The 144,179-nt window shown below is 45.1% G+C and overlaps 1 protein-coding gene across 1 annotated transcript; it reads right to left on the bottom strand.

Moving 5' to 3' along the window:
- Positions 1-54,233: 54,233 nt before the first annotated feature.
- Positions 54,234-117,443, bottom strand: LOC120916543 (dual specificity protein phosphatase 8-like). Its single transcript, XM_040327579.1, has 7 exons — positions 117,423-117,443; positions 116,743-116,965; positions 101,840-101,969; positions 91,331-91,497; positions 85,082-85,241; positions 84,126-84,249; positions 54,234-56,100 (listed from the first exon to the last, which is right to left on the bottom strand). Exons 2-7 carry the CDS (start codon positions 116,953-116,955, stop codon positions 55,326-55,328), a joined length of 1,569 nt encoding a protein of 522 aa, XP_040183513.1. The 5' UTR covers positions 116,956-116,965; positions 117,423-117,443; the 3' UTR covers positions 54,234-55,325.
- Between the last annotated feature and the right edge of the window lie 26,736 nt (positions 117,444-144,179).

Below are 144,179 nucleotides of genomic sequence, written 5' to 3'. Positions count from 1 at the left end.
TTATCTGCCGGGGGGAGCCGGACTTCAACGCTGTCTTCTCTGTTCCCTCTTCTGCCGGGCTCCATCGCGGGGCCCGGTCTTCTCCGCCGTCTTCTCTGTTCTCTCTTCTACCGGGCTCCACCGCGGGGGCCGGGTCTTCTCCGCTGTCTTGTTCCATCTTCTCTTCTAGCAGAAGAGGGAACAGAGAAGACAGCCGTGAGTCTGGCTCCCCCCCGGCATAAAACGGCGGAGAAGTCCGGCTCCCCCCAACAGAAGGTGGTGGTGAAGTCCGGCTCCCCCGGCAGAAAACGGCGGTGAAGTCCGGGCCTACCCCCCCATGTAAAAGAGCTTAAAGGGGGAGGGAGCCCGGCAGAATGCGGCGGTGAATTCTGGCCCCCCCGGCAGAAGGTGGCGGTGAAGTCCGGGCCCACACCCCTTGTAAAAGAGCTTAAAGAAGAAAGGGTGGGGGCCAGCAGAAGACCCCCCAGCTGACTAATAAATTTATGTTATACAAACACATGTCACTACATTTCGCCACATCATCCCACATCCCCCCCAAATAAACTCACTCCCAAAAAGATTTTATTTACATTTCTAGATGCCGTGCGCCAGGTCCATAGTCCTCCTGGGCGCACTCATCATAGTAAATAAGGAATTGTGCTGCATTGCCAGCGCATTCCTTTAGTAAATGCCAAAACGGCCGTTGCTCCAGCCTTTGCTCCAGCCTTTGCTCCATGAATCATGGAGCAAAGGCATAGAAAATCAGCCCCATAGAGTTGCAGTCAAAATCGTGTCAACAACCTACATGTCTGTTTAGGGCAGTTGTCATCAAACGTTTATATAAGGGATTAACATGGTCCCTAATGCGCTTAAAAAAGGGCCGTTTCATTTTCCCGACATAAAAGCAGCCACATTGACAGCTTGCCAGATAACGGAAAATTGTTATTAATACCTACAGTAATTTTCCTTTCCTGGCCAGCCTCACGTCAGCACACCATGGGATTTAATTTAGCTAAACTAGGGTGGGATAATATATATAAGACTCGGACAACAACTGGAATTGCTGCTTTAGTGAATATTTTATTTTGCTTGAAAAGGTGCCGATACTGCTGGGAGTGTGGCCGGAAGATGGTGGAGTAGAGAGACACATGCTCAACAGCTCTGTCCCCCACCCGACTAAACAAGTGTGATGTGAAATCCAGCTATAGCGTAACTATAGCCTGCCCAGAGTTGCCTTACGGGGAGCCTTGGAATGAAGAAGAAGGCTGAGGTTAAACTACCTGGTGTGAGCTTGTCGAAAGCGCCGTCTCAGCCGTCCCAGCCGGAGATCCAGCGGTTCTTCCCTCTAACGCGGTCGGCTACTACCAGAAACCGCGAGACTGAATCACGTGATACGGTGACGGGCAGGAAGCCAGCAGTCCCCCCCGTCACTCCGGCTCTGCCAGCAATGTTGATCTCCGGAGGGGGAGGAGGAAAGAGCGAGGGAGAGAGGGAATGCCGCACACAGAGCCATGCTCAGGAGAACGGGAGTCGGAGATGAGCGCCCTGAAGGCTCTGTTGCAAGCCCTCCCCACATGGGCCAATATGGAGGCACTGGTAATGCGCCGGGAGGAATCCCATCGAAAAGACCCGGAGATCGTGCGGGAGGAGGTCCAGCAGCTGACAGATAAGTTGGAAAATTATGAGCTGTTACTGACTCAATTGGATGAACGTATAACTGGTATAGAACAGACATATTTGTTAAAGTCTTCCCGGGTTGACCCCGTACAGCTCAGGCTGGAGGAAATGGAGTAATAGGCGCAAGAACTTGAGGTTCAGGGGGGTCCCCGAAATGGTGGAGAGGGAGGCATTACAATCAACTATATCTGCAATATGCCATCAATTGGCTACCCCACCTCCCACCCAGGTCTTTGAATTTAAAAAGGCTACATAGATCATTGGGTCCCCGCTCAACAAATCTGAATAGACCTAGGCCTCGTACACACGACCAGATCTATCCGCTGGGATTGATCCGCGGATCAGTTCCAGCGGACAAATCCGGTCGTCTGTACGGCCTAGCGGATATTTATCCGCGGAGATTCGTCCGGCCGATCGATTTCAAGCGGATAGAAATTTCTTAGCATGCTAAGAAATCTATCCGCTTGAATCGTGTCCAGCGGATTGATCCGGTCGTCTGTACAGACTCACCGGATCAATCCGTCCGCTCCCCTCCCTCGCATGCGTCGTAATGATTCGACGCATGCGTAGAAGTACTTACCTTCCAGCGTCGCGCACGTCGCCGTGTCATCGTCGCGGCGACGGTGCGACACGTCACCGCGGATGTATTCCGCGCGGATTTTGATCCGATGGTGTGTACAAGACATCGGATCAAAATCCGGAGGAGGAATCTCCGCTGGAAACGGTCCGGCGGACCGTTTCCAGCGGAGATCCCCTTGTCTGTACGAGGCCCTAGAGATATAATCTGTTGTTTCCACCACTATACAAATAAAGAATTGATCAGTCGAGAGGCATGGGAGGCAGGAGAAATTGTGTTTGAAGGGTCTCGGATAAAGATCCTCCCAGACCTATCCCGGGCTTCTTTACAACGAAGAGCCATATTGTGCCCTTTACTGGACAAAATAAGGAGGAAGCTCGGAAATGTATTTTACAGCAACCTATGGACCTTCCTGACCTGTTTAAATTCCGAGGAATTTAACCATTTGAAGTCCCGGATTGGCTACAACATTTACCAGGGTCAAGAAGAGTAATGAACCAATAGGAACAAAAGAAAGAAGAGAAAATGATGTATAGAAGTATAGAAGAGAAGAGACAGGAGAGGGGGTGAACTGGGGAGAAAAGGGAGAACCTTGCGATATCAGGCCTGGATATGAACCGAGCAGTTCTGCTCTCAGTAGTATCAACTTGTGATTCGTCGCCACTCTTTCTGAGTGGGTGAAGTGCCCCCGGACAGACCCCTCTCACAAGCCTGGCAGCCGAGGTGTCACTTTGGATTTGCTGGGAGGAAGAGATCTCTCTCACAGACCTGGCTCTAGGGCCTCTGCCACAGGCCAATTACTTTAGAAGAGCTAGATGGATAAATGGAGCGAATCCTCCCAGTAGGTTTTAGCATAGATCACCAGACGACAGCAAAGCGTACCTGTCAACATTGCGGTCATCAGATCCCCGATTGGTTCGTTCAAGCCCTGTTGGACAACCTGCCTCCGGGTTCCCCTCAAGCCAACCCCCCAATCGAACGGCACCCAGCCTGGGATCCTTTCAATAGAACCGGGGACCCAGTAAGTCACTGGAGTCCCCTTTTACCTCCGTATGAGGTTTTGTGTAGCCTGCAATTCTGGCCAGGTGGGCTGCGCTGGCGGGGTCAATGGATGCGCGCACCCTGAAGGTGGATGCCGCACCTGGAACCGGGACCCAGCGAATCTTGCCTAGCACATGACACCTGTCACAGATATACCCTCCCCCAGCATGCCCCGCGAGGGAAAATCTCCTCTAATTGGCTGCTGGGGAAAGTTGCTCTGCCAGAACATCCTCTGGTGCCAACTGCTGGCCAGGGATGGTATTGCATCCCTGGAGCACAGACTGACCCAGTGGACGTTTCTGGAGTGACAGAAGTCCCAATTTAGCAAATTGTGAATGGGAGCAAAATAACTCTCCCATTCCACACTAACTTTAGCGTAGTGCCCATACTGAAAGTAAGGGGGCGCCACATGAGTAAGGGGTGAAAGGAGATACCTACCAAGTGGAGGGGGAGGGGGGGTTATATGGGGATGAGATGGAGGGGGAGGTGGAGTAGGGGTCCTTTTGAGACGGAGGGGGAGGGGGGAAAACCAGACACAGAAGGAAGTAAGGGTCAGCGTTGGTTTTCCCCCTGCTCACTCTTTCTTTTCCTTCTTTCTTTTTAAAAAGTATAAAGTAATTCGGACTGTGGTATATGTATGCAGAGTTCTTTTTTCTTGTTTTCTCTCCTTAGAATTATAAGATAAATTGTAAGATAAATATGGGATAAATTGTTATGCGGATAACGAGGATGCTGTTAAAGAAACAGAAAATAGAAGAAGAAAATGTGAAAATTCTGGAAAAGATTGGAAATGAGAAGAATATAGTCGGAGGGGAAGATGGAGTCTGAGAGGGAGCTACTTAGCCTATCTTAGTCACCCCCCCCCCATTAGGTGTACACCCATGGAGGTTACTGGAGAAGGGTCTAGTCAGGGGTGTCTTTTCCCTTTAGGGGCATAGAGGGGGGAGGGATTGATATAGGAGAGGGGGGAGGTATTTATAGGGTTTTTTTTTCTCGAGATGTAAGGACTAAAAGTAACTTCCCTGAATGCTAAAGGACTTAATGTTCCAGAAAAACATAGGATGATGCTGAACGACCTAAGGAGGTGGGGGACTGATGTGGCTTATGTACAGGAGACACAATTTAGGGCAGGGGAACTACCATTTCTCCAGAACAGATTTTTTCCATGTGTATACCATGTGATGAACCAGGAGGCAAAATTTAAAGGAGTATTAATTTTGATCTCCAACCGTGTGGCTTGGTCACTACTAGATAAACGCCTGGATCCTAATGGTAGGTCTCTTTTCCTGAAGGGCAGTATTGGAGGAGTTAAAGTGACCCTGGCCACGCTGTATGCACTGAATACTCACCAAGACGTATTTATTAAAAAAGTCCTCACAGAACTGGTCGATTTTACAGAGGGTAAACTGATTCTGGGGGGAGACTTTAATATTTCTCTGGACCCCAGAATAGACATGTCCTCAGGGACATCATCGACCCCAGGGAACATCTGAAAATGTATGTAATGGTCACCACCGTTTACGACCTTCCATCAACTACGACAGCTTATCTGACACACAGACAAACCAGCAGGCATCCCATTTCCCAGAATAACGAGACTTGCTCCGTGTTCTCTGGTTTCAAATGTAAGACGCTTTAATGGTACACTTAGCTTTCTTATATACAGTACAGCATGTTAAAGTTAATCACAGGAACAATGAACTCCACTCCCACACATCACATTATTTGAGCCAATTACTAATTGTAATAAAATGCATTATCCAGACAGCCTGACTCCGCATATAGCTTGACAAGTCGCATCTATTATCCATAGAATTCAAAGTGTTGGCATCACACAATTCGTTCCCCTCAATCCACATCTTACACAGACTTTGTCTCCGACAGACAGGTAGTCACGCCTGATCATCAATGGGCTTTAAACAGTGTTATCACACAATGGAAAGGTCTTAGGAGCAGACCTGAATTAACACCTCTACAGCCTTACACAATGGTTAATGGAATATCTTAGGAGTCTATTGACCTGGTTTGGGTCAACATTAACCAACAACTTGTAATATCTCAGATCCTGCAATATGAGCTATCAGTAATGTCCCCTATCCTGTAATTTAGGATATAATTTCTCAGTCACCCTATGGCCCTATCGGACATAAGGTGACCCTAGACATAAGACTCCTTGGTGACGCCGGTACAGGAGTACCCCTCATCCTTCCAAAGTCTCTGTCACGGATCATTCCGTTGCAATGTATATTGCGGAAATTGCATGAATTACAGTTAGTGGATGTTTGGAAGATTTTACATGCGGAGGAAAGGGATTACACTTTTTCTCCAACCCACATCAAATGTGCCTCGGCCCAGATAAATATCTTGGTCGCCACTTGCAGTAGTGGCAAACTCTTGGCTTGCCTATGCATGCTACCAATTCTGCTCTCTTGCGTTCTGGCAGCAGGACAAGTCCACTGCCTGTATTGAAGATCAGTCCCAGATATTCCATCTCCTGGGAGGGAATTAACTGGCTCTTCTGCCGGTTGATGATCCAGCCAAATTTTAAAAGGGTTTCTAGCACTACCTCGCGTTGAGACGCTAGCTCTCTGCTCACACGTGCTACTACTAGGATGTCATCTAAGTAGTGAAAGATTTTTATGCCCTTCAAGCGGATGACGGCGATGACAGCTAGCAAGACCTTGGAAAATACTCGAGGTGCTGTGCTGATCCCAAAAGGTAGACATCTGAACTGGAAGTGATCTTCCCCTTCCATGAATCTTAGGTATTTTTGGTGGTTCTCGCTGATTGGGACATGCAGATATGCATCTGCTAAATCGACTGATATCAGCCAGTCTCCTGGTTGCAAAACTGAGATGATTGTAAATATCGATTCCATCTTGAACGTCTTGGGAATTATGTAGCGATTTAGAACTCTTGGGTCCAGAACTGGTCTGAGATCCCCTGACGCTTTGGGAACCAAAAAGATTGGAGAGTATACCCCTTTTCCTTGTTGATTTAGGGGTACTGGCGAAATTGCATTCTTTTGCTGTAAGCCAGTTAAATATTCTTGTATCAGTTCCGTCATTTCTGATCTGTCGGCCATTCTGTGCAGACCACGGTATTGGGTGGTTTCTTCTGAAAGGATATTTTGTAACCGTATTTAACTGTCTTGTGGACCTATTGGTCTTTGACTACCTCCACCCACACCCTCCAAAAGGACGTTAACCTGAATTAGAGCAAACAATGGCAGGAAGGAACCTAGCAGGAGCTCCTTGGATACCGAAGATAGAAAGAGGGCTCTCAAAATGGATATCACCTTTAACTAACAATACATTAAGGATATGGGATAAAATAAATCAATCAGGAGATTATGCCCCTGGGATATCCCCCTCGGCTCCCCTGGAGGGATTCCTGTGGTTCCCCCCCCCAGGCGAGGAAATAGGATCAATGAAGGCCTGGGGGAGGGACGGGGACACCACATGCAGCAAATTTGCCCCAGGTGCAACCCTGACCGCCTTACCAGAATTGAGGCGGAGCCAGGGAACAGTCCCAATGGTGGAGTGGAGGTATCATCAATTAAGGTGCTTCTTTCAAAAGTGGAAAACCAGGATAAGACCTCTTAACTCGCTTACTATATTTGAAAATAGATGTGTAAAGATATTGAGGTCCAAACACTTACTGTCTCAAATGTATAGATTAATCCTAGGGACACGGATAAAAACAACACCTTACTATATTAGAGAGTGCATGGGAAGGAGAGCTAAACCACAGGTTTACCACACTACAAATTAAACAACGTATTGATTCCGCACACTATACATCGGTAAGCTCACAGATTCAAGAGATGACTTATGAATTTCTATCTAGGTGGTATAGAACCCCAGTAAGACTGGCACAGATGTATAGGCGTGCGGACAATGGGTGTTGGAGGGGATGTGGACAGGAGGGTACCCTACTCCACCTGTGGTGGTCATGCCCAAAGATCAGAGGATTTTGGCAAGAGATTGCCCCTTGGCATGGAAGGTTATCTCCCGAGGAAATAGAACTGACACCTTTAAACTTCCTATTCCACGGGTCAATGAGGTCCATGAGATCATATAAGGAGAGTATTACGCCCCATTTATTAAATGCGGCAAAATTATTAATACCTAGATTATGGAAACAGGATAAAAGGCCAACTATTCTTGAATGGAAGAGAAAAATGAATTTAATTATGGAGGCAGAGAGATGGATTTCTAGAGTTAAAGACAGAAAGGAAAAGTTTAGAGAAATATGGTCAGAATGGGAACAACGCTCGCTAGAGATTGAATAATTTAAGGAGCTGCAGGAAAACGCAAGTAGATAGCCTGTGGGGGGGGGGTGGAGAATAACTTTTTATTTTTATTTAGCTCTCAATATGAACTCTTGTGCGGCACTGCCCCCAACCCCCACATGTACAGGGTTAAGAGAGGAGGGGCACAGAGGGTTGGGATTTATCACATAATAATGTGTTTTTTTTTTTTTTCCCTTTCTGGGGTTTGTGTGTGTGGAATAGGGAAGGGAGGAAGGGTGGGATATAAAAAGGGGGGGGTAAGTTAATATTGGCCTTATGGCTTTTTAGAGGCCTCAGATTTCAAACACTTGGTAAAAGTGTTTTTAGGGGAAGGTGATGGGGCAATAAGGAATAATGAGTGATAAGTTATAGAGGGGTTAATGGCTTTTCTTTAACAAAGCCGGAACACACTACACTTATAGGCGGCCTTATATAGTGTAGGCCGTGTACTAAACCCCCTGAGCCACCCTGGCTTTGGCCAATTATGGTTCTTAGTTTTTTGCGCGCTGTGATTGGCCAAGCATGCAGGGTCATGGTGCATGCTTGACCAATCATCAGCGCGCAATGCCGCAGTGAATTATGGGCCGACGCGCGTCATTTGAATTTGGCGCGAACGACCCGTTTTGTTCGAAATTCGTCAAACGTACGAACAGACTATGTTCGAGTCGAACATACGTTTGAGTCGAACACAAAGCTCATCCGTAATGATCACCTTAGACACAAAGAAAATTAATGTTTCTCTATGCAAAATTGTCCAGCCGATCGCTTTGGTCTGTTCACAATGAAGCAACAACCTTATCTGGGGTGTGCCGCCATTGCCATTGCCAACACACTCAGAGGTGGTCGCTTCATTGTGATACGCAAGCCCCTTCACCACAACAAGGTAACGATCACGAAGGGGAATTGACACATGTATGTGCCTTTTTTGTTTGTTTTTGCAGCCACAGTGCAGCACCAGAGGCCAGAAAAATTAGGCATGTACACATGCCTGAAAAAGTAGGTATTGTTGCAGCTGCTGCTGTAGCAGCGGCCAGAAAAATGTATGTTTTCCAGGCAGAAAGTGCACTAAAACATTGCGGATTGAACCCTATTTGGTGGCGGATAAGTCATGCAAGTCATCCGGCATGCAGAGATAAAATACAGCAGCCTATGGACCATTTGTAGCCCAAGGAAGCTCATCTCATCAGGCCTTTAGTCAAATGTATCGTCCACTGTCAGTCCCTTCGGGATCCATGCCTCATTCATCTTAATAAAGGTGAGGCAATCTAGACTTTTTTGACCTAGATGACTTCTCTTCTCAGTGACAATACCTCCTACTGCACTGATGGTCCTTTCTGAAAGGACACTTGAAGCGGGGCAGGCCAGAAGTTCTATCGCAAACTGGGATAGCTCAGGCCACAGGTCAAGCCTGCACACCCAGTAGTTAAGGGGTTCATCGCTCCTCAGAGTGTCGATATCTGCAGTTAAGGCGAGGTAGTCTGCTACCTGTCGGTCGAGTCGTTCTCTGAGGGTGGACCCCGAAGGGCTGTGGTAATGCGTAGGACTGAAAAAGCTCTGCATGTCCTCCATCAACAACATGTCTGTAAAGCGTCCTGTCCTTGCCGACGTGGTCATGGTAGGAGGAAGATTACTTTCACCTCTTCCACTGTTAGATTCCCATTGTGCTGTGACATCACCCTTGTATGCTGTGTAAAGCATACTTTTCAATTTATTTTGGAACTGCTGCATCCTTTCCGACTTCCGGTAATTTGGTAACATTTAAGGCACTTTCTGCTTATACCGGGGGTCTAGTAGCGTGGCCACCCAGTACAGGTCGTTCTCCTTCAGCCTTTTTATACGAGGGTCCCTCAACAACAGGCATGACAGCATGAAAGACCCCATTTGCACAAGGTTGGATGCCGAGCTAATCATGTCCCGTTCCTCGTCCTCACTGATCTCACTGAAGGTCTGTTCTTCCTCCCAGCCACGTACAACACCACGGGTACCAGATAGGTGACAACGAGCACCCTGGGATGCCTGCTGTGGTTGGTCTTCCTCCTCCTCAAAGCCACATTCCTCTTCTGACTCCTCTTCCTCACACTCCTCTTCCAGCGTTTCTGCAGGTCCAGCAAGTGATGCTGATAAGGCTGTTTCTGGTGGTGATGGTGACCACAACTCTTCCTCTTCACGCTCATCTATGGCCTGATCCAGCACTCTTCGCAGGGCACGTTCCGGGAAAAAACAAATGGGATGATGTCGCTGATGCTGCCTTCAGTGCGACTGACTAGGTTTGTCAGCTCTTCAAAAGGACGCATGAGCCTACAGGCATTGCGCATGAGCATCCAGTGCAGTTGATATGGAGCAAGACGCAGCAGCAGAAGAGGACTCAGCCGAGGGGGTTATCAAAGAGGATGGAGTAGGAGGAGTAGAGGAGGTGGCAGCAGACCTGCCTGCAAGTTGTGGCGGTGTCACCAACTCCTCTGCAGAGCCACGCATTACATGCTTGGCAGCCTTCAGCAGGTTTACCCAATGCGCAGTGTAGGTGATATACCTGCCCTGACCGTGCTTTGCAGACCAGGTATCAATGGTCAGATGGACCCTTGCCCCAACACTGTGTGCCAGGGATGCCATGAGTTCCTTTTGCACAATAGAGTACAGGTTGGGGATTGCCTTTTGTGAAAATAAATTTTGGCCGGGTACCTTCCACTGCGGTGTCCCAATAGCTACAAATTTTTTTAAGGCCACAGACTCCACCAGCTTGTATGGTAAAAGCTGGCGGGCTAAGAGTTCCAACAAGCCAGCTGTCAGACGCCGGGCAAGGGGGTGACTCTGTGACATTGGCTTCTTATGCTCAAACATGTCCTTGACAGACACCTGACTGTGGGCAGATGAGCAGGAACTGCTCAAGCTGAGAGACGCAGTGGCGGATGGTTGAGAGGGGGCAAGGAGGACAACAGTGGTTGACGTGACTGAAGATGCTGCACCAGGAGGAAGATGGTGGCTTTGAGCTTGTGTGCTGCTTGTACTCGTCATCATGTGTTGATTCCATAGGTGTTTTTGATGTGCGATCATGTTCCTTCGCAAAGCAGTTGTACCTAGGTGGGTGTTGGATTTCCCACGACTCAGTTTCTTTTGGCACAGGTTGCAAATGGCATCACCGTTATCAGAGGCAGACACACAAAAAAAATGCCACACTGCTGAGCTTTGCAATGACGGCATTCTGGTGGTGGCAACAGCATGCGTTGATTGGCGTGCTGTCTGGCTGACCCCGGGTGCTGATACATGCTGTCTGACTGTGCCACTAGCTCCTTGCGACGACCTCCCCCTGCTTCCAACTCGTCTCCTCCTCCTCTCTGTCTCCCCATCTGAACTTTCCCCCTGTTCTTCTTCTCTTCGAGCGGGCACCCACGTGACATCCCTGGACACATCGCCATCATCAACCGCTTCACTTGTATATAACAACTCAGCAAAGGAAGCGGCAGCGGTCATCACACCATACGTCCATGTGTGTAATGCTGCCTGACTGAGTCATATCCCTTTTATCTACAACCTCTGGAAATAATGGTTGCGCATCACTCATTTCTTCCAACTCGTGTAAATAACTCCTCTGACAGATCAAGTGAAGCAGCTGTGATGCTATTGTTGGTGGTGGGGGCAGGCGGGCGAGTGGTAAATTGAGAGGTGCCGGAAGCTGAGTGGGAGGAGGATGGTGCATCAAGGTTTCGAGCGGAAGCTGTAGAAGATTGGGTGTCCTGTGTTAGCCAGTCAACTATGTCCTCAGAACTTTTCGAGTTCAGGGTACGTGGCCTCTGAACACTGGGCATTATTTTAGGGCCAAAGGGAATCACAGCACCACGACCACGATAGCCCCTGCGGGGTGGCCTGCCTCTGCCAGTCATTTTTTATTATTTGTTTAGTTGTACTATGCGTGCAAGCTACTGTGGCACCAGATATGAGTGGCACTGGCAGAAGTTGGCAGAGTAGACGCTGTAGGCCTGACACACGCCTGCAGACAACTAACTGCTATTCTATTGCAGTCAAAATTGATTTTTTTATTTTATTTAATCTACTATGCCACCAGATATGAATGGTGGCACTGGGCAAGTGGGCACAGTATACGCTATGAGCCTGACACACGCTGGCAGACAGGCAACTGACTACTATTTTATTGCAGTCAAATATTTTTTTTTTTTAAATGTTCTCTACTGTGCCACCAAAATAGATGAGTGGTGGGTGGCACTGGGCACAGTGTACGCTGTGCCCCTGACACACGCTGACAGCCAGGCAACTGACTACTATTCTATTGCAGTCAAATATATATATTTTTTATGTTATCTACTGTGCCACCAAGATAGAGGAGTGGTGGGTGGCACTGGGCACAGTGTACGCTGTGCCCCTGACACACGCTGACAGCCAGGCAACTGACTACTATTCTATTGCAGTCAAATATATATATTTTTTATGTTATCTACTGTGCCACCAAGATAGAGGAGTGGTGGGTGGCACAGGGCACAGTGTACGCTGTGCCCCTGACACACGCTGGCAGCCAGGCAAAGTGACTACTATTCTATTGCAGTCAAATATTTTTTTTTTAAATGTTATCTACTATGCCACCAAGATAGATGAGTGGTGGGTGGCACTGGGCACAGTGTACGCTGTGATCCTGACACACACACGCTGCCTAGCAGGCAACTGCAATTAGAAAAAAACGGACAACTTTCAACACTAATTTAAAAAAAGGAGAAATTATATGAGACCAGAATGTGAAAAAAACGTCTTACCAAACAAAAAAACATATACCGCGACAGCGCCCCAGAGAGTCAGCAAAACCATACTGACTCAGTCTGCTACTTGTAGCCCTCCACCTGGCCTGCGTGTGACGTCGGCCAGGTGCAGATGAGACACTACACCAAGTGAAAATACTTGTTAATCACTGCCTGTGGTATTAATATGTGAACACCAGCAATTGTATTCACGTAGCTTTAGGTGCACACTGTGCAGATGAGACACTACACCAAGTGAAAATACTTGCTGATCACTGTCTGTGGTATAAATATGTGAACACCAGCAATTGTATTCACGTAGCTTTAGGTGCACACTGTGCAGATGAGACACTACACCAAGTGAAAATACTTGCTGATCACTGTCTGTGGTATAAATATGTGAACACCAGCAATTGTATTCACGTAGCTTTAGGTGCACACTGTGCAGATGAGACACTACACCAAGTGAAAATACTTGCTGATCACTGTCTGTGGTATAAATATGCGAACACCAGCAATTGTATTCACGTAGCTTTAGGTGCACACTGTGCAGATAAGACACTACACCAAGTGAAAATACTTGCTGATCACTGTCTGTGGTATAAATATGCGAACACCAGCAATTGTATTCACGTAGCTTTAGGTGCACACTGTGCAGAGGACACAGTACACCAAGTGAAAATACTTGCTGATTACTGCCTGTGGTATTAATATGAGAACACCAGCAATTGTATTCACGTAGCTTTAGGTGCACACTGTGCAGAGGACACAGTATACCAGGTGAAAATATTTGCTGATCACTGCCTGTGGTATTAATATGAGAACATCAGCAATTGTATTCACGTAGCTTTAGGTGCACACTGTGCAGAGGACACCGTACACCAAGTGAAAATACTTGCTGATCACTGCCTGTGGTATTAATATGAGAACACCAGCAATTGTATTCACGTACTGTAGCTAAAGGACACAGTACACCAAGTGAAAATACTGCAGCTAGCACAATCACTTGGCCAAAGCCACCCTGGCTTTGGCCAATTATGGCTCTGTTTTTTTGCGCGCTGTGATTGGCCAAAGCATGCGGGTCATAGTGCATGCTTGGCCAATCATCAGTCAGCAATGCACTGCGATGCCGCAGTGAATTATGGACCGTGACGCGCCACTCTAATTTGGCGCGAACGGCTCATAACATTCGTAATTCGACAAACGGTCGAACATACGATGTTCGAGTCGAACATGAGTTTGACTCGAACACAAAGCTCATCCCTACTGGTGATCTATATAATACAAGGATATGCTTATTTTATGTGGTGTATTTATTCTTTCGGATTCTTATATGATGTTGTTATTTGGGTGTGACTTGAACACAAAGCTCATCCCTAGTGACTAGTAGCTGGGTTGCACCTCTCCCAATGAAGCCACAAAGACAACATTTGGATACAAAGGTGAAAGGAAAACTGTGCTGTCAATAATGAATGTAAGTAGCTGCCTGCACAACAGATATACTGTATATAAAAGTGGAAAAGGGAAAGTGCGGCACTCAAAATATTACTCTCGGTATGCTCAAAAGATATAAGTGTACATATAACCTCCGTGTTATACTTAATAAATTAATTAAATTGCACACATAATATGAAAACTATGCAAATAAAATAATCAAAGTGATAATATAACACAATCATTGACTGAACAAAATTGTCTTATTCAAAATTTAGACATGATCCAAAATAATATGTGTAGGTTGAAAATGCACCAAATAAATATAGTGAATAAATAACCAATATTATATATATAAATAAATAAATAAATATAATAAATACAAAGTGAAGCACCAAAGATAGAAATAGACCAAAAAAGTGCTAGTGAACAAATAAAATAGGGGTGTTGAATTTAATCATCGCATCGATGCATCAGGATTTGATCGTCCACGATGCGGCATCGATGCTGTAGCTTTAAGTAATCGATTATGGAGGATGACGTCATCCTAGCGCCGTGCCACCGCACCATAACTTGCCTTCGAGTGGAGCCGAAAGCAGCCGAAGTTTACATGCCGTTTTTCCCGCCTCTCGCTGACGTTATCCCCCTGTGTTGCGAGAAGAGGAGAGGAGCCCTTCTATCAATCCCCTTCCCTCTCCCCTCATCAGCCAATAGCAAGTGATCTCAGGCTGCGTAATGCGGAAGTGAGAAGCCCATGCTGTGTGCAGGTTGGCGGTAACATGGAGTGCTGTGGCCGGAGTTTGTGGTGGCTGGAGTTGTCCCTGCTGCTGATAAGAGTGGCGGCGGCCGCGGCTGGCTTATGGAGCACGGAGCTCCGAGGAGGAGAGTGGAGCCATCAGTGCATTTGGTCCCCGAATGGTTCAGGGCGGCCGCGGTGTATCCAGCCGGATTAGTGATGGAGGAGGATGAAGTGGAGAGCCAGAAGAAAGCCAGAACAGCGGTAGAGCCAGGTGAGGGGGCCGTGGGGAGGACACTGAGAGGACTGCCATGGTAAGGGAGGTGCCAGACTGCATACAAAATGTAGATAGGGCAATACAACCAAAAAAGGGGTGCAGTACTTTGCAGTGATACATGTACAAAAGAGTCTTATTAAGTAGTGAACAAATATAGTCCTGAAATATATTTATATATAAATCTGATCTGATTGAAAGAAATCTTCTGTGTATTTGAAGTAATTCCAGCGCTGAGTGTGCTCTGCTGTGTTCTAATCATTCCTGATTTCTGGTGAATGATTTGAACACAGCAGAGCACACTCAGCGCTGGAATTACTTTGAATACACAGAAGATTTCTTTCAATCAGATCAGATTTATATATAAATATATTTTTCGGGACTATATTTGTTCACTACTTAATAAGACTCTTTTGTACATTTATCACCGCAAAGCACTGCACACCTTTTTTTTGTTTTATGGTCTATTAAAAGTTGTATATTCACTATCACCTTGTGCTAGCTGCCAACTAATCATACAGTGCCCACTCTATTTTGTTTTTAATGCAGATATGACAGCATGTTCCCCAGCTAGCTAGCGCATAGCCCTCACCTCCATTCACAGGATCCACCCCATGCAACCCTAAACAATAATTCTATAATAACAAAATTATCTCTGGACCGACCCCTCCATCCTTCAGTTTCTATCACCCCCCCAAACTCTTCCATCGAATAATATTCCTGGACTCTTCCAGCCTTCCATTCCTATCCTCCGATTCTTCCATCCTTTTTTCCTTATTCATGGGTTCCTATTTCCCTATCCCCGGATTCTTCCTTTCTCTCTCTCCATGGATTTCACCATCTTTCAATTCTTATCCCTTGACCCCTCCATCCTTCAGTTCTATCCCTGGACTCTTGCATCCTTTAGTTCCCATCTCCAGACTACTCCATCCTTCCTTTCCTATTCATGGATTCCTTCTTCCCTATCTCCAGACTCCTCCATCTTTCTAATCGTGATGCATCGCGGAATCGAATCGCTGACATGATAATCGTAATCGAATCGTGAGGCTACCGAAGATGCGCACCCCTAAAATGAAATATAAAGTCCAAAATTGATCCACTGTGATAAAAGTGACTCTGTATATAGTTGTCTGTAGGCAATCCACCACCATGAAGATCAAAGGCTTACCAGATGAGATGGACCCAGCAGGGCATATGAGCTTGTTGGTGTAACACACCCAGGGAGAGGTACAGCAAGCACAGCTTCCAATGGGGCCAGGCAGTGAGACCAGGCGACGATATTCCACTATGTTGACATCAATGGGTATCCACCATAGGTTTAAGCAATGTTACTTCATACACAAATCCTCCCAGTGTAACATATGTTAAGGAGAGAAATTAGGCCACATAGTATAATTCCGTTTAAAAAGTGGTCATTTATTAAATAAAATATAAAATGGTCACTCACATTTGAGAAGACAAGTAAAAGCAAATAGGATCAAAATATCGCAGTGGCATTGTCAGGTCACCTGTAGCCAGGTGACAAATGCACCCCAATGGAGACAGGGGTGAACTGCAAGGTAGTGAACCCAATAGCAGACTGCTGTGGATGGACAGGAAACGTGAACCCAAGATTCCCCAGGGTGCGGAGTCTAAGGTCCAGCAGGTGTTCACCAGAGCCTCTAGTGGTGAGGATGGCCTTCGCAGCAACTGAACCCAGGTCGCGGCCCCTGGGGTCCCCCAGGTCACGCTCCGTAGGGAGAGAGGGAAAGCAGTCACTGAAGACACAAGGGATGGTGATGGGTAAGCCGAGGTCGGGGCAACAAGCATACAATGGTAACCAAGGGACAGGCCAAAAGGTCAGGGTCACAGGCAAAGAGCCAAATCAGTACACAGAAAGGTAAACGTAGCACACGGCAGACAGGAACAAGCTAATAAACAAAGTTGAACAGACCTGCAGTGCAACAGTTAATATAGACTTCCTGGGATGGCCTGGGGTGGGACCATACAGGAAGGGAGAGATGATAAAAAGGCAGCCAGAAGAGAGTCAGGCCTCTAATGAACACATGAGGAAAAGGTAAGCTGCCAGACAATATTGCATGTCCATGACAGTACCCTCCCTCTTACGAGGCCTCCCCCTTCCCCGCCTGGGTTTAGAGGGAAACTTCAGATGAACCCTTTTTAACAGACGAGGTGCAAAGACCTCAGATGCAGGGACCCAAGACCTCTCCTCAGGGCCATACCCTTTCCAATGAACATGGTACTGAAGAGCGCCTCTACAGAGTCGGGAATCCAGAACTTGACTGACCTTGTATTCCTGATTATCCTCAGAGACTGGCGCCATGGTAGGGAAAGGACGAGAGAACTTATTGAGGACTAAAGGCTTCAGAAGGGAAACATGGAAGGAGTTAGCGATTTTGAGGCTTTTGGGAATCTGAAGTTTGAAACAAACCGGATTCAGTTTAGAAGTTATAGTATATGGACCAATGAATCTTGGAGAAAACTTCTGAGAAGGAACTCGGAGCTTGATGTTCCTGGTGGAGAGCCAAACTTTGTCCCCTGGCTGAAGTGAAGGCGGTTAATTCTTTCAAAGCCTTTGAATTTGTCGACAGCTGCCTGGAGGGAATTATGAACGTCAGTCCAGATAGAATTGAAGGACTCCTGAGCTGAAGCCAAGGCTGGGATATCTGGAGAACAAGTCATGGGAAGCGGAAGTTGAGAATGTCTTCCATAAACTGAGAGAAAGAGAGAAAACTGGTATTTACATTATTGTTATGAGAAAATTCCGCCCACGGAAGTAGAGAGGACCAATCGTCATGATGAGCGGAGATTAAGGTACGAAATAAAACCTCTTACTCCTGATTAACCCTCTCCATCTGCCCATTGGATAGAGGATGGTAAGAAGAGGAAAAATCCAAGACAATAAAGAGGGATTTGCAAAAGGCTCTCCAGAAAGAAGACGTAAATTGATCACCCCTGTCGGAAACAATATTAGAAGGAACCCCCATGGAGGCGGAAAATTTCTCGAATAAAAATGGGAACCAAGGCAGGAGCACCAGGAAGGGGAGCAAGGAAGACCAGGAAGGGGAGCAAAATGAGCCATCTTGGAGAACCTATCGACTACCACCCATATGACCTTATTACCATCAGACATTGGGAGATTGGTGATAAAATCCATGGCAATATGAGCCCAGGATTTCATAGAAATGGGCAAGGGCATGAGGAGACCAGCAGGAGCTTGTGTGGAGGATTTAGACTGAGCACAGACATGAAAAGCCTTGACATAGTCTTTCACCTCCGAGCGGAGATTAGGCCACCAATAGTGACGACTGATGATTAAGAAGGACCAGAGGAATACTTCAGCACCAGAATCCTCCATTAGCACCCTTCTTGGTCAAAGCGATAATAGGCGCGGCAATGGAAGAGTAATTCCTTATGAACTGCCTATAATAATTTGTGAAGCTAAGAAAGCGCTGTGTGGCCTTGAGGCTAGCAGGAAGAGGTCAGTTGGTAATGGCTAAGACTTTCCCAGAATCCATACGAAGACCCAAGCTTGAGACAAAGCATCCTAGAAATAGGACCTCAGAACATTCAAAGGAACATTTCTCCAGCTTGGCATAGAGATTATTCTCTCTAAGGCACTGGAGTACAGTGCGGACATGGTTTCTGTGGACACGCAGATTTTCCGAAAAGATAATGTCATAGCCCAAAAGGCATGACCAGATATTCGTAATGGCCGTCTCGAGTGTTAAACCCAGTCTTCCATTCATCACCTTCTCGTATTCGAATGAGGTTGTACGCGCCTCTGAGATCCAACTTAGTGAAAATGGAGGCACCCTTTTAACCTATCGAATAGCTCAGATATTAAGGGTAAGGGATAATGATTTTTAATAGTAACAGCATTTAACCACTTCAGTACCGTGGGTGTTTTTCAGATTTGGTGTTTACAAGACTAAAACTGTTTTTTTGCTAGAAAATTACTTAAAACCCACAAACATTATATATTTATTTTTTTCTAATACCCTAGAGAATAAAATGGCGATCATTTCTATACTTTTTGTCACACCATATTTGCGCAGCGGTCCTACAAACGCACTTTTTTTGGAAAAAAATCACTTTTTTGAATTAAAAAATAAGATAGCAATAAATTTGGCCCAATTTTTTTATATATTGTGAAAGATAATGTTACGCCGAGTAAAAATATACCCAACATGTCACGCTTACAAATTGCGCCCCCTCGTGGCATGGCGTCAAACTTTTACCCTTAAAAATCTCAATAGGCGACGTTTAAAAAATTCTATAGGTTGCAGTTTTTGAGTTACAGAGGAGGTCTAGGGCTAGGGCTAACGATCGCGGCAATACCTCACTTGTGTGGTTTGAACACCGTTTTCATATGCAGGCGCTACTCACGTATGCGATCGCTTCTGCGCGCGAGCTCGTCGGGACGGGGCGCTTTAAAAAATGTTGTTTTCTTTATTTTTATTTATTTTATTATTTTTTACACTGGAAAAAAATAAAAATGGTCACTTTTATTCCTATTATAGAAAAAAGCATGACAGGTCCTCTTAAATATGAGATCTGGGGTCAAAAAGACCTCAGATCTCATATTTAGACTAAAATGACAAAAAAAAAAAATGTTTCTTTAAGACGCTGGGCGGGATTGATGTTTTGACGTCACTTCCGCCCCGCAGAGCTATGGGGATGGGTGGGGGCGATTTTCTCCTCACTCGCAACCCCACACAGCTACCGAATGGACCCGATCGCCTCCGCCGCTACCGACGGCTCCGGTAAGCGGCGGAGGGCCCGGGAGAACGACTGGAGGGGGGGCCCCTCTCCCGCCGCCGATAACGGCGATCTCGCGGCGAATCCGCCGCAGAGACCGCCGTTATCGTTAACAGAACCGCTCACACTAAAGATGGATACCTCGGTTGTGGCAGCAGCTGGCTTTTCAGTCAGCCATCAGTGTGGCTGTATATAGTCGTACAGCGGTTTGGAAGTGGTTAAGCCTCGATAATCAATGCAGGGTCCCAAGGTACCATCCTTCTTGGCAACAAAAAAGAACCCTACTCCTGCAGGCGATGAGGATTCCTGGATGAAACCTCTCTCAAGATTTTCTGCGACATACTCAGACATGGCCTGGGTCTCTGGGATGGACAAAGGGTAGGTACGACCTCTGGGCAGAGTTGCTCCAGGGACAAGGTCAATGGACCAGTCAAAAGACCTGTGGGGAGGAAGCAACTCAGCCGATTTCTTACAGAACACATCCCGGTAATCGCTGTATGCAGTGGGAAGATCAGAAGATACTGATGTGGTAGCAACCGGAAGTCTCTTCTTGGGGGTCACCTTGGAAAGACATGACGAGAAACATGAAGGACCCCAAGCCAGGATCTGCCCAGAGACCCACTCCACATGGGGAGAGTGGAGCTGTAGCCAAGGAAGGCCCAATACAATGGGCGTAGAGGCTTTGGGTAGGATGAGGAAGGATATCCACTCCTGGTGGAGAATCCCTACCGATATCCTAATAGGTGGTGTCTGGAAGCGAATAGGGCCCCCTGAAAGAACAGTGCCATCAATTGCCGAGACTACCAACGGCGTAGAGAGGGGTGAAAGGGTGAGCTTCATAGAAGAAGCAGTTCTCCAGTCCATAAAGTTGCCGGCAGCCCCGGAATCCAAATATGCAAGGGTCGATTGTAGGAATGAGCCGAACACCCCCGTGTTCGGTTCGCACCAGAACCTTCGAACAGACCTAACGTTCGCGCGAACGTATCGAACCCCATTGACGTCTATGGGACTTGAACGTTCGAATTCAAAAGTTCTCATTTTAAAGCCCAATATACAAGTTATTGTCGGAAAACGGGTTTGGGGACCCGGGTCTTTCCCCAGGGAACATGTATCAATGGTAAAACTTTTTTAAAACTGTCGTTTTTTCTGGAGCAGCGATTTTAATGATGCTTAATGTGAAAAAATAAAATAAAAATTCCATTAAATATTGTACCTGTTGGGTGTCTATAGTAGTGGTACGTGTTTAGAACTGTCCCTGCACAAAATAAGATTACTATAAGAAAAAAGTCATTTAAGACTGCTTGCGGCTTTAATCTAATGTTTGGTCCCTGCAATTTTGATGAAAATCACTGAGAAAAATAGCATGGGTTTCCCCGCCCCCCTCCCCCCAGGTCATTAAAAAGCCCCTTTGGCCCTATATACTTTGAACAGAAGTATACAGGCGGTGCAAACAAGACAGGGACTGTAGGTTTGTTCTTAAGTAGAATCTATTTGTAATTTTTAACTGGTACTTCTTTAAAGTGTAGCTTCAACCCTAAAATCTTTTATTAAGCTTTTCTGAAAACAGAGAAGGGTTATCACCCCTGTAACATTTGTTTTGCTGTCTGTGTGCATCTGTTCAGAAGATTGCACCTCACTTTCTGTCCCAATGACAAATGATTTTTTGATTTTTTTTTTTTTTTTTTTTTTTTTTGGTGAAACAAGGATTGTGATTAATCATCAGTGGACAGGAGACACCTCTTACAGAAGAGAATTTCCCTTCCTAGGGGTAGATTTCCTCTCACTTCCTGTTGTCTCCTTCTGTTTGCAAGTAGGAGTCGTTTGTAATTTGGATGTTTGAAAGTAGGGGCCTGCCGTATATACTCTGCAGAAATTTGGGACCTAGATGTTGGTGTTGCCACAACACTGTAAGCCCTCAGTTAGTCTTGGTGGGCGCTGGAATGCCCTGCTGTGAAATATTAGATCAAGAATTGTAATTACACGCCCCTGTTGAACAGGGGCAGAAAAATTGGGCCTTAGGCACTGGTGGCGGTGCAAAAAACACTGCAACCCCTCACAGATACTGTAATTGGAGCGCAGCAAAGCGCCTCATGCAAAGTATTGCATCAAAAATTGTTATTACACCCCCCTGTTAAACAGGGGCAGAAAAATTGTGCCTTGGGCACAAGACTGCAACCCCTCACAGATACTGTAATTGGAGCGCAACAAAGAGCCACATGCAAAGAATTGCATCCAAAATTGTTAATATACGCCCCTGTTGAACAGGGGCAGAAAAATTGGGCCTTAGGCACTGGTGGCGGTGCCCAGTACCAACAATGTTCTTACTAGCTGAAGCGGGGTCCTCCTGTCAGAATCTAATGACAGGCCTGGAACTTTACGCTTGTAAATATGTAAGATACCTTTAGAAAGCTATTCATTGTGGGACTTCAAGTAGCAGGAGATATGGACTCCATTGACTCTTAGGAGAAACAGACTACACTTCCCACAATGCCCTGTGTTATTGGAACATATGACACCTCCGCACAGATTTATGGGGGAGGTTATTTAAGGAAAGCGAGTGGCTGATCTCTCTCTCTCTTGGGATCTGCATCTTCTCCTGGGCAGAGCTGCTGAGGAGAACAGCCGTGCTGCTAGGCCAGAAGCCTGGTCCTAAATTCACAGAGAGACCAGCCATCCGGAAGGAAGCAAGACTCCAGCATCCAGCCCGTGTTCCCAGAGATTGGAGAGGCAACCCAGCTGACAACTGAAACAGTGGAGAACCCTCATCCAGGATATTTGTGCTGTGGAGCAGTGATTTATCAACACACCTTCTGAGAAGAACTCAGGCGGATCGGCCTGTCGGGTGAGAGAGCACATGCTCAGCTCCAAACTCTCCCTTTAGACAGTTAACCTAGTACCACCCCACAGGCCGGAGACACGCGTTGGGCCTCCAGCTGAAGTTTAGAGGCCCCTTTTTACTGTTCATAGTTATTATACTGAAGTTACTGACGCTGGCTTGCGATCAGCTCACCAACGTTGCTGCTCCAGGATACTTTGTTTAATCAATCTTCCCTTATTATTTACCACTTGTGGATTATAATTTTAATGTGCACCAACCGGCTGCAACGTGACTTTAGCTGTTTGCAGGACTGCCCACTAGAGGGCGCTCACGAGCATAGACTGCCTATCTTAAGTTTAAGTAATGGTACCATTCTTTAGTGTAGACCTGTTTTTTTTTCTTATTAATGTCACTTGCTGATTTCATATTGTGTTGTTAGAAACAGTTATTCATTTAATGATTTAAACTTATGCTTGTCTCTCTTTGAGTTCATATAAAGTAAACTCATTCTTTTTTATTTAAATATATTCACTGTGTGGAGTGTATTTTTCTTGTCTGGAAGGACCGTCCATAACAGCAGGTAATCCTATTGTCATACATCACTGCATATTGTGTGCCTGCCATTGTGACCCCAGCCCAGCAGAGGTCACAATATCTCACTCACCAGACTTCTGATGTGTCAAGGGAGGGTTCGAGTTAGTTAAATAGGGGTGAGCTAAGCCAAAAGAGAATAGATCCCAAATCAACCAGCGGGTAGCGCTACATAGCTATCAGCAAGATCATTGAGGAGGAAAAAGATATTCAGTCAGCAGCATAACAGGACAGTCACTCAGCATCAGCAGTCTCCAAGGGATCAGACATTTGCAAAAAATTATTCAGTTACATCAGCATCAGGTGCTTGGTAGCTGGTGTTGATCCAAGCACCTGATCGTTTTTGATCATTTTTATGAAGGTCAGTCGATCTACGGAGTCGGTGGAGAGGCGCACCCTGTGATCGGTCACAAAGCCTCCAGCAGCACTGAATGTGCGTTCTGAAAGAACGCTGGATGCAGGACAAGCCAGTAGCTCAATTGCATACTGTGCAAGCCCTGGCCAGTGATCCATCCTCAAGACCCAGTAATCCAGAGGATTTTTGGTGGGGAAGGTGTCCAAGTCTGATCTTGCCCCTAGGTACTCCTGCACCATGTAAACCAGACGCTGGCGATGGTTACTGGAATCGGTCATACCTTAGGGCTGCGTACTAAAAAATCGGTCAGACAGCCACCTTCTCCACCACTCCTTCTGTGACTCACCGAAGCCTCAGCAACACGTTGTCCAGGACCAGGATTTGGTAATCCCCCAGGTTCTGGGAACGCGTTGCACAGACCTTTCTCCAAGGCCTCCCGAAGATGTTTCATCTTCTGCTCCCTCTGCGACGGCAAGATAAGCTCCGCAACCTTACTCTTGTAACGTGGATCAAGGAGAGTTGCCTGCCAGTAATGATCCCTCTCCTTGATACCACAAATACGAGGATCCTTACGCAGGCTTTGCAGGATCAGGGAGGCTGCAGCGTAGGTTTGCTGAGGCATTTGGGGCACAGTCCTCTGGGTCACTGAGGACGACAGGATCCGCAGTCACATCATCCCAGCCACGTAAAAGTCCATGGGTTCCTTGGGACTGTAAATGATCCCTTGAAGACTGCTGCTGATGCTGAGTGATAGGCTCCACCTCCATGCTGATGATACAATCATCCTCGTCCTTGTCCTCTTCCTGTGTGCTAGGCGGGCAAGCAGGACCACTGTCTGGATAAAGGGGGCCTTGAGAGGTAAGGAAGTCCTCCTCTTCCTCCCTCTGTTCTGCCTCAAGGGCCCTGTCCATTATTTCACTTAGCGTGTGCTCCAACATGTGAATAAGAGGGACAGTCTCACTGATGCATGCACTGTCACTGCTCACCATCCTCGTGGCCTCCTCAAATGGTGACAGGACAGTGCATGCATCCCTGATCAAGGCCCACTGGCGTGGTGAAAAAAAACCAAGCTCCCCTGACCCAGTTCTGCTGCCGTATTGCCACAGGTACTCATTGATGGCCCTCTGCTGCGTGTGCAGCTGCTGCAGCAGGGCCAATGTAGAGTTCCATCTGGTGGGCATGTCACAGATTAGTCGGTTCTTGAGCAGGTTGTATTCCCTTTGGAGGTCTGTGAGCTGAGCAGTGGCATTATATGACCTCCGGAAATGCACACAGACTTTCCTGGCCTGCTTCAGGACATCCTGTAAGCCCGGGTACCTGCCCAAGAACCGCTGCACCACCAAATTGAGGACATGCGCAAAACAGGGCACATGGGTTAGTTTTCCCTGTCGCAGGGCAGAGAGGAGGTTGGTGCCATTTTCACTGACCACCATTCCAGGCTTCAGCTGGCGTGGCGTCAACCACCTATGAGCCTGCCCCTGCAGAGCTGAAAGAACCTCTTCCCCAGTGTGGCTCCTGTCTCCCAAGCACACCAGCTCTAGCACCACATGGCATCTCTTAGCCTGCATTCCTGCATAGCCCCTCATACGCCTACGGAGCACGGCTGGTTCTGAGGGAACATCACCACAGGAAGAGGCCACAGAGGAAGAAGAAGAGGAGGGGGTGGAGGAGAGAGATGTGTCACAACCAGTAGTAGTGTTTTGGAGGCGTGGTGGCGGAACAACCTCCAAAACTACTGTACCTTGCCCTGCGTCCTTCCCAGCTGCCAGCAGAGTCACCCAATGGGCTGTAAAAGACAGGTAACGTCCCTGTCCATGCCTGCTGGACCATGAGTCAGCGGTAAGATGCACCTTACCACTGACCGCCCTGTCCAGCGAGCCATGGACATTGCCTTCCACATGCCGGTAGAGAGCTGTAATCGCCTTCCGTGAGAAAAAGTGGCGTTTGGGTACTTGCCACTGAGGTACTGCACATTCCACAAACTCACGGAAGGGGGCAGAATCTACCAACTGAAAAGGTAGCAGTTGAAGTGCTAGCAATTTTGCTAAGCTAGCATTCAACCGCTGGGCATGTGGATGGCTGGGAGTGTACTTCTTTCGGCGCTGCAGCAGCTGGGGCAGGGAAATTTGTCTGGTACTATCAGTAGATTGCCCGTATGTACTACCACTACTAGGTTGTGACACACCTATTTCTACAACTTCAGTGCAGGCTTCAGAGAGGACTGGGGGTCTAGTGGGGTTGGAGGTCACAGAAGGGCAAGGGGAGGTCCGCTTTGGTCTTTGGTGTGGGTCTTTCTGGTATGCTTGCCAACGAGCTGCATGGCAGGTCGACATATGTCTGGACAAGCATGTGGTGCCCAAGCGGGTGATGTTTTGGCCACGCGAGATACGCTTGAGACATATGTTGCAAACAGCAAAGGTACGATCTGATGGACATGTTTCAAAAAAGGCCCACACCAAAGAACTTTTGCTGTACCGTTGAGACACAGCAGCGCCATGCACAAGCGAAGATGTGCCACGTAATGCAGTTGTTTTTTTTTAGATTATAATTCTTTTTTTATTTTAAAACAAATCAGTACAACATACATATATATATATATATATATATATATATATATATATATATATATATATATATATATATATATATATATATATATATATATATATAAAAAAATACATAACAGAACATTATTACGAAACAACAGTCACAGTCCATCTTATTATTATACATCCCCTTTAACCTTGTTGTCAAAATCAAACATATATCTCCTTCTTACGTATCTCTCCCCTTCCCAAACATCCCTGAGAGAGAAAGAAGAAGAAAGGGAGAAAAAAAAAAAGAAGAAAAAAAAACAACCCACCCTACTTCCCTCTCCTCCGACCCTTCTCCATATTTCTGTAGTTTCTCATTAAATCCTACATATACCCAATCCAAGTTCCCGGGCTCCTTCTATACCATTCAGCCTTATCCCCCTTAACCTTCCCCCCTGTGGTCCATATAGGACTTCCAGGGAGTCCAAGTTCTTAAATATTTTTCCCTTTTATATTGTGTTGTCAGGACTAACTCTTCTAATTTGCTTATTTCCCTAACTTTACATATCCACATCTCCGCTGTTGGTGGAACTGATGACTTCCACCTCTTCGTTATACAGGCCTTAGCGGCATCTAATAGATGGCATATAATCATTTCCCTATAGGCTTTTTCTGGTATTTGGTTTAAATGCAGAAGATAGAATTCCGGATCTTCCGGAATCTCATAATCTGAGCAAAACTGTAAAGCACTTTTAATCTCTGCCCAAAAACTCCTTGGCATTGGGCACTCCCAGAATATATGTAGCATTGTTCCTTTGCTTCTCTGGCACCTCCAGCATTTATCTGATACCTCTGCAAACATTTTGCTTAACTTTTCTGGTGTCCTATACCATCTTGTGAAGATCTTATAGTTTGTCTCTTGTATTCTCGCACATATTGATGTTTCGTGTGTTCGCCTGTATATGCATTGTCGCTGTTCCGAACTGAAGGACTTCTCCAATTCCCTTTCCCATTCCTGAACGCACCTCAGAGGGCAACCTCCTGATCGTACTAATAACTCATAGCTTATTGAAAGACTATGTAGTAATGTTCCTTGTTCGTTACATATTTTCTCGAATTTCATGAGTGGTCTTTCAAAGCTCTCTGGATTTGGCAAAGTGTTCAGGAAGTGAACTATCTGAAGTGCATTCCAGAATTTCAAACGGAATACATTTCCTATTTCCATCAGTTCCGCTATGGTTACCCATCTTCCCATGTGGATATACCTTGCTACTTGTATACACTCTCTTTTTCTCAACTGCCGGAATGCTCCGTCTTCGTATCCCGATGGGAAGAGGGGGTTACCTATCACTGGGTATAGTGGGGAGGTCCTGGGCTCGATGCCCATCATAGGTAGTGCTGCTGCACAGATCCTCACCGTGTTACCCACTATTGGATTTTTATTCATTTCTTTAGGGAGTGAGGCAAACCACCACGGTGCTCTTTCTAGAGGTGTTTTGAATTGCGCCTGTTCGATTTGTACCCATAGCTTTGTATCTGAATGCCTATTCCAGTCTATTAGCCTGTTCAGATGTGTTGCGTAATAATATTTCCTTATATCTGGGACTCCCAGTCCTCCCTGCTGCTTAGTGCTCATTAGTTGTTTCCTATGTATCCGGGGGTTCTTATGTGCCCATATGAACTTAAAGATCACTCTCTGACACTGTTTAAAATACTTTGATGGAATATGTATTGGTAATGTTTGTAATAAATACAAGATTTTCGGGAGTATGTTCATCTTAATAATATTGCAGCGTCCTAGCCAGCTATGAAAACCCTGGTTCCACTTATCCAATAAGATCTTTACTTTCTGTAAGAGGGGTGGGAAGTTCAGCTCAAAGATCTTCTCCACCTTCCCTGCTAATTGTATACCAAGGTATGTCAGAGCATTGTCAGTCCATTTAAACTTAAATTTTTGTTTTAGATAGTTTATCGCTATATGTGGGACGTTTACCCCCATCGCTTCCGATTTATTAAAATTGATACGTAGGTTCGATAAAGATCCGTATCTCTCAAATTCCTTCATTAATTCTGGAATTGTAATCAACGGGTTTGTAAGACTGAACAACATATCGTCTGCATAGGCGGTAATTTTACAGTGGTTCTTCCCTATTTGTATGCCTGAAATATTAGAATTTGCTCGTAGCGTACACAAAAAGGGCTCTAGTGACAGGGCAAATAGAAGTGGAGACAGAGGGCAGCCCTGTCTTGTCCCATTTGAGATTGTGAGGGGCTCGGACAGAATTCCATTGGCCCGTACCTGGGCTGTTAAGCCTGAATACATGGAGAATATCCACTGTATTATTTTGTTCCCAAAGCCGCCGTATTTTAGGACTGCCCTCATGTAACTCCACCTCACCCTGTCAAAGGCCTTCTCTGCGTCCGTATTGAGAAATACGCATTGCGTCTGTGTTGAGTTGGCTAACTGCACCAGGTTAATTGCCTTGATTGTGTTGTCTCGTGCTTCCCTGGTAGGGACAAATCCCACCTGGTCCAGGTTTATTAAGTCTGGGATATGTTGTTGTATCCTGTTTGCTAAGACCTTGGCAAAAATCTTCACGTCCGAGTTTAATAACGAAATTGGTCGGTAGCTTCCACAGAGGGCTGGGTCTTTCCCCTCTTTTGGTATCACCGAGATATATGCTAGCAGGGTATCTTTGGCTAAACTGGCCGATGTCCCTAAGGCATTAAATAGTTTAACCATATATCCTGATATCGAGGGAAACAAAATTTTATAATATTGACCTGTAAAACCATCGGGTCCCGGGGCTTTCCCCCTTTTCATTATGCTTACTGCTACTTTAATTTCCTCCTCGGTTATAACGTCATCTAATTTCTGTCTATCCTCTTCTGATAGTCTTGGTATTGCAGATTCTGTTAGATACAAATCAATTTGTTCTCTAGTCGGGGGCTTGCTCTGTATATTGTAAAGAGAGTTATAGTATTCCTGGAACTCCTTCGTTATATCATTTGGTTTTGTAACCCTGTGTTTCTTGGGTGAGTTAATATGTGGAATATAGTTACTCAGCTTCTGTTCTCTTAGTAGCCTCGCCAGTCTTTTCCCACACTTATTCCCTGACTCGTATTCAGCCTTTTTACATCTCTGCATTGCCGCTTTTACTTTATAGTACAGGAGATCTGTGATTTCAGTTGTTGTGCTGCCCTTAAGCTGACCTCTGGAGGGAATCCTGTCTCTTTGGAGATGTGCCTGTGCCTCGTCCTCCTCCTCCTCCTCCTCCTCCTCTTCCTCTTCCTCCTCCTCTCTCCTATGAGGCACCCAGGTAGAGTCAGTGACCTCATCATCCCCTCCCTCCTCATCATCACTGTCAAACCTGGCAGTATGCTCCAGCTGGGGGAACATCACTGCCAGATTGCTGTCCCTCTCGGCCACCCCCTCTCCCTGGGCTCACATCAATGCCTTCCTCCATCTGTGTTCCGTCATCAGAGCCTTCAAAACGCTGCGCATCTTCATGCAGAATGTACCCAACACTGTGTTGAAACAGTTCGGGGGACTCCTCAGGAGGACATGGTGGGACTAGGGAAGGATTGTGTGATGCCATTGTGCAGAGGGAAGAGGACGCCTTGGCAGCTGCTTTGCCAGACAAACTAAGATCAGTCTGTGTGAGAGAGGATGAGGACAGCTTGGTCATCCACTCCACTAATTTCTCTGCATGTTGAGGCTACACGGCCAGCTCCCGAAAAGAAGGACGAGCGGCCACGTGCTGAAGAGGATGCACCGCATCCACCACCAGCGTTACCTCTAGATGCAGAGCCTGCTTGCCCTCGTGACCCTCTGCCTCTCTTTGTTGTCCTTCCAGACATATTAATGCGTTTAGGTGATATTAAACAACACACGTGCAGTGACACCAACTGCGTTCAGGTGCTATGTAACAGCAAATTTGCAGTGACACCAACTGCGTTTAGGTGCTATTAAACAGCAAACGTGCAGTGACACCAACTGCGTTTAGGTGCTATTAAACAGCAAACGTGCAGTGACACCAACTGCGTTAGGTGCTATGTAACAGTAAATGTGCAGTGACACCAACTGCGTTCAGGTGCTATGTAACAGCAAACGTGCAGTGACACCAACTGCGTTCAGGTGTTATGTAACAGCTATGGTTGCTTTGTTCTCCTTTTTGTTATTTCCCTGTATTATGGTTTGTTTTTCACTTCTGAGCAGTAGTGTCGCGATAAGGTGGAGAGGCCCACAATACCCTCTGTGTGTTTGCTGTTTTCCCCTTCTTGGCCGATTCCACCCGATTTCCACATTATGTAACTACTGATATGTGACTGGACCAAATTGGCCCAATGTTTGTTATAACACTCTGTTACATGTTTTCTGTCTGTGTATTTTCTTTACTGGATGCTTATTGTTCATCCTCTTATTTTTTCAATAAAAGCCTTGGTTTAAAAAAAAATAATCTAAAAAACAAGGATTGGTATCGTCCAATATCACAATCTATTATTACTACATTTAATATGTAATATACCTCTTTGATTACAAAAGCCTTTCATAGGGGACTCATCAACAAAGACACTTGAAAATTGTTTGAACACTCAAGAACCTAAGATACCTACCATGTACGCTCTCCCAAAAGTACACAAGTCTATGACTAACCCTCCGGGTAGACCGATCGTATCCGGCTGTCAAAGTCTCAGGAACACCAGTGCTCTGGTGGACAAGTATCTCCACCCCCATGTGACATCCTTATCGTCCTATATTGAGAATACAATCAACCTACTACAGACCCCTAACACCTGGCTAGTCACCATCTACAATGCAACTCCCCATGACAGGGGAATTGAGGTTGTGGGTAACATTCTAATGGACAGGGGTAGTTCTGCACACCCCTAGAACATGTTCATCTTGGAACTTCTTCCGTTTATTTTGACACGTAACATCTTTATGTTCGGACTCTCCCACTACCTCCAGGTGCAGGGGGTTGTGATGGGGACTAAATGTGCCCCATCGTATGCCAACCTGTACCTGGGGGGGTGGGGTGGAAGAAAGAACTGTTTTCCAGAGATGACATATCGATGTACCTGTCCCATGTTCTATCTTGGTACAGGTACATCGACAATGTGCCATTATTATGGTCTGGCAGCAGGGCAGAACTGACTCAGTTCATGACTGTCCTGTCTGCTAATTCCTACAACCTCAAGTTCACCATGGAATGTAACCAGCAATGCATCAACTTTTTGGACTTAAAAATTTCTGTTGACAAAAAGGGTCTTTTATACTCATCTCTATATCGCAAGCCGTCTTCTGGTAATACCATCCTTCACGCATCTAGTGGTCACCCGTACTCTCTCATCAAAAGCATTCCCTATAGTCAATACGTAAGACTAAGGAGAAATTGCGCTCGCAATGAGGGCTACGAAGAAGTGGCAAAAAATGTGTACCTTCGTCTCAAAGAAAGAGCTGTAGTCACAAAATTTTAAAAGGGGGCCTATAACAGAGCCTCCACACAGGACCACAGGAAATTGGTCTTCTCCACAAAAATTAAGAGTACTCTACAACCCATTCGGGTCATTAGTAACACATTTGTGCTCAGTTATAGCAATTTTGTTTGTATTGGTTACGATAATGTTTTGTTATATTGACCGTGTCCTCCATTACCGTCCTTGTCTGTTAAGAATAACAAAGAGAATGTAAGGACGTTACTTCTCAAATAGACATTTTAGGGGGGATTGTGGTGGATTAGGGAAAAATTCCTATTTGATAAGTTGAGCTTATTCTTTTATTAGAACCATTAAATGTTTCTCGGTTTATATTTTCATATTTCTTTTTATATATGCATATGTATGTATGGGAATGAACAATACTGCTTATTTTCCTTGATAAGATTTATCAGATATTGTTTTAAAGTTTTATAAACCCAGCATTGAAAATATGAAGAAGCAGATATTACCTTGTAAAAGTTACCATTTGAAATGGAGTAACAAAAGGACATGTTATTAAGAACAGATGTAATCCTCCCCACTCTCCACTCTTCGCTCTCACTCCCAAACCACCCCTCCCTTCTAGATTCCTCAGTTGTGACAGGAAAAGCCTTCCCCCTCCCCCTTCTTTTCACTGATCTCCTGAAAGCTTGTGTGACGTTTGGAAGGAAATGTGCAGAGCTGAATGAACTTTTTTACACTGGATGATGTGGGCAGCATGCCCAAACATGGACTTCCATCTCCTTGCTCCTAGACAGTCCCTACCATTGTCTGAAATCAAGATGGCGCCTGGACCTTAGGAATGTCTGCCATGTGCTACACGCGTCACAAGGGGGTGGGTGAGGGGATGGGTAAGTGAGAGTAAAATGTATAATGTGAACCTATCAAATGTGCTTGTGTGCGTGATGTCATATTGTTTATAAAAGGACCAATAAATGGGTTTGGCCTTCCTGTTGTTGGGACCGAGCTAGAGGTGAGCATGTAAATCTTTCTTTGTCTGTAGATTGCATTTGTCTCACCCATAGTAATTTGAAATCAGCCGCAGAAATGGTTAGCCCTGAGATTGTCAGGAAATTAAGTAATGAGTCTCTTTTAGGCTACCCCCCCTTTCTTTTCCCTTGGGGCGGAAGGAGGGGTGGTGGGTTCAGGCTTGGGGAGATTCACCCTAGGTTCCCCTTACCTTTGCATGGCTGGAGCTGGTTTCTGCTGGAGCAGGCTCTCTTCCCTCCGCTTCCGACATTCTCTGTGTCACCAGGGTGCGTTGTGCTGTCTCTACAGCATGTGCAGCTCCTCCAGCCTCTGCCTGGCTCCATTTCATAGTACGCAGCCGGAACAGGAAGCCGTGACCCCGGAAGTGCATGCCCCCGTTGCCGGAATGACTTCACCCGCCCTCTGCAACGTGCGTTCCCGATACCCGGCGTGGCTGCGCCTTGGAATCCCCATCCCGTGCTGCCATACACATGCTGCGGTATGGGACGGCTGGCTTGCGCACCTCCTCTCACCGCACTCGGTGATGAAATGGAGCCCCCTCGACCTACACCTGTGCTCAGGGATGCGAGGGTGGCCAACGTCTGACAGGTTAGTAACCTGTTTGTCCCAGGACGCCTCTGCTCCCTTTCTGGACAGTCTTGCCTGAGCCTCCCTGGCTCTCCTGGCAGGTTCCTGCTGGTGTCTCCCCTCTGGAGGAAACACAAATAACTGAGGAGCCAGCAGGGAAGGAGGAAATTTATAGAAGGCTGGCGCGGTGTTTCCTACAGAGGGGAGGAGCCAAGGTCTCTCGTGGCTGTCCTGAAAGATGATTAGGGGAAACTATGTAAATTAAGGTAATCCAATGCCCCCCCACCAGAACTAGTGTGTGTCCCCCCCCCCGAAAATTTCTGGGCGGGTCATAAAAAAACAGGGTGTGGCCTTGACAGGAAGGGTTGGGTCATTTTTCTATTAGGAGGTGCAGAAGTTTAGTCAGGCCTAGGGCAGCACAAAACCTAAATATAATACTGCATATTAGTGCTTATTTAGACAGGATCCGATTTACAGCATGTTTTTAGATTGTGGGAGGAAACCCACGCAGGCACAGGGAGAACATGCAGGTGGTGTCACAGGTGGGATTCGAACCAGCGACCCTTGTTGCTGCTGGGTGAAAGTACTATCCACTACACCACTGTGCTGAACGAACATGATTGCGGCTGGAAGCATGAGATCAGTGTTTTTTTTCCGATCTCATGCTTTCCAGCCTGGAGGACAGATGTGGGGTCTTATTGACCCCGCCTCTCTCCATAAAGAGGACCGGTCACACACTATTCCTATTACAAGGGATGATTACGTTCCTGGTAATAGAAATAAAAGTAATAAAGAGCAGAACTAAAAAAAAATTATGTAAAAAAATAAAAAAATAAAATAAAACGCCCCTGTCTCTAGTAGCTCGCACTCAGAAGCGAACGTGCATGTAAGTCCCGCCCACATATGTAAACGCCGTTCAAACCACACATGTGAGGTATTGATGCGTGCATTAGAGCGAGAGCAATAATTCTAGCACTAGACATCCTCTGTAACTCTAAACTGGTAACCTGTAAAAAAAATTCAAGCGTCGCCTATGGAGATTTTTAAGTCCCGAAGTTTGGCACCATTCCATGAGTGTGTACAATATTAAAGCGGTATCTATTTACTTGGTGTAACATCGTCTTTCATATTATTCCTAAAAATTGGGCCAACTTTACTGTTTTGTTATTTTTTAATTCTTGAAACCATTGGACAGGTCAAATAAAATGTATTTCTGTTCAGCATACACACCCGTGTGGTTTGGCCAATTAATTTTCCACACGTAGGCCGCAATGGAGTCTGTCAGGAAAACTGAAAATTTATTATCAAATACTTACCGTAACTTTCCTTTCCTGATGGACTCCATGGGAGATGGAGTTCCCACCCTAAATGGTAATTTAAAAGGGAAAGTAAGTGTCCAAGAGTCGGCTAGTTACGGAACACAGTATTGAGAGGTGAGCTGACTTTTATGGGTAAGGGGTCCTATAGAATTGGAGAGGAGGCGGGGTTAAACCAAACGTAGGCTGCCATGGAGTCCACCAGGAAAGGAAAATTACGGTAAGTATTTGATAATAAATTTTCCATTATAATGTTTGGGGGTCCTGAGTAATTTTCCAGAAACGCAATATAATTTTTACATGATCCTTCAGAAGAAGTGCCAGAATAGGCGCGGTATGGAAGTGGTTAAAGTGAAACAATAAAAGTGAAATATTCCTTTAAATTTCATACCGGGGGGGGTATAGTATGCATGTGAAGTAGTGCATGTTTCCCATGCTTAGAACTGTCCCTGTACAAGATGTAATTTCTGAGGAAAAAATAAGTAATTTAAAAGTACTCCTGGCTATAAAGAATACAGAGAACAAACATTGCTCAAAAAAAATAAAAGGTCTGGTATATATATTAAGGGGAACCCCGCCGTCAAATGAAAAAAAATGATGTGGGGGTTCCCCCCAAATATCCATACCAGGCTCTTCAGGTCTGGTATGGATTTTAAGGGGAACTTCACCCCAAATTAAAAAAAAAATGGCGTGGATTTCCCCCAAAAATCCACACCAGATCCCCTTATCCGAGCATGCAACCTGGCCAGCCACAGGAAAAGAGAGGGGGACGAGAGAACGCCCACCCTCCTGAACTGTACCAGGCCACTTGCCCTCAACATGGAGGATTTTTTGGGGTCCCCCCAAAAGCACCTTGTCCCCATGTTGATGGGGACAAGGGCCTCATCCCCACAACCCTGGCCAGTGGTTGTGGGGGTCTGCGGGCGGGGGGCTTATTGGAATCTGGAAGACCCCTTTAACAAAGGGGACCCTCAGATCCCGCCCCCCCTGTGTGAAATGGTAATGGGGTACATTGTACCTCTACCATTTCACCAAAAAAATGTGTCAAAAGTAAAAAAACACAATAGCCGGTTTTTTATAATTCCTTTATTAATGTCTTCTTTCCGCGCTTCTTCTCCCATCTTCTCCGATGACCCCGCCCCCCTCTGACGCACATGTACTACACAGGGACTTCCCTATGGCTTTCCCCGTGGCATCAGTGGGGGGCGCAGTTACCGGATGATGCCGCGTCCTCAGTAATAAAAGAACTGTCAGAAGAACAGGAGCGTCACACAGCGGGAACTTCAATTGGAAGCGGGTCGTCCGGAGAACCAAGCGGGGAAGAAGAAGCCGGTGCAAGATGCGGACGAGAAGACCGAAGGAAGGAGCAGAGGAAGAAGATGATGACGGAAGAAACCGGAATGCACAAAAGAAGAAGATGTGGACGAGAAGATCCAAGAAAGAAGCAGAGGAAAAAGAAGATGAAGGAAGAAAGCCGAATGAATGAAGAAAAGAAGAAGATGGGAGAAGAAGAAGCGCGGAAAAAAGCCATTAATAAAGGAATTGTCAAAAACCGGCTATTGTGTTTTTTTTTTTTTACATTTTTGACACTTTTTTTGGGTGAAATGGTAGAGGTACAGTGTACATCATTACCATTTCACACAGGGGGGGGGGGCGGGATCTGGGGGTCCACTTTGTTAAAGGGGTCTTCCAGATTCCAATAAGCCCCCCGCCCGCAGACCCCCACAACCACCGGCCAGGGTTGTGGGGATGAGGCCCTTGTCCCCATCAACATGGGGACAAGGTGCTTTAGGGGGACCCCAAAGCATCCTCCCCATGTTGAGGGCATGTGGCCTGGTACGGTTAAGGAGGGGGGCGCTCTCTCATCCCCCCTCTTTTCTGCAGCCAGCCAGGTTGCGTGCTCGGATAAGGGGTCTGGTGTGGATATTTGGGGGGAACCCCACGTAATTTTTTTTATTTGACGGCGGGGTTCCCCTTAATATCCATACCAGACCTGAAGGGCCTGGTAATTGAATTTGGGGGGACCCCACGCTTTTTTTTTATGAATGAATTTTCTCTGAATTGCCAGGAGCCGTCAATTCATTATAGCCGCGAGTCATTTTTAAATTACATTTTCCACCAGAATGTCATTTTGTGCAGAGACAGTTCTAACCACGGGAAACACGCGCTAATTTACAGGCATATTATACACCCCCCTAGGTACGAAATTAAAAGGAATATTTCACTTTTATTGTTGCACTTTAAGCATTATTAAATTCACTGCTCCCGAAAAAACAGCCAATTTAAAAAAATAAATAAAAATACATTGATACATGTCCCCTGGGGCAGGACTCGGGTCCCCAAACACTTTTTAGGACAAAAACTAGCATATTAACCTTTAAAAATTAACACTTTTGATTTCTCCCATAGACTTCTAAAGGGAGTTTGGCGGCTTTACATATTTGTTGCATTGCGCCCTCTGCTGCGCCGGTTCATATGCCCAATTAATGCACCAATTAAACCATGAACCAGCGCAGCGCATTGTTTTTAGTAAATCAGCCCCACTGTGTATACCTAGCTCCTGTCATGACCTTGCAGTAATACTTTTATGACCTGTCTGTCTCTTACCTTGTCTGTGTATCAGCCTTAGGGCTTGCTCTCTCACACCTGCATGGTTAAGTAATCTTCCCTCAGTGTGGCTCCACCCTAGCCTCAACAGGAACCATTATTTAACACTGTGTTCTCCCAGCCTGCCTTGCCGTGCAATATTGTGTGTTTGGTTTCCTGTTTGCCATAGGCTCTACATTTGTCTCTGTTACCGATCTTGAAGTGTTCCCAACCATCCCCGCTTGCTTGTGACCCTGACCTTTGGCGCATTCTCGACTATCTGTCTGCCTGTGACCCTTGACCTTTGGCTTGTTCACTGTTTATCGTTGTCTGCTTGTCGCCCCGACCATTAGCTTATCCTACTATAGCCTACCGTGAGCGTGAGCTGAAAGACCCTGGGGGCCGCGACTAGAGATGGAATAGCGGTTCGCGGCGGTCCGCTATTTTACATTGAGAAGAACTTTGACCCATGACACATCCATCAGGTGGTACAGGACAGCCAATTGAGACATTTCAGCACATGGACATACCCCCTACCTTATATATAGACCTGATCTGGTGGCTATTTTACATTCTGCTGTTTGTCAGTGTAGGGAGAGGTTGCTGTGCTGTGTGGAGCAGGGACAGGCTGTAGTACTAGTGACACAAATCGTTAGCTAACAGGTCCACAAAAGTCCTTTTTAAGGACTGGTATAAGTGTACTATTGTTTGATGTGAAGTATATAGGGGTGTAATACACTTACAATATACTTTTTGTCAGTGTATGGAGAGGTTGCTGTGTGTGGAGCTGGGACTGACTGTAGTGACATAAATCGTTACCTAACAGGTCCACAAAAGTCCTTTCAAGGACTGGTATAGGTGTACTATTGTTTGGTGTGAAGTATATAGGGGTGTAATACACTTATAATATACTTTCTAATATAGAAAGCATATTATAGTGGATTTGTATTGTGCAGCATTGTGACTGGTGGTGTATTTGGGTACTGCAGAATTTTTGCCTCTTTCGCTGCGTTACCTCTGCTACACACAGTGACAAAATGTCCTGAAAAAAAAGTTTCATAACTGGTGCGATAAACCAGTGGCCCCCCAAAACGACAGATTGAAGTGGGGTGTTATATAAAAATATACTTTCATAATAGTGCATTTGGATACTGCAGAATTTGTGCCTCTTTCGCTGCGTTACCTCTGCTACACACATTGACAGCATTTCTTGAAAAAAAGTTTCATAACTGGTGCGATAAACCAGTGGCCCCCCAAAATGACACATTGAAGCGGGGTGTTGTATACCTTCTTCCACATATACTGCGCTTCTCTAGAGACTTTTGTCACAGGGTCATTTGAAAAAATGACAGGCAGAGGAAGAGGCAGGCCCTTCCGCAGGGGTAGGGCAGGAGCACCAGGCCAGAGCCAAAGTGGCACAATGTTAATTCAATTACGTCAAAGGACGCACCACCAACACCACCACCACATACCCTCCACTTGAGTCACAGGAATTATTTTCTGATCCATCAGAAGACATTTCCGATGTGCAGCCATTCTTGGCATTGGAAGAGGAGGTAGCAACAGCCGCAACTCAGCAGTCTCACAAAATCAGTCCCAGATCAGCCCAAGGAGGTTGGTGACTGCTGTTGCTGCCTACTCCGAGATCTCTATTGTTAGTGATGGGGAAGGGGACGTCGATGGTGACGTGTCTACAGACGTCACGTGGGTGCCTACAAGAGAGGAAGAGGAGGGGAGTTCAGAGGGAGAGATGGACCAGCAGATAGGGAGGAGAAGCAGGCCGAGCTTACATTGCACAGGAGGGACAAACCAGACTCCTAATGTATCAGGAGCGAGCCATCAACCATGTACAGTCACATCTGGCGCTCCCAGGACCCGGCCCATGGCTCCGCAGTGTGGGCTTTTTTTAACGTGTCTGCTGCAGACAATGGTGTTGCGATCTGCAGCCTTTGCAGTTAACGGATAACCCTCTTGCCTTTCAGCTTTGTGGTCACAGGCATATCAGTGACTAAAACCGCTCAATTTGACAGTTGGTAAATTGGTGTGCGACAATGGTGCCAATCTGCTGAGCGCACCGAAAGAGGGCAAAATTACACACGTGCCATGCATGGCACACATCCTGAACTTGGTCGTGCAGCGATTTGTTACCCAAATACCCTCCAGAACATCTTGCGGCAGGCCAGAAAAATCTCTGCCCATTTCAGAAGATCTTACACGGCCATGGCTCGCCTTGCTGACATTCAGCGGTGACACAACCTGCTCGTCAGACGTCTTATTTGTGACTGCCCGACGCGATGGAACTCAACCTTGTACATGCTTGATAGGCTGCTCCAGCAGAAACGTGCAGTTAACGAATACCTGTACGAACTCTGCTGCAGAACAGGTTCTGGGGAGCTTGGTTTTTTTTCTAGATATGTGCATTCCCGTTTGTACGAATGTTATTTTCGTACCCGCAGAATAATGTGTACATACGAAAAAATGTAAGCACCAAAATACGAAAACGACGGGATTACGAATGAGTCGCATAACGAACAACCGCAAATACGAACAAACGATCCGACGAAAATACGACAAAACGAAAACGGCAAAAGAACGAATATGACATCTATAACAAAAGACTTGCATTCTGTATTTTGTTTGAATCCTTGTTCTGTTCGTATTTTGATCTTCAGTCGTATGTTCATATGACATCTAACAAAAGATTTTCATTCTGTATTTTGTTTGAATCCTTTTTCTGTTTGTATGTTCATATGACATCTTATAACAAAAGATTTGTATTCTGTATTCTGAATTCCTTTTTTCTGTTCCTAATTTGGTTTCAAAATACAGAATGCAAATCTTTTGTTATAAGATGTCATTTTCGTTTTTTTGAATGGACAGTGAGTGTAGTTAGTGAAGCAGCTTCTCTTTTGTGCCGAGTACAGTAGTACAGTAAAGCCAAATAAACTTTTCTGTGGATTTTCGTCTGAAGGGAGAGATCAGTTGGCCAGACTTTTGAACCTGGAACCCAAAAATGGTTTTCTGATGGAGTTTAAAAACGAACGAACGTTCGATAAAACGATCGTTTTTATGTTTGTTGTTAAAAAAGTCTGACCAAGTGTATGGGGCTTAACAATAGTGAATATGGATGAGCCGCGTGTTGAAAGTGCCGCGAATCCCGCGATATATTTACGAAAGTACAAAATGACGAAAATTCACGAAAATTATTGTCTAACAAGTAACAAACATGAATTAAACAGAATAACGAACCATCCCGCGTGTACGAAAATAAAACGGTAACCAAAATACGAAACGATCGGAATACGAAAAAATCGCGTTGTACGAAAAACGAACGGGAACGAACAGGAAAACGGGCGTCTTACGAAAAACGAACTGGAACGAACCTACGGAACGGTACGAAACGGAACAAAAAAAAACGCTCATGCGCGACTCAGGCAGACTTCTGCGGCCATTTGATGAGATCACTAAACTGGTCAGTCGTAGTCCGCCATCAGTGACATCGTACCTTACGCCTTCTTTCTGGAGCGTGCATTGCGTTGTGTCATTGATCAAGCCGTCGAGGAGCAAGAGCAGGAAAATGAGGAAGTCGCAATGCTGGATGAATTCCCAGGGGGGGGCTACTCCACCTGAGACAAGTCAACAACAGGAGTCTGAAGAGGAGTCAGAGAAGGATGGTGACGGGGCGGATAAGGAGGAGCAAGAAGAGCATGCTTTAAACCTTTCTGGGATCCCTGGTGTTGTCCGTGGATGGGGGAGGAGAACGAGGACGACATTATCCTGGATGATAAGCAGGAGCCAGGCCATTACACCGCTTCCAGTTTAGTGCAAATGGGGGCCTTCATGCTCCAGTGTTTTAAGATTGACGCCCGTATAAAAAGCATAAAGGGCAAGGACCAGTACTGGGTAACAACATACTTAGACCCCCGGTACAAACAAAACATGGCGGAAAAGTTACCACCATCACAGAGGGCTATCAGAATGCAGCACTTCCAGGCCTTGCTTAGAGAAATGCTGCATTCTGCTTTTGCGTGCGCTGGCAGAGAAATTCCACTCACAGAGAAACAGTTGTGGGTACCAATCCAACAGCGTCTGCAAGAAGAGGGCGGTTTGAAGACTAATGTTGGTCACTAATGATATGAGATCATTCTTTCAGCCAACCCATCGACAGCTGTCCTCCGGATCCAGCATCAGGGAACGCCTAGACCGACAGGTGTCTGACTACATCGGGGTTAACGGCAGATGTGGATGCACTGAGAAGTGATGAGCCCCTGGACTACTGGGTGGGCAGGCTTGACCTCTGGCCAGAGCTTGCACAATTTGCAATGGAACTGTTGGCTTGCCCCTCATCCAGTGTCCTGTGCGAAAGGACATTCAGCGCAGCAGGGGGGGTCGCGACCGATAAGCGCACTCGCCTAGCTCACAACAGTGTTGACTACCTCACATTTTTAAAAATGAATGAGGCATGGATCTCGGAGGAATTTAACACATGTGACCAGTAGACCATGTTTGATTCAAATTTCTCATGACAGGCCACAAATATCCACGACCACCCATAACAATTCATGGTCCCTGTCCATGGTAAATACAGCGGCATAAAAGGCCTTTTATGTCCATTGAATGCCACATTTTTGGGGCCTGCACTTATTTATCCAGTGCATGCCTAATGTACCCGGGATTGCAGGAGCACGCACCCCCGGCCAGGAGGGCCACGAGGTGGTCGGACGACCGACCAAGGATCAACGACTCCGGTCCAATGGCTAATTTTTGGGGCCTGTAATGGGCGGCACTTACTTCTGTATCCGGTGAATGCCTAATGTACCACCAGCCACAGAATACAAAGTTGTTTTCTGTCAGGTGAACGCATGTGGGCTAATTTTTGGAGCCTGTAATTGGCGATACTTACTTTTGTATCCGGTGAATGCCTAATGTACCGCCAGCCACAGAATAAAAAGTTGTTTGCTGTCAGGTGAACGCCCGTCGGCTAATTTTTGGGGCTTGTAATGGCCGGCACTTACTTCTGTATCCAGTTTTTCGCTTAATACTTCTGGTAGGTCAGTGTCCATGTTGTGGGACTATTTGTGCACAGCTAGTAAGTATTTTGTGACTGCAAATCTGACCTGCAGGTTTTTAATGTTCGCCTGCCATTAAAGTCAATGGGGCCTGCCGCGAACTTGCGGTTCGCTAAATTTTGCGGTTAGCATTCGCGAACCATCCTGTCAGATGTTCGTCCGTTACTAGATTTGGGCACCACTCCTGAATCCGGGGACACTCAGGCTCCGGAGACAGTGTCCTCAATCTGGGGACTGTCCCAGAAAAACTGAGACATCTGGTCACCCTATCTTTACCACGTGATCAGCCGTGTCCAATCACGGCTGACAGGAGCAAGTAGAGGAGAACCGATCAACTGCTCTCCAGACAGGGGGGGTCTGTGCTGATTGTTTATTAGCGCAGCCCCCCCTTGGATTCCACCCAGGACCACTAGGATGGCCATCCACACTGGACCAGACCACCAGGGAAATGCAGATATGTGCCCAGGCAGCTACCAATCAGTGCCCACCCACTATGCCTACCACTGCCAGTGCCACCAGGGATACCCATTAGTGTCACATCAGTGCCACGTATCATTGCCTATCAGTGCGCAGTAGCGCCACCTATCAGTGCCACCCATAAGTACCTTTCAGTGCCCATCAGTACCCACCAGTGCCGCCTATCAGTGCCCATTATCAATGACCGTGAGTGCCTATCAGTGCCACCTCATCGGTGCCCATCGGTGAAGGAGAAAACATACTTATTTACAAAAATTTATAACAGAAACAAAAGGAAAAAAAAATGTTTCCACAATTTTGGTATTTTTTTATTTGTTTAGCAAAAAGTTTAAACGTAGAGGTGATCAAATACCACCCAAAGAAATCTCTATTTGTGGGAACAAAATGAAAAAAAAAAGTTGTTTGGGTACACTGTAGCATGACCACGCAATTGTCATTTAAACAGCAACAGCGTAGAAAGCTGGAAATTGGCTTGGGCAGGAAGGGGGGTAAGTGCCTGGTATTGAAGTGGTTAAAAAAAAATAGTAGGGCAGACACGGAACACATGCCACTACGCATATGCAATCCTGCCACCACCATCTTGGATTCTGGAATGGGAGTTGTTTATATCATTTGAAGTGCCTGTTTGTCATCTCTCCATTGTAAATGCATTTACCACATTAAATTGGTGTTTTAAATGGGATTACACTATGGAGAGCGTGTCTTTTTGTTTTTCATGATTTTGGGCCAGATTCACAAAGAGATACGACGGTGTATCTACAGATACACCATCGTATCTCTGACGTAAACTGGTCCTATCTATGCGCCTGATTCATAGAATCAGTTACGCATAGATAGGGCTAGATCCGACAGTGTTACAATGTGTTACACTGTCGGATCTTTTTTTCAATTTAAAAATGGCGCCGGGGGCGTTCCCGCTGATTTACGATAAATATGTAAATCAGCGAGATACGCAAATTCACGAACGTACGCGGACCCGTCGCAGTGTTCTTACGTCGTTTCCGTAGCGGTTTTCCGTCGTATACTTACCCCTTCTTTTATCAGGCGCAGCCAATGTTAAGTATAGCCGGCGTTCCCGCGTCGAATTTGAATTTTCCTACGTCGTTTGCGTACGCCGATTCACGAACACGCGCGTCGCAAGTCCCGCTCACGTCGCAACCACTGACGTCCTAGTGACGTCAGTGGGAGCAATGCACACCGGGAAATTCCCCGGACGGTGCCTGCGCATTTAAATCGGCGCGGGAACGCGCCTGATTTAAATAGTACACTCCCCTAGCCGCGGAATTTGAATTCCGCCGGGGGATTTAGGATCCGCCGTCGCAAGTTTGAAGGTAAGTTGTTTGTGAATTAGCCACTTGCCTCCTAAACTTGCGGGAGCGGATCTTAATTCACGTAGAACGAGCGGATCTATAGATCCGCTGCGCTACGTGAATCTGGCCCACTATGTCCAACTGAATATGTATTCACTGCAATCTATTACAACGCAGCAGTACCATTATTTGACATGTGGTTTTGCTGAATATCTTGGATTGATACACAAGTGCTGGTTGACCACTCCTAATTGAGTGTCATAATATTCTGGTAAGCCTCCTGTTGCACAAATAGATTTTGAGGAGAACCCTAATGCCAAAAAACAATACAGCACAGGGTCCCCTCAAAAATCCATACCAGACCCTTATCTGAGCATGCAACCAGGCACGTCAGGAAGGAGGGAGATGAGCAAGCTCCCCCCATACCAGGCCACACGCCCTTAACATGGTGGGTGGGTGCTTTTTTGACGGGGACGAGGGCCTCTTCTCAACAACCCTGGGTGTTGTTTTTGGGCGTCTGTGGGCAGGGGGCCCCCAGATCCCACCCCCTTATGTGAATGAGTATGGGGTGCATTGTACCCCTACCCTCTCACCCCCAAAAAATGCAGTGTAGTTTAAATAAAAACAAGAGATGGTTTTAACAAGTCCTTTATTAAAAATCTTCCTCCAGTCTTCTTTGCCTGATCTTCTCCGCCGCCGACCCAGTTCTCCTCCGACACGGTCTCCCACCATTGTGCCAGCTCCGCTCCCTGACGATTCTCATATAGCCATTGGAGGGGGGGGGGGGCCATCTGGTGACATTCCATTAGAAGATTTTTAATGACTTGTGAAACCCGTCTCTTGTTTCTATTTACACTACACTGCCTTTTTTGGAGGGAGAAAGGGTAGGGGTACATACTCATTCACATGGGGGGATTGGTATGGTCCCCCCACTTTTCTGACCTGCATGCTTGGATAGGGGTCCAATATGGATCTTGGGGGAGGGCGTAGGGGGTTCCTCTCAAAGTCCATACCATGCATTTTTTTTTCATTTTGGCGTGGTGTTCCCTTTCAAGATCCATACCAGACTCCAAGTGCCTGGTATGGATCTTGGGGGCGGGGGGCATGCATTTTTTTTTTGGCATGAGTTCCTCTTCAAGATCCTCAGAGCAGAAGTCACACCACAAGTCAGATCATAATAGTCTGACTTGGATGCGACTTCCATTCAAATCAATGGGCTGAAAGTTGGATCAGTTAAGATGGCTCTCATAGGGAACCATTGATTTTGACATGTCAAAAAAAGACAAAACACCAAATTGCGTTTAGCAGAGCCAGATGTTGCTACATCTGAAACACTGGTCTTCAGAATGCGCGGGCCCTGGGTTATTTTTGCAGCTCGAAAAAGCATATGCCACTTACAGCTCCTAAAAGCCTGTGTGTGCATGAGGCCATACGTTGCCCTTTATGACGTGGCACTGTGGGCACACGCACCCACCACAAGCTCCATGAGTGTAACAGCAGGTCCTATTTGCACCAGGAGTCTTACAGAGAACAGGGAAATGCCAATGTAAACAAGCATTTTCCCATTCTGCCTAGTGACAAGTTCACTGATCACCACTCCGTCTAATCGGAAGCGGTGATCGGTGTTTTGTCACACGTCTCCCATCCCCCCCTACGGTTAGAACACATCCTTAGGACACACTTAACCCCTTCACTGCCAGTGTCATTTATTTTTGCAATTTTATAAACTGCAGATCGCTCTTCCAAGGGCAAAATTTGTGTAAACAAGCTCAAAAGGTTTTACAGGGAGATGGGTGTAAGGGGGAAGATACTGGGCCAGCACAGATAGTCGAGATTAATATTAAAGAGATTCTGACTGATCCAACTGAGAATTGTAGATAAAGAAAAACCATGTGTTAAAATTAAATCTACAGTCACTTACTTTTCTTGTCCAAATACACGTTTTTATTAGTCATGTCTTCTTCCTGAAGAGACTGTAGGTCATGACACAGGAATCATTCACCCTCCCATTCCCAGGTGCACATTTTAAATTAAATGCAATCAATCAGTGATCACCCTTCAGAGTATTTTGGTCCACTCCCTCCTATGTACTTGTATAAAGATGGCCATACACTATGCAACCTGATTGTGTATATAGTAAAAAGAGTGATCCCTGATTGATTTAGTTTCATTTACGTGCACCTGGGAATGGGAGGGTGGATGATGCAGGGTGTGTACTAATGAGATCAGCTGGTCAACTCTTTCCTGTGTCATGACCTCAAGTCTGATCATGAAGAAGACATAACTAATGAAAATGTCTGGAAATGTAGATTTATGCCGCGTGCACACATCAGAAATCCCGACAACAAACGTTCGATGGAAAAAAGAAATGCTCCTGGACTGCCGCACTCAGACGATTTATTTGAAACAAAAGAGTCTGCACCTGTCAGTACTACAGGGCGGGAGCACAGCATAGGTCGCAGGGCTTGGAGCGGTACTCTTTTTCAACAAATGTTCGATGTGAGCTTTTTGTCAGAAATTCCGACCGTGTGTAGGCTCCATCGGACATTTGCTGTCGGAATTTCTGACAACAAAAGTTCTTGTCGGAAATTCCAATCGTCTGTATGCACAAAAATCCTACACATGCTCGGAATCATTGAACTTAATTTTTCTTGGCTTGTTGTAGTGTTGTACGTCACCACTAGGGTTGTTCGGATATCACTTTTTTAAGACCGAGTACAAGTACCGATACTTTTTTTTAAGTACTCGCCAATACCGATACTTTTTTTAATCTCATGTGACATGTTTTTTTTATCTTTAACAATTTGTTTTTAATTTTTTACAATTTTTTTTATTTATAATGCATTCTTTTTTTTAAGGGGGTGTCTGTTTTTTTCTTTAATTTTTTTTGTTTTCTACAATAATTTTTTTTATTCTTTTGTTTTTTTATTCGGTATCGGGACAACCCTAGTCACCACATTCTTGACGTTCGTCCGCTCCCCCCCCCCCCCCCCCATCTATATTGCCTGGAGCCAGCAAGACATTACAGCTGCGAGCAAGTTTAAATGAATTTTTTTCCCTTTAGAAATGTCATTATTGCTGCAGCATGCGTTCTATACATCGTACAGATGCGCTACTTAACAGGCAGACTAAGGGGTCATCTCCCAGGCACGATATTTAAAAGGAATTCAAATTTTTATTGTTTCACTTTAAGCATCATTAAAAACATCATGGCTTCTTTAAAAGCGATTGTTTTAAAAACGTTTTTGCTTTGATACATGTCTCCCTAGAGCAGGTCCCCATACACTTTTTATGGCAATTACTTGCATATAAGGCGCCTTTCACACGGGCGGCTGTTTTGCCGCAGATAAAAGCATGTTTATGTTTTGCTGGAATTCAAGACTCCAGGCACAGCGATTAGCACAGTGCTTTTAGCTGCGGTTGCGTTTAGCCGTGGCACGATATTGAACGGGGATCCGACTTGGATCCCTGCCAATACTAAGCACTGTGTTTGGTATGAATCTTGAGGGGGAACTCCACGCCGAATTTCAAATAAAAAACCGGCATGGGATCCCCCTACAAGAGCATACCAGGCCCTTGGGTCTGCTATGGATTTTAAGGAGACACCCCGTACGCCAAAAAAAATCCATACCAGACCCGTATCTGAGCAGCAGCCCGGCCGGTCAGGAAAGGGGTGGGGACGAGGCTCCCGGATTCTAATAAGCTCCCCTCCCGCAGACCCCGACAACCAACGGCCAGGGTTGTCAGAAAGAGGCCCTGTCCTCATCAACATGGGGACAGGTGCTTTGGGGTGGGGGGGCCACAGGGCACCCCCCTGCCCCAAAGCACCTACCCCCCCCATGTTGAGGGCATACGGCCTGGTACGGTTAAGGAGGGGGGCGCTCGCTCGTCCCCACCCCTTTCCTGACCAGCTGCTGCTCGGATACGGGTCTGGTATGGATTTTGGGGGGGAAACCCACGTCGAAGCGTACGGGGTGTCTCCTTAAAATCCATAGCAGACTCAAGGGCCTGGTATGCTCTTGTAGGGGGAACCCATGCCGGTTTTTTATTTGAAATTTGACGTGGAGTTCCCCCTCAAGATTCATACCAAACGCAGATGACAAAGTGCACTGCGGTTACCTGCGGTTATGTGCCGATAGCTGCGGGATTTCGCAGCTGGACGCATTGTGATCTATTTTTTCTATCCACACAAAACTGCGGAGAACAAAACCGCAGGTAACCGTAGTGTGTGAATGAAGTCATAGGAAAGCATTGTGTGCTTCTAGCTGCGGTAAAATCCGCAGCTAAAAGCACCATTCTATCCGTCCGTGTGAAAGAGGCCTAAGCCTTTAAAATGAGGACTTTTGAGTTTTCATGTTCCTGTCCCATAGAGTTTGCTTGTTCGCTAGAACTTTTTGCCTGTTCAAGAGGTTCTGATGCGAACTGTACCAGGGGGTGTTTGGCCCATTCGTAGTAAAAACAAACACATTCTCCCCTTAAATTCGACAATCCATCTTTTATTTTGTTAGTCTCTCAAGACTGTCAAGTAACACAAAAACTGTACATAATGACCCAAGACAGTGCAAAGGCCCCAGCGCAGTGTGCCTTGGTCTTCAATCTGCTTCTTCTTGTTGGCTGCACAGGGCTAAGCCAACAACAGCTGTTATCGGAATTCACCTTCTCTTGCCAAACAGCCTGCTGTTTATTAGCAGCACAGTAAACACACAAGGAAAAAAAACGATTCACGTCCTTATCAACCATAGAAGCACTAGGGAGCAATGCATTCAACTGCTAGAACATCATAGCATTTGTGTACCTGCACACAGGAATAAAATACAACAAATAAATATTCTCATGTATCAACAGAATAGGGTCAGACTGGCATTTTGAGTGTCAGTGTTTGTACCAATATTATAGCTGAATTCTTCTTTTAAATAGATTGAGAGAAGGGTTGCTAAATGAGACCCCTGCTGGGCCTATGGAGTACCATTTGGCTACTCTGCCTAAAACTGAATGACCCATCATAGCAGATAAACTGCTTTAACAAGTTGTATATAGTGCTTTGTGCACCAAGGACTGTAGCTCTCTAGCCAAAATGTCAAAGCTACTCTTGTGAAATAAATGCACTTTGATTAAACCACATTTCCACTGAATTACAAATTCTTTGGCTATTGCTTTAAAAAAAGATGGTTAGTCTAAAGCACAAACCCATTCTTCGACTAAAAAAAATAATAAAAAATAAATGAAAAATAAAATGTTGAAAAAATACTGCATCCAGTCTTCAAAATAATGTATTTGATTACCATATGACCAAATCTAGATGAACATCTTGGCAAATGTTTTTTTTTTTTTGGAAGTCCTTTGACAGCTGTATGTCCTTCCTGCAGTTCGATATATCCACCAGGGAAAATCTTGTCTGCACAATATGGTTTTTATTATGAGCACAATCACTGTAAAGGGCTATGCAGTTGGTAGGAACCAAATGCATTCCTAAACCACCAGGTTTATCCTCATACACTAGCCTCTCAACCAGGGTTCTGTGGGACCCTTGAGTTCCTCCAGAGGTTGTTAGGGGTTCCATTATCAATGAGTAATGTCAGCCTCTCAGAAAAGTAACCACTGATGCAAGTGATCGTTTTAGTCATCTGTAAAAGGGATTTTTCCTACTGACTGAAAGGTAAAAATGGCCCTCTTCCCACTGACCATTTATGGCAATTTATCAGTAATTATCAGGAGGGATTCCCTGAGACCAAAATATATGTCAAGGGTTCTTCAGTGTTAAAAAGATTCAGAGATTCAGAAAGGATGAGCTGCACTATAAAAGTTATAAGGAAAATCAGGAGACATTTAGGATCAAATGGGTATTAGTAATCCCCTTTCTCACTGTTGGCTTCTAAAAATGCTACAGTGGCTATGCATCAACAGTTATCATGGGCCCATCCTCAAAACAGGATCCCCCATCTTAGCTATTTGGTCACCATGCCATCTTTTGTAGAACAGTAGTAGTAGTTCTGTCCATCCAGGGTTAATATATGAAGAAGAGTCAAACGCAAAAAGGGGTCTTTGGTAGTTCAATTGGCAGATGAGCCCAATGTGGTTGTTCAAAGGATAAGCACGGGTCATCTAGTATTAGCCGATAGTGAGCTACACGTGGGAAACAATTATTGGCCACTCAGTGGAATGTAGAGTTTGTGGCAGCAATGTCATCTAGGTGGATCATGTAGGCTGATGTAGTACTAAACACATAGATGACATACAGTATATGAGTGTGCTGTGCTGGAGACATTTCATACTGGAGACTTCCATTTATTTTTAAATACCTTTTGTATCTATATGTAATCCCTTTCTTTAATTTTGATTCTTGGTCTCCTGCCCCACAGGTGTACTCTATCTCTGGGATTTCAAGATCCAACTGTGTGGGAGGTGTCTACACACCAATTCCAAAAAATTATATTGGTGGATGTTTTTTTTCAATTCTCCTCTTAAAACACAGGCTTGGATTTTGTTAATTTTGCTATGACTAAGCAGCCAACAATGTGAAACGTGTTAGCCACTTCCTGTTTTTTCCACATATGATTTTAACTGTATTGCCTTGGACCTTACAGGGAGTGCAGAATTATTAGGAAAATTTGTATTTTGACCACATCATCCTCTTTATGCATGTTATCTTACTCCAAGCTGTATAGGCTCGAAAGCCTACTACCAATTAAGCATATTAGGTGATGTGCATCTCTGTAATGAGGTGTGTGGTCTAATGACATCAACACCCTATATCAGGTGTGCATAATTATTGGGCAACTTCCTTTCCTTTGGCAAAATGGGTCAAAAGAAGGACTTGACAGGCTCAGAAAAGTCAAAAATAGTGAGATATCTTGCAGAGGGATGCAGCACTCTTAAAATTGCAAAGCTTCTGAAGCGTGATCATCGAACAATCAAGCGTATCATTCAAAATAGTCAACAGGGTCGCAAGAAGCGTGTGGAAAAACCAAGGCGCAAAATAACTGCCCATGAACTGAGAAAAGTCAAGCGTGCAGCTGCCAAGATGCCACTTGCCACCAGTTTGGCCATATTTCAGAGCTGCAACATCACTGGAGTGCCCAAAAGCACAAGGTGTGCAATACTCAGAGACATGGCCAAGGTAAGAAAGGCTGAAAGACGACCACCACTGAACAAGACACACAAGCTGAAACGTCAAGACTGGAAATATCTCAAGACTGATTTTTCTAAGGTTTTATGGACTGATGAAATGAGAGTGAGTCTTGATGGGCCCCGTGGCTGGATTGGTAAAGGGCAGAGAGCTCCAGTCCCACTCAGACGCCAGCAAGGTGGAGGTGGAGTACTGGTTTGGGCTGGTATCATCAAAGATGAGCTTGTGGGGCCTTTTCGGGTTGAGGATGGAGTCAAGCTCAACTCCCAGTCCTACTGCCAGTTTCTGGAAGACACCTTCTTCAAGCAGTGGTACAGGAAGAAGTCTGCATCCTTCAAGAAAAACATGATTTTCATGCAGGACAATGCTCCATCACACGCGTCCAAGTACTCCACAGCGTGGCTGGCAAGAAAGGGTATAAAATAAGAAAATCTAATGGCATGGCCTCCTTGTTCACCTGATCTGAACCCCATTGAGTACCTGTGGTCCATCAAATGTGAGATTTACAAGGAGGGAAAACAGTACACCTCTCTGAACAGTGTCTGGGAGGCTGTGGTTGCTGCTGCACGCAATGTTGATGGTGAACAGATCAAAACACTGACAGAATCCATGGATGGCAGGCTTTTGAGTGTCCTTCCAAAGAAAGGTGGCTATATTGGTCACTGATTTGTTTTTGTTTTGTTTTTGAATGTCAGAAATGTATATTTGTGAATGTTGAGATGTTATATTGGTTTCACTGGTAAAAATAAATAATTGAAATGGGTATATATTTGTTTTTTGTTAAGTTGCCTAATAATTATGCACAGTAATAGTCACTTGCACACACAGATATCCCCCTAAAATTGCTAAAACTAAAAACAAACTAAAAACTACTTCCAAAAATATTCAGCTTTGATATTAAATGAGTTTTTTGGGTTCATTGAGAACATGGTTGTTCAATAATAAAATGAATCCTCAAAAATACAACTTGCCTAATAATTCTGCACTCCCTGTATTTTATTTCTACAATAAAGATGCCTTTGAATGTTGTGCGTCAGCAAATTTAGGTCTAGTTACACCAGAAGATGATTATGAAACCTGACTGCTAAGGGAACCCTTTGATCCACAGCCTTCTGCTTTCAAATATGAGACCTGATTAGATACTATGGGCTACAGCTTAATTTTTGCTCCAATTTTTATAAAATGGTTCACCTTTCTGCCCTATATGTACAAAGTCCTAAAAAGGAAAGGAGTGAAATGTTTTAAAAAAAAAAAAAAAAAATATTGTGTTTGTGTTCATTATACTTCAGATGATACTTTAATGCAATCCAAATTGATAAAGTATTAATGTCAGTAGGAGTTTGTAATTTTCTAATTTATGGAAAGAACATTTCCCAGCAGCACCTTTTCTAACCGTAACAGCATATCTGAAATACCGAAAAATGTCTTTACCCAGATGAATATAGGGGATGATTAAATACAAAAGGAATATTGTCCTGAAGTCTACCTCCCTGCCAGTCTGCCCACTGCTGCTCTCATGGATGTTGTGACAGACTCACCCGGTACATTCCCGGACCCTCGTATAAAATCATCCTATGTCCACTCGGGGCATAGGATGACTGAGAAATGATATCTTGGACTACCTGAGATGGGATTATTATGCAATTATTATCCACAATAAATTCCAGGATATCTGTAAAGAACTATTTACTGTTTGTTGATTCTGAACTCAACAGGTTAATTGTAAGAGTGACTCATTCATACTGTTGGGACACATACTGTTAGATGCGAATGTCCTCACCTCCAGCCATCTGTCTGTTCTGTGCCAATTGACCCTGCCAATGTGTGAAGATGTCCTGTGTTTACACTTATGATAATGTGTATTGTATAGCAGGTGAGCGAGGAGACTGGACGTCTACTCTGAAAGGTCATATCTATGAGTCGCCTAGTCTAGGTAAATGATTAGTTAATTAGCTCATGTTAATTTATGTTCTGGTTACCTCCTCTTTAAACTGTATATAAGGTTGTATTCTTGGTTCTATTAAACACTCCATGATTAGCAGACAAACAAGTCTCGTCTCGTTGTGTGCTTGAGAGCAGCTGGAATATCTGATATCTATTTTCAGACTGATAGGAAGCGGTATATGACGGAAGCACTCAAGCCGAGTGTGGGACGTTCTGTTACAGATGTCATTGCATACATCACAGCCATAATTTGGAGTTGGAGAAGAGGACTGGAGTATCAGCTGCAGCAAGATCGTAAGGCAAGTTTTCTTCTCATCCCTCAGTAAAACAAGTGTTATCTTCATCAGCTGGGGAGGAAAGATCCATTTATGTTTGGAGTATCCATTGAACTTTTTTTTCCTCCTAGTTTTTTTTGCCTAAGTTTGTATGAATTACTATATCATAGGGAAAATTAAATTGTAGAGAAAAATATTACATGCAGGTATCTTTACCATTTATAGGAATTAAGCATTTCAAGATAATTAGGTCTCAAGTATTAAAACTAATCCAAGGGACAGCAAGTAAGATGATTGTCCTTGTCAACCATTCATACCCTAGCTTTCACTTTTGTAGTGGTTGCTGTAAAAAGCTATTTGGCTGCTTTAGACAGCTGTAGTATTTAAATGTTCTCACTCTAACTGGTGGCCATGGATGCAGTTAAAAATCAAGAGATCCATTGATTCTACATAATCATCTTTTGATCCTGCTCACAACGCCAACAATGATTGCTTTGCCCATGGATACTTTCTATTAATTCCTATGTACTGACAGATGATTAATGGTATGTTTTTCCATACTTGATTTTGGTTTAAAATTATTTACTACGTACAGTCCCACATTAACCTTTTTAAATATCTTATTCAAACTAACGAGATTTCTAATACATTGTACATTATGTGCCAAACATGGCTGTTCTCAGAGCTAGCCTTTCCATAGGCACGGTTGGTCTGACTCTAGGCAGAGAGGGGAGTCTATGGTGTTCTTTATAGGAAATCAATCCTACATGATGCCTTTATCTGTTCATCACACAGTGCAGTAAATAAATTAAGTGTTGTCAGGCAGAAGGAAGGTACATTTTGTGGCTGAAAAAAACGTTTAAATATTGTAGAAGCAATAAGAGAGTCATAGCAAAGATCAATATAAGACAGGAGTATGGAGAAGGATTGTCCTACATAGACCCCATGCAAGAGACACTCAGTCTAGAACCAGCACAATATCTTTTAAATAAATAGCTATATCTGAATATAGCTGCTTTTTTTTTTTTTTTTTTTTTTTTTTTTTTTTTTTAAAAAGGTTTTAGAAAAATGAAATCAACATGCATCAAAAAGCAAAAAGTCAGGTTAAATTTGTTTTGAATTCACACATTGCATCTTCTTGCCTTGTCTTCATATATTAACTTTATCTGGTCACAAAACCGTTGGTACAGGTATTTATGCAAATCTGTCAACCATGCACAGAACAGACTGACATTTTGTGGTCTGTGGAAATGCTTAAATTCACTGGGAACTAGTCATATCTCTTCAGTCAAGTAAGTTTAATATTGGTCAAGCAGAGCAAAATGCCTCAAGTTCTTTGCAAATTAACAGGCCGAATACCAGTTCACAAAATGGCTGCTTCTGACAAGTTCCACCTCAAGTAGCGAGTTAGTGTGGCTCCAATGATTATTAACTTGAGCAATAATAAAAAATGGCAACACATATATAAATAATGAAATTAAACAAATAAAGTATGCTCTTACCACCTGCTGGTAAAAAAAGGACAAAATATGTCCTTGGGTCCTGAGAGGTGGGGGACATTCTGTAGCTGTATGCAGGACAGCACACCCCAAGCATGCTAGGGGATCATTAAATAAATTTCACAGCAATAAACTGAGGTAAAAGGGCAGCAACGTATTGTCACAGACACTGTTTGGCTTTTAGGGCTTACATTCAAGTAGGACCTAGGGGAATTAAATATATATGTATATATGTTGCAATACTAACTTAATACTTTTCTACATTAAGAATGAAATTCAATGGACCAGTCTGATATATTTCAATAATTTTGACATGTGGACCAAGCTGGATTAAAAAGAGTCCATAGCTGTAGAAAGGTCAGAACACACCAGGTTATTGCCCAAACAAAAAAGATGAAACAAGATAAAGCATTTGTCACCCTTTTTGTTTGGTATAGAGAAAAAATACTAAAAAACTGTATTCACAGTTTTTTCTTTCAGCTTTAAGAAGGCTATACAGCAGCAGCGATTCTACCCCTTCAGGTCAGTTTAGATAATTGCACACAAAAGCATTTAGCCAAAGCCTTCATAAGTCTTAGGCTAAAAAAAAAAAAAAGAAGAGGAATAAATAGGGCCAGATCTCCAGTTTTGGCAATGCCAAAGTCCCATTTGTTGCCCCCCCCCCCCAATTTTTTTTTTGTTTTGCTCATTCAATATGAAGAAACATTTGAAAATACATAAAATTTCTCAACAAGCTTTTCAGTTCTGTCATGGGTCTTGAACATGCGGTAAAGAAAGAATCTGGGCAAAAAATAAAATAAAAACCAGCAAGACCTACAATGTTCTGTTCATTTGTTAGATCCCAAAAGTATTTTTTGAAAGCTGGGAGTTCCTCACAGAGGAACTGGAGAGATTGTCCTTACTTGTGAGCCAACTTCCAAAGTCTTCTCCTTAAAGAATGTTTGGCTTTTACAGCTGGGAATATTGAGAGTAAATGGACGAGAAGGTCCTTCATCAAGGCTTTTTGTGTTTGCTCTCCTCTTTTTCAAGTTTTCTGGAACCTCCCCTTGTTCACAGTCCCCCCTTGGTCTTATTTTGTGACCTAGCATTTGGTTTTCTTGTGCTTCTTCTTCAGAATAGAAGTAAAGGAAATTAAGTCCAAAACCAAGGAAACGATCCCACAGTCCCACTGGTTTAGAGGAGGTAGGTTTTGTGGGGACAAGCTGTGACCTGGAAGGCTTATACAAATCTTTGTTTGCCTCTGTCGATAAGGAAGTATATACAGATTTAATGTCCAGGGAGAAAGAACGCTTTAAGCTACTGATTTCATGTCGCTGGTATGAGGAGATCCCCATGGATGTAAACCTGCCAGTCAAAGTGGATTCAGACTCCTCTTTTGCCAAGTTATCGTCCAGTTTAGTAGCATCTATGGCCACCTCTATTTCCTGTGACTTCGAGGTGACATGATAATTTTGGCAACTCTGCTCCTTGTTTGTTGGCTTACCATTAGAAGGCTGAACACTGCATGCTCTATCTGTGGGGCTTTCCAACCGAACTGGACTAGGAAGGTGCGATTGCTGTGAGTTTGCAGGACTCATCTCATATTCAAGAAGTTGTCCCAAAAAATTAAAATTTGGAGAAATAGTGGGCCTTTTTTCTTTAACAAACCTGTTGAGACAAAAAGTGAGTACCTGTAGTTAAAATAACATTTTTGTATGCAATTGTTCAATTTTAGGAGAGGGGTGGACTTTCAGGAAAAACTCAATACGCCTATCCCTTCCATGCTGCAGCATCGGTGTGATGCTTCAGCTGTCCCCCTGATGGTTTTAAGCCCAAGAACTAGAAAATTTATAGGAGAGAAAAGCCCCTGGGATGGTACGGATTGTAATAATGGGATGGAATTGTCAAAAAATATATATAAAAATAGAAACGTTTATTTAGTATAAATCATGATAATCACAATATACAAAAAAATTTGAAAAAATTAATTTAAAACAAAAGAATTGTCATACAAAGTGAATTCACCAATATATAGAAATCCACACCCGAATGCTGACAAATAAATCAAAAACAAACAAGGGTGGATAAAATCCGACATGTTTCGGAGGCAGACGGTTAGGTTAATTCATAAACCATATGCAAATTCCTTCTTCAGGGATTCTTAACATTGGTGTAAAAAATAATATTTATTTTTTCCTAGTAAGGAGAAAAGAAAAACATAATATAAATATGGTTTGTAGCATTGTTAATTTCTTAGATTGCTTCTAGAGCTTTTTGTTTTGCATATCATTTACAGACATTGGGCTAGATTCAGGTAGCCCTGCGTAATGTTGTGCGGGCGTAACGTATCTCCGATACGTTACGCCGCCGTAAATTAGGGCGCAAGTTCCGTATTCAGAAAGAACTTGCGCCCTAAGTTACGGCGGCGTAACGTATGTGCTCCAGCGTAAGCCAGACTAATTCAAATTTGGATGATGTGGGCGTGTTTTATTCAAATTTAGTGTGACCCCACGTATTTGATGTTTTTTACGAATGGCGCATGCGCTGTTCGTAAAAGAATCCCAGTGCGCATGCTGGAAATTCCGCCGCAAATCGTCAATGCTTTAGACGTGAACGTAACTTACGTACAGCCCTATTCGCGAACGATTTACGCAAACGACGTAAAAATTTCTAAATTCGACGCGGGAACGACGTCCATACTTAACATTGCGTACGCCTCATATAGCAAGGAGCAACCTTACGCCGAAAAAGCCTAATGTAAACGACGTAAAATATAGCGCCGGGCGTACGTACGTGAATCGGCGTATCTACCTATTTAGCATATTCCTCGCGTAAATCGATGGAAGCGGCACCTAGCGGCCAGCGTAAATATGCAGCCCAAGATACGACGGTGTAAGACACTTACGCCAGTCGGATCTTAGGGAAATCAATGCGTAACTTATTCTATGAATCAGGCGCATAGATACAATACCGCAACTTGGAGATACGCCGTCGTATCTCCTACCTGAATCCGGCCCACTATGTCCAACATCAAATACAGTCTATTTGGCAAATTTTTTTTATATATATATATATATATATATATATTATATATATATATATATATATACACACACACACACACACACAACACACAGGTGGTTCTAAAAAAATTTGCATATTGTGATAAAGTTCATTATTTTCTGTAATGTACTGATAAACATTAGACTTTCATATATTTTAGATTCATTACACACAACTGAAGTAGTTCAAGCCTTTTTATTGTTTTAATATTGATGATTTTGGCATAAAGCTCATGAAAACCCAAAATTCCTATCTCAAAAAATTTGCATATTTCATCTGACTAATAAAAGAAAAGTGTTTTTAATAAAAAAAAAGTCAACCTTCAAATAATTATGTTTAGTTATGCACTCAATACTTGGTCGGGAATCCTTTTGCAGAAATGACTGCTTCAATGCGGCGTGGCATGGAGGCAATCAGCCTGTGGCACTGCTGAGGTGTTATGGAGGCCCAGGATGCTTCGGTAGCGGCCTTAAGCTCATCCAGAGTGTTGGGTCTTGCGTCTCTCAACTTTCTCTTCCCAATATCCCACAGATTCTCTATGGGGTTCAGGTCAGGAGAGTTGGCAGGCCAATTGAGCACAGTAATACCATGGTCAGTAAACCATTTACCAGTGGTTTTGGCACAGTGAGCTGGTGCCAGGTCGTGCTGAAAAATGAAATCTTCATCTCCATAAAGCTTTTCAGCAGATGGAAGCATGAAGTGCTCCAAAATCTCCTGATAGCTAGCTGCATTCACCCTGCCCTTGATAAAACACAGTGGACCAACACCAGCAGCCAGGCCCGGATTGGCCATAGGGCAAACCGGGCAAATGCCCGGTCGGCCGCGGCCGCTAGGGCCACCAGGCCGCAAGTCCTCGCAGGGCCCAAGAGAGCTGGGCTGCGCTTTAAGCCCGCGCCACTCAGCTCTCCTCTCCGCGGCCGCCCGGCTGTCAGCTACACTCAGCCATCGGCCCCGGGAGGACGGAACAAAAGAGGGAAGAGCTAGATGACACCTACGATACGGCCGCCCGTATTGGTCAGCCGTCGGTGCCGGGGGCGTGACTAAGAATGGGGAGGAGCTAGAGCTGCTGTGTCCTGCCGAGAAAGGTCCCACGATGCCCGCCTTGTACTGCACACACAGGATGACAGAAACCGTGAGTACAGCCCCCCTCCTGTTACCTGGATAAAAGGAGCAGTGGGGGCTGCTGCATATAGAACAATCTTCCTCCTGCAGGTCTCGGAAAGGTCCCCCCTGTGCTGTCCACACCCCCCCTGTGCTGTCCACACCCCCCCCCTGTGCTGTCCACACCCCCCCCCTGTGCTGTCCACACCCCCCCCCTGTGCTGTTTACATCCCCCCCCTGTGCTGTCCACATTCCCCCCCTGTGCTGTCCACATTCCCCCCACCCCTGCGCTGTCCACATTCCCCCCACCCCTGCGCTGTCCACATTCCCCCCACCCCTGCGCTGTCCACATTCCCCCCACCCCTGCGCTGTCCACATTCCCCCTACCTCTGCGCTGTCCACATTCCCCCCACCCCTGCGCTGTCCACATTCCCCCCACCTCTGTGCTGTCCACATTCCCCCCCCTGTGCTGTCCACATTCCCCCCCCCCCTGTGCTGTCCACATTCCCCCCCCTGTGCTCTCCACATCCCCCCTGTGCTCTCCACATCCCCCCTGTGCTCTCCACATCCCCCCTGTGCTCTCCACATCCCCCCCCCTGTGCTCTCCACATCCCCCCCTGTGCTCTCCACATCCCCCCCTGTGCTCTCCACATCCCCCCCCTGTGCTCTCCACACTCCACATCCCCCTGTGCTCTCCACACTCCACATCCCCCTGTGCTCTCCACACTCCACATCCCCCTGTGCTCTCCACACTCCACATCCCCCCCCCTGTGCTCTCCACACTCCACATCCCCCCCTGTGCTCTCCACACTCCACATCCCCCCCCTGTGCTCTCCACATCCCCCCCCTGTGCTCTCCACATCCCCCCCCTGTGCGCTCCACATCCTCCCATGCTCTCCACATCCCCCCCCTGTGCTCTCCACATCCCCCCCCCTGTGCTCTACACATCCCCCCTGTGCTCTCCACACTCCACACCCCCCTTGTGCTGTCCACACTCCACACCCCCCTTGTGCTCTCCACTCTCCACATCCCCCTTGTGCTCTCCACTCTCCACATCCCTTTTGTGCTCTCCACTCTTCACATCCCCCCCCCCCCGTGCTCTTCACATCACCCCCTGTGCTTTCCTCATCCCCCCCATGCTCTCCACGCCCCCCCCCATGCTCTGCCCACCCCCTGTGATCTCCACACACACCCCTCCCCGTGCACTCCGCCACCTCCCTGTGCTCTCCACCTCCCCCATGCTCTCCGCTGCCCCCCTGTGCTCTCCTCTTCCTCCCTGTGTTCTCTGCCTCACTTGTGCTCTCACCCCAACCCATGTTCTCAAGGTTATTCCCTGTGCTCTCCACCCCCCTATGCTCTTTCCTGGTCCCCCCTTGCCTAACCACACACCTCTTCTGGGATTCCGTCAGGGTGGAGAGTGGGGAAAGGGCCGGTTAACATGTCACGGGCTGCTCAATCCAAAATGCCCGGGCCTATTTTTTATCCCAGTCCGGGCCTGCCAGCAGCTGACATGGCACCCCAGACCATCACTGACTGTGGGTACTTGACACTGGACTTCAGGCATTTCCCTTTCCCCAGTCTTCCTCCAGACTCTGGCACATTGATTACCGAATGACATGCAAAATTAGCTTTCATCCGAAAAAAGTACTTTGGACCACTGAGCAACAGTCCAGTGTTGCTTCTCTGTAGCCCAGGTCAGGCGCTTCTGCCGCTGTTTCTGGTTCAAAAGTGGCTTGACCTGGGGAATGCGGCACCTGTAGCCCATTTCCTGCACACGCCTGTACACGGTGGCTCTGGATGTTTCTACTCCAGACTCAGTCCACTGCTTCCGCAGGTCCCCCAAGGTCTGGAATCGGTCCTTCTCCACAATCTTCCTCAGGGTCCGGTCACCTCTTCTCGTTGTGCAGCGTTTTCTGCCACACTTTTTCCTTCCCACAGACTTCCCACTGAGGTGCCTTGATACAGCACTCTGGGAACAGCCTATTCGTTCAGAAATTTCTTTCTGTGTCTTACCCTCTTGCTTGAGGGTGTCAATGATGGCCTTCTGGACAGCAGTCAGGTCGGCAGTCTTACCCATGATTGCGGTTTGGAGTAATGAACCAGGCTGGGAGTTTTTAAAAGCCTCAGGAATCTTTTGCAGGTGTTTAGAGTTAATTAGTTGATTCAGATGATTAGGTTAAGAGCTCATTTAGAGAACCTTTTCATGATATGCTAATTTTTTGAGATGGGGAATTTTGGGTTTTCATGAGCTTTATGCCAAAATCATCATTAAAACAATAAAAAGGCTTCAGTTGTGTGTAATGAATCTAAAATATATGAAAGTCTAATGTTTATCAGTACATTACAGAAAATAATGAACTTTATCACAATATGCTAATTTTTTGAGAACCACCTGTATGTATGTATGTATGTGTGTATATATATATATATATATATATATATATATATATATATATATATATATAATCACACACACACACACACACACACACACACACACACACACACACACACACACACACACACACACACACACACACATATATATATATATATATATATATATATATATATACATAGTACTTGCATCATATGATGATATTTACACATATGGATGAACTGGGCATGTCTGGTTGGATGAATCTCTGGGGAGGCCCAGCCCAAGTATGATACGTGTAGCCATAAATGATGTAAAAATAAATAAAAAGTATGTATACAGGGTCTTGCCCTTTAAAAAGGCCGAAGTAGTGTCATTGTTCCATTAAGGTTTGGAATATTGGACAAAAAAAAGGGGTCAGAAATAAGATCAGCAGAGAGATGGAACCATGCAGTGTGTCAAATCTCACGAGGATAGATGCAGGCAGAGTGCGATGAAATCTATTAAAATAAATTATAATGTATGTATGGTATAGAGAAAAAAAGAGGAAAAAAAAAATGTGAGTACATACCGACCAGCCAAGCAGAGCTTGGTGTGCTAGTGTAAAGCTTAAAGCGGGGGTTCACCCAATTTTTTTTTTTTAACATTACATTCAGGCTGTTTTTTTTTAAATCCTTGCCGTACATACCGTTTTATCTACATTTTCACCGCGGCTTCCGGGTATGTAATCTGCGGGACAGGGTGTTCCTAATTGATTAACATGCTTCTGACCGGCGCATACAGCGCGTTACGAGTTGCTGAAAGAAGCCGAACGTCGGTGCGCAGGCGCTGTATAGAGCCGACTCGCAGTCCGGCTTCTTTCGGCAACTCGTGACGCGCTGTATGCAGCAGATTCTCATACCTTAGTTTGTGGATTATAACAAGATGCATGGATCCTGGCTGTGCAGCAGTAAGTAAATGACACAGCCAGGTTTAAATAGGCTGACAAGCATCAGCTGTTCTATCAGACTGGCCCATATTTGGTGCCAGGTGAGAGGCAAAGACAAAATTGCAGGTATATGCAAGGGGCCAATGAACTAGGTCCCCCCAGCATTAACTGCGCATCAGGTGTGCACATTGCGATCTATGCCCGCGCAATCCCCCAATCCTCGCGGCATCCGGCGCTACCGCGTCAAGACGCAAAAGCCTCACACGTCGACGTGCCTGCCAGCACATATAGCCGGCGTAAATATCTGGACTGTTGGAAATCGCCAGAGCGCATGAGTACAGGAAAAGTTACATCCCAGGCAGCGTAACCGCCCGAAAACACTCAAAAACAAATGCTGACCCCTGAATGACAAAAAGGCAGACAGAGGCTCCTACGTGCTGGGGAGACTCGACACCAGACGGTCCAAAACCTACTGATCAGACAATTTGAAAAAAAAATATAGTTAAAAAATTATTAAAGGGTGGAGTCTACTAACCAGAGAATTCATCCATTACAAAAATGATATGCCATACAGCTTTACAGAGTTATAAGTATCTACAAAGAAAAATGTCACATCAGTCAGAAAATAATAGTAGAGAAAAACACATATGAGCAAGCATAAATATAAGCATATTACACGCTAGCAGAATATGCAAAAGAGAGTACAATGGACAGTAGAAACCATTTGGCTCAGTGTACACTAATAGTACCATAGATGTATACATTTGATGTTGGAAGATCAAAAAAAGAGGAGTAAATGTCAGACAATGTACACATCTGCGAGGAAAGAAAGAGAAAAAAAAAAAAAAAACCTGCCCAGCGTGCCCATGCGAAAGGACGGCCCCATCAAGGGCTCTTGAGAAAAGCACTGAGGTAGGATGCTGTAAAATTCTCTGGAAAAAGCCGACCACTCACCAGGCACAATCTGCCTGCCATAGAGAAGCACACAGGCCTGGTGACGCCACTAATTCTAAAATTGGTATGCAATAACAACCAATTAAGGTTTTATTTATCAACTGTATTGACATGTTAGTGAGAGGGGGTGGATTGAACCAAGGAAGTCAAAGTATAAGACCCCTTTCGCACTGGGGCAGGAAATACGGTGGCAGTGAAAAAAACAAAAACACAACAAAACATGGCCTAAAAATAGAAATGTATCCTGGGATTATGTGTTTTAATTAAGAGTTCTTTGTCAAAGGAAGCAATTGCAACTGCACAACAGAAGGTAAATTACCCCTGTTGTCTGACAGTTCGCATAGTGTCTTGGAAATTTTTTTTTTCCATTGGGTAGAAAAAATCTCATTGTCAGTATTCATATATTGACAGTAAGTGCATGATCCACAAGGGAAAGTGCCTAAATCTTTACAGGGATCTCCTCTACCGGAGCCTTGAAATTCACTCTGAACGAGTAAGTCTCCTATAGAAGTGGCTCTTTATAGTAGGTCTAGAAGGCACAAGAGGTCCAACTACAGGGTCAGAGGCAGTGGCGTCTCCAGCTTTCATATTTATTGGGGGGCACATGGGGGGACAGGGACAAAAGTAGGGGGTGGCCAACTATAAAATGCAATTTTTTATATATATATATATCTATATCTATATATCTATCTATCTATCTATCTATCTCCTGGGGCCCTTTACTATGATCCCACAACGGGCCCTTTCACATGTTCTGCAGTGAGCTCCCTTCCTACTATACTGGGGCCTCCCAGGGTGGCAGAAAACAAGAGATATAGGTCACCAGCACACCAAGAAAATATAAGGGTTCAAAGCAGTGGGAGAACTCTCAGGGTTGCAAAGGTTGTCTTGCCACCGAGCACCTGGTGTTCTGCCACTGTGGGGTTCCCCAGCTGTCTCCTTGGCAGCAGCGGCAGTCTATTAGGACCTAGTCCTGGTGACATTATGGGTGCATGCAGGAGAAGGCTGGCACTATTGGTTATAGAGAGCCGAGCTCCCAGCTGGTCACCTAGCAGCAGTAATGCTGTATAACCTTCTCTGTTGACACGCTGATCGGGATGTGATCCAGGTAATGCTCCCAGTCAGATCTAATCAACACAGTATTTATTAGCATCAGGAGTACAACCATATTATATATATATAATCAAACGTATGTTCCGCAGCCATGTGGGCTCTATGCCTGTAAAGTGTGGGCTTTGATCAATAAAATCTGATATTTAACACTAGGATTTGACTGGGAGCATCTACTGGATTGCATCCCGATCAGCATGTCAGAGAAGGCTCTACTGCTGCTAAGCAGCGTGCAGGGAGCTCAACTGTCTACAACCAATAGAGATAGGCTTGGGTGTGTTTGAAATCCCACATGCCCAATCCCGCCAGGAAGTCGACACTCCACAGTGCTAATCACAGCCAATGAGACAGTCCTGATCTGTGCAGCTGTGGACCAGGAAATGTCTCACTGCCTGTGATTAGCGCTGTGCAGTGTGGGCTTCCTGGCAGGCTCTGGCATGTGGAATTTTGAACATGCCCAGCCCATCTCTAACAACAAATTGTGCTGGCCCTCCTGTACATCAGCCCCAAAAACGTATGGCATAAAGTAACCAGCTCTGGGTTCCAATGTGCTGCCGCCGCTGCCGAGGAGACAGAGACCAGCGCTGTGAATAGCCGGGACAGGACAGCAACTCTGGTTATTCCAGCACTGGTCAACACTGGGAGGATTCCCCCATCCACCTATAAGGTGTAGATGGGGGAATTTGGTCATTTTTTTTTTTTCATTCAACCCAATACAGTAGTTGAATGAAAAAAAGCGATCAATGTATTGGCTGCCTAAGAGCTAAGACCAGCCATAGACAGTTTAAATCTCAGCTAGTTCAACAGGAACTGGCTGAGATTTGAACCATTAATGAGCAGATTCTCTTATGATTATCACTAGTGGTTGCTGTATAGCCACTAGTGATAATCACCGTTTGTCGGGAGAATACAATTGCTGGGCAGGAGGGATATTCCCCTGTCAGCACTGTCTGTGTTGATGGGGGAATCATGCAAGTTTCTTTCCTGCAATCTGTGGATGTAGGAAAGAAAAATGCACTGTATATTACCTGCCTAACTGAAAGTGAAAGTAAAATTGTTAATGTCTTGAAAGAACAGATGGGGGAGAGATGGGATGGAGATAATGCAGTTCAGTGATTACAGTGTACTGCAGTCTGCAGTGCACACACTTACCCATGGTCCAGGCTAGAATCACAGGCATCATTCACACACGGCCATGAATGCTGCAGATTTTCATATTTCCCGTCCACACATCCCCTCTCTTCAGATACAGCACACCGGGATAGTGTGGGCGGGACTGAAAGGAGGAGGAGCTGTATTCATCCCTGCTCGTATGTGAGGAGAGTGAGGGGGGAGGTGGCTGGACTCGCTGGGCTGTAAAAGAGGGTCATAGACTGAAACTCGGCTCAGCTTGCAGTCACCACTCTCGGAATTTACGGGCTGGTTCTCCTGTCCTAAGGACGGGAGAAATCAGTCTGTTTTTTCAGTAACTGAGATGAAGGCTTGGGCCCCCCCTCCCCCACAGTGCTCATGGAGTCCTTTCTGCAACTTGCGCTTCTCCGTGCCAATGAGGATGCAGGGGAAAGAGCAGATTGGGCGGCTGTGGTTGTGTGAGCGCTCGCATTATGCAGTGTCAGCGAGCAGAGGGAGGGGGGGGGAATGCCCCGCAGAGCTGACTGGGGACGCTTTCCCTCTCAGGAGAGACTGTTACTCCAGCGGCGGCCCGAGCAAAATGCAAAAAAAATAATATTTTTTTTAGGGGGGGCACATGGTGGGGCACAGCATAATGTTGGGGGGGGTCAGTAGATGCCAATACTTCTGATAGATTTGTGTCATTTGGGCATGGTCATCAGTATATGTTTTTCCAAGGTTTTAGCTTGTTTAGGTGCCAACAAATCGTGCCTTTTCGTTCGTTAGGGTACGATTAAATGCTTTATTCAGACATTTATGACTGTATCCTCCAAGTCGTCTTCTGAGGTTATTGGCTTCTCGTTTATAATCTGATGGATCAGAACAGTTACGTTTGATCCTCAGATACTGTCGGTATGGAATAGATTCTACTAAGGGTCTAGGGTGAAAACTTGAAGAATGTAGAATAGTATTCCCTGCTGTAGGTTTACGGAACAGTTTGCAAGACAGCATATTGTTGGGGTCCTTGAAAATTTCCACATCCAAAAATGTGATTTTGCTTTTGTCAGATACCATGGTGAATTTTAAGTTAAATGTATTGACATTCAAGGCCAAAAGACATTCATCTAGTCGTTGTTGTCCATTCCACACGACGAGTATGTCATCTATGTACCTGTGCCACATAACTATGTGGCACAGGTACATAGAGAGACCCTCATCCAAAAAAATGGCCCGTTCCCATTCCCCCGGTACAGATTGCACCTGGAGGAATGCTCCACCATCAAAAGTAAAGACATGGGGCCAAATCATCAAAGATCCTGCCCAACTTATCTTTTCCCATTTAAGTTACACTGCCTTAAAATTTCTACCTAAGTGCCCGATCCACAAAGCACTTACCTAGAAATTTTCGGCCGTGTAACTTAAATGTCTCCGGCGCAAGGCGGTCCTCTTCTGCAGGGGGCGATGACAATTTAAATGAGGCGCGCTCCCGCGCCGGCCGTACTGCGCATGCTCGTGACGTCATTTTCCCGACGGGCAGCGCGCAAAATTACGTTATGCCGGGCTTTGTGGATTGCGACGGGACAATAAAGTTGCGTCGGGTAAAAAAAAAAAAAAAAAGTTACGCGCCGAAAAAAAAATTCAAAATTTAAAAAAAATAACGGTGATCGAAAAAAAGGTCTGTTTTTACAAGGTGTAACTAGTTTACACTTTGTAAAAGCATCCCTAATTTTACGTATGCAAACGTAAACTTACGCAGAAAAAACAAAGCTGAAAAGCTTTGTGGATCTCCGTAAGTCCTCATTTGCATACGCAAAGCGGCATTTCAACGCAAAATGCCCCCATCGGCGGATGCGGTACTGCATCCTAAGATCTGACAGTGCAAGTGTCTTACAGATGTCAGATCTTCTGCCTATCTTTGGAAAACTGCTTCTGAGGATCAGTTCCAAAGATAGGCACAGGGATACGCAGGCTAAACAGCAGTTCCGCCTGCGTATCCCTTTTGAGGATTTGGCCCATTGTGTCCAAGTATAAAGTTTTTTTTCCAAGACACTATGCGAACTGCCAGACAACAGGGGTAATTTACCTTCTGTTGTGCAGTTGCAATTGCTTTTATGTAGGCAAAACTATCCAAAAACTCTGGCAACGATTGTATCGTCACCTAAAAGCCATGAGAGATAAGGATCCCGATTCGCCTCTCTGGGCAGACATACCCTTCAAACTCACGCTGGCATATGCCCTAAAATCAAGGTACTAGTTTTGGACCGGGTGCACCGCAGCTCTCAGGGAGGGGATTTCGACAAGATTCTCCTGCAGCGAGAGCTGAGGTGGATCTCGGACCTCAATGCTATCATGCCACCAGGCCTCAACCAAGCTTTGAATTTTAAACCTTTCCTACCGGGTTTTTTCTCCAGAGTCTTTGACAAAGAACTCTTAAATTAAAACACAAAATCCCAGGATACATTTCTATTTTTAGGCCATGTTTTGTTGTTTCTTTTTTCATTGCCACCGTATTTCCCGCCCCAGTGCGAAAGGGGTCTTATACTTTGACTTCCTTGGTTCACTCCACCCCCTCTCACTAACATGTCAATACAGTTGATAAACAAAACCTTAATAGGTTTTTATTGCATACCTATTTTAGAATTAGTGGTGTCACCAGGCCTCTGTGCTTCTCTTGAATGTGAAGGGAGCTGCTTTAAGCTCCCTGAGCACATGGGGATGTTGCAGAGGGAAAGATTATGTCTCCCTCTTCCCCCACACCTGGGGTTAATAGGTAATTTAGCCTTGGTGGGCGGGGAGGGTGGCCCCTCCCCTGCACACCTGAAAAGGTAAAATCCCAGGTGGATTAGCCAGGGCCCAATGGATAGTTAGGAGCGGGTCACATGTCCCAGGGGAACCTTCTGGAAGGGTAGAAGGTTATTTAAGCCAGGGCAACAGGCTGCAGCAGCCAGAACGCAAGGTGATCCCTACCTGTGAACTTGTTCCTGTGTTGTTGCCATGAAGAGCCTGGTCCGCCCTATCCTGGAGAGAGCTGGGGCCGAGGATGGCGAGGCGTGGATGCAGCAGTGCCTCTCTTTATCCCCAGGTACAGAGCGACGTTATCTGCTGGGATCCTTCTCAGCTGAGCAGTCCGGGTCAGCTGCTGCTGCCTCTTCCCCTGAGGCCATCGCAGCGTCCCCCCTGGCATCACCTCAGCACACTCCCTCCTCCCCATTCATCTCTCCCTGCCTATTGGAGCCTTTGTCGGCGTCTGCATGGTCGTTGGACCAGGGAACTGCCACTCCAGCGGTGGTCGTTCCTATTGGCGGCAGGGAGGAGGAGGCAGACTTTACCATCCCAGCTCTGCTTGATGTTCCGGAGCCTTTTCCGACCAAACGCAGGAGGTTGAATCGTCTCTCCCCTGCGCCCACAGGCAGCCTGCCACTGTCGGGAAGGGGGGCACAGAAGGCTGGGAGGAGCGGAGGACAGAGCGGAGGACAGCGCGCGGGACGCGGCAGGGGGTCGGGTGCTCCCCCTAGAGGACAGCCTGCACCATCTTTTTCTTTTCTCCCACAGGTTCCAGGGCAGGTGTCGCAAGCAGGAGGTAGCAGCACAGAGGACCCCGGGCTGCCGGCCGGTCCCGGCAGCAGCGCCACCAGGCCGCAAAGTACAGCTGGAGCTAGGGGAGGCGGCCAGGGTGCTTACACCCAGTCATCCCTTCAGGCACAGCAGATACCTGTGGTGTGTTGCCAGACGACTTCACCAGGTCCAGGTAACGAGAATTTGACTCAATTACATTTATTAACCTCATTAACTGCTTCTTTGTCCTCCCTGATTGCCGGTATGTCGCCTAATCTGTCTACAGCTAGTCAGAATGTACCTTGCTCTGTAGCTTCAGTATGGGCTAGCTCCGAGGAGGTACGGGGGGACAAGGAATGAGGGGTAATTTAGCCCCCTCTGGTGTGTTACCAAAGGTGACTGTAAATAGTGTTGAAATTCCTAATAATGTTTATTGCAAAATATTTTTTATTATTCAAATATTTCAATATTATTTCAGTAATTTATTGTTTATTGATACACTGTTCCTCACATTCTCTCGGTTGAGGAAATCACCCTTATGGTTTGGCTGCTGTAGCCCATCCGATAGGTACACTTTTTGGGTGTTTTTGCTGCTGTAGCCCATCTGATTACTACACAGCTCACTGAGTGTTGGCTCCTTAGCCATTCACTTATTTTTTATTGTGTTTTTTCACATATACTGTAGCGCTGATCACTTTTTAATCATAATCCTAATAATGTGCCAGAAACCTGCGCCAGGGAAGCGCTGCCATGCACGCTCTCCCCTTTAGGCTACCATTTGACAGCAGCTATAAATGAAAAAATTGTCAGAGGTGAGTCCGTGGACTTACTGTCACTCTAACCTTCTGCGAAGGAGTCTTTGTCTAAAGATAAAAAGGATGAGAGAGGTGATGAGGATAGGCGCAGGCCGGTGTCCAGAAGCTTCAAGAATTGGTTACAGGCATTTTTGATATACTCTAGTATTATATGTGAGAAATGTCCTGAGAAAAGTGTGGGCCTCCTGCAGCATGTGGACATCGTGCTGGAAGCATACAAGAATTTGGGGGGGGGGGGGTTGCATGGTTTGTATACGACAAATCGTTTCGTCAGAAGTTAGCAGTGCACCCCAATTTGGAGTGGGGATCAAAAGATATCGGGCTATGGCTCAATCTTTTTCTAATCCTTTCCAAAAAGCACTATCCCTGGTGAGCCTGGAAAGAATGCGGCCGTGGCTGCAAATTTACACAGACAGGCAGATGGCCCAGCTGCTATTTGAAGGGTTTAGGGACGGTTTTGTTCTTCCTCCCTTTGACGGTCAAGGTTGTGACATAGGTAGAAATTTAAAGTCAGCCTTAGACTTACCTGAGGTGGCTAGGGAAAAAAAAGAAATTTAAGGAACTGCAGGAAGGTAGGATTGCTGGCCCTTTTTCTTACCCTCCTTTTGAGAATTTCAGAGTATCCCCTCTGGGGATCGTTCCTAAAAAAGAACAAGGATCGTACCGGATGATACATCACTTGTCGTCGCCAAAAGAGGATTCTCTGAATGATCAAATCAGTGAGGAAATGTCGTCGGTGAAGTATTCAACTTTTGACAACGCATTGGTTAAAATTCGTTTGCTAGGTCAAGGAGCATTTCTTGCCAAGACCGACATTCAGTCAGCCTTTGTTACCTATTAACCCTTTGTCTTTCAGTTCCTTAGGTTTTGTTTTTGATGACTGTTTTTTCTTTGATTGGTGCCTTCCAATGGGCTGCTCACTCTCCTGCAGGTATTTTGAATCATTCGCTACCTTTCTGGAATGGGTGGTGCAGAGGCACTCTGGTTCATCTTTTTTGTTACACTATCTGGATGACTTCCTTTTCTTGGGGGTCTCGTCGGCTGATTGCTCAAACGTGTTGTATTCTTTTTTAAAAATTTGCGAGTCATTTAACATCCCTTTGGCTCATGACAAAACGATATACCTGACAACACGGTTGGTTTTTCTAGGCATTACCATTGACACAGCAGCAATGGTGTTTGAGCTTCCAGCCGAGAAGGTCTCCCAATTGAGGGAACATCTGTGCATCATAATAAGGAAAAAGAAGGTCATATTAAAAGAAATCCAAAAATGACTCGGTCTTTTGGCCTTTGCGGCCAGAATTCTGCCTGTGGGGCGGATATTTTCTAGACGCCTTTATCTGGCTATTTCGGGTTTCAAGTCCCCCTCCTCCCATATCAGAATCTCGGTTGAGATTCGGGAGGATCTGCTGGTCTGGTCACAATTTTTGGTTAATTTCAATGGCAGAGCAATTTTTCAGTCAGAGTTTGTAACAGACGAAGATTTTTGTTTATACACAGACGCAGCTGGTGCGCTTCGCTATGGCATCCTTGCTGGAGGAGAAAAGGCTATCTCAAGAACATAGTAATCTTAGAACTGTTTCCCATTCTGGTCGCATTAGAGATTTGGGGTAAGTACTTTGTAAATAGAAGATTACTTTTCAGCACCGACAATAAAGGGGTGTTTTTTGCTATAAATTGTTTATCATCCAAATCTCCTCCTGTCATCTCGCTGATTAGGTACCTGGTTTTCAAATGTCTGAGTCTAAATGTTTGGGTAAAGGCTCGTTATTTGCCTGGGAAACAGAATGTCATTGCGGACTCTCTCTCGCGTTTACAGATGAGGAGGTTCAAGTTGCTTTTCCCAGCTGCGGACGAGGAGGGGTTCCAGTGCCCGGCCCATTTATGGGAACTGATCTAGATCTGGTTCGTTCAAATATTATGAAGTCTGTCGCCCCCGCTACCCTGGCAGCGTACTCATCGGCCTGGCGGATGTGGCTGGCTCACATATCTTCTATGGGTGAGGATGAGTTGGCATTTTCCGAAGGTTTGGTTTTGTCTTTTTTAAACAAATTACTGGCCAGCTCTGTATCCTGGTCTCGGGTGAATAAAACTTTAGCGGGGGTTTGTTTTTTTGGAAAACTGAACAACCACCCCCCATGCTCCTCTTTCTTTTCAGTAAAGCAGGCCCTGAAAGGCTACAGAAAAGGCGCAGGCAGCAAGGACAGCAGAACTGCGATAACCCCGGCTATCCTCGCAAAATTATGCTCGGCAACAGAATTAGTTTGTTTTTCGCGTTATGAGGCGATCCTTTTCCGGGCGTTTTTTCGTTAATGTTTTTCGGTGCGTTTAGGTTATCTGAGATCGTGTCTCCCAATAAGAAGGCCGAGTCCAATATGCACATGTCTCATGTTTTTCTTGAAAGTTCTCGTCTTACAATTTTTGTCCCCAGATCAAAAACAGACCAGTTCGGGAAGGGAGCGTGGATGAAACTACAGGCTTTCCCGTGCTCCCCCATTTGCCTGGTCAAGCTAGTAGGTCAGTTCCTGCAGGTAAGGGGTTCAAAAGGGGGGTCGTTCTTTATACACAACAACGGCCTTCCTTTGACCAGTTACCAATTCAATTCGGTTTTTCACAAGTGTTTAATTGTACTGGATATGGAGAGGTTGCCCCTCTCCTCGCACTCATTTCGTATTGGTGCGGCGACAGAGGCAGCTAGGTTGGGTCTTGACGTGGTTAACATCAAACGGATAGGTAGATGGCAATCTGACGCTTATAAATTGTACATTCATCCTCATTGTTGTGTTTAATTTTCAGGTCAGGCCCTATCAGTATGGATAGTAGGGCACTCCTTCGTATTCTGGGCCGAAAGGAGAGCTCTGCGAAGAGTGTATTCCGAGAGTTTGAATCTCGACCCCAAGTTGGTGAACATTATCTGGCATGGTAGGAGGGGTATGGTATGGGCAAACCTGTTCGAAGAGTTGGGTTTACTGTTCCAGTCCATGCCTATCCCAGATGTTTTAATCATCCACCTCGGTGGGAACGATATAGGGCGTAGTAAGTCCCTGGATTTGTTGTTCCAGATTAAGGATGATCTGGGCCAGTTAGGTCAGTCCTTCCCTGAGTTATGTTTGTTTTTTTCTGAAATAGTTCCGAGACTGGTATGGTCGAGGACTCCGTTTGAGAGGGTCAGGAAAAGGTTGAACAGGGCAATAGCAAAGTTCATGCCCACTATTGTGGGTTTGTCCTTTAAGCACGTAGATCTAGAAGGGGGAATTGCGGGACTTTTTAGATCGGATGGGGTTCATCTTTCTGAAATTGGGCTCAACATTTTCAACAATAACCTTCAGAATATGGTGGAGTTGGCCGCGAGGCGGGGTGGTTGGGCCGGTCTTGTTTAGGAGGCCAGATTGAAAACAATCCCGGCTAGTGGGGTTAGTTGATAATAAAGTGGATCCAACCTGAGTCGTAGTGACTGGGTTGATGAATGGTGGTGGTTAAGTAAATAAGTGATGTGTTATATGGTGTATATATTGAGATGGTTAATTGTTCAATAAATATGGTCAATTTAAACAAATAATACCAGTAATAAAGGCCTGCGGCCAAGTTTACTCCACCTCCTGCCTCTGAAGTCGTTATTTCAGGTAAAACATTCTGCATACAGTCCCAATGCAATGCAGGCAGATTGTGCCTGGTGAGTGGTCGGCTTTTTCCAGAGAATATTACAGCATCCTACCTCGGTGCTTTTCTCAACAGCCCTTGTTGGGGCCGTCCTTTCGCATGGTCACGCTGGGCAGGTTTTTTTTTTCCTTGCAGATGTGTACATTGTCTGACATTTACTCCTCTTTTTTGATCTTCCAACATCAAATGTATACATCTATGGTACTATTAGTGTACACTGAGCCAAATGGTTTCTACTGTCCATTGTACTAACGTATACTGTCTTTTGCATATTCTACTAGTGCATGGATCCTCAAACTACGGCCCTCCAGCTGTTGCAGAACTACAAATCCCATGAGGCATTGCAAAACTGACATTTACAGACATGACTAGGCATGATGGGAATTGTAGTTACTGAACACCTGGAGGGCCGTAGTTTGAAGATCCCTGTACTAGTGTGTAATATGCTTATATTTATGCTTGCTCATATGTGTTTTTCTCTATTATTATTTTCTGACTGATGTGACATTTTTCTTTGTAGATACTTATAAAACTCTGTAAAGCTGTATGGCATGTCATTTTTGTAATGCATGAATTCTCTGATTTGTAGACTCCACCCTTTAATAATTTTTTAACTATATTGTTTATTATTTATTTATTTATTCAAATTGTCGGATTAGTAGGTTTTGGACCGTCTGGTGTCAAGTCTCCCCAGCACGTAGGAGCCTCTGTCTGCCTTTTTGTCATTCAGGGGCCAGCACTCGTTTGAGTGTTTTCGGGCGGTTACGCTGCCTGGGAGGTAACTTCTCCTGTACGCATGCGCTCTGATGATTTCCAACAGTTCAGATATGTGCTGGCGGTCACGTCGACGTGTGATGCGATAGCGCCGGACGCCACAAGGATTGAGGGATTGCGTGGGCATAGATCGCAATGTGCACACCTGATGCGCAGTTAATGCTGGGGGGACCTAGTTCATTGGCCCCTTGCATATATCTGCAATTTTGTCTTTGCCTTTCACCTGGCACCAAACTTGGGCCAGTCTGATAGGCTGACAAGCATCAGCTGTTCTATTTAAACCTGGCTGTGTCATTGACTTACTGCTGCACAGCCAGGATCCATGCATCTTGTTATAATCCACAAACTAAGGAGCGCACCGTTTTCGTGTCCGCTCCGTGTGTGTCCGGCGGCTCAGCGGGGATCATCCGTAATCCCTGCTGCGCTGTCGGCGGATAGGGCGGTCCCCGCACACAGTGCAGAGACCGCCCTGTCTCTCCTCCGCTCTCCCCTATGGGGAATCGGATGAAGACGGACCGTCTGTCCGTCTTCATCCGATCCGTTCCGCCGGACGGAAGAAAAATAGGGTTTTCTTCCGTCCGAAAACGGATCCTGACGGACGCGGATGCTCTATCCGCTAACGGACACAATCCCATAGGGAACCATTACAAGTCCGTAAACGGACTTGCACACTAGCGGACCGTTCGTCCGTTTATTACAAGAGGCCTAAGGTATGAGAATCTGCTGTTTTGTTAAGCTTTACACTAGCACACCAAGCTCTGCTTGGCTGGTCGGTATGTACTCACATCTGCAAGTCCTTTGGTTGTGCTGATGGCATTTTTACTCCCCCCCCTTCTCTATACCATATATACTTATACATAATAATTTATTTTAATAGATTTCATTGCCCTCTGCCTGCATCTATCCTCGTGACATTTGACACACTGCATGGTTCCATCTCTCTGCTGATCTTATTTCTGACCCCTTTTTTTGTCCAATATTCCAAACCTTAATGGAACAATGACACTACTTCCACCTTTTTAAAGGGCAAGACCCTGTATACATACTTTTTATTATTTATTTTTCATCATTTATGGCTACACGCATCATACTTGGGCTGGGCCTCCCCAGAGATTCATCCAACCAGACATGCCCAGTTCATCCATATGTGTAAATATCATAACATGAGATAGAGATTATATATATATATATATATATATATATACATATATACATACACACACATACATACACACACACACATACACACACACACACACACACACACACACACACACACTTTTTTTTTTCGTTAACAAATAGACTGTATTTGATGTTGGACATAATGTCTAAATGATATGCAAAACATAAAGCTCTAACAGCAATCTAAGAAATTAACAATGCTACAAACCATTTTTATATTATGTTTTTCTTTTCTCCTTACTAGGAAAAAATAAATATTATTGTTTACACCAATGTTAAGAATCCCTAAAGAAGGAATTTGCATATGGTTTATGAATTAACCTAACCGTCTGCCTCCGAAACATGTTGGGTTTTATCCACCCTTGTTTGTTTTGATTTATTTGTCAGCATTCGGGTGTGGATTTCTATATATTGGTGAATTCACTTTGTATGACAATTCTTTTGTTTTAAATGAATTTTTTCAAATTTTTTGTATATTGTGATCATTATGATTTATACTAAATAAACTTTTCCATTTTTATATATATTTTTTGACAATTCCATCCCATTATTACAATCCGTACCATCCCAGGGGCCTTTCTCTCCTATTAATTTCCAAATTTTGCCGGGATGTATTTGTGATTCCTTGGAATTGCATAACAACTGATTTAGCTTTATTCTTTTTTCTTTAACCCCCTCCATACAGGGCATTTTCACCCCCTTCCTGCCCAGACCAATTTCTAGTTTTCAGTGCTGTTGCACTTTGAATGACAATTGCGTGATCATGCAACACTGTACCCAAACTAAATCTTTATGTTTTCCTCCCACAAATAGAGCTTTCGTTTGGTGGTATTTAATCATCTCTGCGGTTTTTATTTTTTACGCTATAAACAAAAGAAGAGCGACAATTGAAAAAAGAAAAACACAATGGGCCAGATCCTCAAAAGAGATACGGCGGCGTAACTGCTGTTACGCCGTCGTATCCCTGGTCCTAACTATGGAACTGATCCACAGACTCAGTTTCCCATAGTTAGGACGAAGATCCGACATGTGTAATTGAATTACACTGTCGGATCTTAAGGATGCAATTCTAGGCCGGCCGCTAGGTGGCGAGGCCATTGAGGCCGGCGTAGAATATGCAAATGACCAGTTACGGCGATCCACGAACGCTCCGACGGGCCCGACGCTCTAAATCTACGTCGTTTACGTCGAGTTCCGCCGCGTAAAACTAGGGCTAAGCCCTAGTTGTCCTAAGCCATGTTAAGTATGGCCGTCGTTCCCGCGTCGAATTTTAAATTCTACGTCGTTTGCGTAAGACGTCCGTGAATGGCGCTGGACGCCATTTACGTTAACGTCTAAGCAAATGACGTCGGAGCGACGTCAGTTAGCGCAATGCACGTCGGGTAATTTACCCGACGGAGCATGCGCAGTACGTCCGGCTCGGGAGCGCGCCTAATTTAAATGGGACTCGCCCATTTGAATAGGAACGCCTTGCGCCGGACGGATTTAAGTTACAGCGCCGCAAAATTCCAGGTAAGTGCTTTGTGGATCGGCACCTAACTTGGGAATTTTGCGGCGGAGTAACTTAAATCAGAAAAGTTACGTTGCGCCAAGGCTTTGTGGATAACCCCCATGATGTTTTACTTTATTTAATAAATATCACAATTTTTTTTTCCTCAGTTTAGGCCGATACGTATTCTTCTACATATTTTTGGTAAAAAAAAAAAAAAAAAAAAATCGCAATAATCGTATATATTGATTGGTTTGCGCAAAAGTTATAGCGTCTACAAAATAGGTGATAGATTTATGGAATTTTTATTAATTTTTTTAATAGTATTGGCGGCGATTTGCGTTTTTTTTTTTTACTGTGACCATGACATTGCGGCGAACACATCAGACACTTTTGACACGTTTTTGGGACCATTCACATTTATACAGCGATTAATGCTATAAATATGCATTGATTACTGTGTAAATGGGATCCTTTTAGAGCAGGGGTGTCAAACTGGCGGCCCTCCAGCTGTTACGAAACTACAAGTCCCATCATACCTCTGTGGGAGTCATGCTTGTAAGGCCTCATGTACACTGCTGTTGATAAATTTAGGAGCGGTTGGGCATTTTTTCAGCAGCTCCTGGACTCTCCTCTGTTATCTTATCTGTCCATGTACACAGAGTAGTTTATAGTAGTTGAGAGGCAGTTGAGTTTAGTGGCACTTTTTCGAAAAAAAAGAAGTGTGTTCAGGATGGAAGTTTATTGGCATTAGAAACAGCAAATACTTGTAACAGGGTGCAAACACATCTAAAACACGGTAAGATTCATTCATGCCTTAGAGCAATGCATGTTTTAGCAAGTTACTGCAACGTATGCCACAGTACAGTGTGCTGCAGCATCATTTATTTTGTATTTTGCACTGTAATGCCACGTACACATGGTTGAAATTTCCAACAATTGTTCGATGCAAGCTTGTTGTCGGAAATTCAGACCGTGTGTATGCTCCATCGGACATTTGCTGTCAGAATTTCCAACAACAAATGTTTGAGAGCTGGTTCTCAAATTCCGATCGTGTGTACACAATTCGACGCACAAAATTCCACACATGCTCGGAATCAAGCAGAAGAGCCGCACTGGCTATTGAACTTTATTGTTCTCGGCTCGTCGTGCGTCACCGCGTTCTTGACATTTGCAATTTCCGACATTTTTGTGACCATGTGTATGCAAGATAAGTTTAAGCCAATATCCGTCGAAAAAAAAAAAATACACGGTGTTGTCGGAATGTGCGATCGTCCGTATGCGGCATTACAGTGGCTACCCAAACTACTACAGCGCACCACAATGCACATGATATGTGTTATAATTTTCTGCCTTAACACAAACACACTACAACATCCAGGAGAAATGTGAATGGTCATTCAGTTACTAAATTATATGTGCAAGAACTGCATAATGCTCCATTGGGAAAGTCATGTCATCTCCACTATGGTCATTTGACAACTTTCTAAAAACTCCAATGATTTAAGGTCACTAAAGTTTTACATTAAATCAAATTACGCATGTTAAAAAGAATGAAAAACTTGCATCCCTCAAAATTTCTGCAATGGGGGAGTGGCCTGACGAGGCATGTGAGCAGACGTGCTGCACGGAGCTCCCGCCGTTGATCCTGGATTCGATCCTTCCCTCGCTGCAAAAAAACGCCCGAAATTGCTGCAAACAGGTGCGGACTGTACCCGAGGTGCTTCAGGACACGGGGGTTACAATAATTCCGGCATGATGACCCGCGGAGACACCGCGGTCTCGGCCTCCCAGGACTCACAAGATGGCGCCTGGATGCTCCAGCCTCTGAGAACACCACGAGGCCAGGACAAGAAATCGGAGCAGCCCCCTGCTCCGATTTCTTGTCCACCAAACCCCCTAAAGCTAAAGAACAGGCCAGGGACATGCTTTACTACACTCAAAAGCTTGCAGGCCCTAGTGACCCCACACAGGCTGGGAACCAGCAGCGCTCTGCATTAGTGGAGCTGCCTGAGACTGACACTGCAGGGGGGATGGATGACTGTGAGCCGGTGGAGTCAGTCCCGGATCCCATGCTAGCTCTGCAAGGGACACAGGCAGAAGATAGCCCCCAGCCTACCCTAAGTGAAATACTGTATGCAGTCCACAAGTGTACTGCTTCTGTGAATGCTTTGAAAGACCATTTTGGGGGACTGGAAGAAAAAGGTGTCTCTCCTCCGCCAAGATATACAAAAGATCAGGGAGCGAACCACGGCTGTGGAGGGGAGAGTGAGTGATATGGAAGATCAGCTGCCCCATATTACTAGGGATGCCCGAAGTGCGGCCCAGCAAGCCCGGCAGGCCTATGATAAGACTGACGAAATTGAGAATCGCCTCAGACGCAATAATGTCCGCATTGTAGGACTCCCGGAGAAAATTGAGGGCAGAGACCCTACATCATATGTCGAGAATTGGCTGCAGGAGGTGTTCGGTAAAGACGCATTCTCCCCCCTATATGCTATTGAAAGGGCTCATAGGGTGCCCCCACGCCCTCTGCCCCCTGGGAACCCACCGAGAGCAATGCTGGCGAGACTCCTGAACTACAGAGACCGTGAGGTGGTGCTATGACTGGCGAGAGAAAAAGGCAAGGTGTTACACAATGGCACAAGAATCTCCTTTTATCCAGACTTCTCGGCAGAAGTACAGTGCCGACGATCGAGATTTGCTGAGGTCAAGAAACGGCTGCAGAAGCTCCAGCTCCCGTACGCCATGTTGTTTCCTGCTAAGCTCCGCGTAACGGCAAGGGATCAGAACCACTTCTTTGAATCCGCTCAAGATGCTGCCGGATGGCTGGATCACAACGAACAGGATCTTCGCAGAAGAGGCCATGACGGGGGAGATGGTTGATACTGCTTGTGATGTCCGCACCAGGCTTGGAGGGCATAAGCCTCCACACTGAAGTGTTCATTTGGCCAGTTGAGGGCCTGTTCCAGTTTCCTACTCAAGGCGAGTGAAATTCCTAATGCAAGTGTTTGCCCCTTGTTTTTTGATGGAAAACTTTTTTGTTTCCTCCTTTCCCCTCCCTATTTTTTGCTTTTTTTTGTGCGATTTTTGCAAGCCCATGGGAAAGGGTGGGAGGCAAAGCAGCACGCTGTTTGTATGGGGCCAGGAGTATGGGATGGCCTGGTTCCAGTGTCAGCGCCCTGTTGGCGCAGATGGGGTTTACCTACGCACCCATCTAGGTTCTAATGTGTGCCCCCGTAGGGTCTCTTTGAGGTGGTGTGCCTACCTGTTTTTTGGCTCACCTGTTGCTACTGTTTTTTTTTCTTTACCTTTAACTTTTCTCCACTGCACAAGTGCTGCTCTTGGTACTGAAATGCATGCCCGGATACGCCTGAGGACTGTCCTGCTCTGCCCACAAATTGATCAACATCCACTCTTGGGACTGGCCCCTGGACATGTGAGTTTCCCATTCCCCTCCAATCCACTGATTAATTTTATGCAATGTCTGATACACCAATAGTGACATGGAATGTTCGGGGGGTAAATGATCCGTTGAAAAGGACTATGATAACTGCTTGTTTAAAGAAGTTCCACCCGGCCATCATAGGCCTGCAGGAAACTCACCTGCAGAAAGACAGTGGGATTTTTGCAATATGCCTGGGTGGGAAAAGCGTACCACTCCACTTACTCTGCGTTTTCACGTGGAGTGAGTGTATTGATACACAAGGCCTTGGCCTATCAGGAGTTAGACTCCCTAATTGATGTGTCGGGTAGATTTGTGTTCCTCTACTGTAAGCTGTATACGATGACACTTATATTGGCTTTTGTATATATCCCCCCCCCCCGTTTTCCCGGGAGGTATTGCAGGTGCTGCTGTCCTATCTGGCCAACAAGCCAGACATTCCAGTATTGATAATGGGTGATTTTAACTGCTACCTAGATCCCAAGCTTGATAGACATCCCCCGGTGTCTCCCCCCGGGGGGGCCGGGGCACAGCCCTCAGCAGGCCATTGTGTGAGGTGGGGGTGGACCGACATTTGGCGGATCCGCAATCCCCGCTGCAGACAATTCTCCTGCTTCTCCAAGACCCATGGGTCTTTGTCCCGAATCGACCTATGTGTGGGCACCCCGAATTTGGTGGGCAATGTAACAGGGGTGGAGTATTATCCTCGGGGGGTATCAGACCACTCCCCGTTAGCGCTTTGGTTGGTCACGCAGCCCCCCAGCTCCCTTCCTAGAGCTCCATGGAAGCTAAATGCCTTCTGGCTTAAACTGTTTACCTCACCGGACAGGGTCATCTCCCAGATACAGGAATTCTTTAGATCGCATGCTGACAGTAGTGATAGCCTTCTGACTTGGGAGGCCTTTAAAGCGTTTACTAGGGGGGTGTTCATCCGCGAGGTACAAATTGTTAAACATAACTCTTCAGCCCTGCAGAAACAAGTGGGAGACCAGGTGAAAAAACTAGAACTGGCTTATGTGACTGATCCGTCTGATTCGGCACGGGAGGCGTGGATGTCGGCCCAGGATTCCCTGGACCGTCTGAGATCCTCCACTGCGGAACGTAAAAGGTTCTTTACTAAACTAGCATTCTTTGAGGAGGGGGAGAAAACGGGTCGCTTGCTTGCTAGAATTGCACACTCTCAGCAGCAGTCGCCGGCTATTGGTGCTATTCGCGCAGCCGGCGGCAGGTTGGTCAATTCCCCTGATGGTATTATATCTGAGCTGGCCACTTTTTATGAGGGCCTATATGGGTCGAGGGAAGATTATATGGATGACGAGTTAGCCACATACATGTCCCATATTGATTTGCCGTTATTGTCTGCAGGGGCTCGTAAGCTTTTGGATGCACCCATTACTCTGGAAGAACTTCAGGCTGCGGCATGTTCTTTTCCTACATGTAAGGCCCCGGGAGAGGATGGGTTACCCATGGAAGTGTTCACCCAGTATGGGGAGCTGCTACTCCCTGAGCTATTGAAGACTTTGAATGCTTCACTGGAGAGGGGGGTGCTCCCTGACTCTATGAACAAGGCCAATGTGATCTTACTGTTGAAGCCAGGGAAGGATCCGGTTGACCCGGGCTCTTATAGGCCAATCTCGTTGCTTCAGAGCGACGTAAAGATCCTAGCTAAGGTTTTGGCAAGGCGGGTTAATGGGATAGTGTCCACGATTGTCCACCAGGATCAGGCTGGCTTCATGCCACAAAAGTCCACAGCAACTAATCTACGTAGGTTATACCTAAACATGCAAGTGCAGGCGGAAAACGGGGGGCGGAGGGCCCTGCTGTCGTTGGACGCCAATAAGGCGTTTGACAGCGTCAGCTGGAGGTACCTGTGGGCAGCGTTGAGAAAGTTCGGCTTTGGTGACCGCTTTGTGGCGTGGACCAGGTTACTGTATGCATCCCCGCAGGTGTCCATAAGGATGGCGAATAAGATGTCGCCGGCGTTTGCTTTGGGCAGGGGGACTAGGCAGGGATGTCCCCTGTCCCCCCTGCTCTTTGCGATCACTATAGAGCCTCTGGGGGCCCTGATACGGTCGAGTGACCGTGTCGAGGGCTTCAGGTATGGTGACCTCCATGAGAAGATAATGCTCTACGCAGACGACATGCTGCTTTTCTTGGGGGACCCCACCCTGTCTTTGCCGGGGGTCATGGCTGTCATTCAGAGGTTTGGCCACTTTTCAGGTCTTACTGTCAATTGGTCCAAATCTGCCCTGATGATGCTGGATGAGGACGGGGAGGTGTCCCTCCCTGCCACATGCCCCGTTCCCGTGGTGGATAGTTTCAGATACTTAGGGGTGCAAATTTCGCCCAAACTGTCAGAATATTGTCAGCTAAACATATAGCCATTGTTGTCCAGATTTCGTGATAAAATTAACACATGGAACAATCTTAAGATGTCCCTGGCAGGCAAAGCAAACTTAATAAAAATGATCTTAATGCCCCAAATGTTGTATTTCCTACATAACTCCCCAGTGGTCATCCACCTGAAGATCTTTAGAGTGGTGAACACCCTTTTCAGGAAATTACTATGGAATGGGAGGGCCCCCAGGATTAGGCTGGAGCAGCTCCAGCGAGCGAAGGATGATGGAGGGTTGGCGGTCCCCAACCCATGGGTATACTACATGGCTGCACAGCTACAGCATTTGGTGGGCTCCATGGCTAGGGACCCTGTGGGATCGGCAGCACGACTGATGCTATTTGCATCTGGAGCCAAAACCATTCCCCTGGGCCTGGAGGCGCAAATGTTCCTTAAATCTAACAAGCTAAACCCGACTTTGACACTGTCTCAAAAGGTTTGGAACAAGGGCAGGCAGCTCCAGGGGGTGAGGGGGTTCACTGAATACAGCCCTATATGGAATAACTCTTCATACACTGAACTAGCTAAATTGCAGCGGGAACCTCGATGGAAGGCATACAGGATAACAATGTTGTCTCAGATATTTCATAATGGCAGGCTACTGACGTTCAATCAGCTGCAGGCTCGATTCGATCTTCCGGCGTCCATGTGGCTCTCATACCTTCAGCTTAGACATGCGGTAGCAGCACAGGGGAATGCTGTGGAGTGGACATTGTCACCCGCTCCGGTATTTCACTTGCTGAGTACAACCTCTGAGACCAAAGGAATTATTTCTCAGTGCTTTCAGATGCTACTGTCCAGACACCTGGACGCGTACCCGTGCGGGGCCCTGTCTGCCTGGCAGAGGGATCTCGGCCAGGTTACGGGTGACCTGTGGGAGGAAGCTCTTCAGTCCCTGACTACATGCTCACTAAACGTCGCACAAAAGGTTTCACAGCTCTACATATTGCTGAGGGTCCATTATACACCGGTGAGGTTGCACAGGATGGGTAGGCGGGCGGACCCGTTGTGCTGCAGATGTCAGCAGCACGAGGGGGACCTGATACATCTCCTGTGGCGATGTCCAAAACTACACAGATACTGGGGTGAGGTGGTGGAGACAATTAACTCGGCTTTCCAGACGAAGGTCCCGGTCGATCCTGTTTGCTGCCTGCTGGGGGTGCTGGAGGATGCAGTCCCCGAGGAGGCGACCAGGGTGGCTGTCTCTAGGACATTATTCCAGGCTAGAAAATTGATACTAATAGGGTGGAAGTCTGTCTCCCCACCGACCCATTCCTCCTGGATTTCCCATGTGGGAAAGGCATTAGTAATGGAGAAATACATCTACCAACATAGGGGGTGTCCTGGCAGATTCGAGAGGATATGGGGGATGTGGCTGGATACGCCGGGTCTGAGCCCTGCGGAGCTAGTCATGACCAGACTTCTGAGGTGCCTATAGACATTTACATATGTGGGATTGCTGAGGCCTGTCGACTGTATTACTGATGTTGGGAGGGAGGGCATGTACAGTGGATAATGGGGGGAGAACTGGTGCCGATGGGTGAAGTGAGGGACATGCCTATGTGTACTTCTTATGTATGTTATATCTTTCAGGCCTTACCATGTGTATGTGCAGTGGAGAGATGTATTATTTGTGTAAACTTGTGAATGTTTCAATAAACACCTTTCGGATTTAAAAAAAAAAAAAATCTGCAATAAAGATGGTGAGTGCATATGGTGCATTGTTGCTCCTTACCTGTAGGCATCATCAAGTGAAAGCCCCATTGACCTCATGATATATGCAATTGCTACTGCTGCAGAGCGTGAGATACCAGCAAGGCAATGGACTAATACTCTGCCATTAACCAGCTCCACTTTTCCTGTAAACAAAAACACAAAGATCTAGTAAGGCACAGTGCAGCGCAGCAATGAAAAGTATTGAGAAAACAAACAAATAGTAGCAGCAAAAAGGGAAAGAAAAAAGAAAGAATGGGGTGAGAAGCCCAAAAACTTTCCCTGGGGCCACGGTACAGTATTCTACTGAAAAGGAAGAATTAAAGATTTGTACATTTTAAATTTGTACATGTGTCTAGAAAACTTGGCAGGGACGACTAGGCATTTAGCTGAAGGTTATGTCAAGGAATCTCTCCCAACGTGAGGGAAATCTTAGAGACAATTGTCACCTAGACAAAGTGTCTCTATTGAAAATTTTATGTAATGGAAACAGACCAGGGGCGGGGACTGACAACTCATGGGGCCCCCGGGCAATAGAAGATTATGGGGCCCCTGGGCTTACATATGGCCACCACGCCAGGAGGCAGTGCAGAGGCGGGGAAGCTAAAATCTCAGGATTTTCACATCAAAAGTATGTCGGTTTCGGACATATCAGGGACAGATCTAAAAAAAAAAAAAACATAGATTTTTACATACTGTCCCTGGTTTTACTGAGCCTGGCAACCATGATGTGGCCCCCTAGTGGCATGGGGCCCTCGGGCAGTGCCCGAGTGACTCAATGGTCAGTCTGTCCCTGAAACAGACAGCAATCCCCCTCAAAAAAAGAAAAAGAAAAAAGGATTGATAGGAGGTACCAATCCCTCACCACTATCAAAAACTAAAATTAAAGGTTCAGGCTATAGATGTGCTTTAAAGCAGGACATGATAGTAATAATAAATCATATTACTATACTACTACAAATAAGAATAATAATGTACCTATGAACTCAAAAGCTGCACTCAGCCAGGGCAGGATCTTCTCACAGTAACTGTCATTGATGGGGATTCGAAGAAAGTTGTTATCGGAGATGAAGACTGGCTTTGGACAGCTGTAGCTGACATTCAGAACATGAGTGATACCATTCTGATTTATCACCTCCTATAAAAACATTGTATAATTATATAAGTAGCTAAATAACTTAAACATATTAGCATGTTCTTAAAATAATGCTTTATTTGTGCACAAATGCTTAATACCATGACATCTCAAAATGAGTTAAGTTTTGTGAAAGTAGTGTTCTTGGATAGAGAGTCAACAGTAAACTTAAATCTGATTGTTGATATTAGTTACAGCCATATACATATCACTACTGTAACATTAGAACGGTCATCAAGAAGTTTGTTTCTCAAAGCCTAAACCACCATCAGCTGGTTGATTCAAGAAAAAGTCAAATATGCTAACCCTATAAAATCAACTGAATAGCATCAAAATATTCATACCCCTTGAAAGTTTCCACATTTTGTCATGCAACAACCAAAAACGTAATTGTATTTTATGTGATAGACCATCACAAAGTGGCGCATAATTGAAGTAGAATGAAAATGATACATGGTTTAAATTTTCTTTTTACAAATCAAGATCTTAACCACTTCCAAACCGCTGTACGTCTTTATACGGCCTAACTTTAAAGATGGATATCTCGGTAACGGCAGCAGCTGCTGCCACAACCAAGGTATCCATCTTTAGTGTCAGCGGTTCTGTTAACGATAACGGCGGTCTATCCCCCCCTCCCCCCTCCTGCCGCTCTCCCGCACCCTCCGCGAATTACCAGAGCCGTCGGTAGCGGCGGAGGAGATCGGGTGCATTCGGCTGCTGACTGGGGACGAGACTGAAGGAAAAATCTCCTTCGCCCGTCCCCATAGCTCTGCTGGGCGGAAGTGACGTCAAAACGTCAGTCCCGCCCAGCCTCTTAACCTCTTCCCCCACCGCGCCATAGACAAAAGACGTCTACAGCGCGGTGGAGTTATTCTGGGAGGATGTCCCTGGGACGTCCTCCCAGAATCCTTCACTCGCGCGCTCCCGGAATCATCTGTGAGCGCCGGGTCTAGAAGACCCGGCGCATCACAGATCGCGGTAAATCGCCGCTGATAGCGGCGGTTTACCACGTGATCGCTCCGTCAAATGACGGAGCGATCACTTGTAAACAAACCGGCGTCATGTCATGACGCCGGTTCCTCCCTCTCCTCTCTGTACCGATCGGTACAGTGTGAGAGGGGGAGAGCGGAGGCAGCAGCAGCTGCTGTGGCTGGATCTGTGACAAATGCAGTCACAGATCCAGCCATCCTTCCCTGCGCAATACTCTGCAATAAAATCCATACTCTGCAATACCCCCATACCCCCCATACTCTGCAATAACCCCCCCATAGGCTGCAATAACCCCCCCATACGCTGCAATAACCCCCCCCCCCCATATGCTGCAATAACCCTAATACCCGCTAATATGACAGAAACAAGATTTTTATTTTATTTTTTACAGAATTGTCAGTGTTTTTTCTTTTTTAGCGCAAAAAATAAAAAACATAGAGGCGATCAAATACCACCAAAAGAAAGCTCTATTTGTGGGGAAAAAAAGGACAAAAATTTCAGATGGGCACAATGTTCTATGACTTAGTAATTGTCATTCAAATTGTGAGAGCAACGAAAGCTGAAAATTGGTCTGGTTAGGAAGGGGGTTTAAGTGCCCAGTGGTCAAGCGGTTAAAGAAACTTTTTTTTTTTGTCATTTGAAAAAATGACAGTGTCAATTTTATTTTTTGCATTTTAGTCTAAATATGAGATCTGAGGTCTTTTTGACCCCAGATCTCATATTTAAGAGGACCTGCCATGCTTTTTTCTATTACAAGGGATGTTTACATTCCTTGTAATAGGAATAAAAGTGATAATTTTTTTTCCAGTGTAAAAAATAATAAAATAAAAATAAATAAGAAAAAAAAAAAATTTTTAAAGCGCCCCGTCCCGACGAGCTTGTGCGCAGAAGCAAAAACATACGTGAGTAGCGCCCGCATATGAAAACGGTGTTCAAACGACACAAGTGAGGTATCGCCGCGATCGGTAGAGCGAGAGCAATAATTCTAGCCCTAGACCTCCTCTGTAACTCAAAAAATGCAACCTATAGAATTTTTTAAACGTCGCCTATCGAGATTTTTAAGGGTAAAAGTTTGACGCCATGCCACGAGCGGGCGCAATTTGTAAGCGTGACATGTTGGGTACCATTTTACTCGGCGTAACATTATCTTTCACAATATATAAAAAAATTGGGCCAAATTTATTGCTGTCTTATTTAATTCAAAAAAGTGATTTTTTCTCAAAAAAAGTGCGCTTGTAGGACCGCTGCGCAAATATGGTGTGACAAAAAGTATTGCAATGATCGCCATTTTATTCTCTAGGGTATTAGAAAAAAAAATATATAATGTTTGTGGGTTTTAAGTAATTTTCTAGCAAAAAAAACTGTTTTAGTCTTGTAAACACCAAATCTGAAAAACACCCAAAGTAGAGAAGTGGTTAAAAGTGTGGCGTGCATTTGTTTTCAGCCCCCTTTACCCACAACTAAAATCTAGTTTAGCCAATTGCCTTCAGAAGTCACCCAATTAGTAAATAGAGTCCACCTGTGTCTAATTTAATCTCAGTATAAATACAGCTGTTCTGTGAAGCCCTCTGAGATTTGTTAGTTAGAGGAACTTGGTGAACAAACAGCATCATGAAGGCCAAAGAACACACAAGACAGGTCAGGGATAAAGTTGTGGATAGGTTTAAAGCAGCGCTGCTCCAATAAACAATAATAAAGTGCCTACATGAATACAATCAATATAGTATTAATAAACACAGTATAAGCTGCTTAGTAAAGTTATAGTACAAAACAAAGTGCAATCATATATTGTCCATCCATATAACCATATGGTGTATTGAACGTGTGCGACTAATACAGTTGGTGTAGATATTGGTGACGCTCCCCGCCAACAATAATCTTTAAATACGCCTTGTATTAGGGTTGGACTATTGCCTTCCACCAATGGCTAGGACCGTTCTATTTTCACCCATATATAGAATATATCTTTCTTCCACCGATATATTAAAGGCGTTTGGTATATCCAGATGTAAGTATCACCTTCCAAACTTTCCTGGTGATCAGATATTCATATAGGACACATGGCAATAAAGAGAAAGGCTATATAGTGTAATACTGCTAAAATTTATAAAAGCCAAAATCATTTCTTTGACATCAACTTTAAAATCGTGCATTAAAAAAAAAAAAAAAAAACGCAGCCTTGTCATGCAAACCACCATTACTTGTCTCCTCCACTTGATGCGTTTCGCCCCTCCCGCTGGGCATCTTCAGAAGACGCCCAGTGGGAGGGGGCGAAACATGTCAGGTGTGTAAGTGCAATGATTTTGGCTTTTATAAATAAATTTTGTTCCGAGTCTGCAAAAGACTTGACTGGGGCAGAGGTTCACCTAGAGTGACCCTAAACATACAGTCAGAGCTACAAAGGAATGGTTTAGATCAAACCATATTCACATGTTAGAATGGCCCAGTCAAAGTTCTGACCTAAATCTAATTGATAATCTGTGACAAGACCTGAAAATTACTGTTCACGGACACTCTCCATCCGATCTGACAGAACTTGAGCCATTGTGCACAGAAGAATGGGCAAAAATTTCACTCTAGATGTGCTAAGCTGGTAGAGACATATCCAAAAAGACTTGCAGCTGTAATTGCAGCAAAAGGTGGTTCTAAAAAAAGTATTCAGTATAAAAAGAAAAAAAAATCCATCTATCATTTTCCTTCCACTTCACAATTATGTGCCACTTTGTTTTGGTCTAGCACAGGGGTAGGCAACTCCAGCTGTTTTGAAACTACAAATACTATCATGCCTATAGTAGTCATACCTGTGATGGTCAGGGTCTTGTAGTTTCACCACAGCTGGAGGTCTGAGGTTACCTACCTCTGATCTAGCACATAAAAGCCCAATGAAATACATTTACTTTTTGATTGTAACATGACAAAATGTGGAAAATTTCAAGGGGTGAGAATACTTTTTCAAGACAGTATAACAGTATAACGGCTTCTGCGTCATAAAATTTAATGTAAGGCAAAGGGTCAAAGTTATGTTCAACACATTACATATCATAGCTTGATCAATGAGGCTCAGACAGCACACTTCTGGAGTGTATGGACAATCAGTGGTTGTCAGAATATCCACACGTCTAATTAGAATTTTCCATCCTCTGACTTCAAATGTTGGGTGAAAGGGCCACCTACAAAGCAAATTATGTCCGGTTCAAAACTTGGAAGGCCCTGCTTCTGTCGGTTGCCGGGAGGGTGAATCTTATCAAGATGATACTCATGCCGCAACTATTATACTTTCTCCGCAACACCCCTATGGTCATCCCCTTGAAAGTTTTTCATACAGTGAACAGTATTTTTCGTGGTCTCATCTGGAAGGATAAGAATCCTAGGATTAAGTTGGAACACCTGCAGAGACCTAAAGATAGCGGGGGATTGGCGTTGCCAAACCCCTGGCTATACTACTTGGCGGCTCAGATGCAGCAGCTGGTTGGCATGTTTCGGCCGACGGTGCGGTCCTCGGCTCAGAAGCTTATGGAGCACACCGTGGGCGGAGGTCCGATCCCTGAGGCGTTGGAGGCGCAGGCATTTGCTAGACTGCACAAGAAGCACCCCACATTTAGTCTAATTCAGAAGATATGGAATAAGGTTAAATATGTCCAAAACGCGGAGGGTTACACGAAGTACAGTCCTATATGGCAAAATGACACGTACACTGAATTGGCTAAACTGCAGTCCGGTGCCAGGTGGAAACATTATGGGATTACACACCTTACCCACATATTCCGTAACGGGGTACTTCGCACGTTTCCGGAATTGCAGGAGGCGTTTGGCCTGCCACAGTCCATGCACTTCTCATACATACAGTTGAGACACGCAGTGGCGGCACAGGGTCGCTCCTCTGAGTGGTGCCTGTCGCCGACCCCTGCTTTTGACCTTCTGGGGGATGCTGGGACGTCTAAGGGCTTTATCTCCCAATGCTATGCCATCCTGTTACAGTATGTGATGAAGCAGCATCCCCTGAAGATACGGGAAAGGTGGGAAGCAGATGCAGGGGATTTGGACGGTGAACAATGGGAGGAAATTTTTCAGGCAGTAGGCAAGTGCTCACTGAATGTCTCACAGAGGCTCACGCAGCTGTACATTTTGTTACGAACCTATTATACCCCTCACAGGCTCCATAGAATGAATCCACAGCTCGACCCTACCTGCACCAGGTGCAAGAGAGACCATGGAGATCTGATACATATGCTGTGGAGATGCCCAAAGCTCCACACGTATTGGGCGGGAGTCGTGAGTACCATCAATTCAGCATTTGGAGTGTCTCTTCCGCAGGACCCGAGGGCTTGTCTCTTGGGGGCTCTGGAGGAGTACGAATGGGAGGAGGCGGACAGGGAGGCGGTGCAAAGGGTCTTGTTCCAAGCTAGGAAGCTTATTATGGTTCACTGGAGGGCCGAGGCTCCTCCGACTCTGGCTGAATGGATCAATAACATTGGGATAGTGCTGAGGATGGAGAAGGTGATATATCAACACAGGGGTAATGCCCAAAAATTTGAGAAGTTATGGGCAAAGTGGCTGGATGTGCCGGGTCTGGCCCCTGTGGACCTGGTGATGGACAGGCTTCTGGGCATCAATATTGGGTGAGGTGGGCACTGAGCTAATTGTCGGGAGGGAAATGTTTGACTTGCTGGGGGGGGGGGGGGGGTTACCTCCTGTACATAGATGTATTGTGAGTAGTGGTTATCTCATTGCAGCTCTTTATCTTTCCCCGCAATGTCAAGGGGACCTTGTATACCTTGTACCTCTGTAAACTAAATAAAATTTTGTTGGATTAAAAAAAAATTATGTCCGGTTCATCAGGAATGCTGGGCACACATGTTCTGGCACATGAAAATTCTGTGCCATTTGCTGACTTTTTAACTTTGCACTTTTGCCTTTTAAGAGCCCTGAATGTCTCAAAAAGTGTCCAAAAAGAAAGGGTCTGTTATTTCTGGCAACCAACCAGATTCCAGCTATCCTTTTTAAACTTGTACATTCATGCCGATTTCAGAAAGGTTAAAAAACATGTACATCAGAGAAAGCTTCCCGTAACATGATCTGTGTATTATGTTTATTGTTCATACCTGATCCATGACATCATTTTGGGAACCAAGGTAAAGGTGTGGCAGGATACGGGTAACAGACACTGTTGAGGTGGAGAGGCAGGGCTGCGATATGCTGGTGTGCACAATGTTAGAGGTTCGCCCTTCACACAAATTCGGGAACTGTGAGGCGAAATTTGAAAATCCCCCTGTGGAACAAAGCAGAGGTGTATGTTACAAAAAAAAAAAAAAAAAATTACAAAATTCATGCATACAATACAACAGGGGTCCATTTCCTAAAGCCTCTTTTGGAAAGAGCCGTCTTAAAAACAGTGGGCTGTGTTAATAGCAACTGCACAATCTCTCCTCCATGTTTACAGTGCTAGAAACCAATTTGTTTCCATAGGTATTAAGCTTGTAATATATGTGGGTGTTAGTAGATTATTGCCAATGTGTATATGAACTGCTCTGCCATTGCAAATAAGTGAAGTGAAAAGGAATGCTTTGCAGTATTTGTAATTTTTACAACTTCCCATTTTAAAATATATATTCTTCTAGATTCTTATGTAAGAATCTAAAAGAATATTCATTTTAAAATGGGAAGTTGCAAAAATACCTTTTACCTTTTTTATAGACCAATTGATGTCAATTGGTCTATAAAAAATGTAATTTTGAAACATTACACAGTTTGGTTCAAGTGGGGTCGAGGAATATGCATATGCCATTTAAAACAAGGGTGACTGCAATAAAAATACATAGTTTGCTTGGGACAAGATTACTTTGGAGTGAGAAATTTTTAGATTTTCAATGACATTTAAAGCCTACAGCCAATTCCCAATTTATGATGCAAATTTCAGCTAAGCTGCTGGACTGCTTAGAGAAAATGCAAGAGATAGAGGAAAAATTACTTTGGTGCCCCTCTGCTACCCATAGTGACCACTCCATGACCTTGCTGATGGCCATGCACTGTGTTTACAGAAATTATATATGTATCTTCTTTGTGCATTAAACTGCACATTTAAATGAATGGGTTGCTGTAACAGGATGACCCGTGACACCCAGAGACTTTTGAGGGATGGGGGATACTCCTGTGCCAGCGGCCCTAAGAACTCTTGGGTCCAAGTTCACCCTGTGCCCCTTTTGGGCATAGGGTGGCTAATCATAATTCATGTATTACATGAGATGGGACATTAATAATAGTTCATATTGCAGGATCTTGAGAGATTGCAAGTTGTTGGTTAATTGTGACCCAACCAGTCAATAGTGACTCATCTCTCTGTGAAGACTGTTAACATGTTAAATAAGGCTGGCTCTTGAAAGGCCTTTAATTGTGTGATAACACTGTCTAAAGCCTATTGATGCTCAGAGGTGTGAATAGGTGTCAAGCTGTATGCGGAGACGGAACGTCTGCCTAGGGAACTCAGTGTGTGATGGTGTTTTGTTTGTTATGCTGTTATAATGAAGGAATATTTAGTAATTAGCCTTGGTGTGTGATTAGGGGGGTGGAGATCTCATTGTCCCTTTGAATACTGTCACATGATTGTAACTGCATAAAAAGCTGAGAAGAAACCATTAAAGTATTATTACATTTGAAACCAGAAGCACAGAGTTGTATGTCTCGTGTCTGGGGGGGAATTCTTATGGGTCGTGTTCGTTTGCCTGATTGTGGAGTGTCGATAAGCTGTCTTGGATGGGATGGAAGGTCGTAAACGGTGGTGACCGTTACAGTTGCCATAACCTAATGCATGTTAATAGGTGGTATAATGTGCCAACGCACTGCAATTGTGTGCATGGGCCCCGATCTGATAAAATAAAACAAGCATACCAAATTGTCACTATGGGCCATTTTAGTTTCTCTAGTTCTTAAAAACATGCCCCCTCTGTGTGTGTTGTTCCATAGCAAATTAAACAGATTAATTTCAAAGGAACCTTTTTTTTAGAACAGAAAATACTATTACCAAAGTGGAATAAATTGTTTTTCCTTATCAAATTGCAAAGAAAAAAAGCAAATCCACTTTCACATAATCAGACATTTCAAACTGAGAAAGGCTACCTGCAAAGCATCTCATTTGTTTTAGTTAAAGGGAAGTCTGATACAAGATGTAAAATGGTATCACCTATAACACTTAGATTTCTGTACATGCTAAACAATTTAGTCCACTTTTATTTTACCATGTCATTCAAGACTGGTAGTGTCTGGTAACAAACTGGCTTCAGCGACCCTGAAAAAAAAGTCTTAAGCTCATACACAGGTGATGATTTTATTATTATTAGAGATGATTCATGCTGAAAGTACATCCCATTACCTCCTCAACACTATTCCTAGTCAGCAGCCTTTGGTTTTTCTCTAGGGTAATGAAATAAGCCACAGACACTGGATCAGGCATCATACATTGAAATCCAGTAACCGCATAGTTGCTGAGCCTTTTATAACATGATATAACTCAGAAATAGATTAGTCAGTCGACCAATTTTAAATTCGATAAGAGACCATTTTCTTAATGTAACTTAGGTCATTCTACTTATGGTATTACCACCATTCAAAAAATAAAAAAATTGATTGTAGTGTATAACTTATTCAATTCCCCCAGTGCTGTAATTGAAATGGTACATTCATGATCATATAAAGGCAATATCAAAATGCAGTTATAAAAAGGTTTCTGAAATTTATTAGACAGCAACATGAAAATTATAGATTTTGCTTTCGGTCATGCAATCACACTTGATATATTAGAAAAAAAAAAAAAAAGGTTGGGGGTTTCAAAACTTATTTTTAATTGTAAGCTCTGTAAAATGCATTTTTTTGTGAATTCAGATAGGCTACACTTTTAGCTTTTGTTCAGCACCTAAGTTATTATTCAGTAACCGGAGAAACTTAATATGGTTTAGCCATTTGTGTGTATACCGATGGGTAGCATTATCCACTAGAATCTTTTTTTTGTTTACAAAAGCTTTATTTGGAAGATAATGACATGACAGAGTAATTTCGCTTACAGTATAAAAATGTAAAAGTTGAAAGACGTAATACCTAATATCAGGATCTTACAGTAATAATAGGACATTCCTGAGGCCAATAATATTACATAGGATGGGGGATAATTCAATGTGTACTTCAAACATGGGTAGTCAGCGTTATGGACAGGTGGACATTATTTCAAGGTAGCAACCAATAATTCCATTTATCATTGTATATTTGCATACTGTCCGAGAGAGTGTGAAAGATCCTCTCGGATAGATTGAGCATATCCATTCTGGACAAGACCTGCGGCCATGGTAGGTTATTTGATTTCCAATTGCAAGCAATCATCCACTGGGTTGAACCGATAAGAGAATGGAGCAATCTATTACATGGTATGGGGATATTATGAGCATCAGCAAACAGTAAGCAAGTCAAGGGTGAGAGAATGATTTTGCAACCCGAAGAGGCCTCCAGCCTGTTTACAGCTGCCCGCCATATGGGTTCCAGAAGGTCACAGCTCCAGAAAATGTGGATATAGGAGCCCTCAACAGGGCAGCCCCTGAAGCACAATGGTGAGGAGGAGGGATAAAAAGTGTGGATTTTTGTAGGCGTCAAATACCATCTGGTAAAGAGCTTCAGCGGGGTTTCTCTGAAGTTAGTGGCCAGATTGCTTTTACGTAGATTGTCAATCATTTTATGCCATTTTTCTATGGGTAGAGTGCAGTCTAGATCTCTTTCCCAGCTAAGCATGGGGGCGGTTTTATCAGGCTGATGAAGATTGTTTAGGAATTTGTATATACGAGAGATCAGGCCTCGATCTCTGGGTGAAGTAAGGCAAATGTCCTCAAAGATGGTACGGGGGGATGTAACAGAGGGAATAGTGTTTAGCATAGAAATTTTTGATTAGATTGTAGTTAGATATCTCAGTACTGGGAAGATTAAATCTTGATTGTAATGAGGGAAAAGAGGAGAATCTTTTATCCAAGAGTATGGAGTTAAGATCTGTCAGATTTCTGTGTGTCCATTCATGGAACCCCGAGCCGTCAGGATATGCAGGTGGGAATCTATGGTCCCCTATATACGAAGACAGAGGGGGGATCAATGAAGAGAGGTTGAGAGGTTCTTTAATCCTATTCCACAACTGCAAAGAGTGGGCAACAATTACATTCTTCTTTGAGGCGTTGAAATATTTTCTGGAGTTGGACCATAATAAACTTTTTAAAGAAGGGGATAGGGCTGAAGATTCGAATCTCAGCCATGGGATGGATCTATCTGGGGAATGCCATTGAGCTATTTGTGTGAGTCTAGCTGATAAAAAATACCAGAGGTGTGGGAGGCCCAGGCCACCATTGATTTGTGCTTCGTGCATAAGATTGTAACTACTTCTTGGTTTTTTATTCATCCAGATTAATTTATTTAGTTCTCTCTGTAAAGCAACTATGCGGGTTTTCGGTACGTTAATGGGGAGAGCTCTGAAGTAAAAAAGGAGTTTTGGTAAAATTGTCATCTTGACAGCACAAATCCTCCCCAGAAAAGAGATGTGGAAGGAGGACCAGTTTTTAAGCAGTGTTTTTATATGGGAGAAGAGGGGGAGGTAGTTTGCGTTATATAATAATTTGTAGGAGGGGGTAACATTGACACCCAAATATTTGAGCGAAGTGGAAGACCATGTAAAATTATTTTTTTTTTGTAGAAAGGATAGAGTGTCTGGGGGGTAATTGATTGGTAAGGCTGAGCACTTCTTAATGTTGATAGACAAACCTGAGAGTTTGTGGAAGGAATCTAATTCCGACAGAAGGTTGGGTAGTGATATCAAGGGATCTGTTATGAAGAGCAGTGCATCGTCAGCATATAAATTTATTTTAAATTGATCGGGGTCCTTTCGATATCCTTTAATTAAATCGTTTTGTCTAATTGCTTGGGCAAGAGGTTCAATTGCTAGGGCGAATAAAAGTGGGGAGAGGGGACACCCCTGTCTAGTGCCTCTGCTAAGGGGGAAAAAGTCTGAGTTGTGTCCTGGAATTCTAATTCTAGTCTGAGGGGCATGATATAAGGCATTAAATCCGTGAATGAATTTATCAGAAATCCCAAATTTGGGAAGGAGAAGATTTAAATAAGACCAACTGACACTATCAAAGGCCTTATGTATATCTAGGCTCAACCGGGAGAGAGAAGAGGTTAGCATCTTGTATTATGTTAGTTGCAAGCCTTATGTTGTCCGTTAATTGTCTGCTTGGTATGAAACCAGATTGGTCAGCTTTGATGAGGGAGGTGATGACCGAGGCTAATCTATTGGCTAGAAGTTTTCCGAATAGTTTGAGGTCATTATTCAGAACGGATATAGGACGGAAATTTTGTGGTAAGGTATGGTCCTTTTGGGGCTTGGGGATTAGTGATAGATTGGCTAATAGCATTTCATCTGGGAATTGTCCTCCCGTCAGAACATGATTAAACAGTCTAGTAAGGTTTGGGACAAGGAGGGTGGCAAATTTTTTATAATAATATGTGGTTGAGAAACCATCGGGGCCTGGCGCAGTTGAAGTTTTTAGAGATTTTATGAGATCTATAAGTTCTAGGTCAGAGCATGGTTCATTTAAGATAGCCATTTGTTCTACTGTGAGGGTAGGGAGATGGATTTTTTCTAGCCATTTCAGTGAATCAGGGGAGGGGTATGATTGAGGGCCAGATAGGAGGTCTTTGTAGAAGGATGTGAAGATTTTCATAACTTCCTGGGGATGAGAAACTAGATGGCCATTTGAGTTTCTTAATTTATAAAGATGAGGGGGTTTAGATTCTGAATTCAGCTTTCTGGCGAACATTGTGGAGGCTGAGTTTCCGTGTAGCAAAAATTTGGATTTAGAAAATCTCATTGATTTTTCTGTGTCCTCTGACAACAATGTGTCTAGGGCTAGACGTTTTGTTTGAATTAGGTTGGTTAGCTCTGGGGTAGAGGAATGACTGAGTTTGTTATAGAGGTCGTGGAGTTCTTTAGTGAGACATTTGATGTCCGCCAATTTGGCCTTTTTCTTAGCCGCAGCGTTGCCAATAAAATGACCTCTCAAGACAGCCTTATGTGCGGCCCAAATAACCGCGGGGGGTGAGTCCTCTGGCTTATTGTCTGTAAAGTACTCCTCTGTGTGTGTAGATTTTTTGAAAATGTGGGTTGGTCTGATGGAGAATAAATGATTCATTGCTAACTGAATATAGTTGGAGGAAGACCTATATGAGTTGTTTCGAAGACCACCATGTTGTGGTCCGACCATGGGCAAGGATGTATAGTGGCAGAGGGGGAGTTAGCCAGCAAGATGGGAGTACAAAATATGTAGTCCAGCCTTGCATAACAGTCATGTGGGTGGGAATAATGAGTATATTCCTTGATGCCGGTGTTGTGAGCTCTCCATGCATCTATTAATTGAAATTTACTAAGTGAGCGATTGATGGATTTGGTGAAGGCTTTGGAGGAGGGAACAACTCTACTTCTGTCTAATGCCGGATGGGCAGCAAGATTGAAATCGCCACCGATAATCATATGTGGGGAGATGTATTGGTCAAGGACATCAAAAAATTTGTTAAAGAATAATGCTTGTGAGTCATTGGGGGCATATACTGAGGCTATTGTGAGAGAGCGTCTGTTCATGTTACCCTTTAAAATAATAAAGCGGCTGTCCGCATCTTTGTAGACATTGGAAATTTCTAGTACAATTGTATTCCGAACCATGATGGCAACCCCTCTGGACTTATTGGCAAAGGTGGTATAGTGAACCTGGTTAAAGGATCTATCAAAGTATTTGGGATGGTTGGTGGAAGAGAAGTGCGTCTCTTGCAATAAGATGATGTCTGCACCTAATCTTTTATAATGTTTGAAGGCTTTTTTGCGTTTATTTGCGGAGTTGAATCCCTGCACATTGTGTGAAAAGATTTTAAGTCCCATTATGATGTATAGTCGAGTAGCCGTGAGAGGTGGGTAAGGTGAGAAGTAGGTTGCCTGGTGGGGTCAGTGAGTATTTAGATTTTGTTATTAAAATGTGTGGACTGCAAGCCTCGTCTGCGGAGGGGGGAAGGGGATTCGTATTCGGTGGTCTACAGTGTGGAATAAGGAATTTCACTTTGCAAGCATGTAAACATGTCATATCTGTCAACAACAAACCAAACATATTCGATATAATGAGTCTTCCATTATGAATAAAAAAAATATCAACAAAAAACTGAAAAAGAAAAAGGGGACTGTGGGGAAAAAAGGCCCCACAGCCATAGAAGTTGAACATGAGGACAATACTGTCCTAACTCTACCAGTGGGGATCCCTGCTGCATCTCCAAATCAGGATGAGAGGGAGCACTCAAGGGTAGAAGTGGGGCAAACCAGCGCCAGCACGTGCTCTAGGCTATATAACAAAATTAACTAAAGAAATTTTTAAGTGCATGGTGATACAGTTGCGCCATATAAACTATGAAATATTTGGGTGGTCTAGTATATATGCATGGATTTATAACTGGGAACATCTATGTTCCAACCTGGAAAAAAGGAAACAGAATTACCGTTAGGGGGGGGGGGGGGGGGGGGGAGACTATCCTTTTTAGTTCTGATACATTATAAACAAACCAGGATATTAAGGGGTGAGTCAACCTAATAAATGTTCAGTATCAAAAAGCTCACGTTGCAGTCCAAGAGGCGATCACCGTAGAGCGGAGTACCCCAACAGGATTGGAAATACCTATAAAAGAAAATAGGGGAGGGGGGAGGGGGGAGATAAAAAAAAAAAAAGAGTCATAGTCCCCAATAAGGAGGGTGGCAGTGGAGAAAAACAATAATAAAAAAAAAGGTAATTCTATTTTGAAGATCTGCTTCAAGATTTCTTATTTGATCATGTAGAGGTCTCCAAGCATTGATGAATCATCCCAGAGGGGGGATTCCGGCCACAGGATGTATTGGGTCGAAGAGCCGATTCCATCCGTCATGGTTTCTTTGTGAACGCCTGGATGAGGGAGTGTACCATCCGGAGGAGGATCTTGGTGTGGGAGGGAATCGTCTGGGTGGAGAATGTTCCAGTAGACCGAGTTTAGCTAGAAGCTCTTTACCTTCAATGACGTTGTAAACCACATGCGTGTTACCGTTGTGTAAAATGGAGAGCTTAAATGGAAAACCCCATCGATATTTTATTCTAGCAGCCTGTAGTACGCTAGTGACCTCCTTCATTCTACGCCTTCTGTCCAGTGTAGCAGGGGAAATATCAGGGTATATTTGTAATCCAACTCCATCAAGATCTATGTTATGTGCGTTTCTGGAGGCTCTCATTATTTGTTCTTTGACAATAAAGTCTCTCATGCACATAACATCACGCGGAGGTTTGTCTGGGGCAGGTTTAGGCCTCAGGGCTCTATGGAGCCTGTCGCATGTAAAGGCAGACAGAGGTTTGTCAGGAACTAGGTTGTGGAACAACGTAGTAATGGCTTGCTTAATATCTGTGATGGATTCTGGTATGCCACGCACCCTGACATTATTTCTCCTGTTTCTGTTGTCCAAATCCTCTATGTGGGCTTGCATAAAGGAAAAACTGTCAGCTAGATTTTCATAATCTTTTCTGAGATCCTTATGAGCCAGGGATAACTCTTCATGCTTAGTTTCTAGCACATCTGTGCGGCCTCCTATACTGGCAATCTCTTGTGAGAGTACACTTGTGGATCTATGAAGCTCTGACTCCAGCTTGCCCACCAGCTTTTCATAGATAGCAGCCAAGCTGGCATCTAAATCTGATTTAGTGAGATGAGGTGAGTACTCACTGTTGCCTGGAAGCAGAGCTGCAGGCTGCTTGGAGCCGCCGAAGGCCGCGTGTACGTTGGCGCCATCTTGAGACATCTTCTTCTTGGGGCTTATGGAGCGCTCCAGGCCCAGGAGGTAATTCGTGAGCGAGTTGGTGGAGCGGCCGTTTCGCCCTTTTTTTTGGCTGGCATGCACCGGGGTGTTCCGCGGGGGTGCTGGAACTATTTTTGGGTGCTTGTTCTGATCGGATGGCCCCGGGATTCTAGCCTAGAAGAGCCGGTCTGACGGAGCTCAGCTCAGCCGCGTCCTGCTTGCATCGCGCCGCGCATGCGCCCCCAACCACTAGAATTTTATTGCTTCTGTATATTTTTGTTGTTGACTTTGCATTCTCTTTGTTGTACAATGTGTAATTCCACAAAAAATAGAAAATGACCACCCTTCTTGCAGCTGTAGGAACTGGGAAAGGCTGAGAACATCAGTGCAGAGATCTCACCAACAGTGTCAGATCTCAAGAGCTGGTGGCTCACTGAACCCATCTATATACACAAACATGTCAAAGTGAATGACACTCTAAAGTGCTTTGCCCATACTAAGCAAAAATAACAGATTTGGTGACTATGAGACACCATAGCAGTGGCGTCACTAGGGTTGGCAGTGTCACCCCCCCATTCTGCCCAGCGCCCTGCAGGCAGCACATGGTCATGGGGTGCACCCCCAAACGGCCCCTGTAAATCGGTGTATAGGGTGGTATAGGGCAGGCTAGGGTGGTATAGGGGCAGGTCAAGACTGTGCTGTGATACTGTGCTGTGCAGTAACCTACAGAATCAACCTGGCTGCCGAGTCCTCGCATTTATCTCCTTCAGCTGCAGGATCAGCCATAGTGAAGGAGTCTGTGGTAGGAGGCAGCCACACCCCCAGCCTCTGGACTGATATTGGCGATCCCAGTGGGGCTGAGTGACAGCCTAACCTGACGGGGGAGTGTCATAGGCAGCCTCGCTCTCCCGAACGGCTTGCAAAATAATTATATAATACAGTGTGTATCGGCAGGCGGCGGCCCCAGTGTCACCCGGTGCGGCCCGCACCCCCATAATGCCTCTGCACCATAGGAAGACTGTGTGCGCCGTCTGTGCTCCACTGTCAGATCACTGATAATGTCCTATGTTTACACACTCTCCCACTGCCTCAATGTTACAAAACTCTGGTCTGGTGGTGTTAACACCACAGTAGTGCAGACTTAAAGGGGTTGTAAAGACAAAAATATTTTCCTCTTAAATTAAAGTCTGACAGTAGCTGATAAAGTAAAAAATAATGTTTTGCATTATAACTAGTTTGATACCTGTTGAAATCGAGATGTTTTATTCATCTCCAGCACTCCTGAATCATTATTCTCACTGACTTCCTGGTTTGCGGTGCACATTCATTCTTGTTACATCACGGCCTAATGGGAACTACAGTTCCCATTAGGCTTCGCCTCCATGCCTGTGAGGGATAAGAGAGCATCTTCACGCAGGGCTGTAGTCATAGGGAGGGGGTGAGCACATTCTGCTTTCCACCATGCAAAACGGCTCAGATGCTGGTGGAAAGCAAGAAGGAGAGACAGGAAATGGCATTTTCAAACCTGGATTACTGTATTTTTGAGCTCAAAAGGAAAAACCCAGTAAGTGATATTTAAATGCTCTAGCTTACAGCAATCGATTGATCTAATAAAAAACAAACCTTTAGTGTTCCTTTAAGAGCTTTGGAAGCAGATCAGACAGATACCTAAATAAAGCCTGCAAATGTTGCCTATTATGCACTCTCACAAAAAAAAGTGACTTCTTCAGGAACTGCTTACCTTCTAGAAGAGAAACCGAGCTGTATTTTTTCTCCAGTTTCCCTACAACCAATGAGACAAAATGGCCAGCAGATAGCTCTTGACTGCCTTGATCATATACCACAACTTGCTTCTCAAAAGAAGGGTCAATCTGTTTAGATGAACCAAAAAGAAAGTTGAAATAAAAAAATATGCAGACAATGGGGTGGATTTACTAAAACAAGAGAGTGAAAAATCAGGTGCAGTTGTGCATGGTAACCAATCAGCTTCTAACTTCAGCTTTTTTAGTTAAGCTTTGACAAATAAAACATGGAAGCTTATTGGTTTCTATGCAGAGCTGCATCATATTTTGATCTCTCCAGTTTTAGTAATTCAACCCCACTGTAACAAAACAAGTGCTATAAAATAGCTGACAGAACATAAAGCCACATATGCATACACTGTTCACCAGGATATTATCTTTATTTACTTTAGAGTCAATACATTTATTTGGGTTGGATTTGCCCTCCTATATCGAATATTGTATGTAAACTTTGTAGAGTCCTCCTGACTCTACAAAGTTTGCATACAATATTCGATACAGGATCTATAGAAGGTTTATAGAAGCGTCCTGTCATCAACTCACTTCAGGTCGGTTTAACCCAATGAAAATGTATTGTTGCATTTAAAAACATAACAAAAATTAAAAAGTGGGAATTAAAAAATCTAAGATCATGAAATAATCCTTTGAGCTGATTACTTTTACAAATTTGTACAAACATACTTTAATTTACTGGGACTTTGCTTTCAGCTCTCCAGCAAACATCAGGGCAAACAAATAGGTAGGCTTTAATCCCCCCACCCCTAAATAAAACTAGCCGCGATTCCTCCACTGTGCTTAACAGCATGTATGGAGGAATCCGCCCTGCCAGCACCCAAGGCTGCTTGAATACCTCAAGAGTGACTGTAAATGATGCAGTCACTGTTCAACTGACAATTTTAGACCCAGCTTCTTCTATTTTATAAATCAAGTTTTGTACAGCCGGATGGTGCCGACAGGGCCACCCAAAACCTACACTTTGGCAGATTCAGAATGTATTTGGCTGGAATTTGAGTATGGCCTTGCTTTGCTCCCCTGGCCCGTGCTGCACTCTCTAGCACCAGGAGCCAGGGCTGGACTGGGACAAAAATTTGGCCCTGGACTTCATCCAGACTGGCCCACTTTGACAGGTCTCTCCCATGGCGGCCGGACAACTCCCGCACCCCCCTGGCCACCCAAGCCCCCTCTCCCCCTTCACTAGCCACTAGTCATTCTACTTTAATAGAGTAGAACGGCTGGTACTGGTACTCTTATAGGCAGTATCAGTGGGGAAGCTAGACATTATTTCACCCGGGGCAAAGAATCAGTTCGGTGCCCCCCCCTTATGGGACAAGATTAGGCAGAAGTGAGAAACTCCCAGACCATAGCTGTTGAGTCAGCTGTCAGTCCCCTCCCCCATGCTCCTCTATTGCCCCCCCTGCTCCTCTGGTCCTCCTCTTGCTTCCCTGTTCCCCCCCAAGTGAGCGATGCGGGGAGGGAGAGGAGGCGAGCGCTGCAGGAAGGGAGAGACAGAGGAGCAGAGGGGGGCGGCGGTCCGCTGTCACTGAAGCCGGCCCACTGAGCCATCAGCCCACCGGGAAACTCCCTGTAGTCCCAATGGCCAGTCCATCCCTGCCAGGAGCCAACAGAAACACATGGTATAACACTAGCACAATCCATACTGTCACAAGGAGATTCCATAGCCCTGTGAAAGATAAAACTCTAGTGACTTGTAGTATACACAGGAAGATGTATTCTGCTGTGGAAGATCAAGTAAAAGCAGACCTTGCATAAAAGTGTACAGTAAATGAACCACGGCATCTTCCTCCTTCACAAATAGTAACTTTAAAGTAATAAAAAAAGGTTAATGAAAATGTTAATGCATACACACTTATCCTCAGCATCTGTGCTACACATTGTGAAATCATGATTCTTCTGGCAAGATCCCTTAGAATGCAGAACATCTCAAATACAGCAAGAACACACTTCCATTACATTGTCTATGTATGATGTTTTAGATACTCTGCATTCCCTGAGATCTTGTTGCAAACCCGAGAATGTCACCTACACCTTGCAGAAAAAAAAAAAAAAAACGAACACCAAGCAAATTGTGGACTTTGGGCCAGATCCTCAAAAGGGATACGCCGGCGTAACTGCTGTTACGCCATCTTATCCCTGTTTCTAACTATGGAACTGATCCACAGAATCAGTTTTCCATAGTTAGGCAGAAGATCCGGCATGTGTAAGGGACTTACACTGCCGGATCTTAGGATGCAGTACCGCATCCGCCGCTGGGGGCACTTTGTGTCGAAATGCCGCCTCGGGTATGCAAATTAGCACTTACGGAGATCAACGAAGCTTTTCAGCTTCGTTTTTTCTCCGTAAGTTTTAGTTTGCAAATGCAAAATTAGGGCTGCTTTTACAAAGTGTAAACTGTTTACACCTTGTAAAAACAGACCCTTCTGTCCAGCGACGCGATTTTTTTTGTTTTGTATCTTTTTTTTTTCCTGACGCAACTTTATTGACCCGTCGCAATCCACAAAGCTCGGCGTAACGTAATTTCGCGCTATGCACGTCGGGAAAATGACATCACAAGCATGCGCAGTACGGCCGGCGCGGAAGCGCGCCTAATTTAAATGGGAAACGCCCCCATGAAAATAGGAATGCCTTGCGCCGGCGGAATTTGAGTTACACAGCCAAAAATTTCTAGGTAAGTGCTTTGTGGATCGGGCACTTAGGTAGAAATTTGAAGGCAGTGTAACTTAAATGGAAAAAATTAAGTTACGCCTGGTCTTTGTGGATTACCCCCTTTGTTTTCTCTTTTCACTGCAAGGCTTAATGGGAAGGCTGACCGCAGGCCAGCCTGAATTTGTAGGAGGAGTTGAGTGGTATTTAAACCCAGTGGCATAACCAGAGTTATGGGCGCCCGGGGTGGAATTTTTTTTATATAAACATCCACGTTTATATGTGCGTAAACGTGGGGGACTTAAACATTTTGGAGCTTTTTTTAAATTCACTTTTTTTTCACTCTTTTTATGTTTTTTTACACTTGATGTCATTGCCATTACATAGGGGGATAAAATCCCCCTATATAATAGCACAGGTACACTGACAGGTCCTCTTAAGGGAGACATTAGGGGTCTCTAGGACCCCTAATGTCACCTGGGGACCACAAAAGAAGCTGATGAAGCACAGATCTGCTTCTTCTCTCTGGCTATAGCAGCCAGATGACTGACAGGTGAATGCAGATGTAATACACATCACTTCTGCATTCACAGCCTGGAGGGAGATCAGCAAGGAGGAAGATGCTGGTCTCCCTCCCATCTTACCTCCTGACACCCTCCTGAGCCGGTCCCGGGCCGCAGATGGGGCAGCGGATCCCGGGATTGAAGGTGAGGGGTCAGGAGGGGGGGCGGCGGCAGTACTGGAGGGGGTAGGGGGGCACGCAGCCAGCACATATACACAATTGGCAGGCTATAGAGCCGCTGATCGTGTATATGTGAAAGTTCAACTGGTAATGGCACTGACCCCTGACACCGACCCTGACCTATACACCGACCCATACACCTACACCGACCCATACACTGACCTATACACATACACTGACCCATACACATACACTGACCCATAACACTGACCCATTGTTACTGTAATGAGTCTGTGCTTAGGCGTTCAGGGCAGGAATGCTGCGTGTGTACTTGTCTTGCTGGAGAGCGAGTCTGGTCGGGCAATGCATTAACATACACGTAGCAGCATGGCGGTGGCGTGAGTCTGAGTCTCCTCCTCTCCCCCAACTAGGTGCTGGTGTGGTGGTGGTGCGGTGCCGAGTCCTACTACTCCCATATATGTATGTATTGTCACTTGTCAGGCTCACCTGCAAGACTCTCCTCCCAGACGAAGTCCACTGCACATCCGGCGCTGCCAGGAAGGGGGGAGGAGAAGATGGCGGCGGAATCCGGATACAGAAGTGCCCGGATTGGGCAGATTGGCCAGCCCCGCCAGTACATGACCACATACGCCCAATCACAGGGCGCCAGCTGCCGCAAAATGGTGGCCGTGCTTACAGTGACACAGTATATTACTTTTTTATTGATTTTAAAAAAAGTGACATGGACGCCGGGATTCCCCCCCCCCCCCGATTTTTCACCTGGTGCGACGGCCCCCCCTGCCCCCCCCCGCTACGCCAGTGTTTAATCCCACCCACTCTCCTCCTTGCTCTTGTTGGCCTGATTGTGTTGGGTGGTGTCATTTGCGGTCGACTTTACAGACGTCACTTCCGGTTTCGGCTCCACGAGGACTCTGCAGCTCTTGGCTCCGCTCGGTGGCTCTCTGTTCGTGCAGCAAGGACAGGTATCATTCTGGAGGGCATAAGCTGACTGCTAAGAGGAGGGGGGCATCCGGTATGGTGGGGCCTCTTACATTTCATTCTGGAGGGGGAGTTTGTGCATGGTTCTCATCAGGGGGTGGGGCTTGTTCCACACATGACCACAGGTAGGGGGTGGGGGCTGGTGTCCGCACCTGTAGGACCATCTGCCAGAAAGCGATTTTGTTACGCATGGCACTTTCCCTGCAGGCACAACTGTCGCATGTTAGCGGGCACTGAAGGAGGGGGGTTGGTCGGGCTCAAGTGCGCAGTCACGGTACTTACACGTATTTATTGAAGCATGTCATATCACTGCAGGTTTTTGATGCATACGTCTGTCATATATTTCTTTTTTTTTTAGGACGTTGGTCAGGGTGCTTACGTCTGCTAATCTGTGTTTGTTTCAGTGTGTTCAATAAGTGTCATGTGTCTGGTCATCCATGGCCGGGGTGCAAGTTCCACTCCTGGGGTTGCACAGATTTCCCTTGCCACGGATGCACGAGGGGAGTTTTTTTTTGTTTTTTTTAGGCTGGGTGGTAGGTTGGCTGAGGTGTTGCACATACAGGTGTCATCCTCTTAGGCCTCATGGGAAATTTAAAAAGGAAGTCACACCACTGAGGGATCACCCACCACGTTTGTGGGTGTCAACGGTTTGAGATGTTTTGTTTCCAATTGACTTGTGCAGTGGCAAGTCTCCTCAGCCATTTCAGTCACTATCATGCGTCATGTTGTAACACTCGTTCAGATGCCAGACACGTTTTCAGGTCTTGTAGGTGGGGTTACGGTGCATTATCTGCTTTGCTTTAGATTTTCGTTTTTGTTCAAGCGTTTGACACGTTTTCAGTCCCGTTCATACATTTTATTTCATGGTGGGCATTGGGCGCCAGATGCAAGCCTTGTATGGTTAGGGTAAAGGGTTTCACAGTCAAAAGTAAATCAGGTTTTACTTGTGAGTAGTTCTCTTCATCGCTCATTGTCTTTGCATTTTAGGTCTCGTTCGCCACTGCGGCATTTACCCATGTCATTTTAGGCCTAAGCAGGTTGAGATGATCGTTTTTAATTGGCTTGGGCAGTGACAATTTTCTCGATCCTACTTGCATTAGGCCATTTTCATTCGTCATGACTCTTTACGCTTTAGTCATGTTGGACCTGTCAAGTTTAGTCAGGAGGGCTGTATGCTTTCTTGGGCATGCTTAGGTTTTATTTCAAGGCTTGGGAGGCCAATGAAGGTGGGGGGTTGTTTTGGGGGTGGGTTGGTTCATGATGTTGTGCTTACAAATTGCTTTGATTTAGGGCATGTCTCAAGCAGTGGATATCGATTACTTTGCCTCCATCCCCCTTCTCCTACTAGGTGTTTGGTTACAGGGTGGCACACCTTCTGAGGTCCTGAACTGTCCCAAGACTGATGGCAGAATTGCGTCTTAGGGGTATCTCATACCCTGCGTCAGCCCGCAAGGCAGAACTTTATACTGTTTCCTACCTCTTCAGGGTCCCATGCGGAGCAGGTCACCCTGCATACGAATGCCACATTCCTTACACAGATCCACTCTACCCCAAGCTCCTCTGGCGAGCTCATTTCAGGAGTGGAGGTTTTGTAGACCAGTCCAAATCCGGCCTCGGTGGATCCCAATTTCTGGGGTTGCGGCAGGGTCTAAGGTCCCCATGGTTTCAAGGCCCATGCCGTTGGCTGCAGGTATTCGCTCTAGTGTCCCCTCTGTCACCCCGGCCCATTTTATCCCAGGGAATATTAGGAAGGATATTTTGGAAGGCAAGGATGTCAATTTAGCATCCTTGTTGCTTTCTGCTATGCTTGTGGTGATGTGTCAGTGATCAGCAAGACTAGAGACAAAAGGCTGAACCGCAAGCTCTCTATCCCTGAATTTGTTTTGGCATTCAGCATGTTCAGAGATATTGTATGCTCAGTGAGTCCCCATAGGAGGGAAGAGCTGGACCATTACCTGTATGAGGTGGTAGGGTTGGGTCATAAGTTCAGAGGCACGGCATTCTATGACTATGATCGGTCATTCTCCGCCAAAGCCGCTGCCATGTTTGCCCAAGATCAGGTGGTAACTGTTTGGTGCACGGTGGACACGGAACTTTTTTGCCTGGCATTTTGCTGGGCTGAGATCACCGTTTGTGAAACATGCCAGTCATCGCACACTGCATACTGGTGCCCCAATACCGAGCTTCCTGTTCTCCTGGGCACTTCCAGGGCTTTCCCCAGTTCTCTGCCAGCTCTGGCCGCTACTGTTGACAAGTTAGGTCGGCCTATCCAGTATCCGGGGGAAATCTCAGATTTGCAACAATTTCAACTACGGTGTTTAACTACAGTCAGTGCATCCTGCTGCATATATGCTCTGGCTGTTTTAGGGACCACCCAAAGTCATCCTGCTCGCTACGGCAGGGCAAGAGCAGTTGACTGAGCCACATTAATGAGTCTTTTACAGGCCTGCTTGCCCTCTCACCCTTCTCCCAGTTTATGTCCTTTTCTGGTGGAAGGTTTCATGAGGGGCTTCCATACAGGGTTCATTACGTTACTTTCAGGCACTTTTGAGAGTCCCAATATCCGGTCTTCAGCTGCAGATTTGGAGGCGATGGACTGAGCTGGACAAAGGGTTCATTATTGGTCCGTTTTCGGACGATGGCCATTGGCTTGATGCAACAGATTTGATCAATAAATAGTTATCAACTAACACCAGGAAGGCTTACACGGCCACGATCTCGGCCTGGAAGACCTTTCAGGTTTTCCAGTATCAGTGTTTCAATGGTCAGGATATTCGATATCTGCTGGCTTTTGTGGCTTTTTGCCACTCGCAACTGAAGTTGTCACATGGCACGATTAAGACGTTCAGCATTATTTATCCCTTCAGGATCCGAATAGACCTTCCATATTTTCTGCCCATTCTGTTAAGGCCATTCTGAGGGACATCCAAAGGAGTTGTCCTCCTTCCATCAGCAGACTTCATGTCTCTGGGCATATCTTCCATGGTATGTCCGATTTGCTGGACAGGTCGCCTTTCGGGAGGCTGCTCAGTTTGGTCCTTAACCAACTTGACAACTGGGCACTTAAACCCTCTTGATAACCAGACAAAATTTTCAGCGCTCACATTTTGAATGACAATTACTCAGTCATACAATACTGTACTCATATGAAATTTTTGTCCTTTTCACACAAATAGACGTAGGGCTGTTACTGATCAAAATGTTTGTGTTCGATTAATCAATTATTTTTTAATCGACTAATTTTAATTATAACGCACATACAGATCCAACTACTTTTAGCTGATCTCCTTGCAGGCTGATTACCAGTGCAACTACCAACCACTGGAAAAATGGATAGCAGGATGCAAAAAACTCACAAAGGCAGCACTGGATGGGAATAGCAATAAAACTTGTATAGTCTTCAAGTAGGTACCAAATATTGCACTGGAGATAAAATCGATGTAGCTACATAAACTGTTAAAATGGTGCGAGTAATACCAAACGGTAACAAAAGCAGTCATAAAAACATGTAGCCAAGTATGATACTGGTATAAAAATGTGTACAACGATGCCACTGCTTAATCCAGATGAGGAGAAGTTAACATCAGTCCGATGGCATGTAGATGTCCCATGAAGGGATCACAACTCCCAGTAGATGTTTGTAGAATCCCAGGTTGATAGAGGAAAGTGCAACAGCCCTTGCATGTGGCAGATAGTAAGGTCCCGCCGGCATGCAGATATGAAGGCAGAGCAAAGGAGCCCTTCAGATGGATACGGTAAGCCCCGCCGTGTCCGTGATGTCACCGGATCTCCGACGGAACTCCCTGAAGACCCGGAAGCCGGCGGAGAGGTGAGTACCAATCAAAATAATTTTGATCGATCAAAAAGATTAATCGATGAATTAATAGTTAATTTCCACAGCCCTAAAATAGTTTTCTTTTGGTGGTATTTAATCACAGTTTATTTTTTGCGCTATAAAAGAAAAAAAAAGGACTGAAAATTTATTGGATATTTCAAAACTTTAACAAATAAAAAACTGAAAAATTGGGCGTGTAAAATTATTCAGCCCCCTTAAGTTAATACTTTGTAGCGCCACCTTTTGCTGCGATTACAGCTGTAGGTCACTTGGGGTAAGTCTCTATCAGTTTTGCACATCGAGAGACTGAAATTTTTGCCCATTCCTCCTTGCAAAACAGCTCGAGCTCAGTGAGGTTGGATGGAGAGTGTTTGTGAACAGCAGTTTTCAGTTCTTTCCACAGATTCTCGATTGGATTCAGGTCTGGACTTTGACTTGGCCATTCTAACACCTGGATATGTTTATTTGTGAACCATTCCATTGTAGATTTTGCTTTATGTTTTGGATCATTGTCTTGTTGGAAGTAGGGTTGCCACTTTTTCTTGAAGTCAAACCCGAACACTAAACACAAATCTCTGTCCCAGTCTCAGGTCTTTTGCAGACTCCATCAGGTTTTCTTCCAGAATGGTCCTGTATTTGGCTCCATCCATCTTCCCATCAATTTTAACCATCTTCCCTGTCCCTGCTGAAGAAAAGCAGGCCCAAACCATGATGCTGCCACCACCATGTTTCACAGTGGGGATGGTGTGTTCATGGTGATGAGCTGTGTTGCTTTTACGCCAAACATAACGTTTTGCATTGTTGCCAAAAAGTTCGATTTTGGTTTCATCTGACCAGAGCACCTTCTTCCATGTTTGGTGTGTCTCCCAGGTGGCTTGTGGCAAACTTTTTTTTTTTAGTTTCAATGTTTTTTTATTGTTGTTTGCATATAAAAAGATACAAAAAGTGTTACATCCTCGTACGTATTATAACAATACACAACCAAACGTTTTTCCCCATTTTCCCCCTTATCTTTTCCTACCCTCGCTCTTTATAATATTGTGAATAAATGAAAGACCACTTGTTTCTGAACTGTCATAGCTCACCTCCCACCCCGCAAACCCTCACCCGCCCTCCCACCCTCCCATCACACCGTGAGCCGGTTTTTGAAGTTAATCTACTTCGTTAAGTACGTCTTCCCCATAAAGGAATACCCGATAGTGGGTTAAGATATTTATTGAATTTGAATGGCGATTTTTATATAGAACATCCTGTTTCGTCTAACCAGGGTTTCCACATCCTCAAACTTACTATAATTACCCTGTCGAGTAAGTGTCACTCTTTCACTCCAAATCATTGTGTTAATAGTTTCAACCCAAGATTTGACAGTGGGTGGCATCTGGGCCTGCCACCTCAACGCAATTAACTTCCTCGCCTGGAAGAGGCATCTCAGTACCACTTCAAGGGAACTGGCTGGCACTCTATTTTCCTCTATGCTGCCTAATAAGCATATCTTAGACTCAGCTTCTAGCTTAGTTTTAAAAGTTTTATTTATTGTGTCCACCACCTCCTCCCAGTATCTAAATAGCTTAGGACATTTCCACATCATGTGGATAAGATTGCCTGTCGCTCTGCACCTTGGGCATTCGTCAGTACTTCTCCACCCGAGATTAAACATTCTTCTGGGGGTATAGTATACTCTATGCAAAAGGAACAAGTGTGATACTTTCTGAGATGGGGAGATCGAGACCAATACCCCCCCTCTTCAAGATCGCACTCCACTGTTCCGTGGTCATTTGACCTAAGTCTTTCTCCCATCCTGTCCTGCTCTTAGTAAGGCCTGCCCTACTTATGGTTTTAGCTCCTATTCTAGAGTACAACTCAGATATCAGGCCTTTAGTTGTTTTTGAAGAGGTTATTTTCAGGAGGGTGGGGGCCGAGGACCATACAATGGGTTGTAACCCAAACTGGGCTTGGATAGCATGTCGTATCTGTAGATATCTGTAAAATGTTTTATTTGTTATATTGAATTCCTGTCGCAAAGTCTGCGAAGGATTTCATCTGTTCTCCATTGTACAGTTGGTTTAAACGGCTTATCCCTTGTCTCTCCCATTCTTTACATCTCTCAATGTCTTAATTCTCTTAAGTTTTGATTGCACCAGAGGGGGGCGAATATTGTTATTCCCTTGTAGCCCATCAATGCTTTTGTTGTTTGCCACACTTTAAGGCTAAGTTTTATAGTTGGACATTTATGGACGAACGAACCCGCCTCAAGTGCCTCCACTATTGTCCTATGTGGTGCCCCAGTTAGCATCAATCTAGCGGAATTCCCCCTCCCTCCAATCCGCAGTTCGCAAGCTGTTGTAGCTGTGAGGCTAGAAAATATGTTTTCGGGTGAGGTACTGCCATTCCCCCCTCTTTAGCAGGTAACTGCATGGTCTGGAGACAAATCCTAGCTTGTCCCTTCTTCCAAATTAACTCTCTGAAGAGGGATTCTATCTTTTTGAACCATTTTTGAGCTATCCAGACTGGGGAGTTATGGAGGATATAGAGTAACTGAGGCAGCCATATCATCTTTATCAGATTGCATCGTCCCGCTATGGATAATGGTAGTCTACACCAGACGTCTCTTTTATGTTCCCATTTAGACAAAAGAGGAATTAAGTTATTTTGGACAAAGCTATTAATGTCCCTCGTGATCCATATCCCGAGATATTTCATCATAACTACAACTTTTAACTGGGGGATTCCCTGAGGTATCTGGGCACCAAGGGGGTCAATTGGCAGTAGTGCTGACTTTTCCCAATTAATAACCAACCCGGAAAATAGCCCAAACTCGCCCACTACTTTGATCACATTTTTTAATGAGGTTTCAACGTCTCCCAAAAAGAAGAGGACATCGTCCGCAAACAGTGCGATCTTATCCTCTATGGTCTGTCTGTGGAACCCCTGTATATCTTTATTTTTCCTAATTTTAATAGCCAATGGTTCCATCGCCAAAGCGAACAGAAGGGGAGAAAGGGGACAGCCCTGTCGCGTTCCTCTCTCTAGTTGAAAAATTTCTGAAAATTCATTGTTGATTTTAATTTTTGCTCTTGGCCGATTGTATAACAACTTCACCCAACTCATGAACCTGGGGCCAAACCTGAATTTCTCTAGGACCTTCCATAGGTAGTCCCATTCCAGACTGTCAAAAGCCTTGGCAGCATCCAGGGCTAAGACGGCTCTAGAGCCCTCTCCCTCTGTTGGAATTTGCATGTTCAGGAACACTCTCCTGATGTTGGTACTGGTTGACCTATTGGGGATAAAGCCGGATTGGTCGGGATGTATAAGCCCTTGGATATACCGGTTAAGACGTGTTGCTAACACTTTGGCCAAGATCTTCGCGTCAGTGCATAGAAGTGAGATAGGGCGATAAGATGAAGCCTCTCTTGGATCCTTCCCCTCCTTATGCAAGACAATGATAGTAGCCTCTGTCAGAGGTGGGAAGTATTCCCTGAGTCAATGCCCAATTTAGTGTATTTAGGAGTTCTGGTAGCAGGATATCCCCATATCTTTTATAGATCTCTACGGGCATCCCGTCTGGGCCTGGTGACTTTTGAGTTGACATCCCTGCCACTGCATGTTCTAATTCTCCTAGAGTAATTGGCGCCTCCATGTTAATGTTTTCTTCCTCCGATAGGGTCGGGACGGGCAGTCCCTGGAAAAATGTTTCCAGTCCTTCAGTCCCCTCCCTTCTCTTAGAGCTATAAAGGGATACAAAGAATTCTCTAAAGGTATTTAATATCACGGTTTTATCGAAGGAGATTTCACCGTTTAATAACTTGACTGCTGTAACAGTGGAGGGGGGGGGGGAATTAGTTCCAATAAGCAGAGATAATAAACGCCCCACTCGCTCTCCCTCTCCAAACTGATTCTGTTTCTGGAATATTCGTTTTCCCTCTGTTCTTTTTAATATAGTCATTTTGTATATTTGTTGTTTTTCTAGCCACTCTTTTAAACTATAAGAGGTTGGGGTTTCAATGTATCTCTTCTCTGCCTGTAGCAACTGATTCCTTGTCTCACTCTCTCCCTCCCTGTTCTTCCTCTTAATCCCTGCTATCTTTTGGATCAGGAGGCCTTGGAGGTAGGCTTTTAGGGAGTCCCATACCACCCCCACTGATGCAGTTCCCTCATTTATCTGTAAAAATTCTTTAAGAGCCGACATCACCATACTATGTTCACTCATTAATTCGAGCCAGTGAGGGCTAATTTTCTGTGGCTTGTGGCAAACTTTAAACAACACTTTTTATGGATATCTTTAAGAAATGGCTTTCTTCTTGCCACTCTTCCATAAAGGTCAGATTTGTGCAGTATACAGGGACTGATTGTTGTCCTATGGACAGAGTCTCCCACCTCAGCTGTAGATCTCTGCAGTTCATCCAGAGTGATCATGGGCCTCTTGGCTGCATCTCTGATCAGTCTTCTCCTTGTATGAGCTGAAAGTTTAGAGGGACGGCCAGGTCTTCGTAGATTTGCAGTGGTCTGATACTCCTTCCATTTCAATATTATCGCTTGCACAGTGCTCCTTGGGATGTTTAAAGCTTGGGAAATCTTTTTGTATCCAAATCCGGCTTTGAACTTCTCCACAACAGTATCTCGGACCTGCCTGGTGTGTTCCTTGTTCTTCATGATGCTCTCTGCGCTTTAAACGGACCTCTGAGACTATCATAGTGCAGGTGCATTTATACGTAGACTTGATTACACACAGGTGGATTCTATTTATCATCATTAGTCATTTAGGTCAACATTGGATCATTTAGGCCTCGTACACACCACCGGACATGTCCGATGAAAACGGTCCGCGGACCGTTTTCATCGGACATGTCCGCTCGGAGATTTCGGTCTGATGGCTGTACACACCATCAAACCGAAATCCCCGCGGACAGAGAACGCGGTGACGTAGACGACACCAACGTTTTCTATCGCGCAAGTTCAATGCTTCCACACATGCGTCGAATCAATTCGATGCATGCGTGGGATTTTGGTCCGCTGGTTAGACGTACTAACCAGCGGACATGTCCGACGGATAGTTTTCCAGCGGACATGTTTCTTAGCATGCTAAGAAACATTTGTCCGCTGGAAATCTGTCCGCTAGCCTGTACACACGATCGGATCTGTCCGCTGAAACTGGTTCACGGACCTGTTTCAGCGGACATGTCCGGTCGTGTGTACGAGGCCTCAGAGATCCTCACTGAGCTTCTGGAGAGAGTTTGCTGCACTGAAAGTAAAGAGGCTGAATAATTTTTCACGCCCAATTTTTCCGTTTTTTATTTGTTAAAATTTTTTGAAATATCCAATAAATTTCGTTCCACTTCATGATTGTGTCCCACTTGTTGTTGATTGTTCCAAAAAAATTACAGTTTTATATCTTTATGTTTGAAGCCTGAAATGTGGCAAAAGGTCAAAGGGAGGTAGCCATTCGGGGCCCTGGGGACCTCTGGGCCCTTTAATAAAAAGAAAAAATAAACCTCTGGGCCCTTTAATAAAAAAAAATTAATAAACATTTATAAAAAATACATAAAAAAGGTGGGTTGCCATCCGGGCCCTGGGGACCTCTGAGCCTTTTAATAAAAAAATAAACAAAAATAAAAAAAGGAGGGGTTGCCACATGGGGCCTTGGGGACCTCTGAGCCCTTTAATAAAAAATATATATATAAAGAAAATGTAAATTTTCATATATATATATATATATATATATATATATATATATATATATATATATATATATATGAAAATTTACATTTTCTTTATATATATATTTTTTTATTAAAGGGCTCAGAGGTCCCCAAGGCCCCATGTGGCAACCCCTCCTTTTTTTATTTTTGTTTATTTTTTTATTAAAAGGCCCAGAGGTCCCCAGGGCCCGGATGGCAACCCACCTTTTTTATTATATATATATATATATATATATATATAATAAAAAAGGTGGGTTGCCATCCGGGGGCCCTGGAGACCCCTGGGCCCTTTAATAATAAAAAAAAAAAATGGGGGTTGCCGTCCGGGGCCCTGGGGGGCCCATGGGCTTGAGCCCAGTCAAGCCCAATGGCAAGTCCGGCCCTGCCTAGGGACCATGCTCTCTCAGGGTCATGAAGAAAATCTATTGACGGAAAGCCAACAAGAGCAGAGCCTGGTTAATTTGATCATGCTGAACATTTCTAAAGCTTCAGTTAAGCATACCAATGCACCCAGCTCAAAGAGTGTTTCAAATTACTCTGGTGGCACAAAAAAAAACAAAAAAAAAACGAACGTTCGTGTTTTTTTGTATTAAAAAAATTGATTCTTCTCCAAAAATAACACGTTTCAAAATTGCTGCACAAATAGCATGTAACATAAAAAGTTGCAACGACCACCATTTTATTCCCTAAGGTGTCTGCTAAAACATATACCTCTACATGTTCAAAAACATGGATTTAAGTCAACCATCTACAAGCAGAAAAAATAATTCTAAACACAAATGAGTTTAAGCACCATGAAAGTAGACATGGTACACAAAGGCATCGCTACATAAAGCTCACAAGTACTGCGTGAAAGATTAAGGACACTGGAGGCTGCCAGTAAAGTACAGTGCCTTGACTCAGAATAAAAGGCAATGTCCCCCAAGAAGCCTTGCAGCTTTACTAAGCACTATTAAATATACTACCAACCTTAGGGTGATGAGGTAGGACAAGAAGCTCTTTAAGAAGACGTTTCTTCGCCAGTTTGGATCCACAGAGATTAACAGAACCCACCACATGGAGATTGTTGTACTCTGTAAACGATCGGCAGTCTATTACTAGGACCCCTTCACTGTCCTCTCTTAAGAATCCAGCCAGTTTCTGGGCCTGTATCGCCTGGGATGGCTTCTTCTCTCCCCCCATGTTAAACAGTCTGTTCAAAGATTTAAAAAATAAAATAAAAAAATGATGAAATTATACATATATTAATTCATGCACATGGATATAGCATGGTTACTTTGCCAACCTCTTAAAATATTTTTTTAGGAACACTTTGCAGCTCAAGTTGTGTATCAAAACAAAATCTCAAAATAAAGCGGTTTTAAACCCAAAACCAAAAATGTATTATATTATAAGTTTTAGAAGTGGTGGCTCCATTGGTTTTATTTGTTTAGGCTTTCCCCCTCCATTTTCACCAATGTGATCTGGCCACCACATTTGAACAGCAGCATTGTCAGACTAGGGGGGGAGGGAGTGTTAGATGTACTAGCAGCTTAGTTACAATAACATAGTAGCACAACTCCACCTCACACTGCAGTTACAGCAAACAGTTTATTCCTTATGGGATAAAGGTTTAACGTGAATAAATAAAAGCTGATCGTTGTAAGCACCTCTGACCGTGGTTAATGGTTTGTCTCAACCCTGCAACTGAAACAATTGTAGGAGAGCTTGTTCTTTGGAAAAACAACAACCTACTGGCAGGATCAGCATCTGAAAAATAAAAGGCCAAAACAAGAAAACAAATGAAGCCATCACATCTAAAAATTGTTAATCTGCAATATAGAAAGTGTTTGTTCTGGGGTTTAATACCACTTTAGGAATTATAATAAAGTCAAATAAGGTTTATAAAGCAGCAATAGAAAATGTTTCAATGTAAAACAGTTTTCCAAAAATGCTACATATATACCTCTACATATTCAAAAACATGAATGTCAACCATCTACAAGCAGAAAAAAAAATTCTAAATACAATGAAATTGCTGGACTCAGTTATCTGCATTATACATAACAAAAAAATAAACACAATAAGTTTAAGCACAATGAGAGTAGACATGGTACACAAAAAAGCCAAATTTATGGATTAAAAAAATAAATAAATAATAATTTTGTCAGGTTTAAAAAAAATAAAAGCAGAAGCAAGAGAAGCTCTCATTTTCATAGCTGCATTTTTGACCCGACAGATAAAAATACATTTAATAAAGAAAATTTGAAGCTTCAGTATCAGTCATGTGATGTCACATGCTCGGTTGTCTAAATTCCCCTGTAACAGCTTTACCTATTGGTCCTGACGACAGCCTATTTATTATTTTCCCACATGGTGACAATACTGTTAGCGCTGCTGTGAAATTACACAGTTGTGTTGCCACCTAGTGCACAGGATAGTGTAAAAATTTTGTTTTAAAGTAGAATTTCAGGTTTATTTTCACTTTCGGATGGCCAGGAAGGCCCACACAAACTATATTAATTATGGAACAAGGCAGCTGTTGTATGTGCTGTAATGAACTGTAGTATCGTTAGATACCAATAGCGAGCAGCTCCGTATTCTGGCACATTTCCAGATATAGAGTTAGAACCTCTGTTAGGTTTATCTATTCAGGCTCTTAAGCCGACCATAAATGGATCAAATGGTATAACCAGCCTGTCAGATTTTTTTTACATGAGATTGCTGCCAGTGGCAAAACACAATAGCACTGCAGGTGGGAGTCCCCCATCAACAGTGACAGACAATACTTTACCAAACAGGAAGTGAGATTAACTCTCCAACAGCAAGACAGAAATAAAAGGAAACAGTACAAATTCACTAAAAAGTAGACTTGCTTGGATCACATAGGTATTTGAACAGGAATACTTATTTCATTAGTGAAACTGTTTACACATTTATAAATTAAAGCTATTGATTTAGAATTACGCCAGATGTTCAATTTTAATCCAAAGTTGTCACAAAATTCTTATTACTTATTGTTTTTCTTTTATCATATTAAAAATGGTAATTCAAACCAAAAAAAGTATAGCCAATTTTCAATATATGTTGCAAATTTGTGTGTTGCACAACAATTTGTACTCAAAACAAGCTACAGGGAAAAGCAGGGTTTTTATTTACTGCAGAGTCGATGTCTGAAATGAAAGTAAAGTTATTGTTTAAATGATATAATAATTCTATAGGGGAAATGCTCTCTCCACAGTCAACAGCAGAAAGAGTAAGAATTACATAGTATACACCAGGGGTAGGCAACCTCAGCACTCCAGCTGTGGTGAAACTACAAATCCCATCATGCCTCTACCTCCAAAAGTCATGCTTGTTATTGTCAGGGTCTTGCACAGTGGCGGTTCGTCCATAGAGGGCGCTGGAGCGCCGCCCCCTCTGGCTCTCACCGCCACTGAGTGAAATAACATAGATTCATGCATTGCACGAATCTATGTTATTTTCGCCGCTGTTATTCAGATGGTCGGCGCTCAATGTCCGGCCATCTGAATAACGCCAGCTGGTTGGCTGTAGGGAAATGTCTATCAAAGCCAACGGCTCTGATAGGCTTTCCCAATACAGCCCTCGGGTCCCGGAAGCTTATTCTCGGAGTGCACAGACTGTACGCCCCTTGAATAAGATGACAGGCGTCTCAGCCAATCACGTTGGCCGGTTCTGGCTACCTGTAACCTGATTGGCTGAGACGCCTGTCAGTCATCGAGGGCGGGAGAAGACATCGTGGGACGTGGATGCCTGACTCCAGTAAAGGTAAGTGCCGGACGGGGGGGGGGAAAGAACGCAATTTACAGGGCACAGTGGGGACAATTGGCACAGCGGCGACCATTAAAGGGCACAGTGGCTGCGTTTAATGGCATGGCACAGTGGTGACAATGTATGGCACAGTGGCTGCGTTTAATGGCATGGCACAGTGGTGACAATGTATGGCACAGTGGCTGCGTTTAATGGCATGGCACAGTGGTGACAATGGATGGCACAGTGGTGACAATGGATGGCACAGTGGCTGTGTTTAATGGCATGGCACAGTGGTGACAATGTATGGCACAGTGGCTGCGTTTAATGGCATGGCACAGTGGTGACAATGGATGGCACAGTGGTGACAATGTATGGCACAGTGGTGACAATGGATGGCACAGTGGCTGTGTTTAATGGCATGGCACAGTGGTGACAATGTATGGCACAGTGACTGCGTTTAATGGCATGGCACAGTGGTGACAATGGATGGCACAGTGGTGACAATGGCATGGCACAGTGACTGCGTTTAATGGCATGGCACAGTGGTGCGAATTGATGGCACAGTGGCTGCATTTGATGGCATGTAACAGTGGCTGCGTTTGGGCACAGTGACACTGCAATTTTTTTTTTACTTTGCGCCCCCCCAAAAAATTTTGAGCACCAGCCGCCACTGGTCTTGCAATGTCTCATGAGTCTTGTAGTTTCACCACAGCTGGAGGGCCAAGGTTGCCTACCCCTGGACTATACACTGTCAAAACTCAAGAACAAAAATGTATTGTATGTGCAGCACCTGGCTATTTTTCAGAGCCGGTACTACTAGAAATTTGAACTGAACTGAACTGGTTTAATTGTTCAAATTTGGGGCCTCTGCTTTAGCTTGCGGTGCATGCGAGTGAGTCCCACACCAGGCCAACAGGTGGCAGCAGTAGAGTTAAGCGCGGATGGATATTTATGGGCAGACGCCATTATCTTGGGGGTTCTTTCTCGTGTGACGCCCACCATTGGGGTAGCCATTCCACAACACCCCCGCAAATGGCCCTTATTACTTATTGTTTTTCTTTTATCATATTAAAAATGGTAATTCAAACCAAAAAAAGTATAGCCAATTTTCAATATATGTTGCAAATTTGTGTGTTGCACAACAATTTGTACTCAAAACAAGCTACAGGGAAAAGCAGGGTTTTTATTTACTGCAGAGTCGATGTCTGAAATGAAAGTAAAGTTATTGTTTAAATGATATAATAATTCTATAGGGGAAATGCTCTCTCCACAGTCAACAGCAGAAAGAGTAAGAATTACATAGTATACACCAGGGGTAGGCAACCTCAGCACTCCAGCTGTGGTGAAACTACAAATCCCATCATGCCTCTACCTCCAAAAGTCATGCTTGTTATTGTCAGGGTCTTGCACAGTGGCGGTTCGTCCATAGAGGGCGCTGGAGCGCCGCCCCCTCTGGCTCTCACCGCCACTGAGTGAAATAACATAGATTCATGCATTGCACGAATCTATGTTATTTTCGCCGCTGTTATTCAGATGGTCGGCGCTCAATGTCCGGCCATCTGAATAACGCCAGCTGGTTGGCTGTAGGGAAATGTCTATCAAAGCCAACGGCTCTGATAGGCTTTCCCAATACAGCCCTCGGGTCCCGGAAGCTTATTCTCGGAGTGCACAGACTGTACGCCCCTTGAATAAGATGACAGGCGTCTCAGCCAATCACGTTGGCCGGTTCTGGCTACCTGTAACCTGATTGGCTGAGACGCCTGTCAGTCATCGAGGGCGGGAGAAGACATCGTGGGACGTGGATGCCTGACTCCAGTAAAGGTAAGTGCCGGACGGGGGGGGGGAAAGAACGCAATTTACAGGGCACAGTGGGGACAATTGGCACAGCGGCGACCATTAAAGGGCACAGTGGCTGCGTTTAATGGCATGGCACAGTGGTGACAATGTATGGCACAGTGGCTGCGTTTAATGGCATGGCACAGTGGTGACAATGTATGGCACAGTGGCTGCGTTTAATGGCATGGCACAGTGGTGACAATGGATGGCACAGTGGTGACAATGGATGGCACAGTGGCTGTGTTTAATGGCATGGCACAGTGGTGACAATGTATGGCACAGTGGCTGCGTTTAATGGCATGGCACAGTGGTGACAATGGATGGCACAGTGGTGACAATGTATGGCACAGTGGTGACAATGGATGGCACAGTGGCTGTGTTTAATGGCATGGCACAGTGGTGACAATGTATGGCACAGTGACTGCGTTTAATGGCATGGCACAGTGGTGACAATGGATGGCACAGTGGTGACAATGGCATGGCACAGTGACTGCGTTTAATGGCATGGCACAGTGGTGCGAATTGATGGCACAGTGGCTGCATTTGATGGCATGTAACAGTGGCTGCGTTTGGGCACAGTGACACTGCAATTTTTTTTTTACTTTGCGCCCCCCCAAAAAATTTTGAGCACCAGCCGCCACTGGTCTTGCAATGTCTCATGAGTCTTGTAGTTTCACCACAGCTGGAGGGCCAAGGTTGCCTACCCCTGGACTATACACTGTCAAAACTCAAGAACAAAAATGTATTGTATGTGCAGCACCTGGCTATTTTTCAGAGCCGGTACTACTAGAAATTTGAACTGAACTGAACTGGTTTAATTGTTCAAATTTGGGGCCTCTGCTTTAGCTTGCGGTGCATGCGAGTGAGTCCCACACCAGGCCAACAGGTGGCAGCAGTAGAGTTAAGCGCGGATGGATATTTATGGGCAGACGCCATTATCTTGGGGGTTCTTTCTCGTGTGACGCCCACCATTGGGGTAGCCATTCCACAACACCCCCGCAAATGGCCCTCCTGGCTGGGGTGTGCGTATGTCGCAGTGTTCCTGGATCACGTTGGCCTGGAGCAATTTATCTGCTGCGCAGGCCCAGTGATCAACTGGGTCCCCAATCTGAAGGTGGTCCTGAGCTGTCCATCCCTGTTGGAGGAGGCTGACCGATGGAATTTGTCCGGAGGATACCGAGCGCGAGGCTCTTGTTCCAGGAGGGGCCTGTCCATTCATCGGAGGACAAAACTTGGTTCTGAGAGGCTGGATGTTGGTCGCCTGCCAGTCGCCAATTTGACCAAAAAAAAACTACCTGAAGGAAATCAGGGTGCTGAATCTACTAAAGGGGATTCCGGACCATTATTATCTCCAACCTTTGGGAGGGTCTGTGGCAGAGACTTCACCCCAAAGCTCTGAGTGACACTCTGGCTGCCAGGCTGGCAAGAGAGGCCTATCCAGGTGCGCTATATACATTCTGGCTAGAGTGGCCAAGTAAAGTTGTCGTTGGAAGCAGGACTGTTTTCCCATCTAGTTACACCTGTATTTGCTACTTTCCAATCTACCATCTCTTCACCTTCCATCAAGTTCTACTATTCAACCCGGTTGGGTAATAAAAGCAGAGAAAAAGACACCTGTCGTGTGGACATTCTCTTTATTGCAGCTCTCATCAAGTACCCTAGACTTGAGATACCCTAGAAATACAGAGGCAATGTGCCACCCAAAACAAACCAGCAGCTCCTTCGGGGGTAGTGCTACATATGGTATCTTACCAAGTAGTTAGATGTAGTGGCTCCATTACTTTTCTTTATTTCCAACGGACGATCTTGCCAATAACACTTCCTGATCCAGGGTGATGGAGCTCACTCATCATTATTTAGGAAAAGCAGAGTTGGCACCCTAGGGTAGAAATATTGAACACCTCCCCTGTTTCCCATATGGGGGGGATTGGACTGAAGACAGGAACAGTTTTTCTGATAAGAGCGAAGTGCAGGCAGAGAACACAGGAAGTTATTAGCTCAAACAGAAAGAATTCACTTTCTTGGGTATATTTTACAGACAAAAATTTGCAAATAGGTCATTATTAGGCCTCATGCACACTGGACGTTATAATAAGGTTATAAAAAACACCAGTAACTTTGCAACAAGTTTTTTAAAGTTTTTTCAAAAGCATTTAGAGCTTTTCAGCGTTTTAAGCGTTCGTGTATTTAAGCTTTTTTTAAATGGAATCAAAAAACGTTAAACACAGGTGAGCCACGCTTTTGGGCGTTTATCGGCGTTGAGTATTTTTACGGCTGACACGGGCAGCCACCAGCACTAGGGACACTTCTGGTTCAATGCAATTAAAAACAAACACAAACACAAACACCTTAGACGTGACGGTATGTCTACGAGCCTTTCAGGACAGCACCTTGGAGAGCGTAGCTCCACCTCTTCACAGGAAACACTGCGCCACAACGCCCCTTTAAAAAGCAGCTGCTTCCACCATGCCTGCAGTTGTTACCGAGAAATCCTCCAACATGCTGGAAGATATAAGCAGACCGGCAATTACCAAGTCCCACAAATTATATCTTACTTATGATAACCAAGGGAGGAAAGTAGGCTGCTGTCCTGAAAGGCTCGTAGAAATACTGTCACCGGTAAGTCAGGTTTTCTCCCTTCGCCTTTCAGGACAGCACCTTGGAGAAAATAACTGAGAAACTTCAGGGTGGAACCACTGCCTGTAAAACCTTACTACCAAATGACTGGTCCGAGGCTGACATCAGATCCAAGCGGTAGTGCCTTATGAAGGTTGAAAAACTGACCAAGTGGCCGCCTTGCAGATTTGCTCAGGAGATGCCCCGGCCTTTTCTGCCCATGATGCTGCCACTGCTCTGGTAGAATGAGGTAAAATACTCACCGGAGGTTCCTGTCCTAAAGAGATGTATGCCTTTTTAATGGCTTGCTTTAACCATCTTCCCAGGGTACTCTTGGAAGCCTTACTGCCCTTGTTAGCACCTTCCATCAGGATGAATAGTGAAGGAGACTTCCTGATATTCTTGGTTACTTCTAGATACTTTAGAAGACACCTCCTGACGTCCAAAGTGACAGGGGCAAAAGGCAGGGAGAACTATTTCCTGTGTACGGTGAAATATTGATGATATTTAAGGCAGTCTTTAAGACTAGCCTATCTGGTAGACATCTCATAAAAGGTTCTTTAATTGAAAGAGTTTGTAACTCACTTATTTTTCGAGCAGAAGTTACTGCTACCAGCTGAATAGTTGTTAGTGTCAATTTTTTTTATGAAGACTCTTCTATAGGTTCAAACGGAGACTTAGTGAGAGCTTGAAGAACCAAAGACAAGTCCCATTTGGGAAAACAATAGGTCTAGGCCAGGAATATGCAATTAGCGGACCTCCAACTGTTGCAAAACTACAAGTCCCATCACGCCTCTGGGTGTCATGTTTGTGGCTGTCAGAGTCTTGCTATGCCTCATGGGACTTGTAGTTTTGTAACAGCTGGAGGTCCGCTAATTGCATATCAGTGGTCTAGGCTTTACTTTTGCCATAGCCCCAAAGAATCTAATTAGACATGTGCATTGCCGAAAAATTTGTTTTTTCCGTTTTGTTATTTTCGGTTTGGAAATTCGGAAAATTAGAAAAAAATTAGTTTTCCGGTTTTGCTTTTTTCGTAAATTCGCAAAATTCAGAGTTTTCAAATTCGGAATTCTCGGATTTCTGAAAAAGCCCAAAAAAAAAACAAACAACAAATACAAAAACTTTTCGGCAATTTCCCCATTTTGGAATTTCTGAAAATCTAAAAATTTGAAAATCGAAAATTCGAAACCGAATAAAAAAAAAAATTTTTTTAAATTCGAAAATCCAAATTTCCAAAATACGAAAATTCTGGAATTAAAAAATTCCCAATTAATTTCTCAAAATTCGTTAAAACTAATACACATGTCCCTTGACTTTTTTTTTCAAAAAAAAAAAAAAAATTGCTGCTAAACCTTCTCCAATCCTTCTTGAAGAAATTCTAGAACAAAAAAAAAAAGGGATTTTTAATAACAGCTTACCTGTAAAATCCTTTTCTTGTAGTACATCACGGGACACAGAGCAGCATAGCCATTACATATGAGTTATATAGTGTACCTTCAGGTGATGGACACTGGCACTCTCCGACAGGAAGTTCCCTCCCTATATAACCCCCACCCCTAGTGGGAGTACCTCAGTTTTGTAGCAAGCAATATGCATCCCAAAAAATCCCCATAAGAGGGGCGGGAGCTCTGTGTCCCGTGATGTACTACAAGAAAAGGATTTTACAGGTAAGCTGTTATTAAAAATCCCTTTTTCTTTATCGTACATCACGGGACACAGAGCAGCATAGCCATTACATATGGGATGTCCTCAAGCAATGCCAAATGAGGGGAGGGTGACAAATTAGGTAAAGAAACCAAACAACAGGTGCCACCGGACAGGAGGAAATTATACTGCGGCCTGTAGGACCGCCTGCCCAAAAGCTGAATCAGCGTTCCTCCTAATGTCCATCTGATAAAATTTAGCAAATGTATGAACAGACGACCAGGTTGCTGCCCTGCAGACCTGAGCCATAGAAACTTGGTGATACGCTGCCCAAGAGGCGCTCACAGCTCTAGTGGAATGAGCCTTAACCGACAAGGGAGGACTTTTCCCTTTAAAGCCATAGGCCTGCTGTCTAATCCACTTGGAAATAGTGGCTTTAGACGCTGCTTGACCCTTCTTGGAGCCTTCTGGCAGAATGAATAAGACATCAGTCTTACGAATCCGAGCTGTGGCCTTCAAATAAATACTAACAGCTCTGACTACATCCAAGGAATGTAGTAATCTCTCTTTCTTAGAAGAGGGTTCTGGAAAAAAAGATGGAAGAATTAAATCCTGATTTAGGTGAAAACTAGACACCACTTTGGGCAGGAAAGACGGATGCGGCCGTAGAACGACTCTGTCTTTATGAAGTAACAAATAGGGTGCCTTACATGACAAGGCTGCCAACTCCGAGACTCTTCTGGCGGATGACATAGCCACCAGAAAAACTAGTTTCCAAGTCAATAGGACTAAAGGAATCTCCGACATGGGTTCAAAGGGCTGCTTTTGCAAGGCAGACAGAACCAAATTCAGATCCCAAGGATACAGGGGAGCTTTAATCGGAGGGTTAACCCGAATAACACCCTGTAAAAAAGACTTCATCAGTGAATAAGTAGCCAAATGTCTCTGGAAAAAAACCGACAAGGCAGACACTTGTCCTTTGATTGTGCTAACCGCCAGACCTTTTTCCAATCCAAGCTGCAAAAATTCTAGAATTCTCCCAATAACATACTTGCGGGGGTGCCATTTCTTGGTCTCACACCAGGCAATATAGGTCTTCCATACTCTATAGTATATTAACCTATAAACCGGCTTTCTTGCGTTTATTAGAGTGGAAATGACTTGGCCAGAGAGACCTCTGTCCCTGAGAATCAGGGATTCAGCCGCCAGGCCGTTAAATTTAGGGCCTGTAAAGCAGGATGGAAGAACGGCCCTTGTGAGAGGAGGTCTGGATGTAGTGGGAGGACCCAGGGTTCCTCTACTGACATCCTTTTTATCAAGGAGTACCAAGGCCTTCGGGGGCAAGCCGGGGCCACTAGAATTGTTGGCTTGCACTCTATATGGATTCTGTAAAGCAGACGGGGCAGCATCCGTAACGGCGGGAAGGCATAAATCAGTGCAAACTGATGCCAAGGGCATACCAAGGCATCCGTCCTGCAGGCCAATGGGTCCCTCGTCCGAGACACAAACTTGACCACCTTCGTATTGAATCTGGATGCCATGACGTCTACCTCCGGAGACCCCCACCTCCGGCAGATGTCCTGAAATACCTCGGGATGGAGGGACCATTCCCCTGGGGACATCTGTTGGCGGCTGAGAAAATCCGCCTGCCAATTGTCCACCCCGGGGATGAAGATCGTCGAGATGCAGGGAACGTCGGTCTCTGCACAACAAAAGATCCGATCCACCTCTCTCTGGGCTGCCCTGACTTCTGGTGCCGCCCTGGTGGTTTATATAAGCCACAGCAGTGGCATTGTCGGATTGTATAGACAAAAAGAGAAAATGCGCCAACCTAAGGGGCTGTCCGAAGCCCCTACGTCACTTCCGGTTGTACGGCGATACGCTGCGTTCCACGCTGGAACGCACGCCGCTTCTGGTACAGCATCCACGGCTCCTGTTCTCTGTGGGGTTCCCCAAAGGCTCCCGAACACCTTGGACTTTCGTTTTCATCACCCAGGGGACCAGGATAAGAGACCAGCCTGCTGTACTGTTGATAACACGTTGTGACATCGGACCAGCCGTTTCTTCCATTACATGGCTGTATTTACACTGGTTTTGTGAGTAGCCATTTTTATTGTGCAAATTGCTTGAATTAAATACCCACTTACTGCACTTAGGTTGGCGCATTTTCTCTTTTTGTCTATACATATCTTTCAGAGTCTGCTTCTGCTTCAGGATTTGCTGCCACTATAATGCTATTGGACTTATATTGGACTATTGATTCATTGACTCATTCATCCATTCATTATGTTTCATTTTTTGTTATTGACATGGACCTTATGATATATGTACTTTTCTATTATTGACTGTGCTCTCCTGGTTTTTGCGCCATCTATCTATATATATTATATTGTCGGATTGTACCCTTACTGGGGAGCCCTGCAAAATCTCCGTCCAGCCCGAGAGGGCCAACCGAGCCGCTCGGATTTCCAAGACATTTATGGATAGGGCTGATTCCCCTGTTGGGTCAATCAGTCTAGGACTGCACCCCAACCCGATAGGCTGGAGTCCGTGGTTACTATCCTCCATGAGAGGGGACTGAACGATCTTCCTTTCAGAAGGTTTTGTGGGATCAACCACCAGCACAGGCTCTGACGTACTGCATAGGGAAGAGAAATGGGAAGATCCAGGGCCTGGATCCTTTTGTCCCAGGCAGTGAGAATCGCTCTCTGTAACCTCCGAGAGTGGATCTGGGCGTAGGGCACCGCTTTGAAGGTGGCCACTAGCTTGCCCAACAGGCGCATGCAGAGGCGTATAGACGGCCTTGTGCTGCTTAGAATTACCTGGATCAATTCCCTTATTGAATCTACCCTGGATTGGGGTAGGAAAATCTTTTGTTGCATAGCATCTAGAATCAATCCCAGATATTCCAATCTTCTTGTGGGCTGTAAGGCTGACTTGGCCTGGTTTAGAATCCAACCAAGGGATTCTAGGCAGTTTACTACCAGCAACACCGCCTGATTCAAGCTGGCCGCTGAGTGATCGACTACCAAAAGGTCATCCAAGCAAGCCATGACCAGGATGCCCTGTTCCCTTAGGATGGCTAATACAGGGGCCAGAATCTTTGTAAAAACCCGAGGAGCCGTGGCTAGCCCGAATGGAAGAGCCACAAATTGATAATGCCGATGGTTTAGGGCAAAACGCAGGAACCTGTAATGCCCGGGATAAATGGGAATGTGCAGGTACGCATCTTTGATATCGATGGAGGCCAAAAACTCCTTTCCTTGAAGGGCGGCCACCACCGAGCGAATGGATTCCATTAGAAAGGAACGGACTCTTAAAAAGCGGTTTAACAACTTTAGGTCCAATATCGGCCTGACGTCGCCGTTTGGCTTCGGGACGATGAAGAGATTTGAATAAAAACCTTGTCCCTGCTCTCCTGCTGGTACGTTCATAATTACCCCTTGAGTTAGGAGGTGATTTAGGGCGGATAGAAGCAAGGCTCTCTTTTGGGGATCGCTTGGAAGTCTTGACGCCTGGAAGTGAGGAGTGGGGGGGGGGGGGGGGGGGGGGGAGTCCCAAAACTCCAGCCTGTATCCCTGAGCTATTGAGGACAGAACCCACTGGTCGGTAATTCTGGCCTCCCACAACTCTGAGAAGCAACGGAGCCTTCCCCCCACCCGAGAGAGTGGGGGCGCCCCTTCACAAGGCTGACTTAGGGGCAGCCTTAACCGGCTTGTGAGACCATGGTCTCTTGTTTCCCGAAGGTTGCCCTTGCGGCCTGTTTGCAGCTGTGCGTCCAGGGGGCAGTCGATACTGCGTAGAGGATGAAGGCCCCGGGACTGGAGAGGTTGGCCGTTTGAAAGAGGGACCTCGGAATCTTTTCTTAACTGGCGAGAGTGCTTTTGCCACTGGAGATCTTTTGAATATATTTGTCTAGATCTTCTCCAAACAGTCTCTCTCCCTGGAAGGAGAATCCTGTAAGGAGCTTCTTGCAGGGGGTTTCTGCAGACCAGTTTTTTAACCATAAGAGTCTTCTCATGTGAACCAGAAACAGGGATAGGCGGGACGCTTGTTGGATGGAATCCTTGATAGCGTCTACCGCAAAACATAAGGCCCTAGGCAGGTCGGCCAGCTCTTGAGCCTGTTGAGCTGGGAGGTCCTTCAGGGCCTGCCTTGCCTGGTCTTTCAATGCTTGGCAGACGCCGATGGCGGCTACTGCCGGTTGGACCACTGCCCCTGCTGTGGCAAAGGATGCTTTCAATAAGGTCTCAAGTCTCTTATCAACTGGATCCTTGAACATATGAATATTGTCCACTGGACAAGTTAAAGCTTTATTGACACACGAAATGGCTGCGTCCACAGTAGGGACAGCCCACTTTTTCGAAAAATCCTCCTCTAAGGGGTACAGAACTGCAAACCTCTTTGGAGGGAGAAAAATTCTGTCAGGTTTAGCCCAGTCCTGAAAAATCAGGTCCTTTAACAAAGGGTGGACCGGGAACACCAAGTTGGCTTGGGGTGCCTTCAGGGAGCCCAAAGAGGATATAGCGGAAGCTTGAGGCTGAGGCAAAGGCATCTTAAACGCCGACCGCACCATATCAGCTAGGGACTGAACCCAAAGCTTTTCTGCGTGGGAAGCCAAAAAAAGGTTCCTCTATTGTGGATTCTTCAGAAACTGAATGGTCCAGGTGATCCTCTGCTTGGTCCCCTGAATATTCCAATTCCTCAGGGGAAAGGATTTCCTCATCAGCAGACTCAAACCTGGGAGACGGGGACCTAGCCCGCTTTTTCCCAGATAAGGAGGCTGAAATTAAAGCAGCCATCCTCTTTTCAAAACCATCCAAGGTGGAGGCTAACGTCTCTTCCGTCACATAGGAAGGATTTGGCTGAATAGGGCCAGCCGTAGCACCCAGCAACCCGGATGGCTCACCTAGGGCAGCAACCTCCGGTTCGTCCGGAGAGGTAGGGGCAGTAGGATTTTGGCTAAGATCCTCAGAGCCCGATGGGGAACCCTTTGGCCTCTTTACACCCTTAGCGCTTTTATCGCCTCCTGCACCTTTAGGAGCCATAACACACAAATCCGAGGTACTCCGCCGATATACACCTGACTGTAACAGCTGGAGACTATCATATACACATAAATGTACAAAATAGGCTAGGGTAATGTTAGAAAAAAATCTATACTTCCCAAACCTAAAGAGGGATAATCAATACTGTGCCCCAAGGGCTTACAACTTTAAGTTTAAGTATTGTCCCCCAATGCTGGACTAGCTGAAAGCACACAAATAGTGTAAGTGCTTAGGCTGCTGCTTAGTACACCGGCTTATAAGGGTAAGAAATTTTGAGCCATAGGCTCTACAACACAAGTGTGTACTCAATTTGGCCACCGGGTGTCACGGTCTCAGCAGGACTAGGTCAAACCCTATCCTATGCTGCTGGCAAGCAGCGCTGCTCCATGTCCCTCCACAGCCCCAGAAGAATGACAGGCTTAGTGGAGATTTTAGCCCGCTTTCTAGGCCTATCAGGTGTGTCCCGCCCCCCCCACGCAGCGTCGCCGCGCACCGCTGCTCTATTTACAGCGTGCACGTCCCCGACGCCGCACGGAGGAGGCAGGAAGCCATGCGGAGAAAGAAGCTCTGGAGCTTGCTGGAGTGACACCCGCACAGGTACCCGGAAATCATGCTTTTGAAGTGTTTCCGACAGACGGTATGTCCTATAACAGACCCACCATATTGCTTTTAGAAGCAGCCCTAGACCAGCCAGGGGAAGAAACTACACCTGGGTATTCGTGCCATCCAGTCTCATAAGAACTTTGTGGTTACATTGCCAATGCACAGAGGCATATAGTAGGCTACCCCAGAGTCCCCTGTGGGGAGCCTGACAAACCAAGTTCTGCAAGCTCCCCCTTACCTTCTCCACGACGCAGGGTATTGTCTGAGGCAATAGGTCCAATCTTCCCCCATCTCCGTGGGTATGGTCATAGACCTTCAGGGACCGGGGTCCTAGAGGAACACCACACACCTGGACCTATACAGCACTACTGGCAACAGGTATTAGGTTAAGAAACCAGTCCTGGAACCCAGAGTCCAGCCCTCCAAGGAGAGGCATTATAGGCAAAACCCCATCCACGAATCGGGGCCCGGGTACCGTCCACTTTGGCTATGAAGCACCTTGGATGGATCCGGTCGGCTGGCCCTGGTCCCAAGGACTACTACAGGCACAGCCTTCAATGTGCACCAACACCTAAGACACTGGCGAAAAAACTGAGGTACTCCCACTAGGGGTGGGGTTATATAGGGAGGGAACTTCCTGTTGGAGAGTGCCAGTGTCCATCACCTGAAGGTACACTATATAACCCATATGTAATGGCTATGCTGCTCTGTGTCCCGTGATGTACGATAAAGAAAATAGTATTACTAAAATTAAAGTTCTTGCTGGAACACCAGGTATTATAGACCTTTCAGACTTTAAAGTATATTAGCTCTGGTGACTTATTTTCTACTTGCCAGGAGGGTATTAATGTTTTCTGCCCATCTCAGAATTTGACGAGCTAGCTCCATCAATGTCCTGCTTCTTGTACCCCCTTGTTTTGTTAAATGTATTACTGCTGTCATGTTGTCCGATAATATTTGTACATGTTGTTTCTATAGGGTTATCTGAAAAGAGAGAAGACTTCGCTGTATAGCCTTCAACTCCCTCCAATTCGAGGATCTCCTTGCCTCTGACTTTGACCAGACTCCTTGAGTTGTCTGTTCTTCTAGGTGGGCTCCCCACCCCCATGCACTTGCATCCGTTGTTACTCGCTGAGTTACTGGAAGGTTCCAAATAAGCCCCTTCAAGATGTTTCTTTGGTTTCTCCACCACCAGAGTGATCTTTTTGTTTTTGGTCCTATTTTGAACCTTTTTTCTAGGGGTTCCTGATAGGACCAATTCTTCAGAGGACGGGCATGAATTCTGGCCCACTGAACCAAAGGAATTGCCGCTGTCAAGAGACCGAGAGTGGACATGGCTCGCATTGAAGAGCTTTCAGAGCTGACTGCATTTTTTCTATCTTCTCTTTGGGAAGAAAAACCTCTGTTTTTACTGAATCCATCTCGTAGCCCAAGAACCTCACCCTTTAGGATGGTAGAAGATTGGATTTTTGGAGGTTGAGAAGCCAACCCAAACCCTTTAGGTGTTCTTGGGTTATTTGCAGATTGACCTCCACCTGATCTCTTGAGTCTGCGAACAGCAGTAGATCATCCAAGTAAGGTAATATTGGAATTCCCTTCAGCCTCAAGGGTTCCCATAGCCTCTGCCATCACTTTCGTGAACACTCTGGGAGAAGAGGAAAGACCGAAAGGCAGGGCCCGAAAATTGCATGTGCCACACTTCTCCTCCTCCTCCTCCCAGATTGACTGCTAGCCGCAGAAATTTTTGTGACTTGGGTGCTATTGGAACATGGAGATATGCATCTCTCAAGTCGATCCATGCCATGTGACAACCTGGAGTGAGTACTCCCCATGCAGAAAAAATTGTGTCCATTCTGAATTTTTTGTATTTTATGGACAGGTTGAGAATCTTCAAATTGAGGATCAGGCAAAACTTCCCTGATGGTTTTTTTGACCAGAAAAATGTGGGAATAAAACCCTTTTCCCCACTGATCCTTCGGTACTTGGGAAATAACTTCCTGTTGCATCAGTTCTTGCAAAAGAGATGTCATAGCCAGGGCTTTTTCCTGGTCCTTTCCTTGGTAGATTTGGGATGTAAAATCGATTTGGAGGAATCTGAGAATTCTAGTTGGTACCCCTGTCCGATTAGGCTCAGAACGAAAGGACTTCTTGTTATTTCCCCAAGCTGGAAGGAAGTCCTGCAATCTTCCCCCCACTGGGAGATGGTCATTGCTTTTTAGGAGTTTGTTCGGGAGGTCTAATGAGCACCCCTCCCCTGCCTCTTCCTCTCTGAGGATTCCAGGACTTTCTGTGCTTGGGCTCTTTTATTAGTTTGCTGAAAAGGATGAAAATGTTTCCTTTGCTGCACTGCTTTCTTCTTTTGTGGGAAAGCTTTTTTCTTATCTGCTGTCCTGTCAAGGACAGACTAGTTCTGGCCCAAACATCAGGTCTCCTGAAAAGGGAATTCCGCATAATTTTACTTTGGAGGCAGAGTCCCCTGACCAGGTTTTCAGCCAGATGGCTCTTCTCGCAGAGTTAACCAGCGCTGAGGATCTGGCCGTCATCCTGATGGATTCTGCTGAAGCGTCTGCCATATATTTGACCGCTTTTAGCAAGGTGGGAAAGGACTCCAATAGATCCTTCCTGGAAGTGCCTGCTATCACATGGTTTTTAAGTTGCTCCAACCAACACTCCATGTTCCTGGCAACAACCGTGGCAGTCATTGCGGGTTTCAGATTGGACAATACTGAGTCCCAGGCTTTCTTCAGTAGCCCATCTTCCCTTTTGTCCATAGCATCCTTAGGGATGCCCATATCCTCGAAAGCTAAAATCGGTCTTTCTAGATACTTGGGAGAAGGCGGCATTTATTTTTGTTTATTCCAAACCAACTCTTCCTTTTCCTCAAAAGGAAACCGTCTTTTGAGGGCTTTGGAGAAAAACTGTCCTTTTTCTGGATCCCTCCACTCTTTAATAGTATCTGTTAGGATCTTATGAACTGGGAAGACCATGTTTAACTTCTTCCAGACCCTGATACATTTTGTCATGTACCGACAACTGGGATTTTTCCTCTTGGATTTCCAAAGAGGTATATATTGCCTTGAGCAATTCGTCCACCTCTTCAAGCGACAGTTTATACCTAGATGATCTTGCCTCATCTTCCTCCTCATCCTCCGAATCAACAGTTGAGGGGGGGGAACGCTTCCCCTTACATCCTCACACTCACTCTCCATTGGTCTGGAAGTGGACGGAGGGAGACTGGATTGAGAACTGGCTGAAACTCTGGCCTTTTTTCCTCTACCAGGGAACGCACTGTCCCTAGGGTCTCTGCCAACTCTTTTTTTACAGAGGATATGAGATCCTTACACTCCTGTGTAGATTCTTCCCTCACTAAATTCACAATGCAGGATCTGCACAGTGGTTTTGGCCAAGAATCCCTTAAAGGGTTTTTGCACGAGGGGCATTTTCTTCCTGTTGCTCTCTCTGATTTAGCTGTGGCTTTCTGAAACAGTAAACAGAAAAAACTCCAGGCTTTTTTAGGGTTAAATAAATCACCAAATAAGAGAACACACAGCACCCTTTAGCCGACACCCTATGTGCCACAGAGTCTCACTCCTTGCTGAACTGCTATTAGAGCATTAATACTAAAGCAGACAGCTGCAGGTTTTAATTAGTAACACCAACAAGAAAACACCCAGTGTCAAAAAAAGAAAAAAGAGAGGCCCCACTGTACCTTTCCTACCTGGGCCTGGCCGGGAACCTGGGCGCCTGCATCCGCCACCGCTGCCGACGGTTCAGCTTCCTACATTATGGACCACTGTAGCTGCCGCCACAGAGTTTTAAATAGCTTATTTTCCTTTGCTTAGCTCCTATGAGCGAAAGGAAGTCCCGGCCAGATGGCCCGCCTCTTCCTCCTGCGTTCCAGCAGCTGGAATCAATCGCTGCTACGCCCCACCGGAAGTCTCCGCCCACCGGAACTGACGTCACCCGTCATCCGGGATTCGGCACCGCCATGCAGAGTCCTGGCATGGACGCTCAGTATGAGCACAACCACGGCCCCCCGTACACCCTGGGCGGACAACCCCCAACCGACCATTACTCCTGTGAGCTGGCGAAGGAAGAGACCCCGGAGTGCCCCCCTCACGTACGGGAAGGAGCTGGGTTGGTCTGAGAGAAAAAAAACAAAACCCTCCTGGAGAGAGCGCAGCCCCTCTGGTTCACCATGGCGGAGGAAACACTAAAACTGAAGGCATGGTGGAAGCAGCTGCTTTTTAAAGGGGCGTTGTTACGCAGTGTTTCCTGACGACTGTATGTCATATGGGTAGGCTAGTCGAGCATTGGAATATCATAGAATCAATCACTATTAGATGTAGGTCATGGAGAGAGGAAGAGAGGGAGAGAGGGAGACTGTTTGGAAAAGTTACTTTTGTGTGATGTAGTGAGCAGCCAGGCATGGGGGAAGGGTAGCTGTTCCATTGCTTTTGAAAATGGCTGCTGCATTGACCATGTGCCTGAACAGGGGAGGGGTGACCAGTATGATGAATAATTCTGTGTATCTTTTTGACATTCCAATTTTCAGAATAGGTTTATGTGTTCATGATCTATATGAAAAGTAAGAATGGATAAATTGTGATTTTTACCTTTGTATGCAGTGGCGTGGCGCCCCCCCCCTCCTGTAGGCACAACATAATTTTTTTTATGGCCCCTTTAAGAAAATTTAAGGAAAAAAATGTTTTTCCTTTAATAAAATAACATAAGATTGAGCGCCGGCCACCATTGCCCTATGAAGCGCCACGTCAATGCAATCTTTAGATTGCAGACATGGCGCTTCATTTGCAGGCTTTTATCCCGCCTTATGGGCACATTGCAAAGCGCTGAATAGCTTCCTATGGACGCCGGGAGAATTACTAATAGTACTAGTGTGTGTTACTTTCGGCCGGGATTTTGAAAACTGGAAGTGACGTCACACGGGAGACAGGGAGCTCTGTTCTTTACACTGCCCGAGCGGAGCTGCAGTGCAAAGGTAAGCCGTAACTGTATGGAAATCACATGTTGCTTCTGTAACCAGATCCCACATGCAGCTTTTTAGTCATCCTGCATTTTCTATTACAGAACTGCAGGTTATTCTGATGAAACCGATTGTACCTCATTTAAAAACTCGAAAAATCTTACCTGTACAAGCTGTGCCTAAGCTGTACTTTCTTAGCCGATGGATGCCTTGTTTCATTGAATTACATTACAATATGGATTGGAATTCAGATCGCCCCCCCCAAAGTCATCAGCGGTGCACTGCCCGATCCCCACCCATCCACCTCGGAGCCTGTTATTGTAGTTAGACTGCTGGGACTTGTAGTTCTCCATCTTCTCCTGGGGCTCATGGAGAAGATGGAGATTGGAGAACTACAAGTCCCAGCAGGTTATACATACAATAAGGCCCTGAGGTGGATGGGTGTGGATAGCATGCACCTGACCCCAGGAGAAGATGGGGAACTACAAGTCCCAGCAGGTTATAAGGCATGGCACAGTGGCTGCATTTGATGGCATGGCACAGTAATGACAATTGATGGCACAGTGGCTGCGTTTGATGGCATGGCACAGTGGTGCGAATTGATGGTACAGTGGCTGGGTTTGATGGCATGGCACAGTGGTGACAATTGATGGTACAGTGGCTGGGTTTGATGGCATGGCACAGTGGTGACAATTGATGGTACAGTGGCTGGGTTTGATGGCATGGCACAGTGGTGACAATTGATGGCACAGTGTCCGTGTTTGATGGCATGGCACAGTGGCTGCGTTTGATGGCATGGCACAGTGGCTGCGTTTGATGGCATGGCACAGTGGCTGCGTTTGATGGCATGGCACAGTGGCTGCGTTTGATGGCATGGCACAGTGGCTGCGTTTGATGGCATGGCACAGTAAGGCTGCATTTGATGGGCACAGTAAGGCTGCAATTTTTTTTCTTTCGTTTGCGCCCCCCAAAAATTGAGCACCAGCCGCCACTGTTTGTATGGGACCAAGACACATGTCCCCATAAGTTTAAAAATATTTTAAGTAAAGGGTTTGGTTTAGGTTGAAAATTCCTGCCACATATTCAAGTGGCCAGACAATAGTAGCAGCTTGTTATGAAAGGTGATGCCACGGTGTGTACATGAACTTTGAGAAAAGAGTGTTTTAATGTTGCGCATGTAACTAACATTTTTTGAATGTGCTGTTTAGTTGGCAAAAGGTCCGATTTAAAGTAGCCTAAAGTGTGTGAAGATTGTTTGTTTTTAAGTGTTAATTTTTGATGTCCCATGGTTCTCAGTTTTTATGGAGATATTTTGGCTAGTAGGGAAGTTTTGGCGGGAACAATTGGTTTGCTCTGTGGGTCATCCTAGAGAGGGAAGGTGCAGCCAACTTCCCTTTGGGTGTGGTATTCCTCAGCCATCTTGCTGGTGAAATTTTGCAGGCTTTGGGGCAGATTTCGATGTTTGGTGCGTGTGTATTACAGTCTGTCCTGTTTTGGAAAGGTGATTTGGAGGCGCAGTTAAAATTGTTTTTCTGCAAGTGTAAATGGCGCCATTTTGGCCTGGCTTGTCAGCCATTTTGAGACGCAGTTTAAGCATTACCTTTTGAGTTGCACTTGCGGACACATGCTAGGGCCAATTTATATACAGGATCTGACTAACCTACCGGCTGACTTTGCAGTGTAAGAGTGGAGATTTTTGTGTAGAATTTCGTTTTTGGGTGAAAGACTCTGCTTTGCACTGAATTTTGATGGATTGTGGGACTGGCTTTGACTGCGTTTTTGTGCACAGAGGTGTGCGTTGTTTTTGTGTTTGAATGTTTGGGAGTTTTCCAGAGGGCAATTCATTGTTTTTGAAGCTGGTATTGTGTGGCCTGCAGGGGGGATGTTTGGGTCAGGGGGGGATCAACTCCCTTTTGCAGTATGGGGGGGATTATTTTTCCTATTCCTGAACTAAAGGTGTTTTGTTTTTAACAGAAAAAAACCGCAGGAGATTCAGTTTTGGCCCTTTGTTTACTGCTGTATAATATTTAGGTCTCAAAACTTTTGGTTTGACTTCCCAGGGGAAATATATAGGATGTAGTCGATGGATTTTTTTGATGAGACAAGGCAATGAAGCTAGGCTTCCCCCTCCCCCTCCCTCTTCCTGTCATTATGTAAATAAACCAGTTTTTGGGGTTTTGAGAGCTGAGCATACAACAGGAAGTTCTTTTTCAGCATTTATGTATCAGCAGGAAGTTGGTTGGAGGAGTTTTGGGGTCTTCTGAAAGATGGGCAATGAGATTTTGCTTTTTGAAAGGACAATGAAAAATATTTTGGCGTTTGAAAGTGTTTTAAAGTTTAATTTCAGTTGTTTTTGTGAAGTTTTATACTGTAAATACAGTTTTGGGTAGAGAGTAGTATGTGAGAGCAAACGGGTGCATCACCATTATTGTTGTAACATCTAGATGCAGAGAGAATGGAAAAATGTGTAGCGCTTATACAATGTGAATCATAAACGATAAACACTGAAAATAAAATGTGATAATTAAATATAACATATGATTATATAAAAGAGTTAAAATGTACAACTAGAAGTTGGGGGACAAAAATATGAAAAATAATTAAAACAAAGTCCATATGTGATGAGATTCCACCAAGTGAATGAGTGAAGGGTTCAGAACATAAATTAGTGACTTCTTCCATGTATGGTGATGACCCACCACCAGTAGAAATGAAGGCTTACCGGAACAAATGGACTTAAGGGGACTTAATGCCTCCAAAAGTCAAAACAAGCTTATATGAAGTATAGTTGCCAACAGTAGATGGAAGGATCATGATATTATGCACATCGTGACCTCTGATGAATGGCGATTCAAATGCAACAAGGCATGTGATGGAAAAAAAATCCCAGAGCTTGTCTCTCAAATGATGTCAATAATATAGAGAGATAGGAGAGAAAAGTGGCCACATAGCGTAATCTCATTTAAATAAAAAAAAAAGATTTATTACAGCTGTTACACTTACATGTAGGCTGAAGTATCACACATTTTTGTATATACAAGTGAGGCGGTAGTGGAGTCGTCCCGACGCGTTTCGTGTTACAACACTTCGTCTGGGGTGACAAAGTGTTGTGTGACGAAGTGTGTTTTATTTATTTTTTATATTGTTGTCACCCAACTTCTAGTTGTTGTACATTTTAACTCTTATATAATCATATGTTATATTTAAATGATCACATTTATTTTCAGTGGGCCGGATTCAGGTATAATTGCGCTTTTTTTACGGAGGCGCAGGGCAAAGTTTTTGCCCTGTGCCCCCCGCAATTTTTTTGCGCTGCCCTCGATTCACGGAGCAGAAGCTCCGTAAATTGCGCGGGCGTGCAGGCAAAATGCCCGGCGCAAGAGCGCGCAATTTAAATGATCCCGTAGGGGGTGGGAATCATTTAAATTAAGCGCGTTTCCGCACCGATCGTAGAGCGCATGCTCCGTCGGGAAACTTTCCTGACGTGCATTGCGGCAAATGACGTCGCAAGGACGTCATTTGCTTCAAAGTGAACGTGAATGGCGTCCAGCGCCATTCACTATTCACTTACGCAAACTACGGAAAATTCTAATTTTGCGACGCGGGAACGACGGGTATACATAACATGGGCTGCCCCTGCTAATAGCAGGGGCAGCCTTGCGCGAAAACCGCCGTACGTAAACGACGTAAATTGCGTACGCGGGGCTCGCGCAACGTTGTGAATCGGTGTTAGTATGCAAATTGCATACTATACGCTGAGCACAACGGGAACGCTACCTAGCGGCCATCGCAAGAATGCAGCCTAAGATATGCGGGCATAAGAGCCTTATGCCGCGCAGATCTTAGGCTGCAGTCGGCGTAACGAGGTTCCTGAATCAGGAGCACTCGTTACGCCGGGGCAAGTAAGCAATTGCGCTGTGTAACCTATGGTTACACAGGCGCAATTGCTTCTTGAATCCACCCCAGTGTTTATCGTTATGATTCACATTGTATAAGCGCTACACATATTTTTCCATTTTGTCTTTGCTTTTTTCAAAACAGCTGTGTTAGCAGCTACTCTTCACATTAGCAGCGCAGGGTTAGCTACACTTTAGATGCAGAGAGAAGCCACATTTTTCTGTAGGTGGTAAAGGGGCAAGTGTTCTGTGTAGTTTAGTCTGCCAACACAGTGTATGGGATGCATACACTGAGGGGTAGAGGCCAAATTTGGGGGTTGATCTGTGGTTGTTGACGAATCATTTGGCATAGTTACTGTGCCAAGAGTGTTGGGACAACAAGCCATAGAGATGCCTCGGTTAGGGTTTCTAGTTGAGGGACTGGACCACAGTGGTTGTAGTCCGTCAATCCACCATAGAAGAAGGCACCGGGCGGTGCTCCCCAAAATGGGTGCAACGTTTTTTCCTGGGTGCAGGATTAAGACGATAAGCCAATTCGAATCGCAAGGGAAGGAATGTAGGCTTCCCACAGTCAGACGGTTACATGGTGCACAAAGCCTAGTTTTGGGGGCAAAGGCCTAGACCCCTTTAAAAAAAGATTGTGGATGTAGTTCAGCTGCGGTTTCAGAAATCTGTAATGATGGAGGTGTAGTACACGCTTTGGTGATCCTCAGGGGAGGAACTATAGTTAAAATTCTCACGCCCGTTTGAACTTTGTATGGCTGGTCCATGCAATGGTTCGAGCTGCGCTCACGTTTTCCCCATTGTATTTTCTTCTATTGCTGAAAGAGTGAAGGTAGAATTCCGGCTGGTTTTTGTTTTTTCATTTTTGTTTTGAAAACTATGAATATCTCCCCCACATTTGTATCTGAATGTTTGTATGTAGTAACGTGAATATGTTCGAACTTACCGCGGCGATCCTCCGACGCGTTGCAGCTGTTGCATTTTTGTAGGAACAGTAAAAATAAGGGTTACAGGAGGGTTTTGTTTGAATCAGTTTTGAAACAATGTCATTGACAATTTACCAATGTACAGGAATGTCATTGTTTGCCATTCTTTGCAGGTTAAATATGAAGGATAAAAGTAATGATGATTTTTGCGCAAGTATTTTTCAGGTCCAAGGATTTTCTGAAAGTATTTGTACATAGAGAGCAGGTGTATGTAGACAGCTGTACACATGGATAAATACGAGTCTAATGCCCCGTACACACCATCACTTTATGTGATGAAAAAAAATGACGTTTTTAAAAACGTCACTTTAATTGACCGTGTGTGGGGGAAAACGTCGTTTTATGTCTTCTAAAAAACTACCAAAAAAAATTGAAGCATGCTTCAATTTTATGTGTCGTTTTTCAAAACTTTTACTTCACAGAAATTGAACGTGTGTAGCAAAAACGTCGTTTAAAACTACGTTTTTTCACCCGCGCATGCCCAGAAGCTACTTATGAAGCAAGCTTCAATGGAAAAACGTGGTGGACGTAACCTCGCTTTGCTAGAACATTGTGAGAAAAACGATGGTGTGTAGGCAACTTCGTCTTTGAAAATTGAAGTTTCAAAAACGTCATTTTTTACTTCACAGAAAATGTCATTTTTTTTCATCACATAAAGTGATGGTGTGTACGGGGCATCAGGAGGTGAAAGTATCATTGGCTATTTCATTGTTTCTTTTTTTCCTGCACCACGCCTTCCTTCAGTCTAACGAGGAAGAAAATGGGGGGGGGGGATAAATAAATGTAAAAATGAGTTTTTCAAACTAATCTTTCTAATTTTAACCAAGTTTGTGCCAAAACTGTCTTTCTTTGATAGAATTTGAATCGGCAAGCAGCAGTCTGGGGAAGTAGGTTCCCATCTCAGATGCCCAGAACCTGTCAAATGGTTCCAGGTATTACAGGCGATGGTAAGCCATGCACAGGTTATGCGGTGACCACAGTACAGATGTCTAGGTTATTGTCATTAGGTTTGTTTGAAGGTCAACCAAAACCAGGGTCGTCCTTTCTTCATCAGCTGTCACCTACATTCTCAGGTGATGGGGTTGGTGCGATCACTGTAAAATGAACTTTACAGGGTTCAGGAGTCCCTCCTGGACCCTGACACGGTAATCAGTTTTCATTCTTTCCAACCAGGTGACTGGGTCGTTTGTAAAGAAGCTTGAGGTAGTAAGGAGGCGTGGCCAGATGCAGGAGGGAGCGAGAGCGATGGAGTGAGTGAGAGCCTCCACCTTCTCCCCTACTTGGCTGAAAATCATGCCGAGATAACGCATTCAAACTCGGACCCTTGCCCGGATCTTTACCCCCCAGGAGCTGGGACCTTAAAGCATTATAACGCACTATAGAGCAGCAATATATTCTGTCATCTGGTTTGTCCGAGCCCAATATATGAACTTTTTGCAGCCGTTACTTGTTGTACTCTCTCTGTGCTACCATGCGCTGCTGCTGACCCTGGCTGACTAATCTAGAAGCACACAGGCACTATAGGTTCGGAGCGTACTTACATTCTCACTCAGCCTGGGGGAGCTGGGCTGCTTGAACGGACCATGGAGTGGTTCTGGGGCTGGAGGAGACCAAGAGCGGGCTTCACCGAGCAGAGGATCGAGGGGTGCACAGGAAATACCCGAAACTACAGAGCTGCCGAGATCCCGCGAAATCCTGGCGAGATCTTGTATACACGTGAGAGCACGTCTCCTGGCTACTGTGTCTCTCTGCAGCAGGGACCGAGACCCGATTGAGAGAGAGTGTAAAGATCCCTGCAAAGGGAAGAGGAGATGGCTGGAAACTGCTGGATCACCCTTGAGTACTGCATGGAGTACTACTCTTTGTGTTAAATTTTGATGAACAGCTGGCTGCATAACACGCATTAGAGGTAAAATAGTCAGCATCAACACTGCATCCTGTATAACTGGCAGCTATCAGTCATCCCTGAGCCCTTAAGATCATTAAGATCATTTTCTAACAAGAGGTTCTGCAGCAGATGAATTGCGGTCCAGTTTCATATGATCAAAACAGCTCTGGAAGACTCGCCCATATGTGACATTGTCTAGCCCATAAGCTCTGGCTGGGATGTTTGCATCCATAGTTTTGTGATGCAACTTCATTAACTGTAGGCTAATAATCTACAGGCCAATTAATGCTCTCTCCTTTTGCCTTCCTTATTTACCAGCAAATAGAAAACGGCACGGCGGTAAGAGGCACCTGCTGTAAGCTATAAAGGACTGTTACATAGTACTGGTATTATACCTTGGAGATGCAGCAGGAGAGGACACTACAGGGGCATTAAAGTATAAGCTGGGACACCAATATGCCCAAAAAGCGTGGAGAAGAGGAGCAACCAATTCAGCATTACTCAGCCCAAGAAGGAACTCAAGGCACTTGCTCTACAAAGGTTCAGGCAGTACAACCACCCCAGGAGGGGGATCAAGAACACCCGATCTGCGAAAAATCAGGCAGCAGTGGTGGCAGCTGGAACGCTTTGCCCGAACTACCCTATCGCCAGCAAAGGGGACCTATCCCCAGCATCAAGCCCAAGTAGGATCGGCAGTGGATCGGAAAAGTCAGGGCAGGGGCCAGGTATCGGCCAGCCCATCCGTTGCTGTGAAACTCAATACGAAAACTGAGTACCAAAGGGGGAGGAAAAAAATCGATACTGTAACTGCTGTATTACCCCCTGCTAAGACAGTCCAGACCAACATGGAGGGAGCACCCACAGGAAGGGAGGAGGAGCCTACGTTGAGGGATTTGTTGCATGCTATTAATGCCTGCAGAGACTCAATAACTGGTCTGGATGCAGAGCTTAAAGGCATTAAGGGCGAGCTCCTCTCAATGGGGGACAGGGTGAGTAAGACGGTGGAAAAAATTACTGTTGGAGGAGAGACTCAGTACAGTGGAAGATGATCTTTCTCCCCTTAGACAAGTAATTACTGATATGAAGAAACAGATGGATATACACGCTGCAAGAATTGACGACTTAGAAAACAGAAATTGCAGAAACGTT

The sequence above is a fragment of the Rana temporaria genome, chromosome 10 (genome assembly GCF_905171775.1).
Source record: "Rana temporaria chromosome 10, aRanTem1.1, whole genome shotgun sequence".
Classification (NCBI taxonomy): Eukaryota; Metazoa; Chordata; class Amphibia; order Anura; family Ranidae; genus Rana; species Rana temporaria.
Note: the sequence above shows the minus strand (reverse complement) of the source record. Positions and strands in the feature narration are given on the sequence as shown.

Bases quoted from the DNA above. Each gene is read 5' to 3' on its own strand.
- LOC120916543 (XM_040327579.1), bottom strand. From the start codon at position 116,955: ATGGGGGGAGAGAAGAAGCCATCCCAGGCGATACAGGCCCAGAAACTG. The intron at 101,970-116,742 runs GTTGGTAGTATA...TCATCTAAACAG, and splicing joins TCCTACCTCATCACCCTAAG to ATTGACCCTTCTTTTGAGAA. The intron at 85,242-91,330 runs GTATGAACAATA...ATGTTTTTATAG, and splicing joins AAAATGATGTCATGGATCAG to GAGGTGATAAATCAGAATGG.